Below are 144,179 nucleotides of genomic sequence, written 5' to 3'. Positions count from 1 at the left end.
ATTTATTTTTTGTTGGTCCTAGCATTGTCCTTTTAGGGTTCAGGCTTCCTCCCTCTGTTAGCAGGAACTCTCTGAACGGTTTCACTCCCAAATTTGTGTTTTAGTCAGCTCAGCTCGTGATGCTTGACAGTTTGGGTGCATGGAAGATGCCCTGAAGCTTTGGAAGTTGGCTGGCTGGATATAACCAATATAGCTAAGGCTACTGCAACAGTGATCATTCGAACATCTACTGCTATGATAACTTTATTTACACAACTGTACTCTGTTTGCTCTTTATATAACATGCATTATAGAATGGTAAGGAAACATTCAAGGAAAGGTTAGGGCTATACGGTTGCCATTTCAGTAGATTTTTCTTTATTTTATTCTTATTTTCTCCTTTTCAAGTTCTACTGCCCAAATGTACCTCTGCTGTCTGTATTCTATCATCTGCATTAACAGAAATATTCAGGTTCTAACTATACAGGTTGTGAGAATTCTGCTTTATCCCATCTATCCCACTTATATGTAACAACTCCTTAAGAGAGTCTATGTGCCTAAAGACCAAGACTGCTACCATAGAATAGAGCATAATAGTTGTCTAGTGAACTTACGGCCGAGTACAAGAAGTGCTTCTTTTCTGCAGCTGTAAAGTTTGACTCAGACAATACCTACTTCATGGCTTCTTAAAATATATCTCTTCTGCTTCAGATATGTCACATTGCATAAACAGCAGATTTTCTTTCTCTCCAGTTTATTCACCAATTAATTTTAATTCTAGGCAACCTGTTTTATTAATTCTAGTATGGAAACATACTCAGTATGTAAAGGACCACAGTTTTTGCAAAAGTTATCATATTAACAGATAACTCTTACTTACATACGTTTTTTACTTAACTAACTGGCACGGTTTAATGCCTTTACTATTTTTTTTTTCTGGAAGGTCACATGCTCTGATGTAAGCTTCTGTTTTGCTTCATATAGAAATTCATACAGCAACAAGAAAAAATAATTCAAATGTAACACCCTAAAAATAGATGCTTTAGATTGCTTTGATTTTTTTTTCCTTTCAAACGGTCTCATGAATTTATTTATAAAGGACTTTAGATGCCTTTCAGCCATATGTTATTTAGGAGTTTAATACCAAAACTACATCTCAAATGTCAGAAAGGTCAAATCCTAGATAAAATAACTTGCATTCCTCTAGGAGACAGTAGATAAAATATGTGGTCTGAAAACTGTTTACTAAAGAAAGCTTCCTTTTTTATGCTAATGATGCCATTAAAGCCTCTATTCATTTCTGTATGCTGCATATCAATGGTTTTAAGAAGGCTTTGCAGACATTTCTTTTCATCATTAAAGATGTGAGATAGGATCATCTTTCTTACTGTAAAGTCTCTAAAGAGTACTGTGATAAGAACACCATTTCATCAATGTCAAATTATCTGTAAACAAGTTAAAACACTTTGCATGTAGTAATACACGTTTCATTGGAAGGACATATTCTCTTCTGTGCTTAAAGACTGTGTCATTAAAAGTGGTGTGTGGTTACCTTTCTTAAATTAATTCACTTCACAGTTGTGTGTCCCTTAGTAAAGATTTTAGGACATTCAGTCCTCTCCTGTTCCTATGGGACTTCATGTCTCATTTGTGAGGTCATAATGGAACATCATAGCTATAGCTCAAATGGCAAAAAGTTATTTTGAGCAGAGGAAAGGTAGGAAACAGATTGCACTGTCAAAAGCAGGATGAAATTCACAAAGCCAGTCTTAGGGCATAGTATCTGGGCTGTACCAAATGATTTTGCTGGAGTTCACAGGTAGAGCTTACTATGGAAGTACTGCAGGAATGTACAGCAGAAGGTACACAGCAGTGACACACACCTCCATTGATATTGCCTGCTAAACTGCACAATACCAACTAGAAGTCTGTCTGAACTAAGTGTTAATCCAAAGTATACCCTGCTGTCATGTAAATAAACTGTTATGTTTAATATGACAAAAATACTACATGTGCATATACTATGAGACCACTCGCATGGGTTGTGCTTAGAAATGTCCTAAACACAGTTGCATAAGACAATCTAGGTGATCTAGTATCAATAATTCATCTGTATTACCTGCTAAGCATTGAAATTGACTTACGTCTACTGCCCGGTGACCTGGGAAGTGTATGGAAGCTGCAAAACACGTTTTAATATGGAGGATGAATTGATCGGACACATAGCCGGCCTTAGGCATAGGCCAACTAGGCGGCCGCCTAGGGTGCCGCTCTAGTAGGGGCACTTTTCCAGTATTTATTTGGTGTAGGTAGACAAAGAAGGGGGCACCAGATGGTGTGGTGGGGGGGCGCCGTGGAGCCCTTTTGCCTAGGGCACCAGTTGACCTAAGGCCACTCCTGATCGGACATGTCTAGAACATATGCCAAGACTTTAAATGAATCCTAATACAGGAAGTTACCACCACAGGCTCACTCTGTTCTAGTTTGTCATTTAGCATTGGGTCTTAAGATGGCATTAGGCCTCTGTTACCTGCAGCTCAACAGTTATTACTAGCCAAGGGAATATTTTACAATGAATTGTTTATGGATATCACATCCTAAGTTATTTCAATATATTTTATTATAGTTATTTTCCGAAGCCATTTTTCAATCAGTCAGAGTCTGCAATTAGTGAATTCCATACAGCTGCATAATTGTGTAAAAGTCTTATTTTTGCTGAATAATACATAGTTTGCATATTAGAGCTGTGTACTACAGACATGTTGAGAGTGATACCAGAATATGTGTATTTTTGAAAGAATTCCTATCTTCAGGCCATTTGTTAGATGTCTCTCTACCTTAAAAACAAAAGTATGCCCGTCACCAGCTACGCTGCCATTTAGAGCATTCTAGCTTCATATGGTTGAGCCTCTAGACATGTCCTAAATTATGGCCTTTGACATTCTAGATAAACTTCTGATATTTGAAGTGAGGCCAGAAAATACAAAGTTCCAATGGAAAAATTCTATGACACAGCACACAAGGTGACACTATGTAGTCACATCAACTACACTCAGTAGGGACTATTAATGGACCGACCAGGAAAAATGTATAAGAGGATATGCTCTTCCAGGCAATGGCTGACATAGCCAGCATTATCAGTTTGTGTTTCACACTCAGACAAAGTACTGCTCAAGTTTATGTATTACACAGACATCCCAGAAGCATGCTTGATGCACATTTATGGTGCATGGGGTATTACAAAGATATCCCAGAAGCGTACCTGATGCACATTTATGGCACACGGGTTATTACACAGACATCCCAGAAGCAAGCCTGATGTACATTTATGGTACATGGGTGGCCAAGCCAGTCATTCTGCTGAAGGTTATCTCTCAGAATGACATTAGTAAATAATTACTCACAGAAGCACAGTTGAAACCACATTTTCTGAAATGTTTACCAATAGTATACTAGCAGCCACCCCACATGGCAAAAAAGAAATGCAATTAAAGGCCAGATGATAAGGATATCTAGGCTAGTAAGTGAGGACAAAATATTTGTCAATGAACTTGGCAGTCTGAAACAGATGTTTTTTGACAAGGACTATCCTCCTAAAATAGTTGAAGTTATATCCCAGGAAGCTGCCAGTCACAAAACAAGCGATACTGTAGATACAGTGTTATTCTGGTACTGCATTATATGAATGACTTTATAATTACTGGTGATAGTAGTTATCACCTGCACATCTGGCTGATGATGTCAATTTGAAATCTCTATACAACAACAGAAGAGGAATGAGGAAATTGATATATACTGGGGCACACAAGTCGATATGGATGGTGACTAAGCATCTGTTTGCTTTACTCCTGACTCATGGATACATCCAAAGATGTCCTCCAAAACACACCTGAGAAAATAGCATTCCTATTTACAGTATGTATCATGTTCCACAACATGATAATATCCAAGTGTGGCTGTGGTCTCCCAGCCTGAAGTGCATGAGCTGTAATACCACTCCCTAGACATATGGATAAATCAGATACAGAAAAAAATATGTCATTCGGGAGTAAGATGGGAGAAAGTGTGTCAGACTGTAGGGCAACAGTGGGCACAGTATGCACAGATAACAATGACATGGCAAAGTCTGCTAGAAAGCTATAAAGAAGTCTATATAGAATGCTAGAAAGTAATATAGATTGCCCTTAGTAAATGGAGAGTAAAGAATATGCCTCAGTTTAGAAGAAAATAATCTAAGAGACGAGTTGCTTCATTTAATAGAGGTGGACAGATATTAAAGATCAATGCAAGAAATAGACTACAGAAAGTCAATATATCCCAGAGTTAGACATTTGATAAAACAAATGAACACAGTAATTAGGACTGTTTATAGAGATTCATGTGATATAACAGAAGTATATAGGATATATTACTGTACAGCTAAATTAAATTAATAAGATAAAGTCTTACCACAAAAACATGGGATAGTAAGGGAAAGAAAGGGGAGAAATTGAATGCCATCATAGAAGTATTAAATAGAGAAAACTATAAAGCAATTAAGACAAGAAGTGTCACTATTAGAAGAGTACAGAAGAGGGAACAGATCAACAAAAATACTCAGAAAGATAGACTTGATAAAATTAATGCACAGTATCAGAACAGATCAGGATCTATATCATACACTATCGCAAAAAATAAACTAAAAATATCAACACAGACAGAAAAACCTAGAAGGTATGCAGATAAATCATGGTGAGCAACTGTCCCGTTTTTTTCTGGGACAGTCCCGATTTGGAAGTCTTTGTCTTGGAATCCCAAACGTTGTCTTCGGGATGTGGAAATGTCCTGGTTTAGACCATTTAATCAGAATGGTGACCTAACTTCTCGGGATGGCCCTCAGCCTGCCCATACTGACAGACAACTCCCCCAGCTGACCCTGGGTGTGAGACTCCATGGTGTCCCTATCTCCCCTTCCCTGTAGGCCGGAAGGCAGGGATCACAGACCCAGTTTCCTGGGGTGGACCTCAAGTGTCCCAATTTAGGTCCTGTTATATTGGTCACCGTGAGATAAGTATAAAGGAAAACTACAAAATAAGCAATTTATTGATGACCCAAAAACGTTTTATAGAGAACTGGGAAACAAGGCCAAAGGAACTGAAACACTACCAAAAAAAATTAGATACATTTCAGAGAAATATCTATGAAGATTCTGTGGAACATAGCAAATATGCTAAATGGATAGAAGAAGTAAAAGAAAGAATAAGAAGTTCAAATGTACAGGATATGAAATTGGATGAAGTAATGGTCACAGAGATTAAAACAAAGTTAAGAAAAGCTCTTAATTGTAAATCCCAGGCCCAGATGCAGTACCTAACTTTTGGCTAAAAGTATTAACATCTTTACATGAAGATTTAGACATGAGTAAAACTATTTATATACACACCCTGAACAGACACCAGCCTGGTTAACAACAGGAAAAACAATACTCCTACTTAAGAGTGAATCTGCAAGCTATCCTAAAAAATTTAGACCAATAACTTGCCTTCTAATCACGTATAAACTACACTGGAACTGATTCTGACAGAGTTTATAGTTATTTAGAAGAAAACTCAATCATGACGATAGAACAAAAGAGTAATTAAAGAAAGTCATATGTACCAAAGGATCATTTGTTATTAAATAAAGTTATAATGCAGAACTGTAAAAAGGGGGAAGAATCTAAGCATGGCATGGATAGGCTACAAAAAAGCATTTGACAATATCCTACATTCATGGGTAAAAGAGTGCTTAAAAATGTATAAGATACACACTACACTGATCTATTACATTACAGTGACCATGAAATAGTGGCAAACCACTTTGCAGTTAAGCTATGATAAAGGACAAATTATTATTCCAGGGATAAAAATTCAAAGGGGGATATTATGGAGTGACTCTCTGTCATTGCTGCTCTTTTGTCTTGCCCTTAACCCATTAAGCCATCTACTTAACAGATTAGGTCATGGCTATAATTTGGCTTCCAAAAAACAACAAAGTGTAAAAATTTCTTATCTTCTTTTTGTAGATGATTTAAAACTGTATTGTTCATCATACGGGGAACTGAAAGCACAACTGCAAGTGGTCAAAACTTTTTCAGATGATGAAATAAGAATGTAATTTGGTCTTGATAAATGTGCAAAAGCATCCTTTATTTTATTTACGAAAATAAAATTGCCAAAGATTCCAGGGACAACCACAAGGCATTCTATAGTTATGTCAAGAATCTAAATGGCAATGCTCAGAACTGCTCTGAGCTACAACAGAATGGCATTAAATATACTGATCCCAAGGATATTGCCAATATCCTGGCAGATCGATTTAGTGCCAACTTCACCCCCTTCTCTCCCCCTAAAGGGCCCATCTCAATACTGAAAGATTGTCAAATTCTGGTAATCACGGCCACACAGGTAGAAACCGCACTCTCCAAAGCTAAGAATACAGCATCCATGGGACCAGATGACATCCTGGGCTGTGTACTACATGAACTACAAAATGAACTGGCACCTCACCTAAGTGTCATGTTTAATCATAGCCTCACCTCAGGCTACATGCCCTCTGAGTGGCGCACAGCTACAGTTATCCCACTCCACAAGGGGGGTCCACCTTGGATCCCGGGAACTACCATCCTATCAGTCTGATGAGCCTGATCTGCAAGGGCATGGAACACATTATCATGGATCTTATAAATAAAGACATTGGCAATCTTCAAACTTTGGACCCCACCCAGTTTGGGTTTTTGAAGGGCCAATCTTGTCTCCTGAACCTGATGACTTCTTCGAATCAGTCTCCAGAGCTGTGGACGAGGGTAAGGCAGTCCACACAGCCTATCTGGACCTCACCAAGGCCTTCGACACCATCCCCCACTCTGGAATCATAGATAAACTTACTAAGCTGGGCATAAATCCCTACGTCACTCAATGGGTTGCCAACTGGCTTACTGACAGAACCCAGACTGTAAAAGTAGCCAACTTCAAATTCAGCTCCAGACAAGTCACAAGTGGAGTACCTCAGGGTTCAGTCCTGGGACCACTCTTGTTTGGCATCTACTTCTCTGACGTACAGGCCAACATTAAGGGACTCTGGCTAACAAAGTTTGCAGATGACTGCAAACTGCGAGCCATTATTGAATCCCCAAATGATGTGGATATTATACAAAAGGGCCTTACAGATACAGATGCTTGGTACCAGAGCCATGGGCTCAAGCTTAATGCTAAGAAATGTATAGTTATCCCCTTTGGAAAAAAACATGTACCCATGAATTATCACATAGGTGGCAGTACACTAAACACTGAAACTGTGATAAGAGACTTGGGGACACAGGTGGACAATGTTCTCACCTTCGATAACCACATTGTCACAACAGTCAGGAAATCCTTCTATGTGGCACACCTCATCACTAAGGGCATTTCATCCAGAAAAAAAAGGAGGTCATTGTCCCACTGTACTCATCCCTCATTAGACCCATTATAGAGTGCAACGCCCCATTTGGTATGTACCTCACAAGACATCTGCAACAGCTGGAAAGGCTGTAAAAATACCTCACTAAAAGAATCACAGGCTTAAAGCAGATGCCCTATGCTGACCATCTAAAAAAACTCCAGCTATACTCTGTGGCATATCGTCTACTCAGAGGCGATCTCTGCTTAACATACAAGGCCATGTCAAACCCTGAGCTGTTGGACATGCTACACTTAAAGAAATCCCAATCCCTCAGAGCCACACACTCCAGGGATCTAAACCTTGTCATCACAATGAACAAAACATGCTGGAGGGATAGGTTCCTGACCCAGAGACTGCCCATAAATGTCAAGCAGAGTGCCTCCTTGGGCCTCTTCTAAAGGAACCTTGACGATTGGATGGGAGATAGGAAATTCACCCCGGGGAACACATCAGTTGCCCTGCTAGACAGGGGTCCAGGGAAGTAAATATTGTCGGAAGAAATATCCAGGGAATTGTTATGGCTAGGCTTGTATAGGGCCTAGGGTTGATAGCCTAGTACCAACCTATGAACCTATGAACCTAAAGTAGGAAAGCTGCAGCACCAAGAAAACATCAGCTTGGGACAAGAACACAATATAAAAGGACTTAAGCAAGAAGGACTGTGTAAATATTTGGGAATTGAAGGATCAACAATAAAACATGAACAAATGTGAATAAAACTTAGTAAGGAATATTTTAGAAGACTAAAATTAATAATGAAAACAGCACTGACATCTAGGAACAAAGTTCAAGCTACAAACCAATTTGGTCTTTCTGTCCTAACGTAACAGTTTTGAAGTGATTGACTGGCCCTAAAAGGTCTTGGATAGATTGGACAGGAAAACAAGGATGCTTCATGCCCATCAAATAATTTATAAAAATCAGTGCATACCAAGACTGTATATTGCCTATTCCAAAGGAGGTTTGGACCTCCTAGACATTAATTACATGTATAGATCTGCAATTGCTGGGCTGTATACATATCTGCTGACCTTACAAGACCCAAATGTAGTGAAAGTTTTGAAACATGAGGAAGAATAAGTCTGGGATGATTTCCCTGCTTAGTTTTGGCATCAAGCAGGAATGGAAATCAAACCAGAAGTAGATAAAAATCAGGCAGCAACTGAATGTGGCAAAAAACAAAAGAAAGAATGTAAAGTGAAAGATCAGATGAGAAGGCAAGAAATGTGGAAAATGCATAAATATATTTGCTAGTATAGAAAACTCTTGGAACAACCTCATGTTGATCATTGACCAGGAGAGGTGAATTTAAACCAAAAGATGAAAGGTTAATATTGGTGGCCCAAGATAGTGGACTACATCACTATGAACACATTGGTTTGCAAATTCCATTGAACATGTGGAAGAAACAGACAAATGTAGGTTTTGTAAAACAGAATTGGGAAACAGTCACACATCTTGTTGCTGGTTGTGATATACTAATGGCAAAAGAACTGTATACTGAAAGATGTAATAATGTGGCAAGACTGTTGCATTGGGGGTTGTGCAGTCATTATATTAAGGTAGCTGCAAAACACTGGAAACATGAGCCACAAACTATTATAGAAAATGATGAGGTTTATATCACATGGGATCAGCCATTACCAACAGTTCAAAAAATAGATGCGAGAAAACCAGATATAGCAGTCCATGAAAAGAAGACAAAAGTAGCACCAATCATTGAAATTGCTACATCCAGTGACTACAGTGTCTTATGTACAGAGAGACACAAAGTCGTAAAATATCAGGATTTTCAGGCAGAAATGAGGGCAGTATGGAAGAAGGATACCCAGACAGTTCCAGTACTAATAGGAGCAACAGGTCTTATAAAAAAAGAATTTACAATCGTACTTAGATATGTTACCAAGATATATGTAATTGTAAGAATTGCAGGATTCATTACTGGGAACATTGCGAGTGCTGGGAAAAGCACTTCTGGCTAACATCAAAGATTGAAACAATACTAATTTTATGAATTTTAATCATACTCTGACTTAGGAATGGAATTAATTCCAGTTATGGTATTAGAAACCCAAAAGACTTGGAGAAATTAAAAAAAAAAAGGAGATGCCATTCAGGAGTAAGATGAAAGAATGTGTGTCAGACTGCAGGGCAACAGTGGGCTCAATATGCCAAGATGTCAAGGACATGGCAACGTCTGCTGGAAAGCTATATAGAATGACATGTCATCTCTGCACTAAGTACAAAACAATGTGACATGTGCATCTAGAGTGCTGCAGTGATGGGATCTGTGCCGGGCATTGTGATCAGTGCATACCCTGGCTACCTATGACATTGAATAGTACTGTAATTAAAACCATTGCAAATAGCTTGCATGAGGTATAGCTATCACCACTCTTGCTATATGTATTTCTGCATTATTGTACAATGCACTAGCCTGTGGTTTCACTGTATGTCACTGTCCACAATAACAAAACACATCTTTTAATGTGATCTGCCACATTGAGTAGATAGCATTAAGAAATGGGGAAAAATAGCATATTTCAAATCAAAAACAGGTTATTGTGTGCTGCTTCTAGATGAAGTCTGACTCCCAAAAGGGTTCACAAGTACATAAATGACTATTTAGCAATCAGTGTGTAGATAATTACAAACAGCTAAAGCAACCTATTCAGAAGCTCCCTTTAGCCTCAAGGACACTGGGGGAGACTGTGAAGTCCACACAATTATCCAGGTTTACCATGGAGGTGTCAAGGGTGCTGGTCTGCCTGACATGTAGTGGAAGTTTATTCCAATAGTGGAGGATACATTAGGATGTGAATCTATCATGCCAATGCACCTTATTTGTCTGCTGGGGAAGGTCTATGCCCTTTGAATGAGTATTTGATGAACCATTTGTTCTGCAAAGGAATAGGAAGTCAAGTAGAGCTGGATCATTTATGGCACAAAAGATTAGACATAGATCACCAGAGTGGCGTTTCTATGATACCAAATATAGGGAAGGCGTTGCCAGTCTGACTGAATAAATGAAGATCTTGGGGCCATTGATCCTTTTAGTTTTAGGAAATTTTGAGGTATCACAAGTTGCATGATATGATATGTTTAAACTAAAGAGGACATTATATTTAATTAGGGATCTGCTAAGAGATGAATAAAGGGAAGGTAAGAATTCTCTGGATATAAAGGAGAATTGTATGGAAATTAGATAAGCCAGATAGAAGGATTTCTAAACTGCTAGAACGGTGATGGGCAAAATATAAGGAATTATCGACATTAATATCCAAACACTTTGAACAATGTCTGACTGAATGAGAGTTTGCCTATATGGCATAATGTGGAAATGTTTTGTTTTGTTTACCAAAAAGAAATATATATGGAATTTTCATCACATTTAGATTAAGGGCTGGATTCAGTAAAGCTTACATGATGTGCTAAGACAGTGTGCAAATTGTAGTGCTCTGATTTGTATTCAGTGTTTAGACCCTGATTAACTTAATTTAACATGGTCTGCATAAGGTGGAAAGAGTAGAGCATTGCAGGGTGGATGGAGACACACTACAGGTGCTCTGCAACCTCTGTTGTCCTCAGCTGACAGCAATGGCAAACCAAGGGGAACCAAATACCTGTGGAAACTAAGGTATGCATAGCATTTAGAATATTAGCTACAGGAACCTCGAGAGACCAACAGGGGATGTGCTAGTGTGTTACAGGCATCAGCATCCAGCATCCTACACCAATTCTAGAATGCTATGCTACAGCATGCCAGTGACTACATATATTTTCCCCATACACATGAGGACAGAGCTACAACTATGCAGGATTTCTACCCTGTAACACACTTCCCTGAAGTCCTGGGTGCCAAAGACTGCATGCAGATTCAGTTCAAAGCACCACCCAGGGAATAGGGAATGGTGTACATAAAGAGAAAGAGCTTAAACTCCATTAACTGCCAGATAGTGTGTAACATTAAGGGAATCATCCTGAATGTGTGTGCTGTCAACCCCATCAGTTACCATAACCTATATATTTGGCACATCTCTCAACTCTACCAGAAGTTTTCTAGTGGGCATATCCCACAAGGTCATTTATTGGGTGATGCAGGGTTTGCACTTGAACCATAGCTGATGATGCCCATCAGAAATGCCCACACACCCACAGAAGAATGCTATAATGAGGCACACTGTTGAATAAGAAATATCACAGAGCATGTGTTTGGGCTGCTGAAGTCCTGGTTCTGGTGTCTAGCTACATCAGGGGGAGCCCTGCAGTACAATCGCTGTACTTGTGTTAAAATGTTCACAGAAATTACATCAATATGTTACAGTACTTGACTTATGTCAATAGATCTGTGCTCTCTATCTGAAAAATGAATGTCGATTAAGAGATGGCCCGACAGTGAGTCCTATGATGCATCACTGGTATCATTTTTGCTTTCAGAAGTGGCATCTGTTACTCTAAATATATGGATTCTGCCATGTAGCCAGTTAGCCATTCATCTCACATTCTACACATTTATATTCAATTTTACAAGTCTGTCTGTGATGTCCCTCCTCAAAGCCAGTGATCAAAGAGTCTCAATCCTTACCACTGACACTGATGGGAAACATTCACTGTGAGAAAAATAGACACACATAGTATTTTCAGATGCAGCTCTCTGCACCAAGTATAATTTCCCTTAATAACACACAAGAAATGCACACTCCAGTCCTGGGAACTGGGCTTTCTCTCCAGGCGACAAATAGGAATTCCCAATCATCACTATAAAGCTGAGTCCTTAACCAGGTGTTCCAAGACAAGTCTTCCACCGCCCTCTCTATGAAATCAGTGCTCTTAATATCCGTGTTCAAAGTACCTGTCACACACACTCTCACTGAGATCTGATTTTCACACACACTCACACACGCACACACGCACACACACACACACACACACACACACACACACACACACACACACACACACACACACACACACACACACACCTGGGAAAGGCTGGCACAACTTACCTCTCTGCCAGCTCCGCCTAGACTACAAGGTAGATTTACTGCAACCAGAACTCCCAAAGCCAGCTACTTTTGGGGCTCCTACCATGGTACCCAATTACACTTAGTAAAATTAATACTTATACAAATGGTAGTGTTTAACCAAGGAGCAAGAATTACAGGAATGTGGAGCCACAGTGCCACCAAATAAATGCAAGTACTCTCAAACGTTAAATATCTTCTAAAAGACCAGCCACAATGAAACATTAGATATATTTCATATTAAATAATTAAAAAAAAATGAAAATACTGAATATCTATTTACAATAAACCAGGGTTTCAATCATAGGAAATATAAAAAACAACAGATATGGAAAAACTCAGACATATACAGAAAAAAAACTAGATTTATAGTTTTCTAACTGACTGAAGAATTACTGTTCCCTATTTACTTACTAAAGCAAGGCAATATGAACGTGGATGAGTGTCTTGTCAGGTCCAAAAACAGAGTGCACACCTCACATCTCTCCCTAGTATTCAAATACAATTTCAGTGCTGGCTCTAGAATGACATCATATCTGGTCACCTGACTCTGTGGTTCCCACACTACACTCTCACTAGAAACTAAACTAGGATATGGCACTGATGTGTCACAATACACACATAGAACTTTAGCTAAACAATTCCAACACTTCCACCCTTCCTGCAGAAACTAACAAGCTATTATCTGGCACCACAGGCTAGCAATTAATTCACCACTAAGGACAATAGAGCAGGATCTCAGCCCAGGCTTTTCACAGACATTGCATCTCTGGTTGTGTTCAGACCTGTGATATAAAATTTTTATAGCCTAACCAAATCATTTAATGTCAGGGTATTTTTTTTAAGGTTAGCTGGGCTTATCTTAACTCCTTCCCTTCCAGTATCCTCTATTAAAATATATACATTTCATCAGTTATAACAATACAATCTGAGATACATGTATATTTCTTTTCTGTACAGCAGGACCAACTGTTGAGACATCTTTAACACAAGCAACTTTACAAATGCATTTTAACACATGCATCTGTAGAAATCAGTTTGATATGCAAATGACATATAATTATTTGCAAAGCTCCTGCTAGCTATACTGGCATATGTTACACATGCTCTGCCCTACTCTCCCTGGCACAGCTGGCACTACCTCACATCATCACAATGTCAATAATATCTGCATAGGAAATGGATTCACATTATATGTAATGTTACAAGTTGGTCAATAACATCTGCATGGGAAATAGTTTCAAAGGCCTTAGCCATGTCTTGATATGGTGTATGTACTACATAACCACTATCCACTACTTTAGTGATTTTTTTTTTTTCAAATAAATTAATGAGGATAATAAGACAGGACTTTTCTTTAATAAAACCAAATTGATGAGGGTCCAGGGTTAGGAGATTTTCAATGTACAGTTTAATGAGGTCTGAGGTTTAAGACAGTACAGTCTGCAGTTTTACATATGAGACGAGCAAACTAATGGGTCTATAGTTACCAAGCTCTGTGGTTGGTACCCATTTTGTAATAGCATTACAATGTTTTTTTTCCAGAATTTGAGAATGTGACTATTGCAGAGGTTTACATTAAAGATGATAAGTAGGGGTTCAGACAAGCCATATTTGGTACTGATAATTAGACAACCTGAGATATTATCAGGACACATGGATGAGGAGCTTTTAGCTTCTTAGTAGGCAGAGAGGACTTGCTCCTTTGTAATTATAGGGGCTAGGACAGTGTAATCTGTGGAATAGTTATATCTGTGGGTGGAGTAACATACACTAAATTTATCAGCTAAGCTATTAGCTATTTCCTTTGGATCAGAGTAGGAAGTGTTGTTATGGAGCTAACTTTGAACTTTGTTGAGTGTTAGTTCTTAGCTTCCTTAGTTAAAGAAATGTCTGTAGTTATTGCTGGTTTTAGTGCTTACTTTAAGTTCTTATATAACTTTAAAGTTTCTAATGGTATCCTTAATCTCTTTGCTAGTTTGTTTTAAGTGTGTTCGTAAGGTGGGCAGAATGATGCCCAATATCAGCATTAAGTAATTTCTTGATTTTGTTGTATAATTTATTTATATAGGTATTCCACCACAGTGGTTTGTTTTTAAATTTCTCATTGCATTTGCTTCTGCTAGGAACTGCTTATCATCAATACAGCATTCAAGTAAAAGTAGGAGAAAGTAGAATATGTGACAGCTTGAGCAATGCAGTCCTCTTGAAATGGATTACTATCAGAATATATGTAGGCCATCTAATAACTGAAGAAGATTTACTTTTGAGAAGTCCCTAGACACAGTAGATTTTGCATGGAAGTACCATACTGCCATTTTAAGGAAAAGGTCACTAATTTATTGTCCATTTTGACAAGAGAAGCTGATACATATGGAGGTGTATAAGAAGAGGCCATAACTGTAATGACAAGCTCAAAAATATTTTATTGTATTTATTTATTTGGCATTTGTTTACCAGGAAGGTCTGACTGGGCGTGAATGCCATTTTCAGCAGATGCCTGGGAAACAAAGCTCCAGGATACATAGCTCAATTAATAAATTACATAATATTTTCACATGAAGTGCAGTAACAAATAATAGCTTCAATGCCGCTACCTTACAATGGTTTAATATGTGAGACCAGTAAATATTAAACTTTGTTACCTTCTCACCTCAAAACTCATTCAGTAAGCACAACACATGCATAAACAACTGTAGCATGGAGTACTTCCATTACACCATCTTATGCTGAGGTTGTTAAGAGACCATTACCTAAGCCTCCCAGGGTGAGGACTCAGAAACCACTGAAGAATAGTTGGGCATTTAGCAAAATGGCTACAGTTTGTATAAGGGAGTTAGCATTTATGATGTCAAGGACATGTTGGGCATGCTGACCATTGATGGTGTAGGTCAGACATTTACTGAAGAATGGTTAAAATCCCTCAATATAAAAGTATTGGGACTGATAGAGATTTGGCTAAGGTATTAAAATGCCTATCATGGTCATAAGGGATACTGATATCATTCACAAATAGTTATACTTCCCTCACAGTTCCCAAATATGACTAAAGATGTGACAGCTACTACACCAAGGATTCGAAGGAGCACTTTCATTGCTTTATAACTACATCTTTGTAACTGTACATGCGCAAAAGTGCCCAGGATGTTGGAGTGCCTCAAATATGCAGACTTTTTTCTTACGCTTCTGACATGAAGTAGAGATACCTTAATACATTATGAATTAGACTTTACTAGGTTAGAATTTCCAGCAGTAAGACCTTGCCTAAAGAAAGGCACTATGAGGACAGTAAATGTTTTGGACAGAATGTTCCAGAATGTGAAGGCCTGATAAAAGAGGTAAAGGTCTTCCCTGGCAAAGCAGGAAGGCTTGTCAGGCATCCCATCCCAAGCTGATACATACTGGATCCTCTAGAATGACACCAGTTACACTTGTCAATTATTAAAGCCACATATCATATCTTTGAATCTTGGCATCATTGGGGATGTTTGCAAAATACCAGTCAGGGATAGAGTCCTTCCTGTCTTAGGCACATGTATAGCAAGATCAGATTTTCATTCCTGCATGTCTCTCTGTTTCTTTGTATAGAGAGTTTAAGGTCATTCACCCCCCATATGGCCCATTACAAGGCCATAATAGTATTTGTCAGGATAGAGGGATTTAAAGGCCATTATTATTCCCTAATCTTGTCTTTGGAAAGACAGCTAACCATCACCCTGTTCTTTTCCAAACTTCTGAAGGCATTGTCTATATGCCTGTCAATAGGGTCAGGTCGATGCTGTCTCACTGAGCTTTAAGGGACTGCAGTCTGCAACCTTGTGACTCTCAGAGATATGAACAGTGGTTGTGGGTGTGCTGGATGAGGACAGGTGTGTTTCTGTGTAAAGTAATGGCTGTGGTTTCTGAGCCCTCAGCCTGGGAGGCTTAGGAAATTCTCTCTTAATAACCACAGCATAAGAAGGTATAATGGAAGTGCTGTGTGCTACAGGTGTTGAGAGGGTAGCATCAAAGTTTAATATTTACCCCTCTCACATATTAAACCATTGTAAGGTAGCAGTAAATGGTTGCCAGTAAGCATGGAGCAGTTGATACATTGCTGAAAAACCTAATGCTATTATGTTTATTGTGGAAGGGGCAAGAGCTGAATGAGATTCAGTATTGGTAAGCGCAGTCACAGGACTGGCCTTAGCAATTGGAGGCCCAATTTAGACCATTTTACTGGGCTGTCTTACGCAATGCCCCTATCTACCACCCGTGGCGTTAAGACTATTTTGGATTAGGTACCATGAGTATATACTATTATTGTGAATTAAAAATAAAACACCATCTTAGTTTGTTGGTTTATATATTTTTTAATAAGACATGTTAAAACAGAAGTCATCTATTGATCTCCTGGATTACCCCCCCCCCCCAGCTAACATCTGTTGTTTCTCTCTTACAGTTTCTTTTACTAGCACAGGGAAACAATATGGAGTCTGTTTGATGGGACACTGAGGTCATATGTCTACATGATGCTTCATCAGGTGGGTGCACCCTGGCTTACCAGTAAACATGTTTCCAAACACCTGTTGCACTTCCAGGATCTCCTGAACCAGGGCTGGAAATAGTTGCACACTTTTCCTTGTCTTTCCTTCCTGAACTTCTTTAGTTCTTTTTTCCCCTCTTTCTGTCTCCCCTTTTCCCCCCTGATTCGACTCATGCCTCACTCTCCTTCACATCCTATGTCCAACAATTGTACATAGTGTCAATACTTTGTTCTTTGGGTATTAATTTCTGAAAAGAAGCATTATACTATATGATGATATGAAATCATTTAGGTACTTTTCTTACTTATTATACTGACTGGTTTCTTGTATTATGGGTGCTAATGATTGTGTTCGTTCAAGATACATATTATCCTGAGGTATACCTCTTTGCATGCTTGTTCGCACATTATCACTGTTGCCCTGATGTTGATTAAAGCTTACTGTTTTGTTTCTGCCATGCTGAGCCTGAAAACAGTCTAGATTTAGATCAGTGCCTTACCTTGGTTAATAAACTTTAAATAAATAAATACTATTAAAAATAAGTATCTTTGTAAGTTAAGTTCTCTATACACTCTAGTGTCTTTGGGAGGTGCTGCCGACAAAAGCAAATGAACAAACCATGCTACAAAGAAGCAGACTTATTTTGAAGCAAGAAACCGGATAAATTGTTTTTCTGTTTTTTTTTTTACTCACCTCAATCCACAGCTCTCATCTTCCATGTTCAATGTCCTTAGATACCTGGAAGTACTATACAAGTTAGTCAGTGGGCCTACATTTAATGGTAGTGGGAAGATGGGGACAGAAAGAGCATACATAATATCTCATATTAGTCTTTCTTCCATTATGGGCTTCCAAACATCTCCTGTACTTGCCCTTCACTGTTAGAGTTTCTTACCCGGTTAATTCTCATACCTTGTTACAGTCAATGTGTTTCCAAAAAACCACATAAACCTGATGAACTTTCTCAAAATGTTGAATAGTAACAGTAATTATCTCAGGCTTCTCCTTAGAAATGACATTACTCACACATCATTTAACTATTTCTGAAAGTCTGTTTTTATTTATTTATTCAGCCTCTGTTGAACAGGTTCTAGGCTAGTAGCCTCTTTTCAGAGGAGACTCAAGGTTGTGCTTATAATAATCAGGAACAGTTTGGCAGGGCACTGGGAAACTTTCCCTGCTCTTTTCAATAGATGCCTCACAATCTTTTACATCACCTGATCTACCATCAACTCAGGCAGATTGAACCTTGGTTTAATGTCGCATCTGAAGGACAGCACATTCAGGAGTGCAGCACCTCCTTTATGCTACATTGCAGTGTCAGAAGTGGAAAATTAATCCAATCACCTGGAAAGGCAATGGGCTCTATATCTTTCTAGCACCAAAGACAAGTGTGCTACATGTTGAGCTACTGAAAATATAAAATGGGTAAGTGTTAAACTTGATAATGGATTAATACATGTAGGTTTTTCCAGCCATATCCCAGATCACAAAGGCAACAGACAAAATTGCATGTAGGGATAATTTAGAGTAGTCACTAAGCATCATGTTTTGGCAGGTGGGAAATGCCTTAAGGAACCTCATGGCTGTATGGAGAACATGCTAAACAAAGGATCATAGAATCATAGGAGATTACTAGATTAATGGCCCTAGGGCCCTTACAAGCCTAGCCAAGAGTTTATCCCCAAAAAAGAAACCTCAATCAGCACCTGTCACCCCTATCAATGAGGAACAGACACAGGTGGAACCCTTGTGACAAATTTGTGGTTTCCCATCCACTCATGGTTGTGCTTGAAAAGGGTCAGTGACGTACTTCATTTGACGTGTATGGGGAGTCTATTCCAGAGACTGAGCACCCTCTGGGAGACAAACCTGTCTCACCAGCAGGTTTTCTTAATGTCACATATTAGAGTTAGGCCTTTCAATCAGGTAATGCGTGAGGAGTTAGACTTACGGATATGGAGCATCTCTAGTAGAGCAGGGTCTGAGATTGCCTTGTAGGTGAGACACAGACCACCTCTGAGCAATCTGTATGATATGGTTTGTTCAGCTTATAATAATATACTTCCCCCTAAAACTCCTTCCTGGTTCAGTTCTACTATTTTCTGCCTTTAAGCTTCTGCTTGCCCTCCTATTTAGTATGTGACTCTGAAGCTGATACCCCTGCAGTATATTTCTGAGTCAAACTGTTTCTTGCTTCATTTTTGTGTTTCTGTCAATGTTTTTCTACTTTCAGCCAAGTGAATAATGTTTCTGTCCACTTCTGCCTTCCACCACTCAGCATGTGCATGCATCCGGACACACACCCACACACATGCACAAACGCGCACGGTCAGGCGCGCGCGCGCGCGCGCACACACACACACACACACACACACACACACACACACACACACACACACACATACACATGCACATCATGTTTCAGTTCTCTGTGATTAATCAGATTCTAGCGATGACTGTAGCAAGCATTGCTCTGACATATTCTTAACTGTTAACATTCTGTCACAAGTCTTTTTTTAATATCTTTTATTTAAATTTTCAAAGCATTTTATAGCATCAAACAAAAATGTACTAATAATAGGTACAACTAATAGACAACAAATAAAAGAGAACAAACTTCAAACTATATGCAATAGTGCTAAATGCGTATGTAGATCATGTAACTTATAATTTAATAAGACACAACTTCAAAGAAGTAATAATAATTGAAATAAAATGTCTGCCCTATTAAATTATGTCACAAGTGTTAGTGATCAGAAGTTATTGCATAACACAGTACCTGTTATTTATTTTTTTTGTGTTTACTTGGGAGGGTGGCCTAATGGTTAAGGTGTTTGCCTTACAAACACAAGGCACAGGGTTTGAGTTTCACAAGGGATAATTGGCTAAGCTTAAAATGGCTTGCAAGGGCAGTAAGCTTAGTACTAACCTATGAACCTATTTGCTTGAATTCTCCTCAGACTGATGATTCCAGTTATTTCTTGGAATTGTATTCATTAGCAGCCAATCATAAACCCCCATGTCAGCAGGAGAGAAGTAAAAGAAAGCATAGTATTTATTAATTTTATTTATTCACTTTGATCCGGGGATGTCTGACTGGGTACATAAATGATCCCTTTTCAGCATAGGTCCAGGGAGAAAAACTCCACATAAAAGATTAGATGAAACAATTATTGGGTATTGAGATTTACATTTCATTTCACAGCACAAAAAAGTTTGGATAAAAAAAAAAAATCAACGATTATTGGCAGGAGTTTTTCAAAAACAGAAAATCAGAAAACTTATTAGAGATTAAAACAGGAGGAAATAAGTACTTATCAGTCTTCAAATTAAGCTTGGCGTTATTGTCTTCGAAGACAGTAATTAGAGGGGTACAAAAAAACAGATGGTTAATCCAAACAATTTTGAGTTGAAAACCGTATTGAGCACTCAGCAAAAGTAAATAATTACTATGGTAGTGAGAGCAGCTAACACTATAATACATAAGAAGGAGTGAGAGTGGCTAACACTATAATACATAAGAAGGAGTGAGAGCGACTAACACTATAATACATAACGAGAAGTGAGACTGGTTAACACTATAATACATAAAAAGGAGTGAGAGTGGCAAACACTATAATACACAACAAGGAGTGAAAGCGCCTAACACTATAATACATAACAAGGAGTGAGAGCAGCGAACAATATAATACATAACAAGGAGTGAGAGCGGCTAACACTATAATACATAACAAGGAGTGAGAGCGGCTAACACTATAATACATAACAAGGAGTGAGAGCGGCTAACACTGTGATACATAACAAGGAGTGAGAGCACCTAACACTATAATACATAACAAGGAGTGAGAGCGCCTAACACTATAATACATAACAAGGAGTGAAAGCGGCTAACACTATAATACATAACAAGGAGTGAGAGCAGCTAACACTATAATACATAACAAGGAGTGAGAGCGTCTAACACTATAATACATAACAAGGAGTGAGAGCGGCTAACACTATAATACATAACAAGGAGTGAGAGCGGCTAACACTATAATACATAACAAGGAGTGAGAGCAGCTAACACTATAATACATAACAAGGAGTGAGAGCAGCTAACACTATAATACATAACAAGGAGTAAGAGTGGCTAACACTATAATACATAACAAGGAATGAGAGCGGCTAACACTGTGATTCATAACAAGAGGTGGGAAGCTATGGATCTTAATAAAACTGGACTAGCCACTAGTGCAAATTCATGACAGTAAATGTCTGTTCTACAACAAGACTTATGAATAGGAAAGATGATATAGTAGGAAAATGCCTTGTGCTTTGCTGTAGCATCTCTAAGGAAATGTCTGGACCACTGCAAGGCATAATGATCTCCAGTCATAGCCTAGTGTGAGGGTCCTTGAGACAGCCAGGCCATATTGGGCCAAATAGGTTCAACTTGCATAAGACAGACTCTGTGCAGTGGCAGCAGTAGTGAAAAACAGGATAGCTTAATATCCTACTTTTGGTACAAGGCAGAAGGGTATAATGTATTGGACTACAAAATTGAGATAAGATGGGATGTGGCTAAAAGACACAAGAATATGAAATGTGACTACTGTACACTCTGAATATGAACACTAGTCGATTATGGGCATAGTAAGTAATAGCATTAACATTGACAAGTGCAAAAAATATAAAAGCGGCAGCAATAAGTAGTCATGGTAAAATTATTACAAGCAAGTGACAAATTTAAATGAGATAATCCTATCAAATAGTTCCAATTGCAGCAAATGAGAAAATTACCTTCAGTTTCCTCAACAGCGAAACAATCAGTTCAAGCAACAGGGCAAAAAATGCGATGATCAAAGGTGAGGTTCAGTGCAGTCAATAGTGGATATAATATCAGTGAGCAACAGGTAGTCTAATCCATTGAATCCAATTGCAGTAATTTTAGAGCAACAGAAACTGTCAACATAAATAGTTCCAAGTACGTCTGTAAAACAAATCGTTCCACTTTAGTAGCAGCTGAATAATCAGCATAAACAGCAAATGTATATTAAACAGTGTAGTCCAATATGTTCTGGAACAGTACCATAAAACAGTAGACTTTAATGTCGCAACAGTACAACAATTAGTAACAAGCATCAATGCTGCAATATCACTAATCAAAAAGTGCAGTCAGTAACTGAGATAGTAAGTGAATGTGATTTCTACCTAGTATTAGTAGTTAACAACAGTGCAAAATTACCTGAAATACTTCAAGTAACAGTGCAGCATTAGCTTAGCTACTGTATTAATAAACAACAATGCAATAGCAACAAGGCACAACAGTGTCATGTTACCCAAGTGTAATAACACTACAGTCAGCAGAACAATAGTGTTACTTTCAGTGATGTAACCAGAAGAAATGCATTTCATTAGTTAATAAGTTAATATGTTTAAAAGGAGACAGCACATTCCAATGTACATAATAAGGCTATAGTAAAATCAGCCATAATAATGCAACTAGGCTGTGACCGAGGAGTCAGATAAATTTATATGACCTACAGCAAGGAAGCAGAGGTTAATTTACTTGTTGCTTTGGTTACATAACAGGATTAACACTGCTTTACACTCTGCTGCCAAGATTTTGTCCAGTCATAATCTAGCCAATGTATCCACAGAAGATGGCCAATCAAAAAACAGACACTTTGATTACATTGGCTCACACAGACATGTGACTGGCAGTCCTAGAAATACCAGCCAGCCCTGGCATCATCTATAATGATGTTGATAGGTTCCCTGCAGACCTGCCTCAGGCTATATAGAAAGATACAGAACATTACTGCAGGGAACTGAAGATGGGATTACAGAGTGTTTAACAGGTCACTGAGTCACAAAAGACATGGCTTGGTCACAGAATGCTCAGCACTGACATGACTAGGGTAGGTCGTCATCAAGAAGTGCAGGCTAACACAGAAGGTCTTTGGCTAACAAAGTTTGCAGATGACTGCAAACTAGGGGCCATAATCGAAACTCCTAACGATGTGGACAAACTACAAAAGGGCCTCACTGAGACAGATACCTGGTGTCAAAGCCATGGCCTGAAGCTCAATGCCAAAATGTGTATTGTCATCCCCTTTGGTAAAAACTCTGTACCCATGAACTACCACATAGCTGGCAGTCTACTTAATGCCGAAAATGTGATGAGACCTTGGGACACAGGTGGACAGTAGTCTCTCCTTTGATAATCACATCGCCACAGTAGTCAGGAAATCCTTCTACTTGGCTCATCTCATCACAAAAGGATTCTCATCCAGAAAAAAAGAGGTAATTCTTCCCCTCTACTCATCACTCATTAGACCCATTATAGAGTACAATACCCCTTTTGGTATGTACCTCACAAGACATCTACAACAACTGGAAAGACCACAGAAATACCTCACAAAGAGGATTACTGGCCTCAAACAGATGCCCTATGCAGACCGTCTCAAAAAACTACAGCTTTACTCCATTGCATATCACCTACTCAGGGGTGATCTCTGCCTAACATACAAGGCTATGTCAAACCCAGAGCTGTTGGACATGCTCCACTTCAAGAAATCCCAATCCGTCTGAGCTACATGCTCTAGGGACCTAAACCTTGTCACCACAATAAACAGAACATGCTGGAGGGATAGATTCCTGTCCCAGAGACTTCCCATACTCTGGAGCAGACTACCTATCTATGTCAAACTGAGCTCCTCATTAGCACTCTTCAAGAAAAATCTTGATGATTGGATGGGAAATGGGAAATTCACCCCAGGGATCACTTCTGTGGCTCTGCTCGACAGGGGCACAGGAAAATAATTTTCTTGGGTGGCGAAAGCCAGGGTACATTTTTTGGCTAGGCTTATATAGGCCCTAGGGCCAATAGCCTAGTACCTACCTCTGAACCTATGAACTATGGCTGCTGACAGCCAGATCCCCTGTTGGGAACAGATACAGATACACAGTGTATTGAATCTAGTCACACCTTTGTTGAGCATTCTGTAACTGAACCATGTCGCAAAAAGCACACGAAATGCTGATAACTGTCATTGTTATAATTCAACAGTCTGTGAAACATTCTACAAACCCAGCTTCAATTCCAAGTGGTGATGTACACTGTTCCCTTCCATGGCCAGGGCCAGGTTTGCATGGCACCTTTCAGTATCATTACAGATGTTTAGAGTGTTAGCTGAACTCACTGGACTGCAAAAGTATGTAGAATATGCAAAGGCAGATCATGTATGTTACCAAACTCATGGTCATCATGTGCATCAGTGTCCACTGGCTGTCTAACAATAGAAGCTCCAGGCTGATTACCTGTCCCAGTATTCAAGTTGACTTAAGGAGAGAATCACAGACAATGTCCTGATCTTTCTCCACAGTGCATGTACAGTACCTAATGCAGAGTCCCGTTGTGTTTTTGCACAAACCATTTCTACTGCTCTAAACATGGCAGATGACATGGATGTAACAGTACGGCTGCCAGACATGTGGCCATCCAGTCATGGCTGTGTGTATAGACAAAAGTAGATTATGCAAAGTGTCTGGGACATAAGCTTACATGACTGAAATGGTGTAGGTGTCACTGCTTATCTCCACCACAGCCTGGCTATCAAATCTATAATATATGCAAAAGAGGGTAACGTTAGCAAAATAGGTTGACGTTAACCTATAAAACACACACACACAAGTATATATGGTCACATTTACCAGACAGTTGCAGAGTTCATGACATTGCATTACAATGAATGGAAACCCATTTCTGTGTCCAGGAACCAACTCTTCAACACCAGAGGTCTTGTAATGGCAGACACACAGTTGGTTACTGATACAATGTCACCATTACTGAACAAAATCTTATAAATGATACTGCATGATGGCATGTGCCTGCAACCTCATCGTTATGGCTAGCATGATCTTCATTCCTCAATGAGCCTGTATCCAATCCTATCATTCTTTTTAAGTTTTTACACAACTGGTCAAGATCAATGGCTACAACTAAATTTTAGAAGCAGGTACAAAGGAAAACTTAAAAAAAAAATGGCCGGCACAACCAACAGTGAATATAATTAACTGTTTAATCAAATACCAACATCCTGGCAGATAGGTTTAGTGCTAACTTTACCCCCTCTCACCCCATAAATGGCCCATATCTATACAGGAAGAATGCAGAGTCCCTGTAATCACATCTATGCAGGTAAAAGCTGCACTCTCTAAAACCAAAAACACAGCATCCATGGGACCAGACAACATCCCAGGCTGCGTTTTACATGAACTACAGAACAAACTGACTCCCCACCTAAACACCATCTTCAATCATAGTCTCACATCAGGCTTTGTGCCCACTGAATGGTGCACAGCAACAGTTATCCCACTCCACAAAGGGGGAGCCACCACTGATCCTGGGAACTATCGCCCTATTAGCCTGATGAGCCTGGTCTGCAAGGTCATGGAACGTATCATCATGGAACTCATAAACAAAGACATTGGGACATTGGTAACCTTCAAACTCTGGACCCCACCCAGTTCAGGTTTGTGGAAGGCAAATCATGCCTTCTGAACCTGATCAACTTCTTGGAGGCAGTCACCAAAGCCATAGATGAGGGTAAGGTGGTTCACACAGCCTATCTTGACCTCGACAAGGCTTTTGACACCATCTCCCATTCTAGAATTATAGCTAAACTCACTAAACTAGGTATAAATCCCTACATCACAAGATGGGTTGCCAACTGGCTCACTGACAGAACCCACACTGTAAAAGTTGCAGACTCCAAATCTGACTTCAAACCAGTGACAAGTGGAGTACCACAGGGTTCAGTCCTGGGACTTCTCCTGTTTGGTAACTACTTCTCTGAAGTACAGGCTAATACAGAAGGCCTCTGGCTAATGAAGTTCACAGATGACTGCAAACTAGGAGCCATAGTCGAGTCCCCAAATGATGTGGACACCCTACAGAAGGGCCTTCCTGAGACAGATGCCTGGTGTCAGAGGCATGGCCTCAAGCTCAATGCCAAAAAGTGTATTGTCATCCCCTTTGGTAAAAACTCTGTACCCATGAACTACCACATAAACGGCAGTCTACTTAATGCCAAATGTGTGATAAGAGACCTTGGGACCCAGGTGGACAGTAGTCTCTCCTTTGATAATCACATCTCCACAGTAGTCAGGAAATCCTTCTATGTGGCACACCTCATCACAAAAGGGTTCTCATCCAGGACAAAAGAGGTAATTGTTCCCCTCTACTTGGCACTCATTAGACCCATTATAGAGTACAACTCCCCTTTTGGAATGTACCTCACAAGACATCTGCAGCAGCTGGATAGGCCGCAGAAGTACCTCACAAAGAGGATTACTGGCCTCAAACAGATGCCCTACACTGACCGTCTCAAAAAACTCCAGCTTTACTCTGTTGCATATCGCCTACTCTGATGAGATCTCTGCTTAACATATAAAGCTATGTTAAACCCACAGCTGTTGGACATGCTACACCTAAAGAAATCCCAATCCCTCCAAGCTAAACACTCTAGGGACCTAAACTTTGCCACCACAATAAACAAGACATGCTGGAGGGATATATTCCTGTCTCAGAGACTTCCTTTACTCTGGAACAAGCTACCCATCTATGTCAAGCAAAGTTCCTCATTAGCACGCTTCAAGAAAAGTCTTGATGAGTGGATGGGAAATAGGAAATACACCCCGGGGATCACTTCTGTGGCTCTGCTCAACAGGGGCATAGGAAATTAACTTTCTTGGGTGGCGTAAGCTAGAGAACCTTGTTGGTTAGGCTTACTTAGGCCCTTGGGCCAATAGCCTAGTACCTACCTATGAACCTATGAACCTATAAATAAACACCAGTACAGGAAAACTTGCATACCAGTTTTGGCAAAAGTCTTCTTCAGTGCACAATACAAAAAGTGTAAAACATGCCACACAATCACAAAATATATCAGAAAAAATTGACATACCCCCTTCCCCCACTGCCAATCAAATTATATCATTTAAACCACCCCCACCATTTAGTAATCCAAAAAAGTTCCTTTTGATTTAAAATATCATGTCAACCCAACTTATTATATCCCTTAATACAAATACGATCAATAGCAGTAAACTGAAATATAGCTGTGGGGTGCTGCAAAACATGTTTATATAAAGGATTGGACATTCTTTTATTACAAATATCACTTAAATGTGCAAAAATGTGTAACTTAAACTATCTGGATGTTTGACTTAGGTTCATAGGTTCATAGGTTCATACTAGGCTATCTGCCCGAGGGCATTTACAAGCCTAGCCCATAGTTTTGTGGCTTACGCCACCCCTTTAGTATGGGGAACTATACCCATTATTTTGCTGTGCCTCTGTTGAGCAGTGACACTGAGGTAATCCCTGGGGTATATCTGCGATCTCCCATCCATTGGTCAAGATTTCTCTTGAACAAGGCCAGCGAGGTGCTCTGCTTCACATATACCGGGATTTTATTCCACAGCATAGGGAGTCTTTGGGTGATGAATCTATCCCTCCAGCACGTCCTATTTATAGCCATGTCGAGGTTTAAGTCTCCCGCCCTTGTGGCTCTGACGGATCTAGATTTTTTGAGGTGAAGCATATTCATCAAATCTGGGTTTGACATGGCCTTGTATGTTAGGCAAAGGTCACCTCTGAGCAGCGGTGGCGACTGAATAGAGCTGGAGTTCTTTCAGTCGGGCAGCATAGGACAGATGTTTGAGACCCTTTATCCTTTTGGTGAGGAACTTTTGTGGCCTCTCCAGCTGCTGCAAGTGTCGGGTCAGATACATTCCGAATGGGGCATTGTACTCAATCATTGGTCTGATGAGTGATGAGTATAGGAGACTATGACCTCCCTTGATCTAGATGAGAATCCCTTCATGATAAGGTGGGCAATGTAGAAGGTCTTCCTAACTACTTTAGTTACATGGGTGTCGAATGACAGACTACTATCAACCTGGGTCCCCAGGTCCCTGATAACTTCTTCTGTGCTCAGTGGATTGCCACCTATTTGGTAGCTAGGGGTAACCTTGTTTTTCCCGAAGGGTATGACTATGCATTTTGGCATTTAACTTTAGGCCATGGCTCTGGCACCAGTTATCCATTTCTGTGAGACCCTTCTGAAGGATATCTGTGTCAGATGTGTTTTCTACTATGGCCCAGTTTGCAGTCATCTGCAAACTTTGTCAGCCATAACCCTCCTGTGTTTGCTTGTACTTGGAAAAGTAGATGCCAAACAAGAGTGGGCCCAGGACTGAGCCCTGTGGTACACCACTTGTGACAGGCTTTGAGTCTGACATGGCGCCAGCAACTCTGACCCTGTGGGTTCTGTCACTCAGCCAGTTTGCAACCCATCTTGTGATGTATGGGTTAACATTTAAGCTGATGAGTTTTCAATGATACCCGAGTGGGGTATTGTATCGAAGGCCTTCGCCAGATCGAGGTAGGCTGTATGGACTGCCTTTCCCTCATCAATGGCTTTGGTGACTGTTTGAAAAAGTCAACCAAGTTTAGAAGGCATGATCTGCCTTTGACAAAGCCAAACTGGGATGGATCCAAAGTCTGCAAATTCCCTATGTCTTTATTTATGAGGTCCATTATGATCCTCTCCATGGCTTTGCAGATAAGGCTTGTCAAGCTAATGGGCGGTAATTTCCAGGGTCGGTGGAGGCACCGCCTTTGTGAAGTGGGACTACAGTTGCAGTGCGCCACTCCTGGAGTGCGTATCCAGAGGTAAGACTATGATTAAACAGCTGTCCTAGCTGTGGGTTTAATTCCTCGTTGAGTTAAGTGGAGCACACAGCCGGGGACACCATCAGGTCCCATGGATGCTGTGTTTTTGCTTTGGAGAGAGCAGTTCTCACTTGGGCGTTGGAGATGTTTGGGGGCTGCAATCGCTTGGTATAGATATCTCTCCTTTTGGGGAGGGAGAATTTGCACTGAACCTGTCAGCCAGTATGTTGGCAATGTCTGTAGGATCAGTAATATTCACATCATTTTGAACTAGTTCTGAGCATATCTGGGAGTTTCCTCCCAGGTTTCTAACATAGCTAAAGAAGGCCTTATGATTGTCTTTTGAGTCTTTAGCTATTTTTCTCTCAAAATTTGCTTTGGATGATTTTATGAGAGCTCTTAGTTTTTACTTATAGTGATCAAGGGTGTCTTACCTTTTAAGGATTTTGCTCTATCTTGTAGTAGCTTCCTCCTTTTGTTGTAGAGTTTGTTTATGGCTGGGGTCCACCAGACTGGATGCTTGCCTTTGGTACAGAGAGTCTTTGTTTTGCTTGGGATTGCCTTATCCATGCAGTCCTGCAGGTGCTGGTAGAAGGCATTTGTAAGTGATTCAGCGGCTTGAGTACTGTTTTCCGCCGGCTCGGGGGCCTTAAAGGAGACCACACTAGTCTTTAGAAGTGTGAAGTCGGCTTTCGAGAAGTTCTTTACTGTGGTCTTTTTTATTTCAGGTGGGGGTGGGATGAGGACTTCCAGCGAGATTAGTTTGTGATCTGATCTCACCAGTGAGGGGTATACTTCCGGTGTTGAACATTGTGCTCCCATGTTCGTGATGATGAGATCAAGTATGTTTTCTCCTCTTGTGGGGATGGTGACTAGTTGTTCCATGGCATTTGAGTTTATGAATTCCAGGAACTTTTGGGCTAGGGTGTTTGGGCTTGAGTAGTGTTCCCAATCTATATTAGGGTAATTGAAGTCACCTAGTATGATGGTGTTTGGTGATACATTTATCCCCTCTAGTGTTTTCAGGAAGGCCATGTGAGGTTCCTGAGTTTGTGAGGTGGCCTGTAACATGCTACAATTTGCAGAGCAGTCTTGCCTATGGTTAATTGCACCTGGATGGTCTCCAATGCATCGTGCGTTGCCACCAGTCTTGAGGTGTGGGTGTCTTTGATGAATATGGATACCCCCCCTCCTTTCTTGGTATTGTCCGGATTTTGCGGCGGAGCATGATAAGAGGTAAAACCTGATAGTGCTGGGGTGCTCTCAGGAGCCTTGAACCAGGTTTCTGTCACTGCACAGACATCGATGTTCTCCATACTGAGAAGGGCCTCGAGTGCGTGCATTTTGAGATTTAGACTTCTGGCATTGAGCAGCATTACCCTTAGTTTTTTTCCTTTTTTGTGTTCTAGGGTGGTAGGTTTAGAATTTGAGCCTTGCCTAAAAAAGGCACTATAGGGTTGGCAAGAGCCTTTGCCAATATCCGGAATCCCAGGGGTGACAGGTGCAAGCCGTCCCTTGCGAAGCAGCGTGGCTTGTCCAGCATGTCATCCCAGGCAGACAGACATTGGATCCCCTTTGAATGACACCAGAGTTTAAGCCAATTGTTAAAGCTGATCATCTTATCTCTGTATTGTGGCATCATTCTTGGTGAAGGTAGGATACTGCTCAAGGTCAGGGTCATACCTGCCTGGGCTACATAATCAGAGAGCTCCTCAATGTCTCTTTTCATGTAGTCCAAGGAGGTATGTCTCAGGTCGTTTACACCAGCATGGACAATGACTGAGTCATATTTGTACCTGCTGTTGAGAGACCTGAGTGCTTGCGTTATGTGGCAGATTCTAGCGCCTGACAGGCAGCTTACTGTGACCTTCTCCTTACTCAGTCTGGTGAGCGGGACGTCAGTGTGTCTGACTATGGAGTCACCAATGACTAGTGTGTCTGGCATTGTGTTTGGCCTTAAGGGCTGTGACTGTTTGACACTCTGACTGTGAGGTCTATGTGTTGCAGGTGTTGTGTTCTGAGGTGGTGGTTGTTTGGGTGTCTGCTTTGGTGTCCTCTGCTGTTTTGGTAGATTTTTGATCAGAGCCGAGTATGTCTTTGTGTGTTTATGTGTATGATTTGAGGTTGTGATGGTACTATGTGAGACTGGGTCTATAGTGTGTGTGGTAACCTTCTCCTCCTGACTGGTCTTGCCAGTCCTATGTTGAGAGAGCTCAGCCTCCAGTTTGGCCGTATAGTTGCATCTCTCGCATGTATTTGTGTTTTGTGGGAGGAGGAGAGGGTTGTCTGTGTACATGAGGCAATTGTAACATTGCCTCAATATTCCCAGGTTCACCAGCTGAGCAGGAGAGGACACTAGCAACTGATCCCTCGACATGCTAGAAGGACTAGACAAAAAACTTTAAAAGAGATTCCGGGGGATGTGGGTGACCGAGAAATGGGGGTTTGCCTTTTTGGGATGCTATCTATAAGAGTGCCGTATCAGGGTAATAAGTACTGTAGGAGCAAGTGCTAGGTTTAACAGATAGAGAAAAGTCTACTTGGAGTCAAGTAGAGATGATCTTTAGGTATTAGAGAAAGTGCTAGTAACAGGGATGCTTAAAGGTAAGATTGAAAAGAATGCACTCTGCAGTGTGCACTAGAGAAGTTAGATATGAAAGTAGGTAACTTGAGTTTTACCTGTTTAAAAAGTTAAGGTTTAGTGGAGAGTTACTATTTTTAAAACAGCAAGATGGACTGAAAGGGGTGGTTACTTTTGTATTTTGGTACTATGAAATACTGTAGGATGGCCAATAAATTTAAATAATTGAAGGGGTGGGATTTCAAAAGTGATGGTTTTGTGATTACTCACATAAGCCAGTGAAAGTAGAGAGAAATGAGATATATGGTCAGATTAACATAAGAGGCGGGCAACTAGAAAGACAGTGGTATTTAACAAGACAACTTAAATGGGTAGGAGGGAGGGAAAAAAAATTCTGCCTGACTCAGAACAGAGAGAGCTGTGGTCTCTTTTGAAGTTTTAATATGCTGTTAAAACAGAATGCAAGCAAAACACAAGATAAAGAAAACAAACTACAGTATTCAAAATATAGAAAGGCAATACAGAAATACAAAAAATAACAGCAAACTAACCTTTCCTTCACAGCAAAGTGTAGCAGAGTCTGGATGAGCCTTTCTGGTAAACTTACATAAAAAGCAGGACAATGACATTCAACTATATAAATAACCCATTCAGAAACACAGTTAACAAAACATTGAATATCATATACAACAGATGTATTAGCAGATGAAATTTGTTTTATTTTCACAACATGTTTGCAAGCTGTACAATGTCCACAAGGAAAACAACCTAACAAGGGTACACCTTCTCTAGATCACTGTCTGTTGACATCAAAATGAATTTTTTTTTTTAAATGATTTAAAAATTTTCCAATGATTTTCCCCCTCCTATAGGTAAACATACAACGCATAGGCAACAATTTTGCCAACTTATTATCAGTCAAAAGTATTCCCCAGTACTTATTAATTAAGTCACAAAACTGTTAGGTATTACTATCAAAACTGGTAATAAAACAAATGTTGGTATCATGTATTCTTTGAATATTATACCTCAGTAAGATGACCCTATCAGTAGACTGAACAAAACAACGAGCTTGACGTATAACAGATGTGTTATAATGCCTAACCTGAAACCTGACTGCAAGCTCATCACTATGTTTTTGTAGCTCTTCCTCAGAAGAGCAAATTCTTTTAACTCATGTTTTTCCAATTGCATATCTGACAATATGTTGACAAATGCCCTAGTATCCTTAATTCTGGATTGGACTCCAGTTAATAGGGGTTTATGATACTTAGTGAGGAAAAACATAAAGAGGCTCCATTAGTGAACCATGACTCAAAACTATGGGTCTACCTGGGGGACACTCAGAATTTTTATGAATTTTGGGTAACATAGAAATACTGGGGACTGGGATCAGTTACTGTTAAGTGGTACAAGGTGCTCCTGGTAATGATCCCATTATCAAATGCTAAAGACAAAAAAATTTAAAATGCAATTTTTACAATTCTGAGTGTCCCCCAGGTACACACATAGTTTCGGGTCATGGTTCACTAATGGAGCCTCTTTCTACTTTTCTCACTAAGTATCTTAAACCTCTATTAACTGGAGTCCAATCCAGAATTAAAGATACTATGGAATTTCTCAACATAGTGTCAGATATGCAATTGGAACAAACATGGTATATGTGTACACTAGATATTAAGGCATTATATACAAATATTCCACACTGGGCTGGCTTGTTAGCTGTAGAATTTTGGTTAAATAGGATGGGTGCGTATAGCCCGGATTCAACGCATTTCTGTTATGTTTATCTGAGCACGTTTTGACCACAGATGTCTTCTATTTTAATGGCAATTGTTATCTACAGCTAAAAGGTACAGCTATGGGGCTTCTTTTGACCCCATTTATGCAGACCTTTTTATGGGATATATAGAAGAGCAATTGATATATGATGATACCCATAACATCTACCTGGCCAAAATAGATATTTGGAGATGTTATTTTGATGATTGCTGGCTAGTGTGGAAATCCAATGTACTATATTTGAAATACTTTATACAGTATTTGAATGATAACAGAGTTTACAATTTACTGTTTCTTATTGTTAGAAAAATCTATACATGCTGCTTAGAAAATATATTTACAATGTATGCTGCTTAGAAAATATATTTACAATGTATGCTGCTTGGAAAAATGTGTATTCAAACATTCAAACACATATAAGTTGTGTGGTCAAATATATAGAGAAATGTGTGCTTTAGTTAGGAATAAATGTACTTAAATCCATAATAGAGAACAAAGTTTGAAAAGTAGTATATAATGCATTTAATTCTGTCTTACTAGAATAATAGTAGAAATAAACTTGCATATTATTGCTTGAAGCACAAGCTGCAGTGTAATCAGAAATTTGGCCTTGGCAGCGTGCAAGCACAGCCTGGCTCATGTCTTTCAAGTAAAGATTATTTTGCAAAGTTAGAAAATAATAAATCTGTTTGCATGTGTATCTTCTGCCTGCTTCCACCAGAAGAATAGCCTTGTGCGCACTATCAGAGATAGTGCCCAGCTGGTGAACAAGAAAGACAAAGAGAGGCATTAAAGAAGACATACATCCATTGTATTCGAACTAATCTAAGAGCCTTGAATTGGCTACATCCTCAGGAGGTCATCGTGACTGACCAGGTGCTTGCAAGGCTGTAACATTCTCATGGGAAAAAGACTTTTTGAAAAACACAATCTCAGCACTTTTACTATGATGTAAAGACCCTGTCACTGACCACGCCAGTGAGGTGGGCAAAACTGATAATGACATATATAAAAATGGTGCCCTCTGTCAATAAAGTTAGTCAAAATTCTATACAACTTTGTGTATGGTTTTGCCTCTAATGTACATTAGAGTATTAGAGTTATAGATGCCTGAGTTCTCCTGCATTATTGTTTGTTATTGATTGACATTGTTTTGAATAACTCAATGATTTTTACAGTCTGACTCTAATAAATTTATTTAACATTTTGGTCCTAATCGTGCGAATTCCCTTGGTAAGCTGCAGGTCACAGAGTGCATGAGTGCTAATAAATCTGCGCAGGAGAAGCTGCGAAAAAAATGGTTCTTCTTAAAGTGAAAAGACCTCCGACTGAATTGTTGTGTGTAAAGAGGCTGTCCACTTTCTGATCTGTGGCTGAAAAGCGGAAGACTGGGCCCCAAGGAAAAACAATAAGAGCAGGAGGCTCAGGTAAGAAGAATTTCCCTCTTTGTCTTTGTTTTAGATCAGGGACCAGGTTACACTGTGCTATTGCTAAGGTTTGTGATAGCAGGGAGAGAGAGTCAAGTATTGTATCTTGAGTCATAGATCAGGGAATAACAAAGCAAAGTAAACAGTCATTCTAGACACTACTGTGGATATGGGGAAATAAGATACCACGTGGTACAAGAGAAGGGTTACGTAACAGTCTTTTTTAAGACATGGGAAATCAGTGCACTAAGAGATCACGAGATCCGCCCCTAACGGATAATGTAAAGCATATGCAATTGCAGTAAGCAGATAATGTGAGATATTTTGCAAAATGTGTTAACAACTATGAATTTGATAGTAAACTAGATAAACTTTCACTAGTTAAACTCCTTAAACAAGCTTTAATCTGATGCAGGGCGTCAGGCAAAAGAAAAACAGCACCAACTAGGCATACCTCAAGCACATAGGTGGATTGAGGAAGCAAATTGTAAAAAGAAAAAAAAACAGAAGCTTAAAAAATTCTGAAACATTTTTAGACAACAGAGTGAAAGGTCTAACAGACAGAATCTCTGAAAAATGAAAACTTAGAGCAGACTGGACTTGCATTAATTAATGCATACAACAGGGAAATGAGACAGTAGATGGATATTATGCTAGATTATTAAAATGCTTAAAAAAGCAATTAAAAAAAAATATATATACATTTTTAAAAGGTTGCATAGCCTCTGTTAGTAGTTTTATTACAAGGCATATGATAAATCACTGAACAAGCAGGCTGCAAGCCTTACTTGAGTATGCTAGACGTACTGAAAGACACCTTAATAGTAAAAAGAAAAAAAAGGCACAAGTCTTCACTGCTGAAGACGGAGCTGAAGTATTTGTATTACAGTCAGGTAAAAAGGGCATCTAGCTAGGGACTATAAACAAAATAAGAAAGCAATGACAGAAGAAAAAGGAGATGTGGACTGACTATATGATAGTGATAATAACCAAAATCATCAGGAAAGGTTAATAAACAAAAAGAAAATGTGAATGTAGTAGAGGGAATAGAGGAAGTACAAACAGATGTAGAGAATAAAAATGAAAATAAAATTTTAGATTTAGCATTGTTGAGCCTGGAGCTCTACCTAGCAAATACAAAACCAGAAGTAACACTTCTGGTGGAGGGAAGAAAGGTCAAATTCCTGTGTGACTCAGGAGCGTCACGGACTTTGATACACCCTCAAGTTACCAAAGCATTCTAAATCACCTGATTATATATTAGTAAAAGCAGCAAATGGACAGCTATACAGGAACCACTTTCCCATAATATAGCATTAACTGACCCTGTTTCAGGTATGACTCAGAAAAGTAAAATTGTAGTTTCTGCAAAAATATCCAGTAAACTTACTGGGAAAAGACCTTGTGCAGATATTTGGCATAGCAGTAGTTCCTACCATGCAGGGTATGGAAGCACAAAGACAAATGAATGCTCTTGTGGTGTGATCAGAGGGTGAAGCCTATTATTGGTACGGCCAGGACCTAGTTATGATTGGTCCAGGGGCAGTAACCAAAGAACTGATAAACGTAGCTATCAGTAAGGTACCCTCCCTTGACACAGATCAGCAGCACTTGTTACATTGTACTCCATACTACTGTAGCACACCAGGACCTAATAAAAATATAAGTAAAAATCCTGCTGACAAATTAATATTACAAACTTTATGCTGGGATACTGAGGGAAACAGTGTAGTAAGCTGTTCATTACCTCAGGAGTTCATGAGATTGTATAAGTCCAATAGACTGCCACATGTCAGCTTGACAAAAAAAAAACAAAAGTGTTAAATGGGCAGACTTAGAAAAAAAGGTAACAAAATGGGAAAACAGACTGATTTAAAATGTCAGGACAATGAATATAAAAACAAAACTGAATTGGTTGACACAGACACATACAGCTGTACACTTGCAATCTAGTAAGGACAGCTGATTAGCATTTTTATTAAAAGAAAAAGAAAAGGCCTTGTGTAAAATTCCAACAACTCTGTGGTCAACAGGCAAGTTAAATGTAGGGCTTATTCAAGCAGCAGGACCAGTTACAATTACCCCAAAGTCAGCTTTTAGACCACAGAAAAAAACAATACATTTTGGGAAAGAATGCAAAAGTAAAAATTAAGCCTATAATAAGCAGCATTACTAAAAAATAGAGTACTGGTAGAATCTTCTGCTTCACCATGTGATACACCACTATTTCCTGTTAAAAAAGCAAACGGGGAATGGCAGATGGTACAATATTTATAAGCTGTAAATAATGCAGTAATACCTAAAGCACCCACGGTGCCAGACCCACATACCTTGTTAAATGATTTAAAGCCACAACAGAAGTATTTTACTGTGGTAGATATAAGCAATGCTTTCTTTTCAATACCTATACATCCTAATAGTCAATATTGGTTTGCATTTACATTTCAGGGTAAAAGGTATACATATACTCGACTACCACAGGGATATTGTGAGAGCCCAATAATATTTGCACAAAAAATGGCTAGCAACCTGGCAGGGTCTACCCCACCAGAAAGTAGTCAAATTTTACTTTATGTAAATGACATCTTGCTAGCAGCACCCAGCAGCAGTGCAGGGTGAATACAGTAGCATTGTTAAAATTTTTATTAATACAAGGACACAAAGTAAACAAAAGTAAGTTACAACTTTGGGAAAAAAAAACACAGGTTAAATACCTGGGATATGTGATATTCAATAAAGATAAAATACTAGATAAGGGGAAAGAAAAAAGGAAAAACAGCAATTTTGCAAGCACCCAAACCAACAACTAAAAAGAAATGATGTCTTTCTTAGGTACAACTAATTTTGTTGGAACTGGGTACCAAATTATTTTACAATGGAAAACAAAAGCAGAAATGGCTTTCTGCAGGTTGAAGCAGTTAATAGCTTCTTCATTAGTTTTAAGACTTCCAAGTTATCACAAACGTTTTTTTTTAGACCATAGATTGTAAGCAATGGTACATGACATCAGTATTAAAGCAACAACATGGGGATAAGCAATGCCCCATAGCTTACTATTCATCACAGTTAGACCCAGTGGTGCAATCTTTGCCTCACTGTGTACAAGCAGTAGTTGCAGCAGCAATGGCAGTACAGGCTTCAGCCTCAATGGTGTTATTCCACCCTCTCACATTGAGAATGCCTCATGCAGTTGCAATAATTCTGCCACAAGAAAAAGTTGCATACCTTTCTCCTGCTAGACATCTTTCATGTATGACCATACTGCTGAGTCAACCTCATATAAACAGTTAGCTTTACCTAGACAAGATCTTACAGATATGCCCTTGGATAATGCTGAGGTGACATATTACGTGAATGGCTCATGCAGAAGGGGTCCTACAGGAAAAATCTGGTGGGGTATGCAGTAGTTACAGACACTAAAATTTAGAAGCACAAACTTTGCCACACAACTTGTATGCTCAAGCAGCAGAACTGGTAATTTTGACAGGAGCATGTATTTTAGTAAAAGGCAAAAAAGTAAACATATATACTGATAATCAGTATGCTTTTTCTACAGTGCATGTGTTTGCACAATAATAAAGAAAATAGAGGGATGATTACATCCAGTGAAAAACCTATTAATCATGCGCAATTTATTTTGGAGCTATTAGAATCTATTCAGTTGCCTACCAAAGTAGCTATTTGTAAATGTGTAGCTCATACAAAACAACAGGATAAGATTTCAAAGGTAATGCACGAGCTGATGCAGCTGCAAAGCAAGCAGCCACAGACTCAGAAACTTTTTTTTTTAATGAAAAATTACAGCCCTTTGAGATTTTAGATTTAGACATGTTAAAAACAATGCAAATGCTTACTACAACAGCAGAAAAACAAAACTGGGTAAAACAAGGTGCAATTTTTAAGAATGGACTGTACATTTCCAAAGGAAAAAACAATATTACCGTCTAATTTATTTAGATATGCAGCTTTGTTGAGCCATGGGCAGAGCCATGTCTCAACAGGGGATGGTACAGTTAGTAAATAAAATATTCCAAACATATGGATACATAAATTATACAATAAAATTTTGTGCAGCTTGTCATACTTGTAACAAGCACCATGCACAAGGAGCATTTAAAACAAGCAAGGGAGTTTCCTACACCACCATATCCATTCCAGACTATTTGTATAGACTTCATAGAGTTGAATAAATGTGAAGGAAAGAAATACTGTTTAGTGATCATAGATATGTTTTCAAAATGGGTAGAAGCTTTTCCAACCAGGAATCCGAATGCAGCAACAGTGGCAAAGGCCCTAGTAAAGGAAATAATTCCTAGATTTGGCATACCGGAAAGAATCTATAGTGGCAATGGGACATATTTTGTCAATCAGACAATTCAACAACTTGGGAGATTTCTTTGGGTTTTCCTTAAGAAATCACTGTGCTTACCACCCACAGTCTGCAGCACTGGTGGATAGGTTCTATGGGATGTTTTAATAACAAGTTAAGAAAGTTAATGAGTGAGACTCAGAAGAATTGGATTTGCTGTTTACCTCTAGCATTGCTGAGCATGAAAACAGTAACAAATGTAAAGGGTTTGATCCCCTTTAAAGTAGTATTTGGAAGGGCATATTATGTGCCTCAGTAAAAAGCCCTCATGCCTGCAGAGCTGGAGGCTGACGGTTCACTAGCTAATTATATAAAGAAACTGTTATAAATAAATCTGTTTTGCAGTTTAACTCTTTTTCAGACAAAAGAACTTTCAGCTGAATAAAAACTTTGTGACTGATACACAAGGGCAAAATGGCCAAGAGTAAAGAAAACAAAAAAGCAGAGCAACCCAAGAACTATTGCATAATTATTTTAACTGTGTATTTAACTATAAGTGTGACAATTTTTTTCTTATTGTGGTTTTTCCCTGCACTCAACCACACAAGTGAAAGTGAGAAGACGTGATGAACTGTTTATAGACTGGCATCCAAATTTTAACACGTACCTGGCCATGAAGCAAGTGTATACAGAAACTATGCACATTTCAAATTGCTGAGTTTGTACAGCTATACCAACAACATATAATAGACTTTAAGGTCCTCTGTCCCTCTGGGGATAAAATGAGACTTTGGAAAGTTTTTTTATACAGAAACTGTGAGATCACAGGACAAAATTGCTTTATTTTTACCTGTTCACACAAAAAGGAGTTGTATGTCTCTACAAAGTAATACCCTCCAGGTGGGCTGGAGTAATGGTAATATAACAATGTCTTATAAATGTTACATTAAAGTCAAAAGTGGGGGTACTGTTTGTAATACTAACCATGATTCATATCTGAGTTCAATGAAAACTACATTAAATGCAGTATGTGACAATCCAGTCTTAACTAAGCAATTGTCTATTAAGAATAGAAAAATGTTTCATGCAGGGATAACATGTAACATTATCAAAGTAATTATTTTATTTGTGGGAAAAAGGCATATAAATGGTTACCTGAGAATTGGTCCGGCAGTTGTTTTTGGGTTATCTGGTTTTAGCAATAAGACATACTGCAGAATTACCTTTGGGTAAAATCTGAAGCGTAAGGAAAACAGCTCGAGAATCTGAAGGTCCAGTAAAAAAAAAACCTGTGAATCCAGTTGGTAAAATCGAAGCTGGTTGAAAAGGCCATAATTCAGTGAAAGACAAAAGTAAATTGACTCATATGAACTTGGGCAACAGTGTTATATCCAGGGCAGGAATACCACCAGCCTATGGAGCAGTCAAATCGATCTGGGAGCTGAGGAAGCTGTCAAAAAGTCATGAACAATGCAACTTTTTCCACCCTAGAATTGGTGACTAATGAACTGAATGCAATAAAAACTGTTGTGCTACAAAATCGAATGGCTCTTTACTTCACCCTAGCGGCAAGAGGTGGTACACAAAAAAAAATGCTGTGCGTACATTCCAGACAACCAACATGAAATCAATGACCACCTAGAGGTAATTCAGCAAGTATCAGCAATGACTAAACCAGGCCCAAACCCACTGACGGACTTTTTCCAGAATCTGTTTGGGGGTGGGGTTCCATCCTATTAAACATTTAATTGCTATTTGTGTGGGTATACTCCTAATAGGAACATGTGTTTACTGTGAAATTCCCTGCATGAAAAGATTAATCAAAAATTTGTTGATATATCTGCTACTGAAACTTTTACCAAAGTGTTGAAATTAAAAGATTAATTTCAAATGATGCTTTTCTGAAATATAAAACCAATGACTTACTTAGCTGAAAGCCCTTGAAAGGAAAGGCTGAGGAATGAAATAATATTGTTTATGTTTCAAATAGAATAAAATGCATTAACAGGAGGGAGAATGTTAGAAAAATCTATACATGCTGCTTAGAAAATATATTTACAATGTATGCTGCTTAGAAAATATATTTACAATGTATGCTGCTTGGAAAAATGTGTATTCAAACATTCAAACACATATAAGTTGTGTGGTCAAATATATAGAGAAATGTGTGCTTTAGTTAGGAATAAATGTACTTAAATCCATAATAGAGAACAAAGTTTGAAAAGTAGTATATAATGCATTTAATTCTGTCTTACTAGAATAATAGTAGAAATAAACTTGCATATTATTGCTTGAAGCACAAGCTGCAGTGTAATCAGAAATTTGGCCTTGGCAGCGTGCAAGCACAGCCTGGCTCATGTCTTTCAAGTAAAGATTATTTTGCAAAGTTAGAAAATAATAAATCTGTTCGCATGTGTATCTTCTGCCTGCTTCCACCAGAAGAATAGCCTTGTGCACTATCAGAGATAGTGCCCAGCTGGTGAACAAGAAAGACAAAGAGAGGCATTAAAGAAGACATACATCCATTGTATTGAACTAATCTAAGAGCCTTGAATTGGCTACATCCTCAGGAGGTCATCGTGACTGACCAGGTGCTTGCAAGGCTGTAACATTCTCATGGGAAAAAGACTTTTTGAAAAACACAATCTCAGCACTTTTACTATGATGTAAAGACCCTGTCACTGACCACGCCAGTGAGGTGGGCAAAACTGATAATGACATATATAAAAATGGTGCCCTCTGTCAATAAAGTTAGTCAAAATTCTATACAACTTTGTGTATGTTTTTTTGCCTCCTAATGTACATTAGAGTATTAGAGTTATAGATGCCTGAGTTCTCCTGCATTATTGTTTGTTATTGATTGACATTGTTTTTGAATAACTCAATGATTTTTACAGTCTGACTCTAACAAATTTATTTAACATTTATGATATTAAAGTGTTAGAAAAATATGTATTAATGTGTGTATGTTTAATGCAAATTAGTAGTTAAAAGAATTAACACGTTTTTCATTCTATTTTACATGCACTGTTTTTATACAAATTGAGTTTCATATGAGAACTGAAAAAGATGTTTTTTGAAACTGCAGTATGCTTTCTGAATCTTGCAAGATGCCCTCTGACCTAGTAACTGCTAGCACAGCAATATTCATGTTTATGCCTTTTGGAAATGTACTTGAGAAGCAGGTACTTATCTGCTAGGTCAGGAACGAATGAATGAACAATGCTATATCCTGTAAATGTAATGATTCTAAACAATCAGCTCTGTTCGAAGTATGAGAACATGTACAGCTGCAGAAGCTTAGAGATAAAGTAGACAAAGGATTATTAGAGAAATGAACTGCTAGCTTTGTGCTTGAATTAGCCATAGTACCTTGAATGGTAACATAACATGTATCTAACCGGTGGTAACCAAGGCCACGTTGTTTTCCTTAGGAAGTTTCTCACAAAAATTGATAAATCAGCAGAACTTCATGAGAATGGTGGTCAACAAGTGATGATGAAAAGACTTATAACTTGCTACGTCAGCTGGGTAGGCAATGTCTTATTAGAAGATGTATAAAAATGAAAGCATTTCTTGTTTCTAGTCAGACAAACTCTGTAATAGCACGTTTTTGTCTCCTTGCTGCAAGATTAAAGTACCTTAACCTGAACCTACCGTGTTTTGATCATTTTTAAAGTATATTTTTCCTTTGACAGTTTGGTCCTTTGGACCGGAAAGTACCTCTCGCTCTAGACCTAGGTCAGAATTGGGCCCCGGTGGCATGTACCTGTACGGAAAAGAGGCCAAATCGGCTCTTCTGTTTTGAAAGACCTCTGACTGAATTGTCGTTCGAAAGAGGCCAGCCACTGTTTCTGATCTGGGATTGGAGGACGAGTCAACGATCCGGTGGATCAATTCACGGAGGGTCCGGTAAGGAGGAATTTACCTTTTTCTGTTTTAGATCAGGGACTAGTTACAGAACTGTTTTTTGTCAGGAGGATTTGCATGTGCAGATCAGGGACAAAAAGGTTACTGTATTGTCATAGATCAGGGAAACAGAATAGGTAGACAGTTATTCTAGATAAACTGTGAAAAGGTGTAGAACTGTGGTACCATGTGATAAGAAGGGTTACGTAACAATTTACAGCTTAGCTAAGGCAACATGGGAAATCAGTGCACGAAAAATTCCAGAGACCCGCCCCTAACTGAAGACGCGAAATATATGCAATTACAGCATGTCGATAATATTAAGTACTATACAAAATGGGTTGAAAAATACAAATCCGATGGTAATTTAGATAAACCTGCACTTGTTAAACTTGTCAGACAACTGAAAACAGACGCGAAAGGTCAGTTAAAAAAGCAGCAGCAATTAGGAGTCCCTCAGGCACATAGGTGGCTTGAGGAAGCAAATAGCAGAGAACAAAAGATTAAAAATTCAAAAGCAATGTTCTTAGACAAGGAAGATAATAACTTGGTAATAGCAACGGCCCCTCCTCCGCCCCATCTGCTTCCCTTATCAGAATGTGAAGCGAGTGGACAAACCGATCCACCTCCGCTATACCCAGCTGTTCCTGAAAAATCACAGCCATTTGTTAGGGATCCTATCGAGACTAGGTCTCGAACACGTAACTTGAGAGGGGAAACTGAATTATATGAGATGAATAAAAATTCACGAGCTATGAGTGAGGAAGGAATATGTCCACTCATAGAAGTACCGAATCCACAGGCAGGGCAGGCAGGACATGATCCAACTCTCTTAGTTTATAGACCGTGGACACCGGAAGATATCCAGAAAGTCACAGAGGGAATTCCTCATCCGAAAGTTAATTTTAGAAAATTTTTAGAAGACTTGCAGGGTATGAGATTAAGTTACCATTTGAATGGAGAAGAAGTAGAAAAAGTAGTTAAACAAATTGTAGGTCCAGATTGGCACATGATCAGTGGCAACTGGAATCCTCGTGATGCAGAGCTCAGACCACTCCCACATAGTAATGCAGAATTGGATAACAGAGTAAAAGGTCCGACAGACCAAATCTCTGAAAAGTGGAAGCCTAGGGCTGATTGGACTTGCATTAATCAGTGCATACAGCAAGAAGGTGAAACTGTTGATAGATATTATGCTAGATTACTAGAGTGTTTTAATAACCATTGCGGAATGCAGATACCTGAAGATCAAACACATGATTCCCCATATGAGCAGCAGCTAAAGAACGCATTCCTAAAAGGTAGTATTACTCCCATTAGCAGCTTTATTACAAAGCACATGGTAGATCATCGTACAGGTAGATTACAGTCATTACTTGAATGTGCGAGACATGCCGAAAGGCATTTTAATAGCAAAAAGAAAAAGAAAGCTCAAGTATTTGCAGTAGAAGATGGGTCAGAAGTCTTTGTAGTACAAACCGGGAAAAAGGGTAAGAAAAATGCCCAGGGAAACAAGCAATCTGATAAGTGATCAGAAGATTTTGAATATGGAAAGAAAAGGGGTGAATGTTTTAAATGCAGGGAAAAAGGACATTTGGCAAGGGATTGCAGGCTAAATAAAAAGGTAACTACGGAAGATAAGGAGGGTGAGGAATGACTATATGATAGTCAAGAATCACTGAATGAGAACAAACAAGGCAAGACAAACGCGAGTGTGGTAGCAAGGATAGAGGATGTGACAGAAGGGATAGAGGTTGTACATGAATTCGTAGATGATGGAGAAAATGACATTTTGGATTTAGCATTATTAAGCTTGGAGCTCTACTTAGTAGATACAAAACCGGAAGTTACGCTTCTGGTAGAAGGGAGGGAAGTCAAATTTTTGTGCGACTCAGGGGCTTCATGGACACTGATACATCCTTCCAAATTACCTGAAGATTCAGAATCACCAGATTACATACTAGTAAAAGCAGCTAATGGACAGCTGTATCGGGAGCCACTCTCCCATGACATAGCAATAACTGACCCCGTTTCAGGAATGACCCAGAAAAGCAAAATTGTTGTCTCTGCAAAATGCCCAGTAAATCTCTTGGGCAGAGACTTAATGCAGGTATTTGGCATAGCCGTAGTCCCAACCATGCAGGGTATGGAAGCACAGTGACAAATGGATACTTTTGTAGTGCGACCGGAGGGTGAGACATATTATTGGTACAGCCAGGACTTGGTAACGACTGGTCCAGGGGCAGTAACCAAAGAACTGATGAATGTAGCCATCAGTAAATCCCCCCTACTTTGACACTGACAAACAGCATTTGTTGCATTGTACTCTATATTACTGTAATAGACCAGGACCTGATAAAGAATATGAGCAAGAGTTGTTTCAAAACTATGCAAACAGGCTAGTATTACGAAATTTGTACTGGGACACAGAAGGAAACAGTGTAATAAGCTGTTCATTGCCCCAGGAATTTTTAGCACTTTACAAATCTAATCAATTGCCACATGTGAGCTTAACTAAAAATAGAAATTTGAAGTGGGCAGACATAGGAGAAAAAGTCACGAGGTGGGAAAAACAGACATAGTTAGAACTCTCCGAACAAGGAGTACAGAAGCAGAAATTGAATTGGGTAACACAGACACACCCAGCTGTGCACTCACAGGCCAGTGAGGATAGCTGAGTATTACTCTTACTGGAAGAAGAGGAAAAAGCCTTATGAGACATACCAGAAATTCTCTGGTCAACAGGGAAATCAGATGTAGGACTTATTCGTACAGCAGGACCAGTTACTGTTACACCAAAATCAGCATTTAGACCTCAGAGAAGACAGTATCCCTTGAGAAAGGATGCAGAGATAGGGATCAAACCTATAATAGCAGCCTCACTTAAGGAAGGAGTCTTAATAGAATCCCCTGATTCACCATGTAATACACCCTTATTTCCTGTTAGGAAAGCAAATGGGGAATGGCGTATGGTCCAAGATTTACAGGCTGTAAATGACGCAGTTATTCCCAGGGCACCAACGGTGCCAGATCCGTACACCTTATTGAATGATTTGAAACCTCAGCAGAAGTATTTTTCTGTGGTAGATATTAGCAATGCATTTTTCTCAATACCTATACACCCTGACAGCCAATATTGGTTTGCATTCACATTTCAGGGAAAACGGTATACATATACGAGATTACCACAGGGATATTGTGAAAGTCCAACAATATTTGCACAAGAGATGGCGAGTAACCTGGCGGGATTTATCCCACCGAAAGGTAGTCAGATTTTACTCTCTGTAGACGACATTCTGTTGGCAGCCCCCACCCAGCAAGAATGCAAAGAGGATACCATAGCATTATTACAATTTTTAGCTACTCAAGGACACAAGGTAAACAAAAACAAACTACAACTTTGGAGAAAACAGGTTAAATACCTAGGATATGTAATATCCAAAGAAGGCAGAATTTAGATGAAGACAGAAAAACAGCAATATTACAAGCACCTAGACCAACCACCAAGAAGGAAATGATGTCCTTCCTAGGAACTACTAACTTTTGTCGGAGTTGGATACCGAATTATCCTTTGGAATCTGCTCCACTGACTAATCTGATATTCAAAAAGCCGATGGCAGCACAGGATTTATTACAGTGGACACCAGAAGCAGAAGCAGCTTTCTGCAAGTTAAAACAATTGATAACATCTTCCTTAGTTTTAGGATTACCAAACTATCATAAGCAATTTTTTCAAACTGTAGACTGTAAGCAAGGTTATATGACATCAGTGTTGACACAGCAGCATGGGGACAGACACCGCCCCATAGCTTACTATTCATCACAGTTAGACCCAGTGGCGCGATCCTTGCCCCACTGTGTACAAGCAGTAGTTGCAGCTGCAATGGCAGTGCAGGCTTCAGCCTCAGTAGTGTTGTTTCACCATCTCACGTTGAGAGTGCTTCATGCAGTCGCAATTATTTTACTGCAAGAAAAAGTAGCATATCTGTCACCTGCTAGACATCTTTCCTGTATGACTATACTGTTGAGCCAGCCTCATATGACAATTGAACGATGCACAACTTTGAATCCGTCAACCTTGCTTCCAACTCTTGCAGACGGTGAACCTCACTGCTGCCTGCAGGAGATTGAGCAAAAGACACTACCTAGACAAGACCTTACAGATGTTCCCTTGGATGATGCCGAGGTGACATACTATGTGGACGGCTCATGCAGAAGGGGTGCTACAGGACAGAATCTAGTGGAGTATGCAGTAGTTTCTGATACCAAGATTTTAGAAGCAAAGTCTTTACCACACAACTTATCTGCACAAGCAGCAGAATTGATTGCCTTGACAAGGGCATGTACCTTAGCAGAAGGTAAGAAAGTGAATATTTTTACTGACAGCCAGTATGCTTTTTCTACTGTACATGTTTTTGCACAGCAGTGGAAAAATAGAGGAATGATAACATCTACTGGTAAACCAATTAATCATGCGCAATTTATTTTAGATTGATTAGACTCTATTCAGTTACCTCGAAAAGTAGCTATTTGCAAATGCGTAGCTCATACTAAACAACAGGATAGAATTTCAAAAGGTAATGTGAGGGCTGATACAGCTGCAAAACAGGCAGCTTCAGCTTCAGAAGTCTTTCTTTTGAGTGAGGAATTACAACCCTTTGAGATTTTAGATTTAGAAATGTTAAAAACAATACAGACACTTATTACAAATGTAGAAAAACAAAAGTGGATAAAATGAGGAGCAATCCTTGAGAAGGGACTGTACATCTCCAAGGAAAAGAAACCAATTCTACCATCTAACTTGTTTAGATATGCAGCTTTGTTGAGCCATGGGCAGAGCCATGTCTCAACAGGGAGGATGGTACAGTTAGTGAATCGAGTGTTCATGACGTATGGATTTACTAATTATACAAAACATTTTTGTGCAGCATGCCATGTTTGTAACAAGCATCATGCAGAAGGGGCATTGAAGCATAAACAAGGGAGTTTCCCTACACCACCGTATCTGTTTCATACTATTTGTATGGATTTTATAGAACTGAACAAATGTGAAAATAAAAAGTACTGTCTTGTCATTATAGATATGTTTTCCAAATGGGTGGAAGCTTTTCCAACTAAAAATCCAGACTCAGCTACTGTTGCAAAGGTCCTTGTTAAAGAAATTATACCCAGATTTGACATACCAGAAAAGATTTATAGTGACAATGGCACACATTTTGTAAACCAAATAATACAACAACTTAGTCGCTATTTCGGGATATCATTGAAAAACCACTGTGCGTATCACCCCCAATCTGCAGGATTAGTAGAGAGGCACAATGGGGTATTGAAGAATAAGCTTAGGAAATTGATTAGTGAGACACAAAAGAACTGGGTGCACTGTTTACCTCTAGCACTGTTGAGCATGAGAACTGTTCCAAATGCAAAGGGGTTGACTCCTTTTGAAATTTTGTTTGGGAGGGCATATTATACACCTCAGTGGAAACCTCTCATGTCTGCAGAGTAGGAGGCTGACAGTTCAATTGCAGGGTATATGAGGCGATTTTTGAATAACAAACTTTTGCAGTTAAATTCTGTTTCAAATAAAGAGCGATCGAAATCGGAAGCAGCAGTAGCCCCAGTCACCTGGGTCTGGGTGAAGATTGTGAAGAAAAAGAACTGGAGATCTCTGAAGTGGAAAGGGCCGTACCAGGTACTACTGTCGACACCCACTGCAGTCAAGATCGCGGAGCGAGCATCCTGGATTCATCTAACACACTGTAAATTGGTTAAGAACTTTGAACTGGACAAAAACCTTGTTACTGTTGTACAACGAGAACAAAATGGCCAGGTATAGAGTGAATAGAGACATTGAGCAACCTCAGAAAACTTGCATGATCATTTTGATAGCTATGCTAATTACATTGTTCTTTTTGTTGTGGCCTTTCCTTTTTCCTGCCACAAGAGTTGAACTGATTAAACGTGATGAGCCAAACATAGACTGGCATCCGAACTTTAACACTTATCAGGCAATTACAGGTGTGTATGCTGAGACTTTTAATTTTTCGAACTGCTGGGTCTGCACGGCCATACCAACAGCATACAGGGGATTATTAATGACTGCTATCCCCCTAGGGGTCAATGAGACCTGTGAAAATCTGGTTTTTGACACTGTAGCTATTAAAGCATATGTATTTGCCTGTGACACAAAAAGGAATTGTATGTTTTTACAAAAATGATACCATACAGGTGGGTTGGACAAGTGTAATGTGACCGTACAATATAAATGTTATACAAAAGCAAACGATTTAGGTGGATCTTGTAGTACAGCTTATAACTCATTTCTTAAATCTATGCATAAAACTCTTGATCAGGTACAACGTAATCCTGTACTTTTTAAACAGTTATCTGTGATAGATTGGAAAATGTTTCATGCAGGGCAGTCATTTCATAACAAAGTAACCACTAAAGTAGAGGACTGTTATTTTGTGTGTGGTAAAAAAGCATATAAATGGTTACCTGAGAATTGGTCCCGGCCATATGACACACTGCAGTCTTGCCTCAGGGCAATATTTGAAATACCCGAGATGTAACCAAAAAGACTGTTAAAAAACCTGAGAATCCAGTGGGACAGATCGAGGCGGGCTGGAAAGACCATCATAGTGTGGGAACCAAACTTACTCACATGGACTTGAGTGATGCTGTCATATCATGGGCAGGCATATTACCTGCATATGGCACAGTTAAATCAATTTGGGAGCTGCGGAAACTGTCTAAACTTCTCGAAGTAATGAGTAATGCAACTTTTTCTGCTCTTGAACTGATAACTGATGAACTGAATGAAATGAGAACTGTAGTGCTCCAGAACCAAATGGCTCTTGACTTCACCCTAGTGGTGATGGGTGGGACGTGTGCTTTAATCAGAGAAGAATGCTGTGCATTTATCCCAGATCATCAGCACGAGATTAATGACCATCTTGAGGTAATTCAGCAAGTGTCAGCCATGACCAAACCAGGCCCAAACCCACTGACAGACTTTTTCCAGAATTTGTTTGGGGGGTGGGGTTCCATCCTAATGAACATTTTGATTGCCATTGGGGTGGGATTACTCCTAATAGGAGTTTGTGTTTGTGTTTGTTGTGGAATCCCCTGCATGAAGAAGTTAATTAAAGAATTTATAGACATATCAGTTTCTGAGACTATGTATCAGAGTACTGAATTTGAAGAGCTGCTAGAATGTGAAACACTTTCATAAAGTTTAAACTGAATGACTTTCGTAACTGCAAATCCTGATTGGAAGAGGTTAAGAAAAGAAGCAAACCGTTTATTCTTTTTTGAAAATAGAATTAAAAAGTATTAATAGGGGAGAAATGTTAGAAAAATATGTATTAATGTGTGTATGTTTAATGCAAATTAGTAGTTAAAAGAATTAACAAGTTTTTCATTCTATTTTATATGCACTGTTTTTATACAAATTGAGTTTCATATGAGAACTGAAAAAGATGCTTTTTGAAACTGCAGTATGCTTTCTGAAACTTGCAAGATGCCCTCTGACCTAGTAACTGCTAGCACAGCAATATTCATGTTTATGCCTTTTGGAAATGTACTTGAGAAGCAGGTGCTTATCTGCTAGGTCAGGAATGAATGAATGAACAATGCTATATCCTGTAAATGTAATGATTCTAAACAATCAGCTCTGTTTGAAGTATGAGAACATGTACAGCTGCAGAAGCTTAGAGATAAAGTAGACAAAGGATTATTAGAGAAATGAACTGCTAGCTTTGTGCTTGAATTAGCCATAGTACCTTGAATGGTAACATAACATGTATCTAACCGGTGGTAACCAAGGCCACGTTGTTTTCCTTAGGAAGTTTCTCACAAAAATTGATAAATCAGCAGAAATTCATGAGAATGGTGGTCAACAAGTGATGATGAAAAGACTTATAATTTGCTACGTCAGCTTGGTAGGCAATGTCTTATTAGAAGATGTATAAAAATGAAAGCATTTCCTGTTTCTAGTCAGACAAACTCTGTAATAGCATGTTTTTGTCTCCTTGCTGCAAGATTAAAGTACCTTAACCTTAACCTACCGTGTTTTGATAATTTTTAAAGTATATTTTTCCTTTGACATAAAGATATTTCTTTTTTGCATATTAAAGTTGTTAAAATGGCTGATGGTATGCTTAACACTTCTTTATTTTGAAAATAATTTCATTATAATTCTTTACTAGCAGCTAAGAGCTGTCATCCACCTTATATTGTGAACAACATTCCCAAATCCCGGTTTCTTAGGGTTATGAGAATTTGCTCTTCTAAGGAAGAGCTACAAAAACATAGTGATAAACTTGCAGTCAGGTTTCAGGTTAGGGGTTATAACACATCTGTTATATATCAGGCTCATTGTTTTGTTCAGTCTGCTGATAGGGCCACCTTATAGAGGTATAATATTCAAAGAAAACATAATACCAAAATTTGTTTTATTACCAGTTTTGGTAGTAATACCAGGCGGTTTTGTGACTTAATTATAAGCCTTGGGGAATATGTTTGACTGATAATAAGTTGGCAAATTTGTTGCCTATGCGTTGTATGTTTACCTATAGGAGGGGGAAAACCACTGGAAATTTTTAAAATCATTTAAAAAAAACTGTTCATTTTGATGCCAACAGACAGAAAACTATAAAAGGTGTACCCTCGTTATGTTGTTTTCCTTGTAGACATTGTACAGCTTAAAAACATGTTATGAAAATAAAACAATTTTCATCTGCTAATATATCTGTTGTATATGATATTCGATGTTTTGTTAATTGTGTTTCTGAATGGGTTATTTATTAAGATGAATGTCATTTTTCTGCTTTTTATGTAGGTCAAACATCTAGACAGTTTAAGTTATGCATTTCTGCACATTTAAGTGATATCCATAATAAAAGAATGTCCAGTGCTTTGTATAAACATGTTTTGCAACATCCCACAGCTATATTTAGGTTTACTGCTATTAATTGTATTTGTATTAAGGGATATAATAAGTTGGATTGGCATGATATTTTAAATCAAAAGGAATGCTTTTGGATTATTAAATTAGGGGGATTATTTTCCCCTGGTTTAAATGATATAATTTGATTGGCAGTGGGGGAAGGGGTGTTTCAGATTTTTCTGATATATTTTGTGATTGTGTGGGGTGTTTTACACTTTTTACTTTTCATATTTTGCACTGCAGATTTTGTCAAAACCAATATGCAAGTTTTCCTGTATTGGTATTTATTATTGGATCAAACCATTAATTATATTCACCGTTGGTTGTGCTGGCCATTTTTTGTTTTTTTTTTGCTTTGTTTTTTTTTTTTTTTTTTGCCTTGCACTATTGCCATACATGCATACTACAGGGGTTTTGCACAAAGGTAAACTTCTCCAAAACAATGGTTTTGATTGGTGAAAACAATCAAGCCTTCAAACATTGCCCTTTTGATTTCTTCTGGCAGTGTTAAGACCTGCATCTTTTGTCATTTCTCCTGGCCTTCTTCTTTGAAATTTGATTGTTTTTTTCTAAGCAGATGTCCATTGCCTTACATTTTGTTGTTGCACAGTTAATCACCTTCTACAGATTTTCTGTGTGCTGATCTTCAAGGAAAAGTTGTAAAGCTTATATTTTCATAGTACATTGTTCAAGGCGGATTCTGGCTGTCTGCAAATATTTTTGTGTATCATTATCTCCTCTTAAACTTCACACCAGAAAAAAAAGATAACTTAGAAAAGAAAAATCGCACACAGCAGAGTAAAATCAGAGCTGACCCTATTGTGCACATATTTTCTTTTGCATCACACAATACTTCAAAGGTTGAGATTACCTTTTCAACATTTGTCTTTACTGCTTGCACAGTTTTATAATGAGCACTCCGTCTTGTCTGGGAAAGTTTTTTCACTGTTAAACCTACATTCTGCAATATTTTCCAATGATGAGGTGAAACTGAAAAGAATAAATTTTTTCCAAATTCCAAGAAAAGTCATGCATAATGAAACACTTTCAAAAGAATGGCCTCTGCAGAAGTTCAGAGAATGATTTGCATAAGGTACAAATAAGGACTTTGTATTAATTTCTTTGATTTTTTTGCCTGAACACTGCCATGGATACCAGACATAGCTGCAGCATTGCCATAACCATGACCACAAAACAGGTTTATGCCCAGTCCATCGCTATCCAGTCTTTTCAAGATCTCTTCTGTGAGTTGAGCAGCAGTCTTCCCAGAAATAGGAAAGAAGCTCAAGAATGACTCCTTTGTTTCTTTCCACTTTACCATCTTCAATATGGACACCTCCAATCACTTCACACATTTGATAAGTGAAACATCAGGAATTAAATCAAAAAGAATCCCAAAGTATTTTGCTTTTCTAATATTAGTCACTAATTTTTCTTTAACATGATTTCCCAGAAGATGAATAAGTTCATTTTTGAATTTTAGAAATAAGTATGAAATTGGTCTCCTTTCAGAAGGGCTAGCATGTTTAATTTTTACAAAATGTTTCTTCAAAATTGTCATATTTTGAGAACAATTTCACCAACTCAAAAAAATGTCCGTTGTTTGCTGATGACTTATCCTCTGTGTGACCATGGAAAAAAAGGTTTTGTTTGGCCAAAAAATTAATTACATTCAAATGATTATGTAGAATGTCTTTGCATTTTTCCTGTGCTTGTTCATTTCCAATAAACCTAAACTGAAGTCAGCAACAACATGACATGAAGACAAAAAGCATTTATTGTACAACAAAAATTAAGTACTTTCTTCAGTTTGTAACATATGACTTCATTTATTTATTTATTTGCAATTTGATTACTGGGGAAGTCCACTGGGCCGAATTGACCCATTTTCAGTGGAGGACCGGGGAGAAAAGCTCCAAGATGCATTATACAATTTAGATACAAATGACAGTTAATATTAAAGATATTATGCAGAATAGTTACTCATAAATGCATTCAATATCATGCATAGTTAACAAATTCATTAAGCTTGAAGGTAGGGATCACACAATTTAATTTGAGGAAAATAGATATGGGTTAGGTGTGGAAACAGTTTACATACAAATCTTTTAAGAAAATGTAAATACGCTTTACATACACACATCAACAGTAGAATGCTATTTACAATATTTACAAGGTTGGGCTGTGTGAGGGTAGCTGTAGGAGGTGAGAGCTTAGAGAGAAGCTATAGAAATTGTTGAGAGCTTAGATAGGTTCATAGGAAGATAACTATAAGAGTTGTAGAGCTTGGGAACCAGAGCGAGAACCCCTTGGATTAGGTTGGGTGAAGGCAGGTACATTTCCATTTAGTGGACATGTGTTTGGATAGTTGGGTTTTGAAGTTTTCTGAGTTTGATATGGTTCTTATTGTGGCGGGAAGGGAATTCCATTTTTTGCCTGGTGAGAAAGATAGGAGAAGTTGAGAGTTCATCAGAATGACAAACACAAAATAAATTACATATTTAAACTTCCTTAATTACATGTCTGAGTTGAGCCAATAAAAACAAGCTGCTAGTTTAAAAAGCCCGGTAGTAATTGAAATAACCTCCACAATATGTTGTAACATAATATAAAAGTGCAATTTTGACCCTCAGACATCACTTCACATTTTATTCTTAGAATGCCTCGGACTCCACTGCATCACTTTAGTAAAGCTTTTTGTGAGAAAAAAAAAAACAGAAGTTGTTGTTTTACAAACTCTGGCATGCTGTTCACTCTGCTAAACAGAATGCAGGAGTTTGTACACTACTTAGTAGACTACTGAAGAATCATTCTGATTTCTGGATAGTATGGAAAAATATTGGATAAGTGGCAAGCTTAGATATATGTAAATTCCAGCCTAATAAATTAGGCACCCCATGCAGCTCATTAATAAATTTAATTGAACTAACCCCTGCATCTCAACACCAATCCACCTCAAAGGAATTGTAATTTCCCCAGCTAAACTATTCCTGTCTAAACCTTGGATCAGCACATCTCCATAATTTCTATATGTTAATAGACACCGTGATTGAGATGGGTATCTTGAGACAATGTAGGAATTGTATCATGCTTTTTGATCATCATGTATTACTCAACTAGTGTAATATAGCAGGTGGGAAATGTACATATTTCATGGTATTGGGTGCTAATATATCACACAGACAGCTCAGACATCAGGATCATCAGCCGTCCACCACACACCAAGCCTCATCATGACTATCATATTACAAATAATCCAAGCAAGGAAAGTATGATGGTTGATAGTCTGTTTGGTGCCAGGACTTGTCAGATCACGCACACACACACACACACACACACACACACACACACACACACACACACACACACACACACACACACACACACACACACACACACACACACACACACACACACACACACACACACACACACACACACACACACTGTCAAGCCCTTGAACAAGAAGTACTGATATGATTCTTTCATGTGTGTCAATAATATGAGACATACCTACTTGAACTATATGAAGAGAGGGATGTGATGGAGCTTGCAGATGATGTTTCACAGGCAGATATGAGCCTAGCATGTAGCAGCATTCTACTTTCTCATAGGATCATAGAATCATAGGAGGTTACTAGGCTATTGGCCCTAAGGCCCTTATAAGCCTAGCCAAGAGTTTAGCTCATGTTTAGACAAGCCAGCACCCGATGTCCCTGTCCAGCAGGGACACGGGTGGAATCCCAGGGTATATTTTCTGTTTCCCACCTAGTTTTCCAGGTTGTGTTTAAAAGAGGTAGTCTGCTTGACGTGGAGAGGGAGTCTATTCCATAGATGGGGGAGTCTCTGAGAGACAAATCTGTCCCGCCAACAAGTCCTGTTGATGGCACAGACCAGGTTGAGGCCATGCATGCGAGTTACTCGAGTGGAGCTTGACTTGCAGATATGCAGCAGTCTCATCTAGGTTGGGTCTGTGATTGCCTTGTATGCCAGACAGATGTCACCTCTGAGTAGTCTGTATGAAACTGAGGAGAAGGATAGGGCTTTTAGCCTACTTGTGCATGATAGATGTTTCCCTGGATTCTCCTGGTGAGGAACCTCTGTGGTCTCTCCAGCTGCTGCATGTGCTTTGTGAGGTATATGCTGAAAAGGGCATTATGCTCAATAATGAGCCTTATAAGGGAAGAATACATGGATGTTATGACCTCCTTATCCCTGGATGATATACCCTTATTTATGAGGTGGGCCATGTAAAAGGCTTTCTGTACAATGGAAGCAACATGGTGGTCAAAAGTCAGGTTGCTATCAACCTGGGTGCCCAAACCACTCATGACTGATTGTCTGCTTAGGACATTTTTATTAATGTGATAATTTGTGGGGACATCACTCTCCCCAAAGGGGATAATAATGCATTTTTTGGTATTCAGCTTGAGGCCATGTTTCTAGCACCAGTAATTTGTCTGAGTGAGATCCTCTTGGAGAATGCCTACATCACTAGGGGAACTGATGATAGCACCCAGCTTGCAGTCATCTGCAAACTTGGTCAGACATAGCCCACTGGTTTTGGCCTGCACCTCAGAAAAGTATATCCCAAATAACAGAGGCCCCAAGACCAAACCCTGGGGTACACCACTTGTTACAGGTCTACTGCTTGAGGTGGCGTTCTCTATTTTGACTAGGCAGGCTCCATCAGTGAGCCAGTTTGCTAGCCATCTGGTAACATATGGATTGATGCATAGTTGAGAGAGTTTATCTATTATGCCCGAGTGGGGAATAGTGCCAAAGGCTTTGGCCGGGTCAAGGTAGGTGGTGTGTACCGTCTTCCTCTCATCCATGGCTTTGGTGACTGTCTCAAAGAATTCAACCAAATTTAGCAGACATGACCTCCACTTGATGAAGACAAACTATGTGGGATTGAGTATTTGGAAGTTGCCAATGTCCTTGTAAATGAGGTCCATGATAATCCATTCCATGGCCTTGCAGATCGGGCTAGTTAGGCTGATGGGTCTATAATTTCTCAGATTGGTGGATGCCCCACCTTTGTGTAAAGGGATGACAGTGGCTGTCATCCACTCAGCTGGGATGAAGCTGGTACTCAGACTTTGGTTGAATAGGGTGCCTAATAGTGCTGCAAGTTCCTGCCTGAGTTCATGTAAGATCCAGCATAGTATGTTATCGGGTCCAATGGAGGCCATATTTTTTACCTTTGAGAGAGCACTGATGACCTGTTCCCTAGATATAAAGGAAGGGGGCAGGTACTGGGGATGTCCTAATTTACTGATGAGGGGGCAGAGAGGTGAAGATTTTGTTGAATCTGTCAGCCAGCAAGTTTGCTATATCTACGGCATTTGTATATGTGGTGTCCTTGACCACCAGTTCTGAACAGATCTGGGTGCTTCCTTTGAGGATGTGGACATATGTGAAGAATGCCTTATGATTGTCTCTAGTACATGTGGCCAATTTGGACTCTAAGTTTGCTTTGGAGGATTTCACTAGTGTTCTTATTTGCTTGTTCAGGCTATGGAGGCATTGCTTCCAATTGGGCACCTGCTCCTTCTTGGTCCTGGACAGCATTTTTTTTCTTTTGTTATGCAGTATTTATTGGAAACATCACCAGACAGGTTTACTCTTCCGTACGAAGGATGAGTTTGTCCTGTTGGGTATTCCTGATTCCATGCATCTATATAAGTGCTGGTATAGTACTTTAGTGTAGATTTGGACATTGGTGCCAGTTCCTACAGAGAGGCAGGGGGCTCTGAAGCTGTTTATACCATCCCTCAGAAGACTGAAATCAGCTTTGGAGAAGTTTTTATGTCTGATCCTAGCTAAAGGCAGGTTGAAGGAGATGACTTCAAAAGTGACTACTTTATGGTCAGATATTACCAGGGAGGATGATACCATAGGGGTGCTGCACTGGTTACTCAGGTTGGTTAATACCAAGTCCAGGATATTATCACCTCTTGTGAGAGTATTGACTAGCTGTTCCAAGTCATTTCCATTGACAAAATTGAGGAATCTCTGGGAATTTGTGTTCTATCATGAGTAGTTCTTCCAATCTATATTTGGGAAGTTAAAGTCAACCAGGATCAGGGTAAAGGGTTAAATTTTTATAGATTCAAACAGGTCCAAATTGGTAGATTAGGAATTTTGAGTCAGATTTGGGGGCTGGTAGCTAGCTATGATTTGAAAAGGTGTCTTGTCAATGGTTAACTGCACCTGGAGTGTCTGTCTCTTGTGTGTCATACTGTTTGACCAGCCTGGAGGTGTGTATGTCTTTAATGTATATTGAAACTCCACCTACTTTGGCTTTACTCCCCACAGTTTAGGGTCTGAATGTATGATAGGATGAGTAACCAGGTAAGGCTGGGGTGCTTTCCGCAGTTTGAACCAGGTTTCTGTGACTGCACAGATGTCAGCATTTTCCAGGGTTAAGAATGCTTGCAATGAGTGCAGTTTCATGTTTAGACTACTAGCATTTAGCAGCAGGGATGGCTCGTGCTATTGTACTGCAGGACTGCAGCCCCCAGCTGTAAAAAGAAAATAAAAAGAAAATAAAATAATTAGTGAGTCCCAGAACTCTGCGCATATGTGCTCAGCGTTCCCTAACTCCACACATACGTGCAGGAAGTTCGGATTAGGAAAGAAGGCATCAGACTACAGATGCCCCAGAAGTCTATGCAGTTACAACTGCATAGACTGGAAGGGGACCAAATTGCAACGTCTGCAGGCTGGATAGCTGCTCTTGCAGGAAGGACTTTTGTATTTCAATAGAGCTGGGACTTGTATTGCAAACGGCTGGACTTTGAAGTTGCAACAGGAAGAGGGATTTCAGGCAAAGCTGGGAAGGACAGACTTAAATATACCTGGTGGCTAGAGAGAAACTCAGGAAATATATCTGGTGACTAGAGAGAATAACTCAGGCTCAAACCCTGTACCTTGGGTGCAGATAGCAAAAGCCTGAATTCTCTACCCACCGCCACCTGCAGAAGCTATTCAGATTTTTGCCTCATATTTTTGTTCTGTTCTTCATGAAATCTGTGGTTTTCTGGATTTTGAATTCACTAAATAATGACAGACATTTGAATTTCAGACTTCATATTCTTCAGAAAGTACATGGTAACACAAACCCTTTTATTCTGGCAATTTTCTAAGTTTATAAGATCGATATTTGAAATGTGTCCCTATTTTGGGGGTTGTATTCCACCATTATTGGCTTTGTCCAGTTTTTTTGTGCTAAGAGGTTGAGAGCTATGGTGAGAACTGAATTCACTAAATGATAGCCATTTAAGTTTCAGTCTTCCAGTCTTTCACGAAACAGCTGATTTGGCATAGTGGTATGTTGCTCTGACGATAGTGCACAGGATCCTGGGTTCAAGAGTTGGTAATGAAATGCATGGTAGCAACACAGCATTTTATTCTAGCAACTTTCCAAGATTATACAAGCAATGTTTAAAATGTGTCCCTGGTTTTGGGGCTTTTGTCCCCCCCCCAATAAATGTTGGCTTTTTCCAGATTTCTTGTGCTGCAAAGTTGGCAGATACAGTTGAGTGTTGAGTGGATTTTACAAGGAGCTGAGAGCTTCAGGGGAAGAGAAGTTTAGTGCTGTTTATGCTGAGTCTGCCTGCATTGTTAGTAGCACAGCAGGTAGTGTACTTCCATTTGATGCAGAAGACTGTGGGTTCTACTCCCGCAGTAGATAGATGCATTGCTGATAATGTATTGTGTTGCACTTTTAAAGGGAGTGGGTGCTGCACTCCTGAGAACGTCCTATTTGGTGGAGATACCTAGTAACTATGAACCTGTTATCAGTTTGCCATCCATTCCCTATTGCAATATTATTAGCTTATCATTTTTTTAATGTAGCATAGGCAATTTATTCCTCAATGGCAACAGACACTTTACTTGTAGATGAAACAATGAAATATAAAGTTGTTTGCTAGCAGCAACCTCTTCATTAGTTACAGATCTCTTTAATGTGGAATTATTTAGATGACTTTTACTTCTGCAGAGATTGTACATATTTACTGATACTGGTGGATTGTAGAAGTTTGAGTAGACTTTTATGATGGAAATGTTCTGAATTTGGTAGTTTTGTCATTAATGGTACATGCATTTTTGTTTCATTGTTTACTGGAAAAATGTTCAAAACAAATTTAAAACACCCTCTAACAACTGTACTGTATTATACAAGGACTATAATGTAATACAATCAGAAAGGTGTATCAAAAAACACATGTATTTTTTGTGTGTAAGGGGCCTATGATTTGAAAATACCCAAAGTTAATCTTTATATGCCACTGGCCAGATGTATTTTCTTTGAATGTGGGTTTCAATGTTGTTTCAATTAATGTCAGTTTCAAGGGCAGAGAAGTTTTAATGCTAAGCCCATTTTCATTGTGAGACTGCATTGCTTTATTTAGCAGATGTCTATTAGTGTTTGTGCTGTAAAATAAAACTTTTAAATTAAATCCAAATCATCGTAGAAGTACAGCAGTATGCACATTATAGTGTTTATGGAAAATGGGGTGAAATAGCCAAGTAATGGGATGGCTGCAGGGTGGAGGACCCATTCGACCATGATTTTGTGAGGGGGAAGGGCAACAAACTCAAAGACAGCCCCGGCTGAACTATACCTCTCAACTTTCCAGATTTTCACTGAATGAATAGATTTTTGCTTCTTATTTTTGGTTTGTTCCTCATAAAATTTGTGGTTTTCTGGCAAATCATTTAGGAATGAAGTCACTAAATAATGACAAACATTGAGTTTCAGACTTCATACCCTTCAGAAAAATGCATGCTAAAGCAAGACCTGTTATTCTATCAACTGTCTAAGTTTATACAAGGGCAAATTGTAGTACTGCTTGCATGTTCTCCCAATATATTTGGACTTGTCCGGATTTCCTGCGTTAAGAGGTTGAGAGGTACATAGAAATAAATCACTTTATAGAAACCTGTCAACTGTCCCTGATTTTGGCTCAAAATGTTACTCTCCCCCTAATAATCCCTTCGCAAAATGGCAATTTTGGAAGAAAACTTGGAGGGTTTACAATTAATAAATAATTGTAATGATCAGAGTTATAGATTACTTTTATTTCAGAAATGCATGTACATTCTCTTATTTTGTCAGCTGCTCAACTTAACAGTACTAATATTAATAAAGTTTCCCTTCTTTGACAGGTTCCCAGCTGTATTGTATGGCTATTTTATATTTTTGCATCACATTGTTGGTCCGTTTTTCATAAAATTGTGGTTTTCTGGCAAATTAGTGGCAAATCATTAAAGATTGAAGTTAGAAAATAATGACAGACATTTGAGTTTCAGATTTCATACCCTTCAGAAAATTCATACTAATTCAAGACCTACTATTCTATTATCTTTCTAAGTTTATAAGAGCAATATTTAAAAATTGCCCTTATTTTTGGGCCTTTGTCCTACTTCTATTTATGGCTTTGTCCAGATTTCTTGCTCTGAGATTGAGAGGTATGACAAATGTGTCAGGGCCATCACCATCAGCCAGAGACATTTCAAATTATGACATACTTGTTGCAACCCACTCCTCCATGTAGTGACTCTGGATGTGTCCAAGCAAGGCAAGGAGCAGTTATGCAGTGTAAGTGTGCAGAGTATCCTCCCATCCAAGGTAGACACAAGTACTACAGTGGCTTTTCATCTATCTTTGATTTTGCAGAATATTCTGGTTTTCTGTCATATTTTTATACTGTTGATTTATGCTTCTTCTTCTTCTTTCGGCTTTTCCCGGTTAGGGGTCACCACAGTGGATCATCTGTCCACTTGATTTATGCTTCTTATTATTTAGAAAATACATGTTGTTGCAGTACCTGTTGCTCTGTGTTTTAACAATGCTTTAATGACCATCAGGTAAGCTTGTCTTGGATTGTAAAATGCAAGTAAGCTTTAATAAGCATACTGTTAAAGAATTACCAATATTGAAAGCCTTTTTGTTGTTGCCATGCAGAGAATATTTACATAACTAGATAACATGTAAGCTTTAGGTATTGAAATGCATGTGACAGTATTTGTAATAAAGGACAGGATTACAGTATTTTCAGAAGCTAATTACATTTGTGGGAGACTTGCAGTCATCTTTGCAGACTTTACCCGGAAACTAAACAGAATGCCAATCTATCATGTTTGGACCATAACCTGTGCAGTAATCCTTTAAGCAACTTATCCTGAAATTGTCTCTTGTTTCCTGTTCATTTTTTACTTTGATCATGTTTTCCCCATGAAACAAGTAGATAATTGTTTTCAGGCAGCAGGTCTTTTTGGGTAAGAAACATTTTTACAAGTGGGGGTATCACAGAGATTGCTACTTTCAGCATGTTACTTGGTACTTTTTATAAAACTGAATATAAATTATAATTAGAACTGCAGTGCAAGGAGAAGTGGTTTGAGATGAGTGCTGCTTGTTTTTTTATATACTTGATTTTGACTGGCATTCCAGTAATGTATTTAAAAAGTAATTTATTTTTTCATGCCTCACAACCTTTTTGTTTCCATCTAGATGTTAAGTAAGTTGTCATGTAGCCAATGCATTGAAATATTTTTTTTTTCTTCTACACTTCATTTTGTCTTGATTGGACTCTCATAATGATGGCTCATAGGTTGGTACTAGGCTATTGGCCCTAGGTCTATACAAGCCTAGCCATAACAATTCCCTGGCTATTTCTTCCCACAATATTTACTTCCCTGGACCCTTGTCTAGCAGGGCAACTGACGTGATCCCTGGGGTGAATTTCCTATCTCATTGGAGTGTGTTGATCAGATGGAAAGAGTACTTTGAGGGGCTGATGAATGAAGAGAATGAGAGGGAGAGAAGGTTTGATGATGTACGGATAGTGAATCATGAAGTGCAGTGGATTAGCAAGGAGGAAGTAAAGATAGCTATGAAGAGGATGAAGAATGGAAAGGCTGTTAGTCCAGATGACATACCTGTGGAAGCATGGAGGTGTTTAGGTGAAACGGCAGTGGAGTTTTGAACTACATTGTTTAATGAAATCTTGGAAAGTGAGAGGATGCCTGAGGAATGGAGAAAAAGTGTTTTGGTACCGATTTTTAAGAATAAGGGTGATGTGCAGAGCTGTAGTAACTACAGAGGCATTAAATTGATTAGTCACAGCATGAAGTTATGAGAAAGAGTAGTGGAAGTGTTTAACTGGCATGTTTATTAATAGAGGGTATCCTTCAGGCCTTGTTCTTGACATAAAATCAGAAGTCACCAATAAAAGGAGTTTAGGTTTTTATAAACCAATTTTGTCTATGGTTAGACATGCCTCATATGGTGACAACATAGAGAAAAGTGTTTTACTTAAGAACCAAACAGCCCCTTTTGCTACTAGATTTTTGTGTACCTTTAGTTTAGACCATGTGGCTATTTCCAAAGTGCTAAATAAGAATTGGTCCTTGCTTATTGAAGACCCTTATTTACTTAACAAGTTTGGTGACAGCCCTAAAGTTACTATTAGGAGAGGGCAAAATTTGAAATCATTGTTAGAGGTTAAACCAAAAATTATGAGAGTTCACAAGGTAGGCATGACAAAGTGTGGGTCATGCAAGCAGTGTAAACATGTGTGCATAGATACTAAGATTAGGCTGAGAGACCAGGTCTATAAAATTAATGGCAGATTTAATTGTGAGACCAGGGGCGTTGTTTATGCGGCTAGCTGTCAAAGATGCAACGCATTTTATATTGGTAAAACTGAAAGGAAAATCAAGCAGCGCATCTATGAGCACATATATGCCATAGCTAGAGGCAATCATAACAACGCCCTTGCTAGACATATTGGTTATTGCCCTGATCATTTTTTCAGGTTTACAGTCGTGAATAAGGTTGATTGTGACATTAGAGGTGGTCCTTGGCAAAATCCTTTGGAAATCTGTGAACTTTTCTGGCAGATTCGCACAGCCGCCTATGTGTACCCAGGTCTGAATGACCATGTGTCTATCAGTTGTATCTTAAAGAATTTGTCTTTAAAAAGATAATATGGGTAGGTTGAACATATGTTTTTATCGTTTTTATGGTTTTAAGCTTACAGGTTTAATGAGAAGTTAATTGGATTGACGATTATTTAAGATTATAATAATCTTTTTTGTGTTGGTTTTTAATTATGGTGCAGTAGGATTTTAGTTTATTATACTTGCACCTTTTAGGACGAAAGTTCTCTGTTTGCTGGTGCTAGTAATAGGAACACACCCCCTTATGGGTCTATGTGATTTGTTAGTTTGAACACACTTAATTAACATAATAGATTGTATAAAAATGTGGTTGTTATTCAGAGATGTAAAACTTTTTTGTCTGAGGAAGGAGCGCCATTGAGTTCTCCGAAAGTGCGTGCTTACTTCATTAAATTTACATTTTTTATTGTCAGCCTTGGGCTTGTGCTTTCTACAGCTCATTTGTTTGGTTTACCTGGAAGCTAGGTTAAGAAGGGAGGTGATGATTAGTGATCAGCAGTATGGTTTCATGCCAGGAAAGAGCACTATAGATGCAATGTTTGCTCTGAGAGTATTGATGGAGAAGTACAGAGAAGGTCAGAAGGAGTTGCATTGTGTCTTTGTGGACTTAGAGAAAGCATATGACAGGGTACCTAGGGAGGAGTTGTGGTATTGCATGAGGAAGTTGGGTGTGTCAGAGAAGTATGTAAGTGTGGTACAGGATATGTACGAGGGTAGTGTGACAGAGGTGAGGTCTGCGGTGGGGCTGATGGATGCGTTTAAGGTGGAGGTGGGATTACATCAAGGATCAGCTCTGAGCCTTTTCTTATATGCAATGGTGATGGACAGGCTGACAGACGAGATCAGACAGGAGTCCCTGTGGACTATGATGTTTGCAGATGACATTGTGATCTGTAGTGAGAGTAGAGAACAGGTGCAGGAGACCCTGGAGAGGTGGAGATATGCTCTAGAGAGAAGAGGAATGAAGGTCAGCAGGACTAAGACAGAATATATGTGTGTGAATGAGAGAGAGGATAGAGGAATGGTGAGGATGCAGGGAGTAGAGGTGGCGAAGGTGGATGAGTTTAAATATTTGAGATCAACAGCTCAGAGTAATGGTGAGTGTGAAAGAGAGGTGAAGAAGAGAGTACAGGCAGGATGGAGTGGGTGGAGAAGAGTGTCAGGAATGATTTGTGACAGACGAGTACCAGAAAGAGTGAAAGGGAAGGTCTACAAGAGGGTAGTGAGACCAGCCATGTTATATGGGTTGGAGACAGTGGCATTGACAAAAAGGCAGGAGTCAGAACTGGACGTGGCAGAGTTAAAGATGTTAAGATTTGCACTGGGTGTGACAAGGGTGGACAGGATTAGGAATAAGTATATTTGAGGGTCAGCCCAGGCTGGAAGGTTTGGAGACAAAGCCAGAGAGGCAAGATTACATTGGTTTGTACATGGGCTGAGGAGGGATGCTGGGTATATTGGGAAAAAGATGGTAAGGATGAGGCTGCCAGGTAACAGGAAAAGGGGAAGGCCTAAGATAAGGTTTATGGATATGGTCAGAGAGGACATGCAGGTGGTTGGTGTGACAGAGCAAGATGCAGAAGACAGGAAAAAATGGAAACAGATGATCCACTGTGGCGACCCCTAATAGGAGCAGCCGAAAGAAGAAGAAGAAGATTGAATGTCCTGCCCACTGGCACCCAGAGCAGCGTATTTAATTAAAGTCCCAGTTTTTGTGGTTTTGAGCATAGCTCTGCCCCTTTCTGGTTGGCTGCACCCTTTCCTGTTAGCCCCACCCATTCAGCTGTCTCCCCTGCAGTCCCCTTTTGATATGAAGCCACCAGTTGCCACTAAGCAGCATGACCTTTAATTTCTGTTTTGTTGAAATTTTTATGTTGGTTTTATCGACCTCTGGACTTTTCCTAAACAAGGCACTATGGGGAAGGCAAGAGCCTTTGCCAGAAGCCTGAAGCCCAGGTGAGACAGATGTAGGCCATCTTTGGCAAAGCATCATGGTCTGTCGATCATATCTTCCCAGGCTGTCAGGTACTGGATCCCCCTGGAATGACATTAGAAATTAAGCCAATTAAAGATAATGCAGTAACCAGGAATCAACCCCCCCCCCATTAACTGCTTGAAAGGCAACTATGCTTACCCTTATACCACATAAGCAATATTCAAAAATTCACCCCTGCCAAGTCTTGGACCCAGGACCCTGTCAACTGCAATACAGTGCATTAGCCCACTAGGCCACCAAGGATGATAACACAGAACTACCAAAAAATAATTGACTTCAGTAACTGGTATAGTTTTTGGTGTCTTTTGAAGGGGGCCCAATATTTATCAGCCTGAGAGGACACAATTACCAGATCATGCTGCTTCACTAGGGATGGTATGCACCTGTTCCTTCTAGGCTTTTGAATGCATTATCTACCCCATAGTCTCTTTTTTCACAATGCCAACCAAAGCAATGGTCAAAGGTAAAACACTACAGACCACCTACCTTGACCTGACCAAGGCTTTTCACACAATCCCCAACCCAGGCATAGTCAAAAAGCTTAAGGATTAGACCCCTTCATCACCCACTGGATTGGCAACTGGGTCACAGATAGGATTGCAGGAGATCAGAACAGGAGAAGCTACTTCCACAAAAAAAAAAAAAAAAAAAAAAAAAAAAAAAAGGCACTACCAGTGGTGTCCCAGAGGTTTGATGCTGGGACCTCTTCTGATTGGCATCTACTTCTCAGAAATAAAAGCCAGTAACAAAGGCCTCTGGTTAACTAGGTTTGCAGATGGCTACAAGCTAAGAGCAGTGATCAAATTCCCAACAGACTCAGCCTTTCTGCAGGAAGGCTTGCCCCAAACAAATAACTGGTGTTAGACTCATGAACTAAAGCTATATGCCAAAAAATACATTATTATCACCTTTGGAAAGTTGACTCCCCCAGGAAACTATGGCACTGACAACACACCCCTAAGAGTTGACCCAATGATTCAGGATTTCGTTGTTTATGTGGACAGTGACCTAACTTTTGACCAACATGTGTCCACTATGGTAACGAAGTCCTTCCATATTATGCAGCTCATAAATAAAGGCATTGCTTCTACATCCAGGAATGTCATTGCCCCATTTACTCAGCCCTCATTAGCCCAGTCATTGAGTATAATACCCCTTTTGGCATATATCTCTCCAGGCACATGCAACAATTGGAATGCCTGCAGTGATACCTTACAAAATGATGCAAGGCCTAAACAGTATGTCCTACATGGGCCACCTCAAAGTTCTAGGGTTATATTCAGTCTCTTACAGACTGCTAAGAAGAGACCTGTGTCTAGCATACAAGGTATCTTCAAACCCCTTACTTACTTCACATCTAGGGACATAAACTTCTTCTGCAACATTACCAGGATGAATTGAAGGGACAGGTATATCTTGCACACCAGGATAAGTGGCCTGGAACAAATCTGTGTCAAGCAAAGCCAGGGACATTCTGCAAAATCAGGAACAGTTTCAGCTTGATTTCACAAATACAGCACCCAGAGAGTAAATATTGCAGCATATTTCATGCAAATCCACACTAGTCATGTAAAGGCAGACTGTAAGATAAGCAAACAATAAGGGGATAACTTGCAAACAAAGCATATTAGGTAAAGACAGTAACATTCTGTAAATTCAGGAATGATTTCAAATGTTTTTCATACAATGAATGACCAGGCTAAATAATATTACAATTTATTTTACACAAATGCACACTAGCCCTTAATGCTTGACTTAAAAATGAGCGCCAGTTATTTCATTTATGACACAGCTAGCCATCCTTCAACCAAGAAAAAATAGCATAAATATTCCAATATATTTACACAAAGGCACGCTAGCCAGCCCTTAATATCAGACCTAAAGCTGAGCAAATGAAAAGGAGAAGTTGTTTCCCACAGCACAGCTAGCCACCACCCCTAAAACACATTTTATTTCATGCAAATGCACATTAGTAAGCCCTAAATGGCAGAATTTAAACTGAGCAAGTGAAAAGCACAAGTTACTCTCATTAACAACACACCTAGCAACCCCATCCCCCCAAAAAGGGAAAGCATAAATATTCCAATTTATTTCACCCAAATATACGAGTCAGCCCATAATGTTGTGTCTTTTGGCTTTTCCCAGTTAGGGGTCGCCACACCGGAAGTCTGGTCCGCTAATGATTGGCAGTAGATTTTTACGTGCCGAGTTGCCAGCCCTGATGCACAACCTTCAACGAAGGTACGCCCATTCATGCATGTCTCCACACAGAAGACGCTTTAGCTGAGAATTGAACAGGACGTCTTACTGTGAGGCGACCACGCTACCGCAGTACCACCAAGTTATTTTGTTTCCTACAGCATAGCTAGCCACCCCCAACAAACATTCAATTTATTTCACCTAAATGCAAACCAGCCATTCTTTAAAATTCTCAAATGAAAAGGAACAAATTACTGCCCCTTCCAAAAAAAGCATGCTTGTTTCAATTTATTCACACAAATGCACACTAGCCAACCTTAACAGCATAATCTAAACTCAGCAAGTTATTTTAGTCCACTGTCCTGCTGCCTACCCCCATTCACCCAAAGATGTAGACAGAAAATTAAATTTTATACCCACAAAGTCTTTTTATTGCCCCCCCCCACCCACTTGACATTAAAAAATGGTGACATCTTTCAAATTGTTTCCTCCCAGCAGTTAATAAATGCACACATCATTTCAGTGGTCTCCTCTAAAACTATTAAATATATTGTTTTTAGATTAAAAATCTGTTGTTAGAAACATTAAATATATTGTTTTTAGATTAGCAATCTGTTAGAAACATTACTTGAGACATAATATTGCCTGAAAAAGCTAATGGTCCAAAGTAATGCAAAGATAAAATGTAATCTGTAGAGTAAAGAGTTATGCCTAGATATACCCTTGCCCCCACCCTACCAAAACAAAAAGAGCAGACGAGAACAATTAAAAAAAACATAAATATCCAATTTCAAATCATTAAACTTTGACATCATCCATTAACACACCTATCCTAGCCTAACCATGCCACCTTCACCAAAAAAAGAAAGAGCATCTGGTTATCTACACATTTTAAAATAAAAAAAAATGCTTGCCTTTAATCCCTGACTAACTGCTGACTAATCCAATTAAACAACATCAAAAAATACTTTTAAATTTCCACTTCTGCATATTACACTTCTAACCACTAACTAAGATGAAGCTGCTGATTTTAAAAATATGTGTGCTTCCCTCCAGTCTTGTCTCCTCCTAGGCTTCCATCTCTGGATTTCCTGTCCTCTTCTCTTCCAGTCCTACTGGACATTGTCATGCATGTATGGACACTCTTATTCAAAAAGGGGAAAAATATTTAACTCATTACAGCTGGGTGTGACTCCAGGCATTTCTGCAGTTACCTCCTACTGATGCCTCTAGGCGTCAAATATTGCTTGTTCATATTTGCATTAATAATTCCAAAACCATGTTACATACAAGGTATCAGAATATTTTATCTTAAAGCATACATGATGTTAAACACAACTGTATTGATATTCGACCTCTGTCTAATGCAGCTAAAGAGATATAGAATAGTATTTGTATACTGTTTATTTCTATTTTAATAATGTTCATATTTAACTAAATCTCAACATTCAAGTAACACAGACAGAACTGCATAGCCTCATTGAAGGCCCACAGCTGTATGAAGAAAATCCTGCTGGCAATAGGTGACTTCCTTGAATGGTTACTGAGATACCATCATCTATTTATACAACATTGCAAAATTAATATTCATTGCTTTTATTTTGGATTATAAAATCCAGTTTAAAGTATCAAACTGAATGACTGCCACTAATGTAAAGGTTAATTTATCCTGAATAGTTTGCCATTTACAATTTTCTATTAACACTAATGGTTCCAGAGAAATGAATATTTGTTTGAACTGTAAGATGATAACTTTATTTTTTAAAGGCTCAAGGCACCCCCACTGGGAGTTAAAAGTACACACTCATAAGAGCTGTACTGGAGGGAATGAGTTAAGCTTTGTGCATATTGAATCCAAAAAACTGACAATGGGAAAGCTGCCAATCCAGGAGGCTTTTTTTTACAAATTGTTCCCCCTTACTGCTTGCATCTGTGGCAGGCTGCACCCTCCACCCACCACCATTAGTAAGTCTCAGCTCTTTTCCCTGACATATGTCATTTTTATCAACATTGCTAGATGTAACCTAACAGGTACCCTATTCAAAGATCTTACCTGAGCATATCACTTGGGTTGACCACACTGTCCTACTTTCCCACATAAATGACATAGGAATCAGCCCATAAACCATAGAATGAGTCAGACTACCTTATAAACCAAACATTCAAAGTGAAAGTCAGTGCCCCCCAAACACACACTTTCTTACTCTCTCTCACTCTACTTTCTCTCACTCTCTTATCTCACTCTCTCTCTCAGTATCTCTCACTCTCATACTTTCTCTCGCTCACTCTCTATCACTCTCTTACTCTCTCTCTCACTCTCACTCTGTCTCTCACAAACACACAAACGCGCGCACACACACACACACACACACACACACACACACACACACACACACACACACACACACACACACACACACACACACATTTTCTTTCTCACACATTCTCTCTCTCACTTTCTCTCACTCTCACTCTAACTCTCACTCTCATTCTCTCATGCTCTGTCTCTCTACCAGTGCACCACCAGATATGTCAGAAGGCTCCATACTCTCTCCACTACTCTTCTCCATTTTTGTGAATAAGCTTCCATTTGATCTACTACATCTAAAAATTCTTCTTCAGAGGATATGCCTCTATATAGCGCCAAAAAGTGAGTGAAAATCCATAAAAAGATATAAACTATACAAAATATAAACAAAAAATATTTAATAAGGTAATAAACCACCAGGTGAAATGAAAAACACTTAAAAAAAACAATATTCAGGTCGTAGCCTGCTATAGGTCCCCAACCGTGTCCCAAGACTCACACTCCACATTCCTAAGCACCCTGGAGAATATTAGGGTCCAACCTAACACTCTCATACTAGACAACTTCAACTACTCCTCCATTAACTGGGAAAACTACTCATGTACCAATACACTTGCCCAACATTTCCTGGAATTCATTAATTCCAATGCCCGGGACCAGCTCGTTCTTACCCCCACTAGAGGTAGCAACATCCTTGACCTGGTCATTACTAACATGGGCAACCGTTGCTCTACACCAATAGTCAACTCCTCCCTGGTTAGATCCCACCACAAACTAATCACCTTGGAAATCCACATCCCTCCCATCCCCACCCCCGCAAAGGTAACCACCATGAAAAACTTCTCCTAAGCTAACTCTGGGCTCCTAAAAACAGAGGTGGCTAACTTTACAGCACCCATGCAAATGGAGAGTAGTTGCATGACTGCCGAATCATATACCAATGCACTGTATGAACACATACACAAATGCATGGATCTCACCATACCCAACAGAACCAAGATGCTCTCCTCCAAAAAAGGAAGCCAATCTCGTGGCCCCCTGCCATAAACAAACTGTACAACAGAAGGAGGAAACTGACGTGGAATAAGGTGAAGTCCCAAGACTGGAAAAACCCCCTTATCAGCCTCAACAAAAAGTTGAGATCCCTCATCAAATCCTCTAAAGCTAGCTATGAAAACAGAATTGCAGCAGATAGCAAAGACAACCACAAGGCCTTCTATAGTTATATAAAGCATCTCCATGGCAATACCCAGATTTGCTCTGAGCTACTGCACAATGGTACCTCCTATACCGAGCCAACAGATATTGCCAATATACTGGGCGACAGATTCAGTGACAACTTTACCCCTCTCTCCCCCCCAAAGGACCAATCACAATACCAGTAGATTGCCAGGCAGCCAGTATTACTGCTGCACAGGTTAAAACAGCATTGTCCAAGGCCAAGAGTACAGCTTCTATGGGACCTGACAATATTCCTGGCTGTGTTCTACATGAACTACAGAGTGAACTGTCACCTCACCTGTGTGCCCTGTTCAATCACAGCCTCATCTCAGGCTTTGTCAATACTGAATGGCACACTGCTACAGTCATCCCTCTCCACAAAGGAGGAATGACTACAGACCCTGGGAACTATCGCCCCATTAGCCCGACGAGTCTGATATGCAAAGCTATGGAATGCATCATCATGGACCTAATAAACAAGGATATAGGGAATCTCTAAACTGTGGATCCCGCACAGATTTTTTTTGTGAAGGGTAGATCATGTCCGCTCAACCTGGTCGACTTCTTTGAGTCAGTCACCAGAGCTGTGGATGAAGGCAAGCTGGTTCATACAGCCTACCTTGATCTGGCCAAGGCCTTTGATACCATTCTCCACTCAGGAATCATAGAAAAACTCATTAAGCTAGGCATCAACCCCTATATCACTAGGTGGGTTGCAAATTGGCTCACAGATAGAACCCACAGTGTAAAAGTAGTTGACTCCAAGTCAGACTGCTGATCAGTCATGAGTGGAGTCCCACAGGGTTTATCTACTTCTCTGTAGTCCAGGCCAACACGAACACAAAGGGATTCTGGCTGACAAAGTTCACAGATGATTGCAAGTTGAGAGTTATTATTAACTTCCCAAGTGATGTTGACATCCTACAGAAAGGACTCACTGAGATCAACGACTGGTGTCAGAACCATGGCCTTAAGCTCAGTGCCAAAAATATGTCATTATTCCCTTTGGGAAAAACAGGTTCCCATGAATTTCCACATTGATGGTAGACCACTGAACACAGAAGGCATTATAAGAGATCTGGGAACACAGGTTGACAGCAACCACTCTTCTGACCACCACATTATCACTGTGGTCAGAAAGTCCTTCTATGTGGCACATCTCATTACTAAGGGTTTTGCATCCAGGAAGAAAGATTTTATTGTCTCTCTCTACTCTTCCCTCATTAGGCCAATCATTGAGTACAATGCCCCATTTGGCATGTACTTCACTAGACACCTGCAACAACTGGACAGGCCACAAAAGTACACCACAAAGAGGATCCTGGGCCTTAAACACTTGTCCTATATGGACAGACTCAAAAAACTCCAACTATTCTCTATCTCATATCGCCTACTTAGAGGCAATCTCTGCTTAACTTACAAAGCCATGTCTGACCCAGCTCTGTTAGAAATGCTACATCTAAAGAAATCCCAATTCTTCCACATCGCATGCTCCAGGGACCTCAACCTCATCACCACAATCAACAGAACATGCTGGACGGACAGGTTCATAACCTAGAGACTGCCCATGCTATGGAATAGACTTCCCATACATACCAAACAGAGCACCTCACTGGCCCTCTTCAAGAGGAATCTTTACGAGTTGATGGGAAATAGAAAATTCACCCCAGGATCACTCCAGTGGTTCTACTCAACAGAGGCACTGAGAACTAAGGTCGGGTGGCATGATGCCAGGGTAGTCCTATGGGCTAGGCTTGTAAAGGCTTCAGGGCCTTACACACCTATGAACCTATATGGACTAAGCATTTTTGTCTTTCAGACAAAGACATCTTTAAATAGCTCATCTTTCAAACAGAGCCATCTTCAGACAGTAGTCTGAAGAAGTGTTTCTTTGAAAGACAAAAGCACTTACTCCAAGATATTTTGATTAAAGTCGTTTTCATCCCACCCAGAGATTTTTTATTTGTATTTGTTTCAGTATGGAACAAGTCATAACCACCAACTAATTCAAGACCAGCACTAATGAGACCTGCTAGCACTCTAATTGTCTTTATTTATTTTTATTTTACATTTGTTGACTGGGATAATCCGACTGGATATATGTCCATTTTCAGCAGACGCCTGGGGAGAAAATATCCAATAGACAAAATTACAAAGATTACACAACAATTAGATACATAGAAAATATAAGACAAAGAGTTATGTATATTTACAATAATTTAGTAATGTTCCCAATAAAGACTCACAAGTTACATGGTCTGACACATTAAAAACACAAATCATCAGATTGAAACAAAACATGTTGAGCATTAAATGTTTAAGATACTATTTAGGTAGGATTATCATTTTGTAGCTTAATCAGGGTTGGTACAGGGACATTTGGCTTGAACAAAGAGTGTAATTGGAGGTTGGTATTTAGATAATTAGAATTAATTGAATGAAATATTGTAAATAATTTGAATTAATTGAATGAAGTATTGTGTATAAAAGGAGAATCTGTTTTAATGCTTATTACTCTTTGAAGGCTGTATGTGAAGCTGAAGCGCTAAGGTTTATTAAACTGGATTTTCGTTAGTACGTTTCTGTGACCGTTTTATTGTTGTTTCATTTTATTTTTACAAGTTTAGTAGTTTTTATTCATTTTGAAATACTGTTTGATGTTTTTTTAAGAGACTTAGGGAGGATTGAAGGGTTATATAGTTAGGTATTGAATTCCAGGTTTTGCTAACAAAGTTGGCAAACAGAAATTTACCAGCTGAGTTATTAGCTTTGTAGGTTTGGACCAGTAGTTTGTTGGATGACCGTAGTGATCTCAAGTTGTTGTATGGCTTTATAATATTTATAAATGAGGGGGTATTTTCAGGTTTGTATAAAATTTTATGTGCTACTAAGAGTTGATTTAATTGAATTAAGTTGGGCAGTTCTAGCCACTCTAATTGTTTAAGGTTCTGGCAGTGATGGGTTCTGTAGGTTGGGCCGGTGGCAAATCTGGCAATATGGTTGTAGCTGTGGGAGAGCTTACTCAGTTCAGATTTATTAAGGTTGAAGAGTACAGGAGAGGCATATATAAGAGTAGAGTGTAGGTGCAACCTGGTGATTGCAATTCTAGCCAATGGGGTTAAAAATGACTTGTTTCTATACAGAGATCCAAGCTTCATATTGATGGTCTGTATGGTTTTGTTGACCTGTAGGTCAAATTTAAGATTATTATCTATAATAACCCCTAGAAGCTTAGTATGGGTATCTGGGAAGATAGAGGTACCATTGTTGGATGTAACAGAGAAAGAAAATGGAGTGGATCTACTAGTGGAGGTGAAGAGTAGAAGTTTAGTTTTACTGGGGTTCAGCAGCAGACATTGGTTGGAGAGCCAGTTTCCAATAGTGTTAAATGTGTTTTGGGTTAAGATTTGCAGGTCAGATGGGGAGGTGGCTGAGCAGATCAGAGTAGAATCATCTGCATATTGAATGCAGGTAGCTTTGGGGATAGTAGTGTGAAGGCTACTGATGAAAATAGAGAAGAGTAGTGGGCCTAAAATGGAGCCTTGAGGGACACCAAGTGTGAGAGGCAGCTGGCTGGATAGTTTGTGCTGCCATAATACAGCCTGTTCTCAGCCAGTTAGATGGAACTGGAACCACTGGATTGCTTGATCATTCAGGGAGATTGATTTTAGAGAAAGAATGAAAAGTTCATGGTTGACCATATCAAAGGCTTTTGAAAGGTCAAGAAAGAGGGCAGAGGAAAGCCTGTTGTCATTCCTGTTTTTGGTTTATGGCATTAGTAAAGGAAAGGAGGGCAGAGGTGGTACTGTGATGTGGCCTAAAGCCATGCTGAGAGTTAGACAGTAGGTTGTTCTGTATGAGATATTGCATTAGTTGCTTGTGTATGCACTTCTCCATTATTTTGGCTAGTGGGGAAAGAATGACAATGGGTCTATAGTTGGATAATTCTGTGGAACATCCACCTTTATGGAGTGGGATGATGTGGGATATTTTCCAGAGGGAGGGGATAGCACCTTCGGATAAGGTTCTATTGATCAGGATAGATATGGGGTATGCAATGGCATCTGCAGCTATTTGTAGGTACTCTGCAGGGAGGAAGTCAGCAGAAAGGGTAGTAGGTTTTAGTTTTTTTATTAGGGTTTTAATAAAAGTGGTAGAGATGGATTGGAAGCTAAATCGTGGATGATTAGTGGGTACATTAGAAGTAGGGTTGGGGTTTGTAGAGGATAGTTGATTTGCTAGGGACTGGATTGTTTCAGTGAAAAAGTTATTATAGGTGCCAGCTATGGTCTCTGGGGAATTATGGGTGAGATTTGAAGGGGTTGTGGTGGTTGAATGTCCTGGATGAAGAAGTTGATTTAAATCTGCCCAGAACTTTTGAGGGTTGTTTTGGTGTTTTTTGTAGGAGATTTTGATAGTAGCTTTTTTTATCTAATAGAATGGATTTTTTTTTGTTTCATTCCTGAGTTTGTGGTATTTTAAATGGTCAAGCAGGGCTTTAGTTGATCACCAGTTGGCCCAGGCTCTGTTTCTAGTTTTGATTTTCGACTTGGTATCCTTTGTGAGCCATGGTGCAGTATTTGATTTAGTTTTTATAGTACGTGCAGGAGCATGGGAATCAAGGATACTTAGGAATTTAGTGTTAAAGTAAGCTAAGGCCTCTTCTAATGATATATTTTTTTTAGTTTTGACCAGTCAATTGCATTTAATTTGTTTTGGAAATTAACAAGGTTGAAGTTCTTCCTGTTTCTAAATGTTTTGTATATGGTCTGGTGGGGGTGCCTGCCTTGTGTTTTATGATATAGGTTAGTAGGTGATCACTAAGGTCATCAGAGAGAGTCCCAGCTGTGTACAGTTGTGGTTGGTTATTGACTAGTACACAGTCTAGGATACTTTCCCTGTTAGTAGGTTTGTTGATCCTAGTGGGAGAGGTTATTGTCTGTTTAAACCCAGATAAGTTTATATGGGTGATGGGGGAGTTCGGAGGAGCAGGAGTGCCAGTCAGTATTGATGTCACTGAGAACTCTAGTTTCTTGGGGGTAGGTAGCAGATAACCAATAGAGGATATCCTCTAGGGTATTTGTATTGTTACCTGGTGGAATGTAGGCACAGACAATGTTCAAACATTTGTTATGGTTAATCTGCAGTTTGGTTATGAGGAGTTCCGCATTATTAAATTGGGGTGGTTGTATGGTGTCTCTATTAACAGTTAGAGTATTTTTGTAAAGGACTGCTTTCCCACCTTCTCTCTTAGTGGTGCGGTCTAATTGGTATATGTTATAGCCTGGAGGTAATATCACATTATCGGTAATATTAGGTTTAAGCCAGGTTTCTGTAAGACACATAATGTCTGGGGAGTGGGTTGCTAGAGCGGCGTGCAGGTTGGGAATTTTATTGTTAATACTTCTAATATTTAGGTGAAATGTTAGGAGGGAACTAGTGGGAGTAGAGAGGGGTAGCTTGACTGTAGGGGTTGTGCTAGGGGAGTAAAGGTTATTGGGTGTAGGTGGGCCAGGGTTGGGATGAATGTCCCCATATATTATACGGTTATAGTGACACGAAACTCTGAGCTTTAGGATTTTGTTTATAAGTTTTATATAGTCTTTGTCTTTAGGATTGCGTTTTGTGGCTTTACAAGGGTGATATTTTATTGAAGGTGATAGATTGGATGTGTGGTGTTTGGGTAAGTGTGTAGTTTTGTGTGAGAAGTCATGGGAGGCTGTTTGACCTTTTGGGTAGTGAATACCAAGATCAAATTGATGTTCATAGGCAGTAAGGTGATAAAATAGAAATAGCAGAGACAGTAAGGTAATTAGTATTGTTTTCTTTATTTGCGTTATGGTAAGAGGGCTGGCTATTATCAGGGTTCAATGTGCTGCCAGGGTTTGGAAGGATGGAAGAGGAGGTAATGGGCTTGAGAGGAGGGATTTGTTTAATGATGTGTGAGGCACTGATTGGTACTTAGCATAGGGGAAGTGGCTAAAGTAGTATAAATTTAGCAGTAGTGGGGGCGGGTAAGATTTGGGGGCAGGGTGAACCACGGGATTCCTACAGTTTGTAAGTACATACAGCCTCTTATTTATTTATTTATTATTTATTTATTGCATTTGTTTACCAGGAAAGTCCACTGGGCCTGAGAAGAGCCCATTTTCAGTGGAGGCCCGGGGAGAAAAGCTCCACATATAGTTACATAGACATATAGTTACAGACAGATAAAGTATTAACACATTGTATACAGTATATAATGCAGTAGTATTGCATACGTAAAGCATAATTATACAAAAAAATGTTAGAATACATAGAATCATTTGATGAAATGGAGTAGAGTTATTTTTACTTAGGGGGCATGTGAAAGTGAAAAAGTGTATGAGAGTAAGTGAGATGCAAGTAGAGAGATAGTTGAGTGTAGTACAGAGAAAAAGAGAGAGAGGCAGAAGGGTTAAAGTAGGGATAGTAGAGGCTAAAGTGACAGCAGAAGGAGTAGATTTGAAAAGGAAAATGTGGGGTGGGCTAGTTATACAGGGGAGAGAGTAAGTATTCTGAGAAAGGTTAGGTTAAGGGGTGGACTATAGGGCTGCAGGTGCATATCCATTGTGAGGAGAGATGGAGTTTAAGGGATTTTTTTAAATTGGTATGATTGCTGATAGCTCTGAGAGAGGTAGGGAGGTTGGTCCATACTTTGGAGGCAGCATAAGAGTATAGCATTTGTCCGGCTGAGTGCTTAGGTATATTTCAACAGCATTTTATTTTCAGATCTTAAGACTCATTTTGTTTGGTATGCACTCAGAATGTGGGAGAAAGCTGGGCAGGCTGCTGGATTGTAGATTATTTTATGGGCAACAGTTATTTGTGCATAAGTGAGTTGATGAGGGAGCTCCAGCCAATTCAGTTGGTGTAGTGAGGAGCAGTGGTGGGTGGAGAATTTTGCATTTGTGGCAAATTTGGCAAGTTTTTTATAGCATGAGTTGAGCTTTAGTTTTAGGGAGGAGTGGGTGTTGGTGAGGATGGGGGCTCTGTACAAAATAGTTGGAAGTAGGAAAGATAAGGCAAGGGACTTTTTTGCTGAGTTACAGAGGAAATAGTTGTGCCTGTAAAGGGCTCCCAGTTTTTGATGGTTTTTTTTGATGTTACTGTGGATGTGGAGGTCAAAGGTTAAGTTATCATCAATGATGACACCGAGTAATTTGGTACAAGGAATGATATCTATAGTAGTACTACTTTGTGACTGGATAAAGACTTTAGATTTGTCAATTTCACTGGATTTTTTTGGGGACAAATATTAGGAGTTTAGTTTTATTGGGATTAAGTGCAAGATGGTTGTGTGACATCAAGGATTCAGTTGTGGTGAAGGTATTTTGAGTAAGTTGTAGCACAGAGGCAGATTTAGAGGAGCAATTTATTGTTGAGTCATCTGCGTATTGGATGATGGTACTGTGGGTGAGAGACTTATGGAAGTCATTGATGAATTTACCGAAAAGAAGGGAACCCAGTATTGAACCTTGGGGTACTCCAGTATTGGTATTGATAAAGGAGGAAGAGGAGGAGTGCTGCCAGATACATGATTGTTGCCTATTACTGAGATAGATTAATACAGCTTCTATGTAACCTAATGCTCTTACAACTGTTTTTACAATTTACCAGCTTGTAAAAGAAGCATTTACACAAATGCAGCAATTTTAGTAGGGGTTTTCATGAGAACCGGGGATACCTTGCAGTGCTATAGACCCAGGGTTAGCTATCTGTGTTAGCCATTAATTCAAACTGTAGAGATATTAACCTTGTCCCCTTTTCAGTGTTGGGGCCGAACAGTTCTTTCTAATGGTGCCGTTTTTTCTGGGAACAGCACACAGGGATAATACCTCGTAAGGGATGCAGAATTAGAGCTCTGGTTTTCAGGAGTTTAGTATTTACTTTTGCTACACTACACTATAAGCGTGTACTAGAAATGCATAATACTGCTATACACCAATCCTATTTCATTAGCGACACCAGATTATAATTTAGCATTACAGGTTAGGTTATATTGCAATGTAAGACACAAGGTAACGAGTGATCCCTAGGCTTCTAACAGTAAATTAAAACAACAGCAGCTCAGTATCAGTCTTTATGGTACAGTCTGTGACTATTTTATAAACATTTAACATTAACTTCATCAACAGCACATTATCAAACAGTTCTTTTCCAATTTAGCTATGGTAAAGATAAATTAACACTTAGTGCTAACTGCTATAGTTCAATACTGGGAGTGGTTACAGAGTTACAAACATATCCCTTCTCTAGTACGCTATCCACGTTTGCAGTACCATGTGCAGGCAAGACAGTAATGTGTTCAGTTCAGGTACACAGTAGTTACTTTTTTAAAAACAGATATCCAACATTCATTGCAATCTTAAATTATTTGTTGAAGCATATTCAGTGGAAAATTGTTTAAAATAGCATTTTACATACCACATGAAGCAACCTTCTGGGTCTAGAAGTGCTGGGGCATTTAAAAATGGCACCTTTTGAGGGAAGATAAGTAACTTTGCTTTGGTAGTTAGAAGGGGTGGGGAGCAGGTAGTCTCTAATTGAACCACAGGATTCCTACAGTTTGTAAGTACATACAGCCTCTTAATATGGCTTCTATGTAACCTAATGCTCTTACAACTGTTTTTACAAATTACTGGCTTGTAGAATGCTCTTACAACTTTTTTGCAATTTACCAGCTTGTAAAAGTAGCTTTTACACAAATGCAGCAATTTTAGTAGGGGTTTTCATGAAAACCGGGGATACCTCGCAGTGTTATAGACCCAGGGTTAGTTATCTGTGTTAGCCATTAATTCAAACTGTAGAGATATTAACCTTGTTCCCTTTTCAGTGTTGGAGCTGAACAGTTAGCTTATTTTAATTATCTTCTGTAGTTGTAGTCTTCCTAATCATGCCGTTTTTTTCTGGGAACAGCACACAGGGATAATACCTTGTTCCCTTTTCAGTGTTGGGTCCGAACATTTAGCTTATTTTAATTATCTTCTGTAGTTGTAGTCTTCCTAATGGTGCCATTTTTTCTGGGAACAGCACACAGGGATAATACCTTGTTCCGTTTTCAGTGTTGGGGGCGAACAGTTAGCTTATTTTAATTATCTTCTGTAGTTGTAGTCTTCCTAATGGTGCAGGTTTTTCTGGGAACAGCACAAAGGGATAATACCTTGTTCCCTTTTCTGCGTTGGGGCCGAACAATTATCTTATTTTAATTGCCTTCGAAAATCTTCTTCTAAACTCCAGCAAGGTAAGGACATGTTGCTCAGCACACTTACGAATCTATCCAAAAGCCCTAAATCCCTTCTAATCAAAGAACATTATAATCACATGACAGAAAAAAATTACATTGAATAACCTTGGAATCTGGCTAGATCAGCCTCTGAACTTTCAAATACAGACAGAAAAAATCCAGCCAAAACTAAATCACTTACATTTCTGCAGCTAAACAAATTCTCACTTCCTTTCACCTTCAGCTAGAGCAGCCATTTTAAAAAAAAATCAAGGCAAAACTAAATACATTTAATTTAAGCTATGAAATAATTAAGCAGAATTACTTCATGACAATAGATTATCTCTGCATTCACAGTATATATGGGGTCTGAGCTGAAGTTGGATTCTAGCGTCACTTCTGCAGCTGAAACATTTCAGAGTGCAAGCCAAAAAAGTATTGCTATGCGTATCAAACAAAAAAGAGAGAAAACATTATTTATGATTAAAAAACTCATGAAGATACTGACAGAGCAGTATTTCAAGCGTCACAAAATGTAGGCTAACACTAAATGCGTTTCTGACTAAACTAATTTAGAAGGCTGTTGTATTTTCTGCACTTAAAATATTACCTGACCCAAAGAAAGGCATTTGATCCAGCAGAAATCTGCAACAAAAGTCTTTTTAGAAGTAGGAAGTCTGTTAACAATGACAAACTACTGTCCCTGGCTTATGCCAGGTTTTACAACTATAGAAGAACCTATATAACAATTATCAAAAACCAGAATAGTGGCTAGGTTCTAAATTAAAGAACTGCTAAATCTTAGAATAAACATGAGCTACTCTGACATATCTGAAGAAAATGAATAATTTTTAGATGCAAACCCTGTTGCACAACATATCATACTATCACACATCCATATATTTTAAATAAAGCAATATTTTACACAGGTAAAGCTCTAGAAAATAAAGAAAACAGAGACATTTCCAAAAATAAATGGAAGCTTTTGCTGAAGTAAGAAGGTGTGAGCTCTTCCATCTAAATAATGTCATCCATTTAAACTTGTTATTGTAAGAAATGAAGATGTGGAAAGAATAGCCACCACCTAGTTGCACCTCCACTCCCGTGGAGACCAGAGAACGGCCATAGGTCAACATTAGATACACACCCTGGACAGACATATGAAATGGGAGATCATGTATGTGGTACCACTGACACATTTCCTTCCCATGATGTTCTGAATATTGTGCCACTGGGATAATTAAAGATCAGGTCCAACAGGCCAATTATGACATTTACAGATCATACTGAAAAGCACAGGATACTGAATGCAAATATCGGGACAGGCACAACAGGATATGAGGACTGCCTGAGTCCACATGGGTAAGGCAACAGGAATAAAGGAGTGGCCATTCTGGACTTTTGTCTGGCAAATAACTTGATGGTGGCCAGCACATGGTTCAACAAGAGAGAGTGAGAGTTACAAGATCACATACATGGAGCCCTATGCAGCACAATGGACAACCCCCCCCCCATCTTGTCCACTCACTGCCCCCCCCCCCCCATTTATCATGACCGGTGTAATATGGCAGAATTTGGAATGAGTATGTTATTGTCATTCTATAGATTAATGCACTCTGCATACCTCTCAATCTCTTAGCACAAGAAATCTGGACAAAGTCTAAAATAATGGGGGAACAAAGGCCCAAAAATAAGGAAAAAAATAAATATTCTTCTCTTATAAACTTATAAAGTTGCTACAAAAAAACAATAACAGGATTAATGATAACACGCATTTTTGAAAGGCAGAGGAATTCTGAAACTCAAATCTATGTCATTATTAATATAACCTCAGCGATTTGCCAGAAAACCACAAGTATTATGAGGAATACAGACAAAACATATGAAGTCAAAATCTTGATAGTTGAGAGAGGTAAAATCATGCATAACCAGTACCACACACTTACTCACACACATTTCACTCATAATTACAGGTGAAGCAACCAGTACCACACACTCACTCACACACATTTCACTCATGTCAGACAAGACTATAAGTACCACTCACTCACTCACACACATTTCACTCACAATCACACATAAGACTACCAGTACCATGCACTTACTCACACACATTTCACTCATAATCGCAGGCAAGACAACCAGTACCACGCACTCACTCACACACATTTCACTCACAATCACACATAAGACTACCAGTACCATGCACTTACTGACACACATTAGACTCATAATTGCAGGCAATGCAATCAGTACCACGCACTCAAACACATTTCACTCACAATCACACATAAGACAACCATTACCAGGTGCTCACTCACACATATTTCATTCACAATCACAGACAAGACTATCAGTGCCACACACTCAGTCACACAGATTTCACTTACAATCACACACAAGATAGCCAGTACCAGGTGCTCACTCACACACATTTCACTCACAATCACACACAAGACTATCAGTACCACACAGTCACTCACACACACTTCACTCACAATCACACATAAGACTATCAGTACCACACACTCACACACATTTCAGTCACAATCACACACAAGACTATCAGTACCACACACTTACACACATTTCACTCACAATCACACACAAGATTATCAGCACCACGCACTCAGTCACACAATACTTCCAACTGCCAGCCCACTACTCCACTCATATTTTCTATGTACGTTGTTTTTTTCCTTCATTAAGTGACTTGTAGTTAGACACATTTAGTGAGAGAGAGCAGTGATTTCCATCCATTCCTCTGGCTAGCCACCATGGAGGACAAGGCAGCTGTACCAAGTCAAACCTGGTGATCAGCACTGCAACAGCACACACTTGAAATTTTTCTGTTAGTCCACCAGCCTGGCAAGTTGGTCTTGTCTAGTAGATGGTCTCTGTCTGGGCAGCCTGACACTGAACTGTCTTTTTTTTTTTAAGCAGGAGTCAGGAGTGGATAGTAATCAATCAGCAGCAACACGGTCTTACCTGCAATTTTAAACTTGCTGCACTTGCCACTGAGCTGACTGAAAAATTACCAAGTTGTGTGTGTGTGGGGGGGGGGGGGAGTAGACCAAACAGGTAGTGGGGACAGATAAGAAATAGAATGTGGCCATGGTACAAGAAGAGAGGTGGAGCAAGTTTTAACATTTAAGTTTGAAGTCTGGTTAGCCTACTGCCTGAAAAAAGTGCCAGTAGTGACTAAAGTAAAGGAATGTGTGCCCCAACTCCCACCAGATTGGAAGAAGCCAACCAATGTTGAGTTACTTGCTAGTTAAGAGGACACATGCATGCACATTCCAACAAATCAAATGAAAAATTTAAACAAAGAGTGAGAAGGTTACACTGAAAACCCAATCAGTAAAAACTAAGTGAAAACTCCAGCCAAGCTAGAACTTCCAATGAGTGACCTCCCACACCTCCTGTAACAGAGGAACATGGGATATATGCAAATGACCCTTATGAACATCAGGTGTTTCAGCTATATGGTGATTCTGATTAACCATGACTTTTACATTTGAAGTTATTTTAATGGACAATTTCAGGTCAGTAAAACCAAATCCCACTAGCTATGAATATACATATTTCAGAATTGTAATAACCTCTTCAGCATTGCATAAGCAGAGCATTTGACTAAGCCCAGCTGATGCCCATTATCATTAGGGTGACTGCAAAATATCCCAACTAACAAATTAAAACAAAGAGTGAGAAGGTCACACTGAAAAAACAACCAGTAAAAACTAAATGAAAACTCCAGCCAAGCTAGAACTTCCAATGAGTGACCTCCCAAACCTCCTGTAACAGAGAAACATGGAATATATGCAAATGACCCTTATGAACATCAGGTGTTTCAGCTATATGGCGAGTCTGATTGCCCATGACTTTTACATTTAAAGTCATTTTAATGGACAATTTCTGGCCATTAAAGCCTCGTCAGCATAGCACAAGCAGAGTGTTAGACTAAACATAATGCATATCCATAGCTAGTGGGGTTTGGCTTTATTAGCCTGATATTGTCCATTAAAATGACTTCAAACGTAAAAGTCATGGGCACTCAGAATTGCCATATAGCTGAAACACCTGATGTTCGTAAGGGTCATCTGCATATATATCCCATGTGCCTCTGTTACAGGAGGTTTGGGAGGTCACTCATTGGAAGTTCTAGCTTGGCTGGAGTTTTCATTTAGCAACTCAAAAGAAGGAAGGAAACAGGCGGGTGGGTGACAGGTCACAATCACTGAATCCTAATCCAAATTAACAATAATAACTATAATATATATTTTTTAATTTTTACATTTTTTGGCCACCACAGCCATCATCTGGCCTTGGGCAACTCCCTCAGTTGCCTAGTGCTGGATCCTGCCCTGCATACGAGAATGGCCAATATGTAACTCAGGTAAACTTCCTCCTAGTAAGGAAAAAGCACTGGGGTAGTATCGGCGATTACAAAGTCATCCCATTGAAACAGCCCACACAAAGCATAGACCACTGGTTAGTTACAATCAGCTGCAAGAAGTGGTCAGAGAAGGCTCTAAGGTCAATAGAAGATAATTTATAGGAATATCTTATAATATAGCATGAAAGAGGGGTGAAGCTGGAGCTGAATTTATTAGCTAGTAAGTTTGCTATGTCTTCAGCTTCATTGTAGATGGTGTCATTTACGATCTTCTCGGCACATTGCTGCACAGAGTTCTTGAGGTTATGGACATAGCTAAAAATGGCTTTATGATTGTCCTTAGCATGGGTGGCTATGTTTGACTCATACTTGGCTTTGGTGGTTTTGATTAAACTCCTGAGTTGCTTATTTATTTTAATGATTATGGATTTAGCCTGATGTAGGTTACTCTTCTGATATTTCTCTGTGATTCTCTTCCTTCCATTTTGTGGCTCCACCAAGTGGTTTGTTTTGGGGGGGGGTTAAGACCTGTACTTATTCTTACAAGATACAGTTGCTTCTATGCAGTAGTTAAAATGCTGGTACAAGTAAGGGCTGTATGTTTTTGCATACTCAGTGAATTTTAACAGGCTTGGGGGAGTTGAAACTTGCTAGGGTGTCACTAAGAAGTAGGAAGTTTGCCTTGGAGAAGATCCTTAAAGTTCTTGGGGCTGCTGGCATCTTGGGTTTCAATTTTATTTCAAGGGAAAATGTTTTTGGTTTGACCTTATGAGTAAAGATGATACACAAGGGGTGGAGCACTACTCATCTGTATTAGTAAAGATAAAGTTGCACATTTTTTTCCCTAGTGGGTGCTGTCACTAGTTGTTCCAAAACATTTGCATTAACAAACTCCAGGAATCTCTGTGCTTGTGCACTAGTGGTGGTGTAGGTTTCCCAGTCTATAGCTGAATATTTAAAGTCACCCAGGAAAATTGTGTTAGATTTAATTTTGAGTGACTCCAGTTCTTGTACGTAGGCACTGCAACTACACTGGTTCATACAGGGAGTCGTATAACTGGCTATAATGTGGTAAGGGACTTTACTGATGGTGAGCTGTACATGGAGATATTTTAATGCATCATGCTACTTAATAAGCCCTGACGTAAGACACTTCTTGTTAACCATCAAGACACCTCCACCCTTTTCCCATATTCATAATAGCTAGTCTAAATGTCTGGAAGGCATTATAGCCTTGCACAGCTACAGTACTTTTTAAACCATGTCTCAGTCATTACACAGATGTCTACATCCCCCAAGGTAAGAAGGGCTGGTAGAGAATGTAGTGTTTTATTTAGATTCCTATCATTGACCAGTAATACCTTTATATTATCCTTTGCTTGTACAGTTATGCTGGTAGGTATATCTGGTTGGCATTATCTAAAAAGGCAGTATTAGGGAGTGGAGAATTCTGATGTGGATATCCCACCACTGTCAACCAATATGTGATGTGGATATTCCACCACTGCCATCTAATATGTGATGACCCTTCACCTTTGGGATAGTAATCAAGGAGCCTCAATTCCCATCACCGGCATCTGTGGGGGATGTTCACTGGGAGGATAATAGGTACACACACAGTATTTCCAGGTGCAGCTCTCTGCATCAAGTTCAATTTCCCTTAAGAGCACATAGAGACCAAAGTCAGTCCGGGGCTGGTTTCTCCCTCTTTCTCCAGATCCCCAGTAAGACTCCCCACTGCCACAGCTATAGAGTTGAGTCCTTAGCCAGAGTTCTGTAAATATCTCTCTGTCCAGCCAGTGCTTCATGTCCCTGCCCAAGTAGCTGACACACACACACTCTTAGAGATTTGTTTTACACACACACACACACACACACACACACACACACACACACACACACACACACACACACACCTGAGAAAGCCTGGCACAAGTTTACTAGATATGGCCCCTTCTGCCCAGACTATAAGGTAGTTATCACTGCCACCAGAACCACTCACCAACTACTTTAAGGCCCTTAACAAAGGGTGTCCAATTTTACTCTGCTATATTAACATTAATCCTACTCTTTTCTCCTCTCACAAACTTTTACCATTCTTTTTCTTCCTCCTTATGTACCTATGTCAAGCAGCCAATTTAACCTATGATTTTTTTTTTCTACTAACATGTATATACTTTTGTTTTACTGTTTGTTATATTCTTTACAATGTAATATTTTTAGCTAATTGTAGTGAGTTTACTTGTGTTATTACTGGAGCTTTTCTCCTCGGGCCTCTACTGAAAAAGGACATGTATCCAGCTAATCTAGCCCGGTCAACAAATGTAAAATAAAAATAAAAATAAATTAATACAAATCGTAGTTTAACCAAGAGTAAGACTATTAGGAGTGTTTCACATAGTGTCAACAAATAAATATGCAAGTACTCTCAAAACTTAAATATCTCTACAAAGATCAGACACAATGAAAGGCTTAAATATATTTAATACTAATAAAAGAACAAGAAAATACGAGGAATATATTCACAGTGACATCAGAGTTCAAATGACAAGAAATATTTAAATAACATTGACTGACACGCTCAGACAAATAAAGAAAAACAATATCTAAACTAAGCTTTACAATATTCCTGACTGTATCTAAGAGAGTTACTATTCCCTACTTACTTAATAGAGCAAGGCAGATTATGTGGTAAATGGTTCTTCTTGTAGTCAGGCCCAGGACAGAATACAGAATGTTCTGTCTCGCTAAGAGACTTTTCAAAATAATATCTAAAATATTACTTCTGGCATAGGTTGCAGAATTACATCATTTCTGGTCATCTAACTTCTAGTTCTACTGAAAACCCCTATTGCTAGCAGCTGGCAGGACTTAGCACCTACCTGTAAAAATACACACAAGGGCTTTTGCTCAGATCTTTGGTAGGTGCTGGAAGTCATAAAAAAATTGTATACCTCTTCATTTCCAGAGTAGTAATTAGTTCACGTCAAAGACAATACAGAAAGTTTCTTAGTACAGACTTTGTATCTCTGGTTCTATTGAGACCTTATGAGATAGCATCTTTACAACCTAGCCTGTAAAGTGATTTAATTTCAGATATTTTTAGTTTTGCTGGACTGAGGTTAACCTTCCAGTTTCCTCTGTTGAAACATATACATTTAAATAGTTACAACAGTGCATGTACATTTCTGTTCTCTCCAGTAAGGCACACTTTGGATACATTTCAAACACAAGCACTTTACAAATACCTTTTCAATACAAGTGTCTGTACAAATCAGTTTGATATACAAGTGACATACAGTTCTAATACATTTGTAACACAATCATCTTATATGGCATACAGTTCTAATACATTTGTAACACAATCATCTTGTATAAATCAGTTTTATATTCACAAATGACATAATTATTTACAATATTCCAGCTAGCTGGGCTGGCAGTACCTCCTTTCATCACAAGAATGTCTTAACCAGTATTCAGAAATCTAGAGGTGATGGGTGGAGATCATCCCTGGTGAAGCATCATGGTCTATAGATCATGTTCTCCCAGGCTAACACATATTGTACCTCCTTTGAATGACATAAAAAAACTAAACCAATTATTAAAGTCAATTATTTTTGCTCATTTTGCAACATCATCTTTGAAAAAGGTAGTATGCTACTAAATGCTTGGCTCATACCTGCCTGGGACATCTAGAGAGTGCCATCATGTCTGTCTTCATATAGCCTGGGGAGGTATAGCTCAAGTGGTACCACCCACAAGTACAGTGACAGAATCACACTGGTATTTTCTGTTCAAGGAATTGAGTGCATGTGTGTGATCTGATTGATCCTGGCACCAGACAAACAACTGAACCTAGTAAGAGGAAGATCCGTATGTCTTACAATGGAGTCTCCTATGACTAGAATATTTGTTTAAGTAGATACTTGCCTTATTGGCTTAGCATCTAAGATTTTGGGATTACTAGTGCTATGTGAGGTGGCAGGATTTGCAATATGAAAGTGTTGCTGAGGGTGTTTAATGCCTGTGTTATATTTTGGAGGTATTTGTAGTTAAGGCAAGTTGGTCTTAAGAACCTCAGCATATGATAGATTATGTGAGGGTTGATGTGTCATGTACTGCTGGCTATCCTAATGTCTTGGTTGTTTATGTCTGATATATTGGCCTCCAAGGACATTATATAAGTATATTATGCTGTTTAAGTAATTGGTGATTATCAGACAGCATGAGACAATTCTTACATTGTCTCAAGATATTTATCTCAATCAAGCTGGCTGCAGACATTGCAGGGAAGTGGTGGTTTATGGACTCAACAGAAGTGATGCTGTAGATGAGGGTGACTGTACTGTTGGAAAGCATGGCTAGGCTTTAAAAGGCCCTTTAAGTTCATTAGCCTAATAATCAACTATGAATCTATACTGCTAAGGACCAGTTCCAGGATTTGATCATCCTGGTTGGATTGTGGAGTAACTGGTCCACAGAGTTTGTATTGATAAAAGGCTTTGACCAAGTCCAAGTATGCAGTGTGAATGATTTACCTGAGTCTAATGACTTAGTCACTTGTTTAAAAATGTTCACAAGGTTTAAAAGGCAAGCTCTACCTTTAACAGACCCAAACCAGTAAGGGTCTATTGTTTGAAGAATGCCTATGCCCTTGTTTATGAGCTTCATAATGATGTACTCTATTGCCATACAGATAATGCTGGTGAGGCTGATAGAGTTATAGTTGCCTGGGTTAGTTATGGTTCACCCTTTGTGGAGCAGAATGATTACAGCATTTCTCCATAGCTCCTGCATGAATCCATTGGAGAGACTGAGATTGAATAGCTGAAACAAAGAGTTAACAAAGCAGTGTTTGGATCTAACAAGAAAATAACATATTGTTAGGGCCCATGCAGCTAGAGTTTTAGTCTTAAAGAGGGCACATAGGACTTGCTCTGAGTCTGAGGTGATCTGGGGATTGGCATAGGCATGCTAATATGCTGTCAGTAATTTCAGGAAGATAGGGTGATAAAGTTTGAACTGAATTTGTCACCTAAGTTAACATGTTGGCAATGTCCTCAAGGTTGTGTATGTGATGTTATTTTGTATTGACTCAGAGCATTACTTGTTATTTCTTACGTTTCTGACCTAGCTGAAGAAGGCTTTATGGATTTCCTAACATGGGTGGCAATTTGCAATTCATACTTGCTCTTGTCCTTGAGAATTTCATTTTGTTTCTAAATTCTTTGTTGATTATTTTGAGCTTTTCTATAGCTGATGGGTTGTTAATTTTGCTTTTAAGGGCTATGAGTTTCTCCTTCTTAACCCTTGAAAATAATGATATATGCATAATTTGTTGATAATGAGGTTCTACCATATGGGTTTGTTCTTAAATTTGTCACTGAATTTATATCATAAGAGAACCAAGGCCTCAATGCTAGCTTGGAGGTGGATGCAGAATTTACATCTGAAAGTTGCAGCATGTCAAGCAAGGTCATCATGGTGAGGAGGGTGTTTGAATTGCAGCACTTAACTGGAGCAGACTTGCCTTAGAGTAGTCTTTGAAGATGGAGGTATTTTGAATTAACACTGTCTAACACCTAAAGGAAATGTTACTGCATGATGATCAGATTGGACCAATGATTTGGTAACTGATGGCTATCAGTACAGGACATATTTGTAAGGACCTATTCCTGAGCCACTTGTGATTTGGACTAGTTGCCCCAGGAGTTGGAATTAGTGAAATCCAGGAATCTTTGTGCATACTTGTTTGTAATGGTGCAGCTTCCCCAGTTAATGGTAATCACCCAAGATGATAATGTTTGGTTCTATGGTGAGATGGTAACAGTTTGCTAAGATATGCCTCATGGTCTGCTGGTATTACAGAGGGTTTACTGTAGTTGGCTACAATGTGGTGCTGGGTTTTGTTTATCAAAAGAAGAATATGGCATAATTCTAGGTAATTGCCCTGCATTATGAGTCTGGTGGTGAAATGGTTTCTTAGGAACACAGATGTGCCCCCACCAGCTACAATGTCCAGTTCAGTGTTGCATCTGAAAGAGTGGTAGGCATTAAAACCCTACACTGCAGGCATGCTATCACTATTTTGAAACAATGTTTTGGTAACTATGCATATATCTTTATTTTCAAGGGTTATGAATGCCTGTAAGGAGTGCAATTTTTGCTTAGTCTTCTGGCATTAAGTAGTGCTACTTTTATATGGAGAAAAAGTCTTAACCAATATACAGAAGCCATGAAAAGCGAGCAATGTAGACCATCCCCAACAGAGTAGCTGGGGTTGACAACCATTTCATACCATGCTGATGTATTTGGATCTCCCTAGAATGACACCAGTAGTTAAACCAATAATTAAAGTCAATTATCTTTTGTTTGCATTGAGGCATCATTCTTGGTGACAGTAGGATACTTAGTTTTACTCTCTTTCTAGAAGTATATTCTGAGAGCTCCAACATGAACCTCTTAACATGGTATCATTACCTTTGCTAAGTAGCAGGTTTTTGATTTTTTTATTATTATGAACATCTATTTGTTTATTAATTACATATGCCCATATGTTACTTTACAATACCTGTATCTATATTCAGCTGTTTGCTTGCACTCTTTGACTGCCTGTATTCATTTTGCAATACCTGTGCTGGTATTTAATTGCATGTTTGAAATTTTATTCCACTTGACTCAATCACAGTTGAAAATGGTCCATAGACTAGTTCATTTATCTGATTAACAGATAAGAAAGAAAGAATGAAAAAAAAAAACAAGAAATAAAGAATGAAGGAAAAAAGACTGTGCTTCAGCTGTTTTCATCTGAGCAAAGTCAAATGCAGAAGATAAACACAGCTATACTTTTCCTGTTTTGCTCCTACTAATGCAAATGTAAAAAAAAAAGACTAATCATAAGTCGTAGTAAAACAGAAACCTGCTTTGTTATTGTTTCAGTGATAATGAAGCTGTTTAACTTGCTCAGTTACTGTTCATATGACATGATATAGACAATGTGGCTCTTTCCCATTATTAAATAAAGAGCAAAAAGTTATTTGTTTGAGGATCTCACAATTCATGTCTTAATAAGAGACAAAAAAAGTATATAGGGTCATACTAGAGTCCTCAGTAGTATTAATGACTGGAATCATTTTATATAAAGTAAAATCAGATATGGGTATCTATATATCTATCTAGCTAGCTAGCTATCTATATATTTAGATAGATGTACCAACATTCCTTAAAAGGAACTCTTAAGCTTCTCAAATAAACCCACTGGAAATAAAAGTATAGACTCCCTTTGTCAAATATAAACCAGATTGCATTCTCAGACTTGTCAATGACCTTTGACATTCAATAGCATGCTTCATGCCTTTTAAAAACTTTAATTGCATTGTTAACAGCTGCCTTTAGAATGCATCTATGATTTCTGAAAGCCTTTCAAATAGCTCTTCCATAGTAAACATAATGAAACAGCCCAGGTGCGACTCATGTCGTTACGGAGCTTTGGAAATAAACAGGATAACTCAAGTTGTAGACTCCTTGCAAATACTCACATCATTAAGTTGTTCTCTTCACATTCATAAGCATGTTCTAGAAACATAAAATGAAAAAAATAAAAAAAACATGGCTAACATAAAAGAAGTATTGCATTTTAGTTCCACGTTAAAATCCTTAACCTTTAGCAAACATCCTTGCTATGACAAGTTCCCCATTATGTAGAAATGTTTGCAAATGTCTGTCAGCTTTAACACTTAAATAAAGTGATGTGTCAATTTCACATTTTAACTTGCTTTTATTCTGCTGGCTTATCTTTTTAAGTTATTAGTTGTCTGTAACTTAAATCACTTTTCCAGCTGTACATTCCTATTAATAAAGTTGAGTTTTTTATAGCTGACATTATCTTTAAGATGTTTGTATGCCTCACTAAGATAAGCTGCTCAATTCATGGTGGCATCTCCACTGCCATCTTGTTTTTTTTATTAATTTATTAATTATCTGTTTCCACTTCTTTTCAGCCCCTCTAGATGTCTAATTTTAAATCTGATCTGACTGAGAGACAGGTGCTCACACATCTGACATAACTAGCAGAAGTAAGGCAAACAAGACTAGAGAGATGTGTAGGGGGAGTTAAGAGTTTGTACTTGAGGTTTAATCTACCATTGCCTTGCAGTGGAGAAACTCACATCCACTTACATCAGGGTAAGCACAAGTGAGATCCTCACAGATAACATTATACTGCAAATCCAGAAACACTTATGCTTAACAGTTAGTATTCCCAAATATGTAAGAGGACAAATGTTAAGGCTATACTGCAGTATCTTCATTGGTCAGTCCTGATATAGTTTAGCATTTATGTATATATCAAAGCAAGAAATGATATATGTCAGTGCACAAATGAAGTCCAGTCCAAAACAACATATTTCTGTAATTGCTGAAAACTTACGAGAAATATACTGTATAGAGCCCCACCAGATAGCATGGCAGTTGCAGTGGCTACATTTTTTCTTCTTGTCCAACTGTTCTGATTGTCCATAATTTTGTATTTTATTTTGTTTAATTAATTTATTTATTTATTTGCTTGGTTATTGACTGATTTAGTTATGAAATAGTATTGACCATTTTCAATATGTGTTAGATGCTGAAAGAGAAGAAAGAGTGAACTGGGAGGCCGGTGATTTCCTTTTAAAAATAAAACTATGTGTAAAGTTCATAGGTTCATAGGTAGGTTCTAGGCTATCAGCCCTAGGGCCCATACAAGCCTAGCCAAAAAATGTACCCTGGCTTTCGCCAACCCAAGAAAATTATTTTCCTGTGCCCCTGTCGAGCAGAGCCACAGAAGTGATCCCCAGGGTGAATTTCCCATTTCCCATCCAATCATCAAGATTTTTCTTGAAGAGTGCTAATGAGGAGCTCTGTTTGACATAGATAGGTAATCTGTTCCAGAGTATGGGAAGTCTCTGGGACAGGAATCTATCCCTCCAGCATGTTCTGTTTATTGTGGTGACAAGGTTTAGGTCCCTAGAGCGTGTAGCTCGGAGGGATTGGGATTTCTTTAAGTGGAGCATGTCCAACAGCTCTGGGTTTGACATAGCTTTGTATGTTAGGCAGAGATCGCCCCTGAGTAGGCGATATGCGATGGAGTAAAGCTGTAGTTTTTTGAGACGGTCTGCATAGGGCATCTGTTTGAGGCCAGTAATCCTCTTTGCGAGGTATTTCTGTGGTCTTTCCAGTTGTTGTAGATGTCTTGTGAGGTACATACCGAAAGGGACATTGTACTCTATAATGGGTCTAATGAGTCTTAAACAAACCCAAACAACTCCAAAACAAAGGTTCCTTCATTTTCCCCACTGGCATACAGGCATTTACATTTTATTGGAATTACAGTTTTGCGGTAATGCTTGTTTTCCATTTCCAAGAGGTCACTATCTAAAGAGCATGGTCAGCTGCCTGATAAACAGCAAGAAAAAATTAATACGAGGTCAACAGCTACAGCCAACCTGGTTGGCATAGTGGGATAAAGTCCTGAGTGTGATTGACCAGACTTTGACCCAAGACTGACTAGTGGCTTTGGTGCCCAATGGACCTAGCATAGAAGAGGGGATTACTGATGAGACATAAACCTGCTTACATTTGTTTGGGGGAATGAGTAACATTTGTACACATTGGAAATTTCTTGCAATCTACCCATTTGCTATAAAATTATACTTCACAAGTTCATGATTATTGTAGAACCATATATTTTCAGTGAATTTGTCCAGAGATTTGAATGCCTTCATGTGAATGTAAATAATACGTTTGGCTGTTATCTGCACTTCACTTTGTTGCCTCCAGAATTAAATAAGTATTGAGATGACACTACAGGTTACATTTTTTATAATATAACAACTTAGATTATATTTTCTAATACTTTTATTATTCTATGGTTTGCTTTCTAGCTCATTAATCTGACACAGATTCTAAATTACTCACTTCAGCAAGCTCTTTGTCTCTTGTAGCAGCATAGCATACTTTGCCAATGAGTTTGTATATAATTCATGTCATCCATAAGCTCCAAAAATGAACAAAAGTAAAAAAAAACAACTTTTAATGGCTCACAAAATCATCATCATCTTCTTCTTTCGGCTGTTCCCATTAGGGGTCACCACAGCGGATCACCTGTTTCCATTTCATCCTGTCCTCTGCATCATGCCCTTTCACACCAACCGCCTGCATGTCCTCTCTCACCACATCCATAAACCTTATCTTAGGCCTTCCTCTTTTCCACTTACCTGGCAGCTCCATCCTTAGCATCCTTTCCCCAATATACCCAGCATCCCTTCTCAGCACATGTCCAAACCAACGCAATCTCGCCTCTCTTGCTTTGCCTCCAAACTGTCCAACCTGAGCTGACCCTCTAATATACTGATTCCTAATCCTGTTCATCCTAGTCACACCCAGTGCAAATAACATCTTTAACTCTGCCACATCCAGCTCTGACTCCTGCCTTTTCGTCAATGCCACCATCTCCAACCCATATAACATAGCTGGTCTCACTACCATCTTGTAGACCTTCCCTTTCACTCTTACTGGTACCCGTCTGTCACAGATCACTCCTGACACTCTTCTCCACCCATTCCACCCTGCCTGTACTCTCTTTTTCACCTCTCTTCCACACTCATCATTACTATGAACTGTTGATCCCAAGTACTTAAACTCATCCACCTTTACCAACTCTACTCCCTGCATCCTCACCATTCCTCTACCCTCCCTCACATTTACACACATATATTCTGTTTTAGCCCTGCTGACCTTCATTCCTCTCCTCTCTAAAGCATATCTCCACCTCTTCAGGGTCTCCTTAACCTGGTCCCTACTCTCACTACATATCACAATGTCATCTGCAAACATCATAGTCCACAGGGCCTCCTGTCTGATCTCATCTGTCAATCTGTCCATCACCACTGCAAATAAGAAAGGGCTCAGAGCTGATCCTTGATGTAATCCCACCTCCACCTTAAATGTATCTCCCACTCCCACCGCAGTCCTCACCAATGTCATACTACCCTCGTACATATCCTGTACCATTCTTACATACTTCTCTGCCACTCCCGACTCCCTCATATAATACCACAACTCCTCTCCAAGCACCCTGTCATATGCTTTCTCTAAGTCCACAAAGACACAATGCAACTCCTTCTGACCTTCTCTGTATTTCTCCAACAACACTCTCAGAGCAAACCATGAAAGCATGAAACCATACTGCTGATCACTAATCATCACCTCCCTTCATAACCTAGCTTCCACTACTCTTTCCCATAATTTCAAGCTGTGACTGATCAATTTTATCCCTCTGTAGTTACTGCAGCTCTGCACATCACCCTTATTCTTAAAGATAGATACCAAAACACTTTTTCTCCACTCCTCAGGTATCCTCTGACTTTCCAAAATTTTATTAAACAATCTGGTTAAAAATTTCACTGCCATTTCACCTAAGCACCTCCATGCTTCCACTGGTATGTCATCTGGGCCAACAGCCTTTCCATTCTTCATCCTCTTCATAGCTGTCCTTACTTCCTCCTTGCTAATCTGTTTCACTTCCTGATTCACTATCCCCACATCGTCCAACCTTCTCTCTCTCTCATTCTCTTCATTCATCAGCCCTTCAAAGTACTCTTTCCATCTACTCAACACACTCTCCTCACTTGTGAGTATGTTTCCCTCACTATCCTTTATCACCCTTACCTGCTGCACATCTTTCCCAGTCTGTCCCTCTGCCTAGCCAATTGGTACAGGTTCTTTTCTCCCTCTTTAGTGTCCAATCTCTCGTACAACTCTCCATATGCCTTATCCTTAGCTTTTGCCACCTCTCTCTTTGCCCTGCACCTCATCTCCTTATACTCATGTCTACTTTCTTCATCTCTTTGACAATCCCACTTCTTCTTCGCCAGCCTCTTCCTCTGTATACTCTCCTGTACTTCCTCATTCCACCACCAGGTTTCCTTGTCCTCCTTCCTCTGTCCAGATGTCACACCAAGCACCTTTCTAGCAGTCTCCATTACTAGCTCTGCTGTAGTTACCCAGCTATTTGGTAACTCTTCACTGCCTCCCAGTGCCTGTCTTAACTCTTCCCTGAACTCCACCTCACAATCACCCTTTTTTAACTTCCACCACTTAATCCTTGGCACTGCTTTCACACTCCTCCTCCTCTTCTTGATCAGCAACATCATCCTACAGACCACCATTCTATGCTGCTTAACTACACTTTCCCCTGTCACCACTTTACAGTCTCCAATCTCCTTCAGACTGGCCCTCCTACATAGGATATAATCCACCTGTGTGCATCTTCCTCCACTCTTGTACATAACCCTATGCTCCTCCCTCTTCTTAAAATATGCATTTGCCACAGCCATGTCCATCCTTTTCGCAAAATCCACAATCATCTGACCTTCTCCATTCCTCTCCTTAACACCATACCTACCCATCACTTCCTCATCCTCTCTGTTCACTTCACCAACATGCTCATTGAGGTCCCCTCCAATCACTAGTCTCTCACACTTGGGTACACTCACCACCACTTCATCCAATTCACTCCAAAATTTTTCTTTCTCATCCATCGCACACCCAACTTGTGGAGCATATGCACTAGCAACATTCATCATTACACCATCAATTTCAAGCTTCATAAACATCACTCTATCAGACACTCTCTTCACCTCCAAAACACTCATGGCATACTGTTCCTTTAGGATAACCCCTACCCCATTTCTCCTGCCATCCACACCATGATAGAACAATTTGAACCCACCTCCTATACACCTGACCTTACTTCCCTTTCATCTGGTCTCTTGCATGCACAATAATATCAACCTTCCTTCTCTCCATCATATCAGCTAGCTCTCTCCCTATACCAGTCATACTGCCAACATTCAAAGTTCCTACCCTCACTACTACACTCTTAACCTCTCTTCCTGCCATCGAGCATGCCTTCCCCCTCCTCTTATCCTTTGGCCACCAGTAGCCCAATTTCCACCAGCACCCTGTTGGCTAACAGTACTGGTGGCAGTCGTTGTTAACCCAGGCCTCGACCGATCTGGTATGGAAATATGAAATGTTCTCCGCATAAGTAATTTGGCAGAGGTTTTACGCTGGATGCCCTTCCTGATGCAACCCTCCCCATTTATCCGGGCTTTGGAGCGGCACAAAGAAATGCACTGGCTTGTGCATCCCCAATACTATATAAAAAGAAACTTCTATTGAAAATGGTAAGCAGTTAACAAGCTATACTTCCATCTGAAGAAAAATGCATGAGCAGTAAGCCTTAAAGTCACAGACCTACAGGTGAAAGAAGTCAAAAATGTTTTTTGAGAGTTACTGTGTTATCTTTCTTTAACCTCTGACTTAACAAAGATAAACTTACAAGAAAAATTCTGTTTTTAAGTTGGAAATAAAACCATGAGATATTACCTTCCATGTTGATTCACAAGGCCACGATAATGCAGTAAAGATATCATGATTGCTGCCACTATGGAGACGGGAACTGCTGACTCCATTCTAGAAAGATAATGTCTGTGCTGCAGAAAATTAATAACTTGATTATTGCCCATAACAAGAGGTCAGACAAAAAAGCTAAATTGGAAAACCCACTCATTGGGTACTCACACTACACAGAAGAGTTAGATGTTACCATCTGGAAAATGAAGCAGGGGATGTCTACCACTGAGGCTTGGAGTGACTTATTTAAAGTGAAATGGGTTAATTTGGTAATTAGGGGAAGAAGAAAAAAATCTGCTTCGCCTGAGTCCCTGAGAAGCTTGATGAACTGGCTGTGCAGGTTGCATGAAGCAAAAACACATTGGATGGTCTGGCTTCCCACAGGAACATAAGGATAGACAGAACCAACAGGGATTTACTCCCCAGCATGTTAGCGCATGTATGTTCCATCCCATTCTTCCAAGACTTGTATGGGGGTAAAGTCCCCAGTATGACAGCAGGAGCATTTGGTATCCAGATGAAGACTGACTGTTGTGTGCATCCACCTGTAGCTCTCTGTGGCTGCAGTTTGAACCTTCTAACACAAATGCAAGTGTTGAGATCTTCATGTGCATTTTCTTTTTCAAAATGTAAAAATAAATAAGTAGTTTGGTACCTCAAACCTCAAAAACTGGAATAAAAAACTGGAAGAAATAACATATAAGCAGGTTGTATGAGGCAAAAGTGAGTGTACTGGAAACTTATTATAATCTTAGCAGAAATATTTAAAACAAGGCTGAGATCAAGTACACAAATATCAATTAATTCATTCATCAATAACCTTAGTCCACAATTCAACTTGAAGAGACAGAAACCTCAGACAGGCATTTTCCTCGACTTTCATAAAGTTTTGATCTCAGCTCTGTATTTTAGGACTTCATATGGCTAGCTGAGAGGAATTTTTGATGGAGCTGTATTGTCCAATACATCATATGCCTTTACAAATCATGCCAGTTTGCTCAAAAATGGTGTATCTTCCTCTTCTGTATAATGCAGAGGAAAACCATATAAAGCTAATCATTATTATTACTCATATTAGTCATTATTATTATTATGTTAACTAAAACTAAAATAAATAAATTATTCTCATTACTATTATTTTTAACAGAAGAGTTCTTCAAAGCTGATCTTAGGTAGCACCATCCCATATAGGGAATAGAGCCCACCACACCTCCCATATCTCAGGGTTGTTTGTGGATTACTGCTTCCTATGGCCATCAGTCAGAAAGATAACGTCTTCCCTTGTTAGACACTATCAACTAATCTGATGTGATACAAGGATGGAAACAAAATGTGAAAAAAATGTTACATGCATCTGTTAAATCAGGGAGCTAGAATCCAAAGTTCTGTAAACAGGCAGATTGCAGGTAGTGGGAATAGCAAATATTTAAGGATTGTTTTTATCAAAAATATAGAACTAACCAACAAGAACCTTATATCAGTGCATATGTAGTTGAATAATAAACATGTAAAATGTAAGATATCGGGCCTTATCTTTTAGACTAAAATAGCCATTGCAAGAATGGTTGTGCTACCCAAACTGATGGTTTTATAGTTGACAACAGAGAAATTAACGAAGATCATCTTTGTCTTTTTATGGAAAAAAAAAAACAACTAAAGTAACTGGAGCTAAGTTATATCATGTAGTATAGAAAGGAATGAAGCACGCAGTAGGTGTAACTCGTCAAAAGCAAAGGTAAACTTTAATGCAGGTTAAAAACAGAATAAAATCTGCTCCCACAGCACCAATGCTGGTCCTTGTGTTTCTCGTCCTTTGTATTAAGCGCTTTTGTTTCTGACCAATCAGAAACTTCCTCAGAATACTTGACAATTCCATGATGGAAAATTTATAGTCAAAAAAGATCCACGCCTTCAATAAACAATATTATGTATTTAACATTGGTTGTGATAGGGTTGTTTACTGAAGGAATTCTGAGGAAGTTTCTGATAATGATAAAAAGCAACCAAAAGGTAAAATTATGTTGGTATTGGAAGATTGCTTAAAGCTGAGTCCCCAGAGCTCCATCCCACATGAAATACTCCATAATGGTGGCTCTCAGCCTCTGAAGTTGGGACATGTAGTTAGCAGTTGCTGACACCAGCTGAATAAAAACATACAAGCAGGGACCAGGGGATTATCCACAAGGGAACACTAAGAGCAAGGCAATTCTTTTGACCAAATGGAGATAAAAATAAGTATCCTCTTTTCCCAGACTTAACTAATTTCAGTCATGCCAGCTTTTGACATATTCAGAATATGAAGAACAGATCTTCTGCCTAAGGTCATGCTCCACTAAAATACAACAAGAGCTAAAAAGGAGGATTGTCCACTCATCCAACAGCCAGAATCCCCTCCCACCAGACATTGAGTAGAAGGGCACACCGAGGGGATTGAAACACTATTATTCTGCTTCTTAGATTTACACATTTTAAGCTGGTTAATGAGTGTTAGACATCACCTGTGCAACTAAAAATGAAAAATCCAACCAGAAATGGGCCACAGTTGGCAATGTAATATACAGAAAGCAGACTACATGATAACTGACCTTCTGGCAGTATTTAACTTTTGGGGAAAACACTTTGCTATCACAGCATTAGATGTGTTATTTCTGTCCACTATGGATGCAAGCTCTTAGCTGTTGGTCTTCCCACAATGGGATTACCCCTCACAGTGGTGGGATTAAAGAGAGAGCATGGCATGTAGCCCATAATTTCATTTCAGCCATGATTCATACATTAAAAACATGCAGGATTACATATAACTCAAGATGTGAAGGATAAAGAATATAAGTTTAGGAGAGTTTTGCATGCACAAATGCTCCTGCCCCCATAAACAATGTAAAAGACCTTTAGTGCACTTTTCTATACTGCTGACAGTAAGTGCTTTAGTCTGAAAACAAACATGTGCTTCTTTTAATTCACATGAGCCACAAATATGTACAGTTAAGATATTTACCTTACAGACACAAGGTACAGGTTTTGATTCTCACCCTTGGGAAGTATGGCTAGACTGAAAAAAGCCCCCTGGGATTATTAGCCTAGTAATCACATATAAACCTATTAGTCTGGATAATGAGCAGCTAGTGAGTCTGCTGCCATTTTAGTTGGGGGTTGACATAATGGTTAATGTGTTTACCTCATTAACACAACATACAGGGTTTGATTCTTACCTTTGGGATGGGAAATTGGCTGAGCTTAAAATGGCCCAAAAGGCCAGATAGCCTAGTAATAACCTATGAACCTATTACTCCAGAAATGAATTATGCCAGCATCACAGATTGCAAGGGGGGCCTGAACTTGTCTGTGGGTGCACAGTGTACTTTTATAATTCTTTTCAGACTTTATTTATTTATTTATTTATTTATTTATTTATTTTTATTTTCAGTTTGATGACCAGCGATGTCCACTGGGCTCAGAGAGCCCATTTTCAGTGGAGGCCTGGGGAGAAAAGCTCCATGTTACAAAGGTTAGATACAGATACAATATAGAAAAGAGGAACAATTTACAATTATGTTTCATGCTAGAGAGCAGCTGTAATTTCTTAGGTACATGTTACCTTAGATACAGACACAATATTATTAATGAACAATTTACAGTTACTTTTCATGTTAGAGAGCAGGTGTAAATTATTAGGTACATGGTACAAATTTGATATTTACAATATGTACATATGTGTGGTAGCCTATAGATCATAGCTAGAGAGGCTAGTAATCATAGCTGGAGAGGGGTTTAGAGGTGGAGAGAGAATTATAGGACTAGGTGGGGAGAATGCAGTTGCATTTTCTGTTAGAGTAAAGGTAGGAATGTAACTGAGATTTAAAGCTTTCAAAGTTTGCACAGGTCCTTAGAGAGGAAGGAAAAGAATTCCATTTTTTTGCTAAGGAAAAGGATAGCAGGAGTTGACCAGGGTGATTGGGTTTTCAGACACAGATTAGGTTTTGGTGAGTAGATCTGAGAGTTTTTTGAGGGGTGTAGGGGAGAAGGATGTTGCATAGAGCAGGGCACTTAGAGAGTTGAAAGATTAGTTTGTGGGCTGTGGTAATCTGATGATAGTCTAGATGGTTGGAGAGTTCAAGCCAGTGTAACAAATTAAGGGCAATACAGTGATGGGAGGAGTATTTGGCTTTGGTGACTAATTTAAAAATCTTATTATAACAGACTTCCAATTTTGAAGTGAGTGTGGCAGATAAGTTAGTTAATAGAGGAGCGCCATACATTAGTGAGGGGAGTAGATAGGTAGTGGCAAGTGTTTGTCTGGTGGAAGGAGAGAGAAATTGGACATTATTGTATGGCACACCAAGTTTTATATGGGTTTTCTTAATGCTTTGCTGGATGTGAGTGTCGAATTTCAGGTGTTCATCAATAGTGACCCCAAGTAGTTTGGCAAAGGGAACAACCTCTATAGTGGAGTTGTTTTGGCTAATGATTAGGAATGAGATTTTATCAAGAGGGGAAGCTTTTGAGGGAGAGAATAATAGTATTTTTGGATTTACTGGCATTTAGTGAGAGGTGATTCTGAAGCATCCAATTTTCAGTGGCGGAGAAAGCAGCTTGGGTCAGTGTCTGAAGCTCTGGGAGGTTGATGGCACTGCAGATTAATGTGGAATTGTCTGCATATTGTACAATTTTAGTATTGGGTATGGCTTTGTGGATATTGTTAATAAAGATGTTAAAACAGCATTGGACCGAGTATGGAAGCCTGGGGAACCCCAATGAGGGTCGGAAGGAAGGCTGAGGTGCCTGTCCCCCATTTTACAGCTTGAGATCTATTGGAGAGGTAGCTGGAGAACCAGGATAAGGTATTCTGGGAGAGATTAAGGTCGGAGAGATGGTTTAGGAGATGGGTGTGGGAGATGGTATCGAATGCCTTGGACAGATCTAGAAGAACAGTAGAAACTCCCGGGCAAGATTTATTGTCTCTAGGAAGGAGAGAAGTGCAGTGCTTGTACTATGACCTAGACGGAAGCTGTGTTGGGTTGGAGTGACTAGCTGGTTATTGGTTAAGAATGGCATGAGCTGAATGTGAATGCATTTTTCTAGTAGTTTGGAAATTAGGGAGAGGATGGCTATGGGGCGGAAGTTGGAGATGTTATTGTTTTTGCCTCCTTTGTGGAGAGGTAGAATGAAGGCAGTGCATCATAGTTTGGGAACATAAGATTTTAGCATTGATCTATTGATCAGGATGCTAATGGGAAGAGTGATTCCATCTGCGGCTAATTTTAGGAAGGAGGATGGGATATTGTCAGGGGCATTGGAGCAAGGTTTTAATTTGGAGATTAATTTTTTATATAGGAATTTGAGATGGGTTTAAGGGTGAATATAGGTGGGGGGTTGGGGGCGGAGGGTGTTGTAGGTGATGGTGGTGATGAAAGGGTGGATTGAGGGGAGGGGTTATTGTTAGGGAAGGTTTTGGTCAGTTCAGCTATGGAGTTAGTGAAGAAGGAGTTGAATAGAGAGGCTATTTCAGGGTCAGATTTGCTGGTGTCAGGGCAGGGGTTGCTTTTGATACCTGGGTTGAGAAGAGAATTAATGGAGTTCCAGAATTGTTTTGAGCTTTTAGATTAGTTAGATTGGAGTTTAATATAGTAGCACTTTTTGTCTCTGATGATTTGTGTTTTTGCAAGGTTGCAGAGTTGTTTATATTTATGAAAAGTTTCAGGCTGCTTGTTTTGATGGTACGTTTTCAAGGATTGGTTTCATTGTAGCGTAAGTTTTTTGGTATCTTTGGTTAGCCAAGGGGCGGATTTGGTTTTTACTCTTTTTGTTCTTGGTGGAGCTAGGGAGTTGAGGATGTTTAAGAAGGAGGAGTTGAAAAATTCTACGGCATTATTTAGTAGAAGGGTTTTTAGTGGGTTCCAATATGTTTGTTTCAGGGAGATAGAGAAGGTAGTTGGGTCAAAGTTTGTGAGGTTATGTGTGTGGATGACTTGGTTGTAGGTGAGGAGAGGAGTGGGTAGCTCGGTAGATAAATATTGGCAAGTGGTCTCCTATAGGGTCGGGTGTGATACCAGAGTTTAAGATTTTATTGGGATGAGAAGCTAGGATCCAGTCTAATGGTAGTACCAGGGGCTTTTGTTTTATTGGGCCTGGTGATGGAGTTAGTAGTTTGTGTATAGTTAAATAGATTGATGGATATGGTGGAATTGAGGTTATTGATTTTATTCCAATTGATGTTTACGTCTCCAAGTATATAGGTCTTCTGCTTAATATTGGTTGAGGTCCAGAAGAGTATGTCCTCCAAAGTAGTGGTGTTGTTACCAGGGGGGATATAGAGAGCAATGATACAAAAGCTTTTGTGGCTATTTACTTTTAGCAGGCCTGTTACTAGTTCTGCATTATTGAATGTGGGGATAGGATTAGGGTATGGAGTGATGGATACTAGGTTACAGTAGATTAAGGCTAGCCCACCACCTTTTCTGTTTGGGCGGTCATGTCTGAGGGATTGGGATCCAGGAGGAAGGATTTTAGAGTCACTAATGTGAGGTTTTAGCCATGTTTCTGAAATGGCTACAATGTTGGGTTACTTTATTTCTTAAACTTTGTACATTAATGGTGAAGAATTTGATGTATTTATGGCTAGCTTTATAGTCTGATGTGGGGAGATTAGCAGTACAGGTAGTGTTTTGTCCAGGATTTGGATGTATGTCTCCAGCTAAGCAGAGGTAATTGAAAAAGGGTAGAAGTATTTTTGATTTGGTGTTTATTAGTTGTGGGAAGTAAAGTATTAGCTTAGGAGTGTAGTACTTAGTTGGGGGGGAAATAATTTTATTTTGAAGTAGTGAAGTGTATATGTTGTGGAAGTGTGTTTTTGAGTGATAAGAAAGGAGGTTGGGAGTGGGGGGAATAGGATAGGAAGGGTGGGTGGAGTAGGTTGTGAGAGTAGGAGGTAGTGAGATATAAAGGGAGTAAGACTAAAATGCATATAGTTGGGGTGAGAATGGTTTGAGGTAGGAGACCCGGCATGGTGGATAAGTGTAAAGATATAGTAGTGGGAGATGAATTAGGGAGTTAAGTGGGAGAGGAGGAGTGACTGAGATAGGCAGGTGGAGGAAAAGGGGGTGGTGCTATAGAGGAGGTGATTAGTTGAAAAAGAGAAGGGTGGGGCTGTGTAGAAGGTGATTGGTTGATAGAGAGAGGGAGGGGTTTAGGGTTCCAATAAAGGTAGGAGTACTGGGGCGGGTGAGAATTGGGGGCAGGGTAGGGGAGCGGAGTGAGCCCATAGGGCGAACGGAGCAGGAAGAGCTAAAGAGAAGGTGGCTGGCTGAAACCAATCAGCCAGCTGAAGCAGAAAAGTGTGCTTTGTGAATGAAGTACAGGGACAGCAGTGGAAAACAAGGCTGAGTGGATAAAGGTGGTGAAATACAGCTCAAGTCAAGTCAAAGCAGACCAGTGGGGCAAGTATGAATGAGAGTGGGGGATAGCTTAGGAGAGAAGGAAAACAGATTTAGGAGATCCTAATCAGTGAGTGGGAGAGCAGTGCCACCTAGTGGTAAAAATATATATGAGGTAGCATAGGAGATAAGGGAGTTAAGGACTGCTGTAGGCTGCTTGGCAAGCGAGGGGTAAAGCACAGGCACCACGGTGGTGAGCACTAGTGTTTCAAATAGGTGAGACAGCTGAATGTAAACATAAATGTGCTGTATCCAGGGCTTATGAAAAATAACTACAAAATGTATGACAATAAAGTAGTGGAACTGGTAGGTTATTTAGTGAATTTTAATAAAGATATTTTGTATGAAAATGTATATATATCACAGCACATTCTCCTCCAGCTTCCTCCTGTTTATAAACGAGCAGTGCAGATTACGAGATGTTACCTCATGCCGAAGAACGCGACACTCTCAGTCACATCACCTGGAATGCAGACAGCAGTATTATGTAATCTGAGAGTATTCAGCACTGTCTAAAAGTTTATTTTTCTTGCCTTTTTCCCACTTATTTTCTTTTTTGGTAACCAGATAAATGGGCTGTCTGAAGACTCTTTCTAATCATGACCAGGGAACAAACCACACATGATAATTCATACAGAAGAAAAAAAGTTTTGCAAAGAAAATTGGCTTGTTCCAAGTCGGACTTCCCCGGTAAACAAATGTTAAATAAATAAGCAGAAAAAATTGAACATATTATAAATACAGACTGGTGGTTTTCACCCATAATATTATACATTTAAGAAATTTAAGGAGTGCTATAGCTTAGAAGTACTTAATGTGTATGGTACTGAAGCATATACATAACATAAATGTATATGCAATAGAAGAAAACATCAATATTTATTGTCTAATCTGGAAGAAGGCAGTGGGTTCTAGTTCCACTTAAGGCACCAACAGCGCAGCTTGGGGGGGGACTGCACACCTGAGTATGTCATCCTTCGCATTAGATATTAAGATAAGGCCCTAACTGCCTGAGTTGCTGTTAGCTTGGTGAGTGTAAAATACTAAATGGCATTTATTAAAAAAAGAGTAGGGGAAGTTCTCAGTGCTCTGATCAAATATCTCGTAGTCAGCATAAACACCACCTCAGGTCTCCCCAAAAGAGACCTCTGGCTTAATGGTACTAACCCAGCCAATAAAGCATAAATCAATCAACCAATAAGTCAGTCAATCAATCTTAAATAACACCAAGTTCAGTTAAATGTAATGTTCAAAATCCAAGTTTCAGCAGCAAGTATCAGGAAAGCAGTACCCTAAAAATGAGCTCTAGCAAAAATGTTAATCCTAAAACTCACTGAGGTAGAATAATTTACTCTAAATCACTGGAGAACTTGTAGTTTGTATTTTGCTTTACCTGTATCAAAACAAAGTTCTTAAAATACTGGAACTGGAGATTCCCTGAAGAGATACTGAAAAGGAATTCTAGCAGTAAGTTGCATTTTAGAGCTCACTCTTTCTAGCATTCAGTCCAAATGCAAGCCTTTCAAGTACACAGGCACAATTAACAAGAGCTATAAAATGATTTTGGCAAGAAAATATCAGTTTCTTTATTTATATATTCAGATTTAATGTTTGTGATTTATTAGTATTTTATGGCTCTTTCTATTAACTTTTGAAGTGTTATATTCTTGCATACCAGATATTTATAATATTTGGTCTACAGATACTGAACATGCAGTGAAATTCATAATCATTTCCTTTTAAATCAATAAAATAACTAACTAAGTTCATAGGCTCTTACTAAGCTTATGACCAAAAGAGACCATCAAGTAGCTCTGCCATATCACCCAGTACTGGTGGGAAACTTGCTGTTTCCCTCATTAAGTAGACTTTCTCCTAATATTCCAGTCATCCAGATTGTTTTTAAAAGTTGCTAGGGGAAGTATAATATTTACTAGGTAAGGGCAGCCTATTCCAGAAATGGAGTATATGTTGGGTTATGCATCTGTCATGCCAGTTGGCCTTGTTGATAGGTTCATAGGTTCATATGTTCATAGGTTCATACTAGGCTATCTGCCCTAGGGCATTTATAAGCCTAGCCAGAGTGTGTTTGGCTTTCGCCACCCATTTTAAATTAATTTTGCTATGCCCTTTTTTGAGGTTAGTATACTGTGCCTCTGTCTAACAAGGACACAGAAGTGATACCCGGGGTAAACCTATGATCTCCCATCCACTCATCAAGATTCCTCTTGAAGAGAGTCAATGAGGGACTCTGCTTAACCTGGACTGGGATATTATTCCAGAGTGAAGGGAGCCTCTGGGTTATGAATCTGTCCCTCCAGCATGTCCTATTTATTTCAGTGCTGAGGTTCAAGTCTCTCGAGCGCGTAGTTCAATGGGATTTGGATTTTCTGAGGTGCAGCATGTCCATTAATTCCGGGTTGGACATGGCTTTATACGTCAGGCACAGACTGTCTCTGAGCAGGTGGTATGCCACTGAGTAGAGCTGGAGTTTCTTTAACCGGGCAGCATATGGCATCTGTTTGAGCCCTTTGATCCTCTTGGTGAGGTACTTTTGGGGTCTTTCCAGTTGCTGCAGGTGTCTGGTAAGGTACATCCCAAAAGGGGCATTGTACTCAATTATGGGCCTGATGAGGGATGAGTAAAGAGGCACGATAACCTCCCCTGATCTAGATGAGAATCTCTTCATGATTAGGTGGGCTATATAAAATGTTTTTCTAACCACTTTGGCCACATGCTTGTCAAATGAGAGATTGCTATCAACTTGGGTCCCCAGATCCCTAATTACTTCTTCTGTACTTAATGGATTACCACCTATGTGGCAATTTGTGGGCACTTTGTTTTTGCCAAAGGGGGTGACTATACACTTTTTGGCGTTTAGCTTGAGGCCATGGCTCTGGCACCAGTTGCCTCTTTCTATGAGGCCCTTTTGTAGGATGCTTGTGTCGGCTGGAGAGTCGATTATGGTGCCCAGTTTGCAGTCATCTGCGAACCTGGTCAGCCACAGTCCTTCCATGTTGGCCTGTACCTCCGAGAAATATATTCCGAACAAGAGAGGTCCCAGGACTGAGCCTTGTGGTTTGGAGTCTGACATGGCTCCAGCAATTCTAACCATGTGGGTTCTGTCCTTGAGCCAGTTTGCAACCCATCTAGTGACATAGTGGTTTATATTTAAGCTGTTGAGCTTATCTATAATGCCCGAGTGGGGTATTGTATCGAAAACTTTTGCAAGGTCCAGGTAGGCTGTGTGGACCACCTTCCCCTCGTCAATGGCCTTGGTGACTGTTTCAAAGAAATCAACCAGGTTTAAGAGGCAGGATCTGCCCTTAACAAAGCCGAACTGGGTAGGATCCAGTGTCTGTAGGTCCCCAGTATCTTTATTTATGGGGTCCATGATGATCCTTTCCAAAGCTTTGCAGACCAAGCTAGTCAGGCTTATGGGGCAATAGTTTCCAGGATCGGTTGAAGCACCACCTTTGTGGAGAGGGACCACTGTTGCTGTATGCCACTCTTTGGGTATATATCCTGTAGATGAGATTGAACAGTAGTTTTATGTTTGGGTTTAGCTCTTCTTGGAGTTCATGTAGGACGCAGCCCGGGACACCATCTGGTCCCATTGATGCTGTGCTTTTTGCTTTGGAGAGGGTGGCTCTTACCTGAGCATCTGAGAATCAGGGGGGGGGGGCAGCACTCTGCTGGGATAGATATTTGCCCTTTTGTTGGGGAGTGGGGGGGAGAAGTTTGCACTGAACCTGTCAGCTAGGATGTAGGCAATGTCTGTGGGTTTGATGTATATTTTGTCATTTTGGACTAATTCTGAGCATATCTGAGAATTCCCACCCAGGTTCCTAACATAACTAAAGAAAGCCTTGTGATTATCCTTAGTGTCCTGTGCAATTATTCTCTCGAAGCTGGCCTTAGACGATTTTATGAGTGCCCGTAGTTTTTTGCTAATACTGATCAGAGATGCCTTCCCTTTTTGGGATTTTGCTCTATCATGTAGTAGCTTCCTCCTTCTGTTGTATAGTTTGTTTATGGCTGGGGTCCACCAGACAGGATGTCTGCCTTTGGAGGATTGGGTCTTGGTTTTATTTGGGATTGCATGATCCATGCATTCCTGAAGGTGTTCATAGAATGTGTTTATAAAGGATTCTGCGGTCTGGACCATATTTTCCACAGGCCCGGGGGCTTTGAAGGATTCCACCTCAGTTTTGAGGAGTGTGAAATTTGCTTTAGAGAAGTTTTTCACTGTGGTTTTCTGGGCAGGGGGTGGGGTCGGGATGTGAATATCCAGTGAGGTTAGTTTATGGTCTGATCTTACCAGGGAGGGATACACTTCTGGTCTGGAGCATAGAGTCCCCATGTTGTTGATGATCAGGTCCAGTATGTTTTCCCCTCTTGTGGGAGTGGTAACAAGTTGTTCCATAGCATTTGAGTTTATAAATTCTAGGAACCTTTGGGCTAGGGTGTTGGAGCTAGAGTAATGCTCCCAGTCTATGTTTGGGTAGTTGAAGTCGCCCAATATAATGATGTTTGGAGAGACCTTCATATTTTCCAGTGTTCTCAGGAAGGCTAAGTGCGGTTCCTGGGTTTGGGAGGATGGTCTGTAGCAGGCTATAAACTGGAAGGCAGTTTTACCCACTGTTAGTTGCACATGGATAGTCTCTGATGCTTCGTGTTGTGCCACCAACCTGGAGGTGTGGGTATCTTTGACGAATATTGATACTCCCCCTCCTTTTGTGGTTCGGCCCAAGTTTTGGGGCCGAAAAGCATGGTATGAGGTATAACCTGGTAGTGCTGGGGTGCTCTCGGGAGCCTTGAACCAGGTTTCTGTTACTGCACAGATATCGATGTTCTCCATGCTAAGGAGAGTTTCGAGTGCATGCATCTTGAGGTTTAGACTTCTGGCATTGAGTAACATTACTCTTAGTTTCTTATCCCTTGTGATACCTATGGAGGTGGGTTTGTCTTTTGAGCCTTGCCTAAAAAAGGCACTATGGGGGTAGCAAGAGCCTTTGCCAATATCCGAAAGCCCAGGGGTGACAGGTGCAAGCCGTCCCTAGTGAAGCATCGTGGCTTGTCAAGCATGTCACCCCAGGCTGACAGGCATTGGATCCCCTTTGAATTACACCAATACTTAAGCCAATTGTTGAAATTGATCATCTTGTCTTCATATTGTGGCATCATTCTTGGTGAGGGTAAGATGCTACTCAAGGTCAGGGTCATACCGGCCTGGGCTACATGCTCAGAGATCTCCTCTATGTCTCTTTTCATGTAGTCCAGGGAGGTACATCTCAGGTCATTCACACCAGCGTGGACAATGACTGAGTCATATTTGTACTTGCCTTGGAGTAACCTGAGTGCTTGTGTTATGTGGCAGATCCTAGCGCCCGACAGGCAGCTCAAAGTGACCTTCTCCTTGTTCAGCCTGATGAACGGGACGTCAGTGTGCCTGACAATAGAGTCACTTATTACAAGTGTATCAGGTGTGTTGTGTAGCCTTAAGGGCTGTGACTGTTTGGCACACTGGCTTTGTGAGCTATGTGTTGCAAGTGTTTTGTTTTGGGGTAGCGGTTGCTTGGGTGTCTGCTTTGGAGGTCTCTGCTGCTTAGGCATATTTTTATTTAGAGCCTCTGAGTATGTTTTTGTGTGTTTATGTGTTTGGTTTGCTGTCATGGTAGGTCTATGTGAGACTGGAATTGTAGTGAGTGTGGTTTCCTTCTCCTCCTGACTGGTTACGCCATTACTGAGTTGAGAGAGCTTAGCCTCCAGTTTGGCTATATGGTTGCATCTCTCACATGTGTTGGAATTTGTTGGGAGGAGGAGAGGGTTGTCTGTGTACATGAGGCAGTTGTAACATTGCCTCAAGATTCCCAGATTCACCAGCTGGACCGGAGAGGAGATTGACAACTGACCTTTGGACATGCTAGAATAGTATTGGGAATTACTTTATAATTGAAAAATAGGGCCAATGGGGAATAAGGTACTCAAGAGGAGTTTGTGAGGGTGTAGTGCTTTTAATTTTTTAGTGCTGACTTATATAACTGCTTTAGTGAGCAAGTGCCAGGTAACTTAAATGCAATGTGTTACATCTAACTTAAATGCAAAAACAACAAACAGTAACTTTCTTTCAAGTGAAACAAGGAAATAAGTACAGTAAGCAATGCAGATATCACTAGAGATCCACAGAAGCACTGAAAAGCCACGTTTTAGGTGGAATTAGCATTTCAGGGAAATAACAAGCAAACAAACAACAAGCATACAAAGCTAGATTCAGCAGGCCTGGATCTAGTCTATGCGACAGCAAACAAGGTGTACCAATTTCAGTAAGAAACAGTTCAAATATGCAGGCACTATAAGCCTTTAACCAGAAATTCCCAGCTCAGAAGGGCAGAATCCAGCCTCTCCTCCCACAAGAGTGCAGATCACGAACCTTCTTAATGTAAAATAACTGGCCTGAAGCCCAAGTGCTTAAACCAGAACTAATACACTTTTAGAATAACAGACACTGATCCCTCAATCAGCAGTTCCCATCTTAGAAGGATGTAAGCTACCTGTCCTGCCACCACAGTGCAGGCCACAAACCTTCCTAATGTAAAACAACTGGTCTGAAGCCCAAGTGCTTAATCCAAAAGACTTAGAATGATAGCTACACTTTAATTAAGTTACTACCAAGCAGTAATAAATACAATTGAATACTTTAAAGAATGCCTGGATTAGTGCTCAAGTTATACAAACAAAACTAGATTCAGCAGGCCTGGATCTAGTCTATGCTACAGCAAACAAGGCGTACCAATTTCAGTAAGAAGCAGTTCAAATATGCCGGCACTATAAGCCTTTAACCAGAAATTCCCAGCTCAGAAGGGCAGAGTCCAGCCTCTCCTCCCACAAGAGTGCAGACCATGACCCCTCTTAATATAAAATAACTGGCCTGAAGCCCAAGTGCTTAAACCAGAACTAATACACTTTTAGAATAACAGACACTGAGCCCTCAATCAGCAGTTCCCAACTTAGAAGGATGTAAGCTACCTGTCCTGCCACCACAGTGCAGGCTACAAACCTTCCTAATGTAAAACAACTGGTCTGAAGCCCAAGTGCTTAATCCAAAAGACTTAGAATGATAGCTACACTTTAATCAAGTTACTACCAAGCAATAATAAATACAATTGAATACTTTAAAGAATGCCTGGATTAGTGCTCAAGTTATACAAACAAAGCTAGATTCAGCAGGCCTGGATCAAGTCTATGCTACAGCAAACAAGGTGTACCAATTTCAGTAAGAAGCAGTTCAAATATGCAGGCACTATAAGCCTTTAACCAGAAATTCCCAGCTCAGAAGGGCAGAGTCCAGCCTCTCCTCCCACAAGAGTGCAGACCATGAACCCTCTTAATGTAAAATAACTGTCCTGAAGCCCAAGTGCTTAAACCAGAATTAATACACTTTTAGAATAACAGACACTGAGCCCTCAATCAGCAGTTCCCAACTTAGAAGGATGTAAGCTACCTGTTCTGCCACTACAGTGCAGACCACAAACCTTCTTAATGTAAAACAACTGGTCTGAAGCCCAAGTGCTTAAACTAAAAGGCTTAGAATGAGTTGCACCAAGCAGTAATAAATACAATTGAGTACTTTTAAGATGACGCAAAAGCAAAATAAAGTAGGAAGAAACACAAATACAGTAAAAGCAGATACATTTTTTTTTCACAAATGAACTTCTTAGGTAACAGAAGGTTGAAACCTGAGACAGCTTTTAAGAAAGAAATCTCAAAAGAACCAATGAGGTGCTTAGTCTAAGCTGTAGTCCAGGTGACCTCAGTCAGCCAATGACCTCAAACAATTTTCTCTCACTTAAATGCCTGATGGCTTTGGCTAAACCAAGATGTCCCTGAGTATGTGCTCAGACACACAGCCTCCACAAACACTAGGCCCAAATACAAGCCTGAATATGAAAATGCTACAAATATCCCCACTACTTAGAACAAACTGCAGAAATGTTTCTCACAGCTGAAAAGCAGCAGTGAGCATTTAAATGAAAGTTTTAAACAGCTAAAGGAGCCTCTAGAAAAAAGAGTTTAACTGCAACAAGTTATCAGAAACAAACAACCCAACAGATGCGTAATAAAAGTGGACAATTTCCAGTTAATACCTCACACACAGTGAAACTAGCTAGAAAAATACACAGTACACAGTGTTATAAATAACAAAGAAATAAAGAACAAAATAAAAAACAGGATACTTAATGTTATATATTATAGCTCCGAGTTTCCTCAGTGTCCTTCCTTCGATTAGCTCAGTGATGTGATAGTTTAGGTTCATGTATGTAGAACATATGTTTGCTTTACCATTTGTTCTATGTAGGTGATGAAGTTCAAATAGTACCATGTTATTTATAGCACTGAGAGCTAAGGAGAGATCACCCCTTGGGAGTCTGCATGACACTGAGTAGAGGGATAGAGGTTTTAGTCTGTCAGAGTAACTAAGGGTACTAAGACCTGAGATCATTTTGGTGAGGAAGCATTGAGGTATATCAACTTGGTTTAAGTATGTGGTGAGGTACATGCCGAAGGGAGCATTATATTCGGAGATGGGCCTAGTGGGTCCATTTTATAGGCTGTATCCCTCTAAAACATGGTGCTGGCTAATATTCAGTCTTCATTTAGCTGATGTTCAAATACTTCTGAAGTTTGTCTTTTGCTCTGGACAAATATTTGAGGCTAGTGTTTACTCACACTGTGGTTATAATATTTGAAATTCCAAAAAGACAGTAAGTAGGATTCCACAAAAGGCCAAAGTATTTAACTTTTGTAACAGCATTAGATGTTAGATTGTTAGCTCTATTGGAAATGTGCTATTTTTGTGGTAACTACTCTCAGACAGAAATGCTTTAGTTGTAGCATAAATGAATAGAGGCATATTGTAAATGTGAGGTTATAGTCTCTATAGAGTTGGCTGACAAATAGATCAACATATTTCTGATATATATATATATATATATATATATATATATATAGAGAGAGAGAGAGGGGGGGTTGTCTGCATGAAGAACAGTATGGAGGGTGAGAGAGAATTATTCAAGGAGTTAGTGAAATTATTCATATAAAGGAACTAGGACTGATACTTATGCAATGCCTGCAGCAATCAGGGAATTTAAACAGGGCATACTACAGGATATATATTCACAACTTAGTTGGAGATAGAGAACTAAAGAATACTGGTATGTTCCATACCATATACATTGTTCTTTAAGAAGCAGTGCATGCAGTTTTTTTTATCCACAGAAAAACATCCGTGAACATGCCATGTTCTGTGTTTCTTTATATAACCTTAGTAACAGAGAATAGGGCTTTACATGTATTGTGACCACACTTAAACTCACACAGTTCCTCAGACAGCAATAATATATTTTCATTATGGTTACTAATCTTGGTGAGCATGAAATATTCAAACATTTTTTACACAGTGGTGTCAAAACAAAAAATAGTGTGGTAGTTTTCTATTAGATACAACTAGCCTTAAGCAAAACTATAATATTTTTAGCCTTTTTACCCCCCTGCCTGTTGTCCATCAGCACCCCTTCTCGGCCAATTAGTCCATTCTTTCCCAATCAATATGTTGGGGATTGACTGGGAGAGACCATTATACCTGTCAACCTCTTAGAACAAGAAATCTGGACAAAGCCATAAATAAAATTGGGACAAAGGCCTAAAAATAGAGCCAGTTTTTAAATGTTGCTCTTACAAAGTTAGAAAGTTGATAGAATAACAGGTTTTGCATTAGCATACATTTTCTGAAGGGTATGAAGTCTGAAACTGAAATGTCTGCCATTATTTTCTAACCTCAGTCTTTAATAATTGCCACTAATTTGCCAGAAAATCCAAATTTTATGAAAAACAGCACAAAAATATGAGGCAAAAATCTGGACATTCTGAGAAAATCTGTACAGTTGAGAGTTATAGGGACCATCATTTAGATAGCCATTAGGCATGGTTTGAGGGTTTTTCTGCTTAGCCCTACTACCTTTTCTGCTGTAGCTAACCAACTTGGATAACCAAATGGGGACATGCAGTAGGCTGTCTGAGCTGGTTATCCCTCACTTCCACAAGAAACATTGCCAGCAAGTATCCCCCAGCACAGGAAGTGGTTTCCTTAGTCTCCACAGGAGAAATTACAGCTCTTTATCTGCCCCACAATTGCCTGCCCCCCCTCCCCATCTCACTTGGAGAGATGCACAAGCCACAATCCTTCACTCCTCTCCCTCCATGCTTGCCTTCTCCAGTGCAAGCACTGCTACTTGAACTTTGTTCACCAGGGTCACTGTAAGGGCTCCACCCTACTGCACCATAGAAGCAGCCTGAAACAAAGGTGTAATTTAGTTATATTTATTAATTTATTTAACATTTGTTTACCAGGAAAGTGCAACTTGGAACAAAGCCAATTTTCAGCAGAGGCCCGGGAAGAAATGCGCCAGACGCATGTCTTTATAATGTGGGAAGAAACTGGAGCACCTGGAGGAAACCTACATGAATGCAGGGAGGACATGCAGACTCATAGGTTCATAGGTAGGTACTAGGCTATTGGCCCTGGGGCCTATACAAGCCCAGCCAAAAAGTTACCCTGGCTTTCGCCACCCAAGAAAATTATTTTCCTGTGCCACTGTCGAGCAGAGCCACAGAGGTGATCCCTGGGGTGAATTTCCTATTTCCCATCCAGTCATCAAAGTCTTTTTTCTTGAAGAGTGCTAATGAGGAGCTTTGTTTGATATAGATAGGTAGTTTGTTCCAGAGTATGGGAAGTCTCTTGGACAGGAATCTATCCCTCCGGCATGTTCTGTTTATTGTGGTGACAAGGTTTAGGTCCCTAGAGCATGTAGCTCAGAGGGATTTGGATTTCTGTAAATGGAGCATGTCCAACAGCTCTGGGTTTGACATAGCTTTGTATGTTAGGCAGAGATCACCTCTGAGTACGCGATATACGATGGAGTAAAGCTGGAGTTTTTTGAGACGGTCTGCGTAGGGCATCTGTTTGAGGCCAGTAATCCTCTTTGTGAGGTATTTCTGCGGCCTTTCCAGTTGTTGTAGATGACTTGTGAGGTACATACCAAAAGGGGTGTTGTACTCTATAATGGGTCTAATGAGTGATGAGTAGAGGGGAACAATGACCTCTTTTTTTCTGGATGAGAAACCTTTTGTGATGAGGTGTGCCACATAGAAGGATTTCCTGACTACTGTGGCGAAGTGATTATCAAAGGAGAGACTACTGTCCACCTGTGTCCCAAGGTCTCTTATCACACTTTCGGTGTGAAGTATACTACCGCCAATGTTGTAGTTCATGGGTACAGAGTTTTTACCAAAGAAGATGACAATGCACTTTTTAGCATTGAGCTTGAGGCCATGGCTTTGACACCAGGCATCTGTCTCAGTGAGGCCCTTTTGTAGGACGTCCACATCGTTAGGAGTTTCAATTATGGCTCCTAGTTTGCAGTAATCTGCGAACTTCATTAGCCAAAGACCTTCTGTGTTAGCCTGTACTTCAGAGAAGTAGATACCAAACAGGAGAGGACCCAGGACTGAACCCTGTGGTACTCCACTTGTCACTGGTCTGAAGTCAGATTTGGAGTCTGCTACTTTCACAGTGTGGGTTCTGTCAGTGAGCCAGTTGGCAACCCATCTTGTGACATAGGGATTTATACCTAGTTTAGTGAATTTATCTATAATTCCAGAGTGGGGGGATGGTGTCAAAAGCCTTGGCAAGATCTAGATAGGCTGTGTGAACCACCTTACCCTTGTCTACGGCTTTGGTGACTGCTTCAAAGAAGTCTGTCAGGTTTAGGAGACATGATCTGCCTTTTACAAACCTGAACTGGGTGGGATCCAGTGTTTGGAGATTACCATTGTCTTTGTTTATAAGTTCCATGATGATACATTCCATGGCCTTGCAGACCAGGCTCGTCAGGCTAATGGGGCGGTAGTTCCCGGGTTCCGTGGTGGCTCCCCCCTTGTGGAGTGGAATAACCATTGCTGTGCACCATTCAGCAGGCACAAAGCCTGAGGTGAGGCTATGATTGAACATAGTACTTAGGTGGGGTGCCAGTTCGTTCTGTAGTTCATGTAGAACGCAGCCTGGGATGTTGTCCGGTCCCATGGATGCTGTGTTCTTGGCTTTGGAGAGTGTGGTTTTTACCTTTGCAGCCGTGATTACAGGAACTTTGCATTCTTCTGGTATAGAGATGGGCTCTTTAGGGGTGAGAGGGGGTAAAGATAGCACTGAACCTATCTGCCAGGATGTTGGCAATATCAGTTGGGTCTGTATATTTAGTGCCATTGTGCTGTAACTCAGAGCAGATCTGAGTGTTGCCATTGAGATTCTTGACATAGCTATAGAATGCTTTGTGGTTGTCTTTAGAATAACTGGTCGATTTTGTTTTCGTAACTAGCTTTGGAGGATTTTATCAGGGATCGCAGCTTCTTACTGAGGCTGACCAGGGAGCTCCTCCACTCATGGGATTTTACTCTCTTTTGCAAGAGTTTCTTCCTTCTGTTGTGCAGTTTGTTTATGGCAGGGGTCTAGCAGATTGGCTTCCTTTTTTGGAGGATAGAGTTTTGGTTCTGTTTGGGATAGCACGATCCATGCACTCATGTAAGTGCTGATAAAATGCAATTGTGTAGGATTCAGTAGTCGTAATTGTATTGTCCATCTGCATGGGTGTCATGAAGTTCACCACTTCTGTCTTAAGAAGCATGAAGTTGGCTTTGAAGAAATTTTTTACCATGGTTTCCTTAATGGGGGGTGGAGGCAGGATGTGGATATCTAGGGAAATTAGCTTATGGTCGGATCGGACCAATGAGGCATTGACTTCAGGTGTGGAACACCGGTCACTCATATTGGTAATGACTAGATCTAGGATATTGTTGCCCCTGGTGGGGGTGTGGATAAGTTGATCCAGGGCATTAGAGTTTATGAATTCCAGAAAGCATTGAGCAAAGGAGTTGGTACATGAGTAGTTTTCCCAGTTAATGGTGGGGTAGTTGAAATTGCCTATTATTAGGGTGTTTGGTTGAACTCTAATATTTTCCGATGCCACACAGAAGGTACTCCAGCCGAGAACTGAACCACAGAACCTTTTGCTGTGATGTGACAATGCTACCGCTGCACCACTGCACTGTCATTTATAATATATTGCAATATATATTATATATAATATATTATAATATATTATATGTAATATATATAATATATTATATGTAATAATTAATATCTTGTTGCATTGGGTACAGTACCAAAGCCTAGGAGAAAATAAAAAATAATTAGTTAATGATAAAGACAGTACAGACGTTTTCAAAGCAAGTGAAAATTCATTGACACCTGCAGAGTCCAGGAACAGTCATTTGTATGGGGTAAATGTAGACGTGATACAGAGTGATGGGGTAATTTCAGACAGTCGAAGGCATGTTAACCTTCACATGGACACTAGGAAGATTTGGGGTGTGTCATGGCAAAAAATGTACCGAAGATTTTGTGATTTAAGATGGGTCAGAACAGGTCTGTTTATTAGTGCAAAAAATGGATAAGTATGATTTTCTTTTCATTCAGAAAATATGTTAATATTTTCCAAATCTGAACTGGGATACGTAGATAGCTTTACTGTTTGTTTAACAGAAAAGGATGAATGTTTTACAACTTAAATGTTTTATTATTTATCTGTCAGAAATGTTTTAATCGTGTTATTTAATTTTCTAAGCGTTCTCATTGGTTGTTTGGACTTACGGGATTTTAATGGGCAGTATTTATTAAGGAGTTTTTTAATTGGAATGGTAGTTCTGACGAAGTTCCATTGATCTAAGGAACAAAAGTGCTTAAGTCTTTGTTTAATAAAAGTTACTTTTGTGAATTCCAGTGTCATTCTGTCAGTACCACACAAGTTATTGTTTTTGAAGTTCATGTGGTTCCTGTTGAGAATTCAGTTTGTGCATGTTTCTAAACTGGGCCACATTGGTGGCTTTGGCTTCATTTTTCCAATGACAAGTCTGTAGCAAGGAAGTCACCACGTGTTTGTTATTTTATACTCTTTGATCGTTAAACCATAACCATCCCATTTGTGATAAGTCAAATGGGTTGGGGGTGTTCAGGGTTGAGAGTACAGAAAGAAAAGACTTCTGCGAGAATCTTTATTCTCTTGGTACAGAGGAGTGACACAGTCAATAATCACAGAATGAGGGGGTCAGAGACTGTGATTTATACAATTTCTGATGGCTAGTTAGTTCATTTATTCATTTTATTTATGAATTGCATTTATTTACCAGGATTGTCTGACTGGCCCATGCAAGACCCCATTTCAGCAGAGGTCTGGGGAGAAAAGATCATAAAACATTTATAAAAGCATCATAACTGAGCTAACCCAGCAAATTGATACTGTAAACTGCTTAGGTTTAATGTTTTGAGCAGAGGAAATATTAACATTATTTGAGTTTTGGGAACTAGTTTCAGGCAGGAAAATCATCAGTTTAGTTTTTAGCATTAAGTGTAAGGTGAGCATTGTCTCTCCACTGTTCCACTGCTGAGTAGGACTTCTTGAGTAACGGTTTATAAATATCCCAAGGAGGGGGCAGAGCAAATGATTATAGTATCACCAATATATTGAATCACAGTGGCTAGAAATGTGAGTGTGTAAATCATATATATATATATATATATATATATATATATATATATATATATATATATATATATATATATATATATATATATTATTGCTGGGAAGTGTTTGCATGGTTATTTGAGATTTCAAAAATTTTCTTCAGAGTATTTTGTCAGAAATGTTGGGGTAACAAATTCTTGTAACAAACAAAATTATTCTTTTGAGCTAGGATACAGGATCTGAATTTCCTGGCGAAACAACACCAGACTCAGTCAAAAATAACCCTTTATACTCCAGTTTAAACCAGTCACCCAATGTCAGATCTGAAAGAGAATGTACTTGGTCACGTAACAATTTAGAACAGCAACAAACTCCTGAGACAGCGAGAGAGAGAGAGATGCTTCTATTTCAGGCTTTAACTCCAAATTGAGGATGTGGTCTTGGCCACATGACTCACATTCCAGACAGTTACAGTTATCTTAAAAGGGCAATACTTAACACTCAAATGTATTTATTTATTCATTTAGCATTTGTTTACCAGGAAAGGTCTGGCTGTGCTGATAATCAAGGCCCCTTTTCAGTAGAGACTCAGGGAGAAAATCTCCAAAAACATCTGCAACATATGCACAATAGTCATACTGATATAATAAAAGCAAAATAAAAGCAGTAATAAGAAATTTAGAAGTTTACAAAACTGCAATCTAATTACTTATCATATGCAGTCAAAAAAGGATAAGGGGTCTGATTCAGAAAACTTTGTCAGATCTTGGTAAACAAATATGAGCAATGAGCAGCAATGAGCACTGTGTGTGCAATTCAGAAAATCTAGCAACATGTGACCAGCTGAAATTACACAGTCAGCCATATTATATGCTAGTGACTGCATAATGAAGTGCCACATTTGATAATGAAGCAAAACAACATGAGGATTCAGAAACATTTAAATGACATGCAGCAATGCTGTGCCCATGTTGCATCAGCATACAGCCATATACTTGCATTCAGGCTGAGTAAAGTTGTTTGCAACATTAGAGGTTGCTGCAAGTATTGTAAATGTTTATCTGCCCCAGGGTCTCATAGCAGCCGATGCAGCCAACTGTGCATGGCATCGTCCTTGGAGGTGCCAGAGCATCCTACCATGCCTAACATTTCATGTCATCCATGGCAAGAACATGGTGGACCATACTATGATGAGAGGGACACAATGTAACAAATTGTGGATGTGTCTGCTTCATCTGCAGCCTTGTGGGAGTCATGCAGTACCTATCTTAGTGGATAGAAAGTTAAGTTATGTGTGGCTTTATATATATTAGCTACAGGGAACTTTCAGCGAACAACTAGGGACACATTGGTGGCATAGCAAGTATCTGCCTTAATAACACTCCATCAATTTCCCAACTACATGTTTCACCATGTGGGGAGCATATGTGGTCCCCATGCACCCCAGAGGGCAGCATCAATACCATGTGGGACTTCTATGCTATAGCCCATTTCCCAGATGTAGTGGGAGCCATAGACTGCATCTATACTGAAATAAAGGCCCGCCTGGTGAACTGGGAATGAGGAGCGTGAAACACAAAGGGTATCACTCCATCAAGTGTCAGATGGTCTGTATGGCACAGGGTATCATCTACAATGTATCTGCAGGTCACCCAGACAGTTTTAACAACTCCCACGTATGGCACATATGTGATCTTTACCAACAGATTGTGAGGGGTGGCTTGCCACAGGGACATCTTCTTTGTAATGCTGGATATACCCTGAAACCCTGTCTCATGATACCAGTTAAAAGCCACATAATCAAACTGACCATGGGTAAAACCATGACCTAACACAAATCAGAAACATTGTTGAACATGTGTTTGGGCTGCTGAAGATACGCAACAGTAAAAGTGATGCATGCAAAAATCCCAGACTGCGTTTAGCTTAGCCATGTAGAGACATGCTTGGTTTTCTGGCTTTTTTTTTTTTTTTTTTTGGCGTGAAAACAGATAATTCAGTTAGTGTTTTCCTATGTCACACTGCATGTGAGTATGGCTTTTGGCTAAGCCCCCCCATAGGATATAATCAAATAAACAGATTGATGACATAATAAGTACTATTATATTTTACTGTATCATTATCAACACAGTTAATAATGCAGTTCTATTGTTTTCCTCTTTCTTTTCCTCCATCCTCTTTGTTGCTATCCTTTATCATTCATACATTTTTCCCTTTCTAGTTCTGTTACTATTATATGCAACAGCACAGCAACCTGCACCTAACCCACTGGCAAGGCCTCTCATCCACCTGACAGGAGGCAGCAGCAGTACTGTCACCACCACCACCACAGGCACCCAGCATATGTGGGTTCCCACCTGTCACAGTTGCCGCCACATCTCCTGACCTACCTGTGCTACCTGTGTCAGCATTGGTGGGTGGCACAGTGATACCCACCCATAGCAGTTCAAGTGGAGGTGACACTTTTGTCACTTATCAGTAGCTAGCAGTGTCTGTGGGTGAGATAATAGACAGGAGTTTGGATGCCTGCATCAGACATATAGAGAATCATGTACCAGCAACTCATTGAGTCATGTCCTTGCCCAGTGCTGATTCCACCTTCTGAGGCAGGACCCAGTGGTAACAGTTCCCAGGATGATGAGTAAACGTCCACTGAGTCAAACTGGCAGAGGCTGCATCTTTGAATACCCAGTCCTATTCCCAGTCCCAGCAATCCCATCCTCTTTTCTGTCTCTGCCCATCTCTGTATGGTGTACAGTCCTCTCTTCACCAATGTTGTGTCTCTGTTTGTCTGATGTCTCTTTCACCATTGTGTTCTCTCTCTCTCTCTCTCTCTCTCTTTGTTATGTTACCCCAATCCTTGTCAGTCATGTATGTCTTTCTCTGTGACACAACCACCTTCTCTTACTCACTTCTTACTTTGTTGACTTCCTTCTCCAACTTTCCCTTCTAAAATAAAATGATAGGGCATGGGACCTACAACAAATACTTCAACATGTACCTCTTACTTTTTCAGATACTTGACTAATGTACACATAACTGGCTCCAATTGCTCATCCCAAAATGTGCTGTTCTCCGACAAATAACTGATTGTATCAGTCAATAAATAATTACAAATATTGTTGTAGGACACTAGACTTATTGAGCTAAGAAGATGAGAGGTATGCCCTTACCCCACCGCCATTCTGCTCATTCCTTATTTGCTCACCTTGTGTTCTATCCCCAGTTTACTTCCCCTTTTCATCTCTGTCTTATTCTCCATTTAATCTGGTCAAAAAAAAGACAAACACAGTGTACAACTGCTCACAAAGGGCTTATAATTAAAAATTATGTTTTTGTGGTCATAAGTTGTGAAACAGTTGTCAGAGAGCAATGTCAATGGCCATATATAACCACAGAGAAATGATACTTCTCATCCTATGAGAAATGAAGAAAAATCCTTGTCATGTGTATTGTCATGAGTCATGCAAATGAGCTGAGCATCAATGAGCACCACCAAGCAGTTACGAAATATGGTAAAGTTAATTTCTTCTCTGTAGTGGTTTGCATGGCTCAGTGTATTCATGATGTGATGCATATATTCTCAGTGCACTGGGTGCAGGGTTCCAATCCCCTCAGGAGGTATGTTATTTGGCAATAATCTGTTTTCAGCTCAAAACTGTATTCCATTCCCCTGCAATGTGCTTTTCTGATAGCTATTCTATGAGTGCATCAGTGGCATACCTGACTAATATTCATGGTCAGGGAATATGATTGACAATAGCATGGGTTCAAATTCATTGTGATGTAATATTCTGTTCTTGCTATCATGTATTTCATTAACCTAAAATTTGTTATACTGACCTGACACCTTCTCTTAGAACAGTGCTGTAGTGTGTCTGCCTAATGCTGTGGTTCAGAGAATATAAATGACTGAGGCATGGGTTCAAATCTATTCAGGTATATTTCTTTTTTCTTGCTATCATGTATTCCATTCCCCTGAAGTGCAACATTTATTTATTTTATATATTTAACATTTGTTTACTGGGAAAGTCCGATTGGACACAGGTCCTTTTTCAGCAGAGGCCCAAGGAGAAAAGCTCCATGAGTAACAGTAAATTTTAATGCAATAATTACAATAATCAATAAAGTATAAAGTAAACAAAATGTAATACACATAAAAAATACAAATTTGTTACATCATGATAACAAAGCCTAGAGCATTGAACATAGCTAGTACTATTTGTAAAGTATGACTTATGTCAAGATATAAGGTTAAGACAGGCAGGTAAGAATAAAAGATTAAACACTAGGGAAGAAGTTGGATATGGTTGGGGTATAGTGTGATTCCTATAGCACATTTGTAAATTCTTTCAGGGAGTTTGGCAGTTTTTAATCAAATTTATTTATGGATTCATCAAGCATTGTTGAGGTGATCAGTTGAGAGATATGCTCCTACCTCACCTACATCCTGCTTATTCCTTACTGACTTGCCTTGTGTGCTGCCTTCTGCTTGCTTTCCTTTTTATCTCTGTCTATACTCCAGTTTCCAAACTTTAACCTTGTAAAATTAGATAAATACAAAATACACACACACATGCCAACAAAGGCCTTATAAAAAATTATCTTTCTTCAGTCATGGATTGTGAGATAGTTAGCAGAGGGCAATGGCAATGCCATTCTATAACCACAAAGAAATGTCCTTTACTTCATTTGGCAAAAAGGAAGAAAAACATTTGTCATCCTCTAATCAGTCACTCAAATTATCTAAGTATTGCAGCACATAAATATGCCAGTCTGAAATACAGCTAATGCCTTTACGCTTAATTCTTTGGTGGCTCAGTGTACTCATGAAATATACTGGATGGGGGAGTTCAAATCCACTGGGAGTTGTATGTTGTTTTACAAGGTTTGGCTTGCAATCTGCACATGTGCTATATTTCCCTGATAATGTGTTTCATGACCTCTTTTAACCCGACTATTACAGTGGCTCCCCAGTTAATGTACTAGTAGGAAAGTCATGGGCTCATTTCCCTTGAGGCCTTTCCTTTCTTCCTATCAGTTTGCACATGGACCTGATATGTGTGTTGTATGACCCATTTTAGTTTGATTGCTTCAGTGGCTTTACTTGCTAATGCACTTGTAGGAAGAATATCAGTTAGAAAATCATGGGTTCAATTTCCTTGAGGCCCATCCTTGTTTCTTGTTATCAATAAGTACATGTGCTACATTCCCCTGATATGTGCTTTTTTTGTGATCTCTTTTAGTTTAAGTGATTCATTGGCTCCCCCTGAGAGGGAACTGTGACTATACTGCCAAGTAGACTGTTCGATGGGTCAGCTCACCTGAAGGTAACACAGAGTCCTTTTTTTAATGACATTAACATTATAGTACATGTCGACACTCAAATGTTGCCAGAACTAATGCAGGTCAGTACATCTTGTTACTTTACTGCATCCCACTTCACCTGTTTAAGTTTTATGTTAATCTTCATTCAAGAATTATAATAACATCTCCATTGTGTTTTGTCACCCAACTTTGTTCAGCAACTCCCTTTGCACTCTCATCCATTACTCCAGTTTCTGTTGCTATACTGAAACCTTTACTCCACCCTTAGCTATCTATAATATTTTCCCTTTCATGAAACGTTTCTCTACATTTATACTGCTGTACATTACCTTAACATTGTAAGCATTGTTTTCATGTCTGTGTATGCAAGCTTATCATGACTACCAGAGGTTCTCTTGCACATCCAATGTTTACCTGGGCTGCTCCTACTTTAATCTGGCTGTGAGGTGATCTAAAACAATCTGGGCACAGGTCTCTGCTGAGGCCAAGACAAGGAGCTGCTTTAGTTCACAATGGGCTGGCCACATAGGTAAAAAGCACTGGTGATCATCATGCACATAATGTAAATAGGGCTAGCCTAGCTGCAATGTTTCTGAATCCCCAGGAAGAGTGTACAATGAAATGTAACTTAACTTGCATGTCATAATCAGTCATCAGCAAAACAACTTATATAAATAATTCCTATATATGGATAGGAATTTTATATAAAGGATGCTGTAAAGAGTTATGGAGGGTAAGGTGTCAAGGGTTATCAACAGTTAATCTGATATTATGGTCAACACATAAAATGGAGAAATATGCATCAATTAACAAAGACTATAGTATGAGCATTATAGTGCTGTACTGTGAATGTGGCATCCCTCTTTTACCAAAGAGAGATTCATATTACTTCTGTATTCACAATACCGCAAGCTAAAAATTGCATAAATATACACAGCTGATTTTATACAGTGCAATTACAATAAATGAAAGTATTATTATTACAGCAAAGCTGTTATGAGGTAGTTATAGTCTCGATATCAAGGAGGCATTTTGATTACTCTGCTAAACTTGGTATAAGTCGCTAGAGACATTTACATCACTTGAGCCTCACTGTAACTGCTCAATTTAGCAGTTAATGCTTTTTGAATGAGGTAGATCCAACAAGGAATCAGACATCAGGAAACTATCTAGTAGCTGAAGTCAGTACTTCTGGGAAAACTACTCTACAATATCTAGCAGGTTCTGATGAATACCATCTGACTATTTAGCTGGACCATTTCTGACAAATCTGACACGTTTCTTGTTTCTTCCATACAGTTGCATATCACATTAGTTTACTATACAAGATCTTAGTTTGTACTAGGAGTAACAACAACAGCAGCCTTTAGCCACTACTTTGTGATCCATTTTAGTCTAAAGCCATTCCATCATACTCCCCTTACTGTAACACAGAATGATATTGTTTGCTGTTTTTTCATAAAACAGTTTCTGTTTCAGTTGCCTCTTCTGCAGCATATATATATATATATATATATATATATATATATATATATATATATATATATATATATACAGAGAAAGTAGCAGAAAATGGAATATATAAGGTAAAAAATAATGAGCAATGTAGTCTTAGTAAGCCACGTAGTACGGTATATGGTGAAATGATGGAAGGTCATAAAGAAAATGGAAGTAAGTCTACAGTTAGTGGATGCAGTAGTAAATAAAGCTACACAACATGTAGCACACTTGCCTTTGGTGCTATAAGACCAGAAGCCTGCAGGTTCTATTCCCATATTAGGAGACTGAAATGCTGACAACACAGTGCAGCATTATGAGGTTCATGCATTCCTGAGTGTATAGTCCTTCTGATGAGATATTAAACCGAGGTCCCATCTGCTTGAGATATTGGCAGCTCAGGTGAATGTAAAAGACTTCATGGCACCTATTAAAACAGTAGAGGAAGATTTATTTATTTTTATTTATTTAACATTTGTTGACCAGGAAAGTCTGTCTAGGTTCTACAGAGCCTATTTTCAGCGGAGGCCTGTGGAGAAATGCTCCAATCACTTCTTTAGAATGTGAGAGGAAACCCACGTGAACACAGGGAGAACATGCAAACTCTGCACAGAAGGCACCCCAGCCAAGAATCGAACCGGAGAACCTCTTGCTGTGAGACGACAATGTTAACTGCTGCAGGACTGCACTGCCCACTCATCAGATCACTGATGCCCTTGCCAAATTTCTAGTAGAAGTACAAATACCAGCCTGCATTTCCTCTGAAAAGAGGCCACCAGCCCAATGGGACTCAGCCAATAAATAAAAAATAAATATAAAATAAAAATAGTACAAGTTGCCACTGAAAAGTAAGGTATGAGTAGTTTGATAAAAATCATCACATTTCTTCACAATGAATTCAATGTTTGGATCATTCTCTCTGCTTGTCTACTTGATTATGGATATTTGATACTGGAAGTTATGTACATTAATTCCCTTTCATTGACAAAAGTCTGAAAAATTACAGACTTTTGTTAGACACTAATTGTCAGCAATAAACATCTGTTTAACATGGATTTCAGTATAGTTTTTACTGATCATTATGTAGAGTATTTTCACTGAATTATCTCAGGATATATTGAATACAGAGTAGCCAATAAGTAGTTGAAATTGTTGTACGGAAACAAATCAGCACCTAACTTCTCCCATGGCACTGAAGGAACTTCAAATGTAATTGACCCCTACTTTGGTGTTGATTCCTAGACATGCCACGTAGTCAACAGTTCTGAATCATCTGCTTAATTTTTTATGGGTGTATTAGAACAATAAATGTCACATATTCTGCATTTATTTTGTCTTAAGGTCAGATGATGCAGCTTCAGCAACATCTGGTTATGAAGAGTTGGAGCAATCAATTTATCACTCTTAACCATTAATCCTTCTTCCATGGCAGTTCATTCCTGAAAGAAAAATATAGCTTGATCAAAGGATGTGATTAGTTCCTTCTTGCATGGGTAACTGAAACATGATCATTCATAAAAAACTGCTTCATCACAAGTTAGCAATTATACATATCAGCTAAAATATACCAATACAGATTAAAAAATGCAGTATTGCAGAGGCAAATTCCCTGCACCTCACATGTGGGGGTACCATACCTCTCCACCTCTAAGACTGAGAAATCTGGACAAAGCCATGTATAATAGCAGGCAAATGCCTGAATATAGGGACAGTTTTTTGAATATTGCTCTTTCAAGCACAGAAAGTTGATAGAATAGCAGATTTTGCATTTGTGTGAATTTTCTGAAGAGTATGAAGTCTGCATCTCAAACATGTGTCATTAAATTCCAACTTCAATCCTCATTGATTTTCCAGTGATTTACCAGAAAAACAAAACTTTATGAGGAGCAGACCAAAAATATGAGGCAGAAATCTGGGCATTCTGTGAAAATCTGTACAGCTGAGAGGAATGGGTGGTATGCCCCATAGTCCTTATCCTTAGGTATAGTAATTTAATAGGTGGTCTCACACAAAACAGCATTTATGCAGTGTCTAGCAATCAGAGTAAGTCTTACAATCAAATGTGGAAATGACCAATTGTATTACAGTAGTCAGAATCAGGTATTAACTGATCATCAGTCATATGCAGGGAAACCAACTGCTTCAATCTACCCATCCTTGTTGTCATGGTTACATCAAACAGTTGTCTCAATGTCTTGTAACAGCCTTTAATTCTTAAATCATCTCGGCAGTCAGGAGTAGATGCATTTTTTCCAGCAATGCTTCAAGTCTTCCTGTAGCAAATCTCCTTTACCTTCCTTAAGACATGCTCTGCTAAGAGTACCTATGATATGCATAAGCTTTCTCTGGCTTGCATTGCACATGAAGGTCACATTTCTGTAATGTCAATAATAACAGCCTTTGTGGTCATGTAAGTAAGTTGTGTAAGGGTTACTTAAATATACTTTGAAATGCCTTAAGATCAAATTCTGCAGTAATGTTGTACTTTTATACATAAATACATATAGACTGATAGACAGATAGATAGATAGACAGATAGATAGATAGATAGATAGATAGATAGATAGATAGATAGATAGGTAAATAGACAGATAGATAGTCAGGGAACTGTTTTCAGACAAAATCTATTGCAAGCATTTCCTTTTCTGTATAAGCATAATGAATCTGTACATCACTCAATATGTTTGATACATAAGCACCTGATCTGCCTAACAGTAGTAGGACTGTTCCTCTCTTAGTGACATACATCAGTTTGAAAGGTTGTTGATACTGTTATATCAGAGTATTAAAATGCAGTGCTGTAATTACTAGACGTGTTACTAACTCAGAACTTTAACTACGGACCAGTCATCATACTACATCAGGCTCTAGTAGCTTTTTTAGTAGCATAAATATTTCAAACAAGTATGGAATAAAGTCCAAAAGATATTGTACCAGCCTCAAGAACCACATAATAGTACATTTGTTAGTAGATTTCTACATGCTCACATTTGCAAGGGATTTGTCAACATTTGGCTGTAAGCCATTCTAAGTAAATGTCATCTATACTTCAAAGAAATGACAGTTATTTGGCACTTGATTTTGATGATTTTGAAACCCTGGTACCTCAGTCTAACAACTTGATCAGTCAGTTTTCATGTTCCTTCTTTATACCTTCATTGAACAGAATGTCATAAATGAATTCAGCAATGCTTTCTAGACCGTCAGTCATATATGTTACAGTCTCTCTGGAAAACCTCTGGGTTGACAAGATCTCAAAAGCTAATCTTAAAATTCTGTATCTACCTAAAGACATGGTCCAAAATGTCAAACCAGGTATAAATAAAATACATTAACTATTTGATCACTTTCAGCCCTGTATTCAATGGACTTCTTCAGAAATGAAAACATGATCAGTCTAACAATTTGTTTAAATAGCATTAAATACAGGAAATTACATCACATCGATGTCAAAAAGACAAAAACAAAGCACTTTCATTAACAGTCATAATCTTTTCTGTTGCATTTGCAAACCTGAATTAATAGAAATCGTGCCACCTAAACCTGGTGGTTCAGAAGCATTCGATAACAACTGCCATACCAATTCTGATATTCTAAATATACTTTTCAATTCTCCCCTTTGGAACATGTGCTCAATCACAAAAAACAGGACCTTTTTAAAAGTCTTATAAATGTTGTTGTGTTTAACCAATGCATTTGTGCCATCACCCTTTGTAATACTATTCCAATGTTGATATATTCTTTTCCTCGATTTCATCTTTGTTTTACTCATATAAAAAGATGAGTGTATCATGCACCTGTCTGTGAAAACCATTACTTTGTGTTACTATTAGGACGTCCTGTACTTGAAATATCTTAAAATAATATTGGGGCTTTCATAAATGAAACAGCATTGTGGACATGCTCCACATTTACTCATCGTACCCTTCTTATCAATGTTACAATCTCCCTTAAATTGCAATAGATACTTACTATTAAGATTTTTACAATGAATAAAGGAACTGTCCCAAACTTATCTTTAGAAATATCATCCACAAGTTGCCAGTTGTTAATAATAATATTCTTAATCCTGCTTGCATGCGTAGAATAAGTAAATACCTTTGTTTAAGAAAAGTTGTTTCTTTATTCTTCTGCATATAATGTAAACGCTTAACTAATCTGATGAAAATTTCTCATTTTTTAACCTCAAAATTTCATTTTAAAACAACTTCTATAGGATATTTCCTATCTACAAATATGTTACATAAAACTTCCAATTCATTCTTAAAAATGTTATCATTAGCTATATGTTTTGACGAATAAATTATTTTTCCTTTGATAATATTCTTCTAAGGTGACAACTGGTGTAATACAACTGTTGCTGAATGCAGATTTCAGATATATATATATATATATATATATATATATATATATATATATATATATATATCGGATTGAAAGCTTTTAAATTTAAAATTCATCAATAAATCCATCCCAGTAATTAATAATCTTTTCTATAGGTTCATATAGTAGGTGGTTACTAGGCTATTTAATTGGATGTAATTATTCTTAACTATTAGTTCTTGTAAGATTACTAAAACATGAGCAATGTTATTATTAAACTTTTCATATTTATAAATCAATTCAGCAAACTATTTCAAGCCCAATTCATGTGGAATAACAGAAAATAAATCATGCACATCAGTAATGATAATTAAGTAACTGATATCAAAATTAATTTTACCTATTCTATCCAAAAAATGCCATGAGTCACATAATACCCATGGACATTATTCTAAGATGGTCTTAAGCATACTGTCCAAAAACATAGCTAATATCTCAGTCTTAGAACCATTAGCTGCTATAATAGGATGTAAGGGAGGGTTAAAAACAGCCTTATGCACCTTTAGATTGCCAAAAAGCAGGGGATTTATGGATATTCAACTGTTGAAAAAATATAAAAATCAAGCTCCCAACTGCCATCAATAAATAAGTCATATCAAACCATATTACCAGTTACTGGTAAAGTTTATTTGCATAGCATTTGGATTTCTTTTTGTACTAAGGTGTCAATACCTAAAGGCACGTTAAACATAGAGAACTTGGAATTTGATTCATCCAACTTAATCTAATAAAACCCATGGCTTAAATCAAGCAGTGGAAAAGGCTACCAATATGCAAAGAGGCAACCATTTTTTTCTAACAATGGTGCTCACCATTGATCCATTTATTCAGATCTTTTGGAGCAGTACAGACTCTGCACTTGTCCTGTGTAACCCCAGTCACCATAAAACTGACTCCTCTGTACTTTCTGTCTATTTGACTATTAATCCTAGAGGCTCCATGAGCTTTAATTCTTATTCAGTCTTTCTCTTATATATAATGAGTATTGAGACACAGAAACTGTTCCAGGTGATAACATTATACAATATCCTGTCTGTAAACATCTCAGCTATTCAAACAAATCAATATAGATTTTTAAAATATCATTCAAGATTACGTTGGTTTGGACATGTGCTGAGGAGGGATGCAGAGTATATTGGGTAAAAGATGCTAAGGATGAAGCTGCCAGGTAACATGAAAAGAAGAAGGCATAAGATAAGTTTTATGGATGTGGGAAGAGAGGACATGCAGGTGGTTGGTGTGACAGAGCAAGATGCAGTGGACAGGAAGAAATGGAAACAGATGATCCAATGTGACATGATCCCCGGGGAGAATTTTCTTTCTCCCATCCAATCATCAAGGTTCCTTTTGAAGAGTGCCAAGGAGGCGCTCTGCTTGACATGTATGGACAGTCTATTCCAGAGTCTGGGGAGTCTCTGGGTCAGGAACCTATCCCTCCAGCATGTTTTGTTTATTGTGATGACAAGGCTTAGATCCCTGGAGCATGTGGCTCTGAAGGATTGGGATTTCTTTAAGTGTAGCATGTCCAACAGCTCTGGATTTGACATGGCTTTGTATGTTAAGCAGAGATCGCCTCTGAGTAGACAATATGTGACAGAGTATAGCTGGAGTTTTTTAAGGCGGTCAGGATAAGGCATCTGCTTTAGGCCTGTGATTCTTTTAGTGAGTCATTTCTATGGCCTTTCCAGTTGTTGCAGATGTCTTGAGAGGTACATACCAAATGGGGCATTGTATTCCATAATGGGTCTAATGAGGGATGAGTACAGTGGGACAACAACCTCTTTTTTTCTTGGATGAAAAGCCCTTAGTGATGAGGTGTGCCACATAGAAGGATTTCCTGACTGTTGTGGTGATGTGGTTATTCAAGGTGAGACCACTGTCCACCTGTGTCCTTAAGTCTCTTATCACACTTTCGGTGTTTAGTGTACTGCCACCTATGTGGTAATTCATGGGTACATGTTTTTTCCCAAAGGGGATATCTATACATTTCTTGGCATCAAGCTTCATCCCAAGGCTCTGGCACCAAGCATCTGTTTCTGTAAGACCCTTTTGTAGAGTATCCACATCATTTGGGGATTCAATAATGGCTCCCAGTTTGCAGTCATCTGCAAACTTTGTTAGCCAGAGTCCCTTAGTGTTGGCCTTTACTTCAGAGAAGTATATGCCAAACAAGAGTGGTCCCAGGACTGAACCCTGAGGTACTCCACTTGTCACTTGTCTGGAGCTGGATTTGGAGTCAGCTACTTTTACAGTGTGGGTTCTGTCAGTAAGCCAGTTGGCAGCCCATCGAGTGACGTAGGGATTAATGCCCAGCTTAGTAAGTTTATCTATAATTCCATAGTGGGGGATGGTGTCAAAGGCCTTGGCGAGGTCCAGATAGGCTGTCTGGACTGCCTTACCCTCATCCATGGCTCTGGAGACTGATTCAAAGAAGTCAATCAGGTTCAGGAGAGAAGATCGGCCCTTCACAAACCCAAACTGGGTGGGGTCCAGTGTTTGAAGGTTGCCAATATCTTTGTTTATAAGTTCCGTGATAATACGTTCCATGGCCTTGCAGATCAGGCTCGTCAGACTGATGGGGCTATAGTTCCCGGGATCCAAGTTGGATCCCCCCCTTGTGGAGTGGGATAACTGTAGCTGTGTGCCACTCAGTGGGCACGAAGCCTGAGGTGAGGGTATGATTAAACATGACGGTTAGGTGAGGTGCCAGGTCATTTTGTAGTTCATGTAGTACACAGCCTGGGATGTCATCTGGTCCCATGGATGCTGTATTATTAGTTTTGGAGGGTGCGTTTTTTACCTTTGTGGCCATTATTACCTGAGTTTGTCAATCTTCCAGTACTGAGATGGGTTGTTTAGGGGGTGAGAGGGAGGTGAAGTTGGCACTGAATCAATCTGCCAGGATATTGGCAATATCCCTGAGATCAGTATATTTAATGCCATTCTGTTGTAGCTCAGAGCAGATCTGAGCATTGCCATTTAGATTCTTGACACAGTTATAGAATACCTTGTGGTTGTCTTTGGAATCTTTGGCAATTTTATTTTCGTAACTAGCTTTGGAGGATTTTATGAGGGATCTCATCTTCTTACTGAGGCTGGTAAGGGAATTTTTTTGTGGGATTTTCCTCTTTTCTGCAACAGATTTTTCCTTTTGTTGTAAAGTTTGTTTATGGCAGGGTACCACCAGATTGGCTTCCTTTTTTTGGAGGAGAGCATCTTGGTTCTAATTGGGATGGCACGATTCATGCATGAGTGGATGTGCTCGTACAGTGCCTTGTGTAGGACTCAGCAGTCGAACTTTCAGTTCCCATCTGCACGGGTGTCATGAAGTTTGTCACTTCTGACTTGAGTAGCATGAAGTTGGCTTTGGAGAAGTTTTTTTATGGAGGTTTCCTTACTGGGGATGCGGATGTTTAGGATGATTAGCTTATGGTCTGACCTGACCAATGAGGGGGTGACCATAGGTGTGGAGTATCAATTTCCCATGTGGCAATTACCAGGTCTAGGATATTGGAGCCCCTGGTGGGACTATGGCTTAGTTGAACAAGGGCGTTGAAATTTATGAATTCCAAGAACCGTTAGGCAAAGGTTTTGGTACATGAGTAGATTTCCCAGTTAATGGCAGGGTAGTTCAAATCACCCAGTATTAGGGTGTTTGGTTGTATCTTAATATTTTCCAGTATGTTTTTAAAGGTGTAGTGAGAATCTTGGGGCATGGTGAGGGATCTGTAGCAAGCTGCAATTTGAATTGCAGTCTTACCTAGTGTTAGTTGCACCTGGAGAATTTCAGACGCATTGTGTTGGGCAACTAGCCTGGTGGTGTGAATATCCTTTAGTGTTTCGTTCCTGGTTTGGTGGCCAAAAAGTGTGGTAAGAGTTGTAGCCTGGTATTGTAGGGGTGCTCTCTGGAGCCTTGAACCTGATCTCAGTTACTGCACAGTTATCGATGTTCTCCATTTTTAGGAGTGCCTCGAGAGTGTGCATTTTGAGATTTAGACTTCTAGCATTGAGTAGCATTACCTTCAGAATTTGCATGCTTGTACCTGTTACAGTGGTGGTTTTGTCCTTTGAACTTTGCATGCTTAACATTTCACTTGTATAATACACACCTGAGTTTTTTCGAATATTAAGTCAGCTTCTGTTAATAGTTTGTGCATTAACTTATCATTTCTGATGATACAGACTACTGCCTCCTTTATCAGAGAATCAGGTAAATTACTCAAATTTGCAGTCATATACCCATTGTTTTTGTTCAGTGACATAAGCATTAATACTTTTCTGGACCCCTTGATTTCTCATCAAAACTAGATGACTTGCCTATGGAAGAGTCTTCCTTTGTTCACAATTTTCCTGAGATGTGCTTTTCAATACTGCAAATGTCTCTTTCTCCTCTTCGTTAAAAGGAAACGATTTGCATACTTACTGTTTTCTTTGTCTGTGACATGAAGAAACATGTCACATTGGATTTGTTATGGTTTGTCTCCATGGGTACTAGCTCTGAATTATAGCTCAAAACATTGAATTAGGACGTCCAATTTTCTGAGACGCTCCTCTATAACTTAAGAAATTATGGTGGCTTTAGGGTCATCACCTCAATCCCAAAACTAAAGAAATGACAGAAAAATTATATTATGGTCCAGTGAAGTGCAAAAGTGGTATAATGTTGTAAGAGCAAAATACTGAATGATTGTGCAGCTTAAAATATGTTTAATGTTTTCAGTTTAAATATAAATGAATTACTTGAAAAAACAAAACAAATCAATACATGCATAAAATAAGACTAATGTCGAATAGGTGCAATGGATGGCTTGCTGTCTTCTTCCTGGACTACGCACACACACACACACACACACACACACACACACACACGCACACACGCACACACACACACACACACACACACACACACACACACACACACACACACACACACACACACACACACACACGAAACATCAACAGCAGTGCAATGAGATCAAAAAGAAGAAATTGGGCAACATTGTTCAAAAACAGTAGCTACTGTAAAATAACCTTTTAATTTCAATAAGTGGCATCTCAGAACAGTACATGGAGGCACAGTACACAAGATCTACCAAGAGAGCTTCCGCTTCAAGCTTTTACTCCAACCCAGTCCTGGTCTAATTACTTCTACCTCAGACTTACAGATTTCTTAATGAGGCTATACTTGCATACTAAGAATGTTTTATTTTTTTCATTTTGCTTTGTTTATTTTTAATTTGACACCTAATAGGTAAGAATGGAAATCCTCAATGTTAGAGAAAAAATCTGTCAAGGTGATATGTTCATGTTTTGATGAATGAATACTGAAGTAGTGTTCATTTTTTCTTACAGTCAGCAGTTATCGATCAAGTATAAACCACAAGTGATCCATGTAGGAGTTACCACTGGTTCCTGCAGTACTTGAACTTTATAGAGGTAACTAATAAAGTTCTATGTCCTGTTCTTTCACTTACTTTCTCAGACTAAAGAGTCACGAATCCCTGAAGTAATGTGACAACGAAAGATTAATTCTCATTCAGCCAAGACAACAATGCTGATAAAGAAATAATTGTACTCAGATACTCATGCTACCAATGAGTGAGGCACGTTTCTTTCTACCACTTCAGGTGTTAAGGTGAGTAATTCAGAAATGATTGTACTGTGCTGTGAATAATCTGTCACTGGAGGTACAACCAGACCAGGATTTAATTTAGTATCACTTCTACAACAAGATGATTGATGGAAGCAAGGTAAGCCTGTGACTACAGTGGGTCTGGGTGTCTGTATCTTTATACTATACAGGCTGACACAGGTACAGACAAAGACAAGACGTACGATGACCAAAAGGAGCAGACTGCTGCAATTATAATGTAACTCACTTCAGGTTATTACTGCTGTTGAGATAGAGCATGCAAAATAAAAGCCTTATTCAATAACAAGGTCTGCAATCATTAGGTGGTAAAATAACAGTGGCTGAACTTTTCTGCGTGGATAAGGCTGAGACTTACTCATTGGTAAAGAGTATATTGGCTACACAGATCGCCCCAAACTCATAATTTACTCCACAGTGATGTCTAAATTGTAAAAACATTGTGTTCTAACTGACTGAATCCAAAAAACTGTTGTAAGACAAATATAGAATTTAATTGATGGGTACCAGGTTTTCATCATACTGTAGTTAAACCTCACAAAAGGGCACTGATTACCCTCATTTCAAAGTCCTTCTTATCATAATATTCCAGAAGACAATGCCAGTTCAGGAAAATCATCAAGTTTCTTTTATTTTGGGGTACATTGTACAGCATTTTAACAACCTTTGTATCCATTGATGGCCTGAACAATAATCATAATGAAAGAAGAACATTTAGACTTACTCTTTTACTCTTCTTTTTTATGCATCCTTTCAAACATACCTTACCTAGCCGAGGCTGCATTATAATAACTTTGGTAAAATAAACAAATTAAGCCAGGTGTCTAGGTACCACTAGGTTTCTAGAAGCCATGGGGCAATAGATGCTCTGAAATGGATCTGAACCTTTTGATCCGAAGGTATTTCTGAGAAAAAATCATGAATAAGGAAAGAAATTCAGTCTTTTATTTAATATCAAGGTAGAAATAAGTTGAATACAAGATTTAATGTTCAAAACAGAACAAAGTAGCAGTTCATAATAGAATGAGAAGATAAATGCTTGCAAAAATACATAAATCATATCTGAAAGTAGTGTCTACCTCCCACCAAAAAATAAAAATAAAAATAATAGTCACATTCTTTATATTCTTCTAGTGTTAGATTGGGATGAAGATGAAGGCATACATGGACAGTCGCATATTTCAAGCTGATTCTGATATATCCTTACCCCTACCCCCAAAATGCAACCACCTTTTGTGTACTCTGATGTCAGACTGGGATAAAAGTACCAAAAAAAAAAAAAAAAAAAAAAGAAAAAAACAAACAAATAAAACACAGTAAGACATTTCAGTCTGCTGCTGTTAGACAAATGAATATAGCACCCTTCTTTACCACTACCTGCAAAAGAGCTCCACATGCAACACAAATACTGTTATTCTAGCAACTGTCTATGTTAATAAGAGCAATATTTAAAATTTGTCCCTGTTTTGAGGCCTTTGCCCCCTCATTATTTTTGGCTTTGTCCAGATTTCTTGCACTAAGAGGTTGAGAGGTATGAGCAACACACAAACCACAGAGATCTCCTTGAGCCTCCTTGACATCTTCAAACAGCAAAAAGCATATGCTGTGCTCTGACTTCACCCAAATACATCCAAGTGTGCCATAAACACAGGCACACACGCACACGCACATACACACACACACACACACACACACACACACACACACACACACACACACACACGCAGGAGCGCGCACACACACACGCACACACACACACACACGCACGCACACACACACGCACGCACACACACGCACACACGCACGCACGCACGCACACACACACACACACACACACACACACACACACTATTCAATGCACAATATGCAAATCTGAAGTCCTAAGTATACTTTTAGCTCTATTCTGATCATCATATGGACATTCTTCAAAAGGTTCTCTTACTATTAATTTCACTAATGACTGCAGGCTGGATATCATTATCCATTCCCCATTGATACAGCAAGAATTAGTCCATATAATAAATGGATAACAAAAAAAAAGACTTAAATTAAACTCAAAAAAGTGTAGTATTATTACCTTTGACAGACATCTGTCATCAGCAATTTACTGTGCAGCCTTTACCCTGCTCCATATTGGTACAGTATTCAGGGATCTCAACACATGGGCCAGCAATTATTTTACCTTTAACTATCATGGTGCAACAGTAGTTAGCAAATGCTTGTACTGAGTTCCTGTACCTAGCCAGATATATCATGCAGCTAGAAAGGCCCCTAAAGTTCCTGAGGAAAAAAGATTATTGGACTAAAAACCCATAGCTACCAAGTCAGACTACTATCCCTATACTCCGCCTCTTATATAGACTCCTGTGTTGAGATCTAGGCCTAGCATTCCATGCCATGAAAGACCCCAACCTGCTGGAACTTTTACACTTTCACAGGATGAACCATTACACAAACACCTGAACCAACAGATCTGAACCTCCATCAACATATAAATACAACACAGAGGGATAGGGTCATTATCCAGCAGTTGTCCCATCTCTGGAACTAATTGCACCTGAAAGTTAAGCAGTGTGACCTCCTTGCTTCCTTCAAAGCTAACCTTGACTTTTAGATTGTATCAGAAAATTCATCTCCAGCATGACATTTATTTTCCTTCTGGAAGTGGGAAGCACAGCTTGAGTGTGCTATCTGGCAAGGCACACATGCCCTTCATACTTGCCTTAGAGTTCATTTGGGCCTATGGGCTTATCTTTAGACTTGCTTGGGTTTCTCCAAATGTAGACCTAGGCCTCCTAAGTGAAGCTGCCCCACTGTTTGAGAAATGCTTATCTAGCATAACAAGGAGTCACCTGACATGACTGTAATGATTCATTCTGTATGTCACTGTGAAGACAACAACAGGACATGGCACAGTCTGCAATGCTTTCTAACCTGCTATAGAAAGTGAGTACAAAATATTTATGTTTCACTTACTTTTCTCCCTGAATATCTCTGCAAACGTGTCTGTCTTACTGTCACGTTAGGATTTTGTGGTTTATACAGCCAGTCATTTAATACAGCTCTTTATTATTTTTATTTTTATTGAAGGACAGGGGGATACTGTGTACAGCCACAATAGGTAGTGTTACAAAGGTGAGTCTATGAATAACACAATGTTGCAATACTTTCCTTACATCATCTGTATTGCTTAAACCATGTCTCACTCTGACTTCTGGTACAACTTGAGAATACCACTAGCTTTAGGCACTTTTTTGTGTTGTGTAAAACCTTCAAGTGTTCTGGCTTTTTATCTACTCCACAAGCATTTTAAAAGGCATTATGAATAACTTACTAATGCTGCGTGAAGAACTGAAACAAAGAGTATTTTTTTCTAAGCTGCATTAAGACTGCTTTCGTGCAGAGACAGATTGGGGAGGTGCCAGTTATACAGGCAACATTTTAGTTTGGTTAATTTAAATTCTACAAAAGTAATCAGATGAAAAGACAGTTCCATACAGGAAACTAATGAAATCTGTATACTCCATACCCATACCTTCCATACCCTTCCCAGACTTATAAAAATGCCAGAAGCATACTGTCTGGACTTAAATATGCCAACTGTAAGGTCACTCAGTCTCAGAGAAAGCAAGAGTGCTCAGTTTGAGAAATGTATTAGTGCATCACATTATCTTTATTATTATGCACCCCAGATGATAAATCTTCATTTTCCAAATCAGTTGTCATTAAAAAGTAAAATATCCAGATCTGCAGTTTGATGAATGAACATTCTTCGTACTACTTTCCAAGGAATGTCTGCATATCTTATTAGGTCATGACAAATAAATAATTTAAAACCTAATTGGTCTCTAACAACTGAGTTCATAAATATAATGTGCAGTTACATACTGCAGCTGGATGGATGCACTACATATAGTATATGGTCGTGTCATTTGTGTGATTCATAAACAAAGCTTGGTATTCATAGTCTGTCAGTGTGCATAACTCCAAGGGTAATCGGCGAAGAGTGGTGCCACATCTGTATATAAATGAGATAAACATCTATCAACAGCACTGGTTATGGAAAAGGTTAAGTGTTGGGCAGAAATGCCCACAACATTTTCTGCTCTCTGAAACATTATAAAATGTTTTAAAACTGGTGTGGTACTGTGCAATGGAAGCTGCATAAGTGTAAATGCCAATTGTTTTCAGTTATTTTTGATGTTTTTAAGTGAGTTTGGGCCTGCGGAAGTCCATACATTCATACATACCACTAGCAACGGCTTGATGAAAGCAGCGAAGGTTGGTTTAATAACCAGACTGCAGCACTGACTATACCTTTTCCCTTCTGTGGCATTTTTTTATTTTTTTAGTTAAATTAAAAACATCTCACAGTATAATATTTATACAGTTTATTGCTCTTCATTTTTTGCTTTGGAGAGGACATTTCTAGATATACACATGTACATAGATATGTCAGGAGTGTAGTGGGCAGGGGAAGCTGGTATGCTGAGCATTCCCTACACAAAGGAATCTTGCATAGTTATCTTTTTTCCACTTATTTTTCAAAGAAATTGTCTAAATAAAGATAATATACATGCTTTCTTTGAAGGAAAGGATGTATTATTATCTTGGTTAGATGAAAGGGATATATTTGTGTCCTAAAGACTCCTCCCATCTGTGGATTAGACCCCCCTCCATGTCAAGCAGAGTACCTCTCTAGCCCTCTTTAAGAGGAACCTGGATGACTGGAAGGGAAACAGAAAATACACCCCTGTGCCCCTGCTGGACAGAGGAAACAGGTGCTGACATTGTGGGAACATGGGCAAAATTCTTGGCTAGACTTGTAAGGGCCTCTGGACCAATAGTCTAGTATCATCCTATGAACCTATGAACCTATGTTCAGGCAAAGTGAAGCAGGTCAGCCAGGTAACCCTAACTTCACACAGCATCTTTCAAAGGCTTCAATTTCTTTTACCGGGCATGCCAGCAGAACATTGCTTAATAACAGAAGTTCAAGGCAGGGGACACTAGCATAGTCCCTTTGAAATGGTTATACTTTTTCTATAACTGCCTAAACTGTTCAGATGTTTTGTAATATTAATATTAATAATATTCAGTTTCATTCCTGATATAATAGTTTCAGATGAAAATAGTTTAGAAAGGAATTTATTCTGGTGAAGTACAAATCATACTAGCATCAATATATATACATATATATGTACATGAAAATGTTGGAGGCAAAAGACAATGCTATGATGATTTTCATGTGCAGCATGATTGCACACGCAGCATGCGTGTCTGCCTCCGTGTGCACACTAGTTAACACTCACCAGGCTGACATTGAAAACACACCTAGATGTGGATAAAGGACTGTCCACAGATGGGGAGGATGATTAGCCTGCACTCCCATGATTCTCAAGAAAGTGCTACAAGAAATAGAGTAGAAGTACCCAGAATAAACCAAGCAGGCCTCTCAGCTGAGGGTAAAGTCCCACATCACTGTCAGATCAGTTTCTATGGGTTACCCTGCATCCAGTAGCTCATGCTGTCACAGTAATTCACCATCAAACTCACATGCCAGAGCTTGGGTCATGACCTAGTGGTCCAACACCTGCACTATCATTAAAAGACATTGTGTATGACACCTTAGAACTATAATTGGCCATGCAGGTCACAATGAATTAAAGTCAGGAGTCACAAAACCTTCAAATTTTCAGGCATGGATATTAGTGCATAATTGTCAACATCATCTGGAAACAATTGAGGATACTGTACAAAAATAATAAAAACAAAAATAGGACAGGTTTATATGATCATGCAATGTGTTACTTAAAACAGTGTTCTCTGCTTAGTGTAAGATGCATACAGAATGAGTTCAGTGCATATGTTATTATAATCTCTGTAGTCCTGCCATTAAAACTGTTACTTTGGCCCCTTAATTCAAAGCACTGCATAAATAATGAGTGTATGACTTATGAGGACACTAAAGGGTTTTTAGTGGATGAATCAAGTAATTAATCTGATGTGCAGTCTCACATGACAATGCATTACGCATCATAGACAGCAGTACATTTACAGAACAAATTATATATGACTTTCAAATCAGTGTTCATTAAAGCAAACCACAAGTACTCACCCCAACGTGACTTTTAAGATTCGTTAATTTCTTTGTTACATCTGAAAGATGATAAGAGAAAACATACAAGAAAACTAACGTGCCATTTTACTTCCAGCTTACAATGAAATCATCATAATTTCTCAAGTGGAAAACTGAACCTGTATATGCAGCTTGAAATCTTGCTGAACAACTGTCATTTAATAAACATTCCTGCTCTACCCTTGCTAAACATGATAATTAATTCTGCATAAGTGCAGATGAGCAGCTTATTTGAATGTGCTTGTCTTGTCATTTTCTATATCAGTCTTTCTACTTGTTACCATGAACAGTAGAGCTAACAGTTGACAGTTGGGCATCAGTCTGGAAATATGCTGCCAGTGCAAAAAAAAGCCACAGAAAACAATCAAGTCATTCACTTGAGAAGAAAAATAATCTTTAAAAATGAAAATGTCTGCTGTACAATGACAGCATGCACTGTGCCCCATAGCTTACAGGTAATCTCACATGCATCAGGTATGATGATTTTTTTATTAACAGTACCACTGTCTGAATGTAATAGCCCAGAGTCGTGGACTACATGCCTCCTCTTTGCCTGTTAAGCTATGTGCCATGCACCAGCCTGCAGCTCAGCTGGCCACCATTGTTATCATCACTGGTGATTAGGGCAATAGTGGGAGTTGCACT

Source organism: Protopterus annectens, chromosome 2.part1, assembly GCF_019279795.1.
Source record: "Protopterus annectens isolate FY-2018-M chromosome 2.part1, PAN1.0, whole genome shotgun sequence".
In the NCBI taxonomy this organism is placed as follows: Eukaryota; Metazoa; Chordata; order Ceratodontiformes; family Protopteridae; genus Protopterus; species Protopterus annectens.
This window is presented reverse-complemented; position numbering follows the sequence as displayed.